The 144,179-nt window shown below is 35.0% G+C and overlaps 1 protein-coding gene and 1 non-coding gene across 2 annotated transcripts; both read right to left on the bottom strand.

Annotated features, from left to right (window-relative positions):
* Window positions 1-5,099: 5,099 nt before the first annotated feature.
* Window positions 5,100-110,991, bottom strand: HCRTR2 (hypocretin receptor 2). The gene is made up of 7 exons (XM_041721809.1): window positions 110,769-110,991; window positions 39,225-39,403; window positions 31,952-32,195; window positions 24,528-24,643; window positions 10,810-11,030; window positions 7,515-7,636; window positions 5,100-5,433 (listed from the first exon to the last, which is right to left on the bottom strand). The coding sequence occupies exons 1-7, from the start codon at window positions 110,989-110,991 to the stop codon at window positions 5,204-5,206; spliced, it is 1,335 nt and encodes a 444-aa protein (XP_041577743.1). The 3' UTR covers window positions 5,100-5,203.
* Window positions 110,992-139,393: 28,402 nt separating this feature from the next.
* LOC121474741 lies at window positions 139,394-139,500 on the bottom strand. The gene has a single exon (XR_005983501.1). It is a non-coding gene; the product is annotated as a U6 spliceosomal RNA (small nuclear RNA).
* Between the last annotated feature and the right edge of the window lie 4,679 nt (window positions 139,501-144,179).

The raw sequence follows: 144,179 nt of genomic DNA on the forward strand, positions 1-144,179 counted from the left end.
GGTGGGCTGTAGGGAGAGGTCTGCTCATGCTTAGCTTCCGGGGAGGCTGGGGTAAGGACTAAAGCTGAAGAGTAAGGAAATAGTAAAATCAGGGCAAAGATCAAAGAGGTGCTTCAAGAAACTTACTTCATTACCCATTTCCCATTCATGGCCACTGGCCTAAATGAAAGCGGAGATGAGTTACATCTCTTCAGGGCTGACTCTGAGAGAAGTAGCCAAGTACCTAGTCTATGATAATAGATTACTCAAAGCAAAACACCCTCACCCCTGAAATAGCTAGTCTTGGGATTTTACTCTGTTTCACTTTGTCTCTAGAAACCATCCCATACTCAAATCACATTTCCCTAGATGGAGTCAAGTATGTACCTTGCCCAGTTACTTTGGCTCCATTTTTGATACAAGCTAGAATAAAGAGTAGTGAATAAAAATGAACTTTTAAATAAAAATCCTTGGCAGTTGATGCTGTCATTTATCAGAATCATTTAAGAAATGAGAAGCAGAAAATATACATTTTAAAATTTATCATTAACTTAAAAGAACCCTAAAAGTTTTATATATAATGACCAAGAAAAAAGTTGCTTAATTTTGCCATACTTATTAGTCTAATAATAAATTGAAAATCACAAGGTCATCATTTTCTTTAAATACAAATAATATTCAGTCTCTTGACTCTGATAAAAGTTCCAAAATTTAATGATATATGTCAGTGGCTTAACATAATTTTTATGAAATATTTCTGTAAAATCTTAACCATCCTTAGTTTAGTACCTGCTCTTAAAAACAACATTAAAAATCTTTTATATCATGATTATCCCTGGTTATATAAACTTATTGGGAAAAATATTTTTATCATTAAGTACCACACCAGAGGGCTTAATTTAATCTTTAACTGTGAAGATTTGACACTAGTTATGAGTAAATATCCAACGTATCTAATCAACAAAAACAAGATATTTCATACAATAGAGAGGGCAGTGTAAATGTGATTATCGAATTCTCAATATGGTTTTTACTTAAAAAGTACATGACAAGCATCCTTCACAGTAGTTGGTGTGTAATCCCATTGGATTTGATAAGAAATTTCTTCATGAACACACAGTAAATCAGGCATAAAGAACTTTAAATGTATAACTATTAAACAAGTGACATGATGTTACATACATGGGATACAACAATTATAGAAATACATTTCAGGAACTTAAAAGACATTCTAACCCCAAAGCTTATAAAGAAATTGTAAGAGAATAGAAATACGTGGCAAATGGGAGGGAGTGTTTTGTTTTGCTCCCTCTTTGATTGCAGCAGTGTTCTAGAATACAATCCTCTTTGAATCTGGGGAGATAACACTGTTTTCCATGCCTTTGCACTTCATTTTCTGAGGTACATGAAGTAGTAGAATAGATTTAAGTTAACAATATTTTTGTTTACATATTATCACTAAAAAATCAATTATTTTACTTCATGCCATTTGAAAACTAATTGTATATAACCTAATGGAATTTACTTTTTCTGACCTGTAACTTGTAGAAAGTAGAAAAGTTGTCTATTGTAAAATTAACTGGAATTGAAAAACTTTCTAAGTTGCAATAACTAACCCGATTTTTTTTTTTTGAAATGCAGTTGATTACTATTATCAAGCATGAAAGATTCTATTATTATACTGGTAAGAAAACAATAATAGCCCTCCTCACAATTTGTGTCCATAAGCATGTTTAGGTGTTTAACATTGTGATAGTTCAGGTTTATGTATATTCAGAACTCATTTTACAAGCATATTTACTTCTTTGATAAAAAAAAATGCACACTGGGAGTGAAATTCAGTATCACTATGCCTAATACTTTTGCAGTTAACTCATCAATGATTTGTAATAATTATTTGATATCTAAGAATCACTCCAAGTCTTGGAGCACTTAAAAGTCATTTTCCTCAGAAACTGGGAGTCATCTTTTGCCAAGAATGAATGAATTCAAATATCAAAGTGTACATGGGTTTGTAGAAATTCAGAAATAATGAAGTTCAAATGTATTCTATATTCGATAAAATTATCTCATCCTTATTGATAACAAAATTTCAGTAACATTAATGACATCTTACATTAAATCTTTGAAATACAGCAAAAAAGACAGATGCATATTATATGTATAGCATAAAACCTTTGTAACATAGTCTTTACATAAGAAGTCTCTCTTTTGTGTTATTAGCGCATAACGAGGGGACTAGTTGACCCTTTGTTCCATAAGATTGGCAGGTTTTGGAAACAACACCTTCTCTACCCCTTGTCCTAGGAAGGTAACCATACTTCATCCAGACCTCTTAGTAGGGGGTTCCAGTATCAACATGTTGAAAGCAAGCAACACATACAGTCTGCTACTCCATTACCACAGTTTCTTATAAGTCCTGGTGTTTGTTTTCCTTCCAGGCAATGATCATTCTTAGAAACTGTCTACTTCCACAAGACAGTCTTTCATAAGTGTAAGTAAAACTGGAGATTTAAAAGTTTTAGTTAGAAACTCAAGTCATCCAGGTATCTGTAAAGTACACAAGGGCTTTAAAACCAGTCTTCATTCACATTGCGCTTGTCACTCAGGGGCAATTGGTTCATATCTATCTCTTTGAGATGACACTGCGTGACATTTAACATTGATATTCAGCCTCTTTTTCCAGACCTCCAACCAGGTTGACAGTAGTGATGACGATGGTCCCTGCACAGATACCTGTGCAATAAAATACTTAATTTTGCATGGGCTAATTAGCAGGTGCCAGGTGGTATTATTTGGAGCAGTGGTTCTCAAGTTTTCAGGTGCTTCAGGATAATCTGTAGGGTTTGTTAACAAACATAGTCCTGGACGCCACCCCCAAAGTTTCTGATTCAGAAGATCCAAGACAGGATGGAAATTTGCATGTCTAATATGTCCTTAGATAAGGCTGATGTAGATGGTTCAGAACCACATTTTGAGAATCACTTATTTAGAGCAAAGGCATCTTAACTTATGAGTCTGTCCTTCACAGGCAATCATACAATGCTGCCTCCTGGATCCTCTCTCTCTCTCTCTCTCCTTCTCTCTTGCTCTCCCTCTTTCAATCTCACTCCTTCTTAAACAATAAAAAAAAAACTAGATATATTACAGTCTTAATAATTTAGCTCTTATTCTGAGATACCACTTAGACATTAAGGCATATTATCAATATTACTTGAAGGATACTCAAACTATTGAAAATGCTAGCTCTCATCACAATCTGAGTATTAAAACACTCCTTTCACACAGCATAAACAAGAAAGTTCCCAAATGTGCAAAGGGAAGGAAGGAGAGAGTTATAATACTTTGCTTTTGTTGTTATCTTTCTGTTAATTAGCAATATAATTTCAATAAACCTTATATGTGAGGGTGGTTTTTGTTTTGAGTAGGAAAAAACACAAGGTAGTCCCATACTCTAAAATAGGAAAACAACTTGTGGACAATTTACTTGTGTTACTTCTTTTGGAAAATGATGAGTTGGAAAATAGCATGCAAATGAATGAGATAATTTTTATCTTCTATAAAAATCTTTCTTAAATATTATTCTCTATATCTTTTGTTTCAATAAAAATAAGGATATCTGCTGCTGTAATATAAGAAGAGCAGCAAGTTTCATGAACATCTCTTTTACTTCAATTTTTAAAAAATATTTTATTTATTCATTCATGAGAGACACAGAGAGAGAGAGAGAGAGGCAGAGACACAGGCAGAGGGAGAAGCAGGCTCCCTGCGGGGAGCTGGATGTGGGACTTGATCCCGCATCTCCAGGATCACACCCTGGGCCGAAGGCAGACGCTCAACCACTGAGCCACCCAGGTGTCCCTTAGTTCAATTTTAAAATGAATATTTGAATTAGAAAAATTTTGTAGAGGGACAACTTTGAAATATTCAGTGCTTTGGATTGCAGATCTCACATTTGTACAAAACACTCTATGTGGCTACTCATTTGTGTGTGAGTTTGGAGCCAGTACTTCCAGCCTAATCACCTGTAGGCCTACATGGAATTTGATGACATCAACCGTGTCACTGTAAGAATCAGAAACAAAACAGGAAAGCTTTACTGTTCATGTCTCATGTTAGTTGCTTCACTGCCCCACCCACATTTGAATCTGTCCTCAAGAGTGGTTTGCTGTCTGGTGAACTCTATCAACATGTCTCCCTCAGTAACCTAGAGCTCTTTTGAAGGCACATGTACATCTTCCCTAGATGTACCTCATTCTCCAGCACCTAGCACAGTGGGTGCTCATATTTAATAAATGTTTATGAAATTTAAATAAATGTAAGTATTTACCATCAAATCTCCATGGCAGTAGTAACTGTTCCATAGGGGACCCAGCTCTGACTCAGTAGTCCACTACTCTTTCTCTTTGTAAATTGCATTCTTAATTTAATCCAGCAAGGACAACTACATCATTTTTATTGGTTAGAAGAATCCTATCTTATTTTCAAATGTTAAAGTCTTTTCTTAGAGATGGAGATTGTTATGTATTTGTAGTTACTCCAAAATTATTATTTTAATACAGTCTTACTGGCCATTGTTGTGATGAGAAATGTTAGCAGTGGTAAGGTTACAAACCTGAGAAAATTGTGTAAATGGGTGATAAAATTCAGGGAAAATAAAAGTTTAATAGTATGTATTTTTAAATAGTTTTGAAAGATAGCTTTTGAGTTATCTCATATAATATACTATTTTGTATATAAATATTCTCTCAGATGTCACATCATAATGACAGTCTTTTGTGATTTTTGAAACTACGAAGTCGACTAACATGTCTGTTGTAAATTCAGAGTTAGTAATTGCTACTTCTTTTAGTAGACAAAAGAAAATCATTGGATAACTCTTGGTAATTTTTTGCAAACAATCTGCAGGTGAGAGATTAAAATAACAATTAGAATTTAAAATATTCAAACATTTAATGGACATAAATCATAATACGTGAAGCTAAAAGTGAAATAGCCTAACGTAAATTCAGTTGAAAGTCAAACTTCTAACATGTTTAAATCCAAAGCTGAGAAATTATTTTAAACTGACTTTTTTATTTCCAAAAAGCAATAGATTAAAAAACAAAAAAGGTCCACAACGTAATTTTAGCTTCAGATCATTAGGGTAATAAAGTTTGTGTACACAGAGATTTTTAGAAAAGAGTAGTTCTCCTCAGATATCCCTGTCATATGAATGAATGTTCTACCAGTTTTGAAGTGGCCCCGCTCCATTGGCTGCTGGGAGTGTGCTTATGCTGGTGAGCACAACTTGCTCTGAGAGTTTTGATACGTTGTCGAAATTGCTGATCTGGGTGGTCAGAGACTTCCGACTCTCCGTACTGGTCCGGCCCCGGGTGAGCCGGTCCTCCTGGCGATGGTGGACTCCAAGGCAACAGCAAGAAAATGCAGCTTTAAATTCCTCTCTAAACTTTCCTGGCAAACCAGGGAGAAAGAAAGGAAAAAGAATTATGTGTAAATATGATTCAACAAATTGTGCATAGGGTACCACCCAGTTGCTCCCTTGAGCCAAACTAGCAATGAGGTGCAGTATTTTGCAAAAAGGGGGAAATGGGAAGAGGAAATGGCATTACGGGAAGCTTGCTAGACTCTTGAAACAATAAGCTATTTCCATAAAGTAATCTGACTGCCTTTCATGTAGGATGTTTGGAGTTTGTTTCACTCTCTTAGAGTCCCATCTTCTATATTTGTGATTGGGGGCTATTATAGATAGCTATAATAAAAATGATCATCAGTAGGATGTTCAGAGATACTTAATAATTTCAAAAATGAGGAAACCTGCGTTGGATAGAGCCTGAATATTTTGAAATTACCCCTACATTAGACTCCGAAGAAACTGTTCTACTGGCATACTCAGTTCAACAAGGTTATCTAGAAAAAAACATCTTAAAATATATAGAAAATTTCTAAAGTTTCATAATCTCTATAAGGCAGTAGAAAAAACAAGTAAAAACTACCAATTTTAGAAGTTATTTCTTATCTTTACATTACTGACATGAAATTGGAGAAGTATGAAAATAAAAGTCATTTTTTTAAGGATAAATGAACGGTTTTGGTGGTCATCATTTCTCTTCTCTGAGCTTCCATTACCAAACTGGGTGATTGAGTAATTACACAAGAAGAGAATGTTCAAGGGACTTGGACAATCACAGACACATATCAAGTTCCCAGGGATTCTCAGCCACCTACCCTGCCTCACTCCACCCCACAATAGCACTTTGACTTGGTTCTGTTGCTTTGACTTCAAACACTTCTCTCTATAGACTTCTGTAGGTTTGATCTGCTTAGTGCAAGGCTCAGAGCTGTAGTCATCTCTAACCCCAGTGGCTTCTCCACTGCTTTCCAAGCCACAAATTCCATATGGCCCCTTGACCCCTCAAAGGAAGCACATGAGCACTGAGTGGAATTTGGTTATCTCAGATCTAATGATGTCTTTATTCTGGAGATGGGTTGGATGTGGCCGGGGAAGGCAAGAAAAGGGGCAATCCAATCCAAAACAAACCCCACATATACACCACCCGAGTCTCTGGAAGGTGAAATAAAGCAGGTATATTAAGGGTACATGTCATGATTGAGAAAAAAAAATTGTTAAAAAAAAATCTCACTGACTGGGTAGTTGGTCCTTTTTTTTTTTTTTTTAAATAACCCATACAATCTACAAGGCCAAAGATGAAGTTGGAAAATACACATACTTTATTAAGTATGCAATAAAACGAATTGCCTTTTCTTCCATATCAAATTATCATATATTTGGAGATAGCAATGAAACAGAAATAGCCGAGCAGTGAGAGAAGACAGTGTCAAGGTGTAGCTAATTAAAACACAACTCTAAAGGTCAGTCAGGCAAAATGTTTGTAAATAAAACAACTAGATAAATGATTTTTTATAATTCTGTAGGTTCCATAAACAGAGAAAGATTAAATCGGTTACAGATGTGTGTCTCTGTGTGTCATTTAGCTTGTGTGTTATTTAGAAGTAATATCATTTTTTGTGGTCAGTGAGAAATCTTGAGATAACCCCACGAGATGTTACTCACAAGAGAAATGTAAATACAGAAAAATACCCCAAAGTGGAATGGTTCCAATTCAGTCTCAAGGAGGCAATCTCAGTGTTGGCAAAGGAAATAATATAGCAAGCCTGTTCTTTTTTTTCAGACAAAATTATTTTACATTTTGGTAAATCATAAGTTTAATATATGACAAGCAAGATTCTGTGTTTTCCAGTTCCTACAATTTTCACTTTCTTCCTATTCAACATTTCTTTTAAATTTTACGGGCGAAAAACTTAGATGATTTTCTCTGATGAGTTAGGTAACATGTGCTCCCTTTCATAAGGGAAAAACCTCAAGATGAATTAGATCGAGGGGAAAAAAATATCTCATTGTAGAGCAATTAAGCTTTTCACATATTCCGAGAGCATTCAAAACCTTTTGGTCATCGATCCGTTGTGCTTAGCTGGGATTGTGGCTTATGTTGAAGGAACATTTGAAAACTCACCACTGAGAAAATTATAAATAATTGGGTTCGCAGCACTATTAGCATATACAAGCCAGTGTGAAAATGTAAACCAGGCATATACGGTCTCTCTGTCTTCCGTGTGGGTAAACATCCCAAATACTCTGTGGGAAAAACAAAACAAAACAAAAAACAATGATGGGAAATCCAGGGTGATTCTGAGAAGTATTTTTTAAATAAGAAAATTCATGAGTGAACACAGCCCTTGATGGAAGCTGCCTAACCTGTGTCTTCCTCGGCAGCAGGCATTGATGTATGGCACTGTACTGGGTTCAGAAAAATTTCAGTGCCTGAACAAAATCTCCATCGCACAATTAGTAAATCAAAGGCCAAATGAAGTCAGAGAATGATCTTTCGCTCCTATAAACAATAAATGCAATAATACTATTTCTGATGGGTAAGAGTACAGAAGTTGAATGCATATCTGTGTCCCTTCTTTCGTTTCTAAATATGACTGAACAATGTTTGTTACTATTCCATTTTGGGTGTCATTTATTTATTTTTTTAAAATATTTTATTTACTTATTCATGAGACACACACACACACACACACACAGAGAGAGAGAGAGAGAGAGAGAGAGAGAGAGGCAGAGACACAAGCAGAGGGAGAAGCAGGCTCCATGCAGGGAGCACGATGCAGGACTCGATCTCGGGTCTCCAGGATCACCCCCCGGGGCTGCAGGCGGCGCTAAACCGCTGAGCCACCCGGGCTGCCCTCGTGTGTCATTTAAAGAGCACTCCCAAACTGCAGTCTTTGAGAACTACTTCCTACCTGCCTTTGTGCATTGATCAAAGTATAATCTTCCCAGCCTTGTTGTAAGTTGCCTTCTGGGACTTCATTACAGCCAGAGAGAAACTAGTTTTCAGTAGGCAAAATTATGGTAACTTCCTAAAATTCCTGGGTTTTAGTATTTTCATTGATTATTTAAACTCTGAAAAATATTTCATTATTTTAAACTTAAATATCATTTTTAAGGGCAGCCCCGGTAGCTCAGCGGTTTAGCGCCACCTTCAGCCGAAGGCCTGATCCTGGAAACCCCAGATCAAGTCCCATATCAGGCTCCCTGCATGGAGCCTGCTTCTCCCTCTGCCTGTGTCTCTGCCTCTCTCTCTCTCTTTCTCTCTCTGTGTCTCTCATTAATAAATAAATAAAATCTTTAAGAAGTATATCATTTTATTTTATTTTTTTTAAGAAGTATATCATTTTAAAGATTTGTTCCATACTCAGAAATATTCCATCTATCAAATTCTATTCACTAGCCAACAGCAGGTCACTTGTAACTACCCAATAAATTTTATAGGCTGAAGATTATGATGCATTTCCTGCCAGAGGCTCCATCACTGATTGTGTAATTCGATTACATGTGATGGTGCCCATGATAGAAATGCATTTCTGGAATAAAGTGATGCTCTGTGGAGTACTGGAGTTTTACAAAAATACGATATGGAGGGAAATAACATGGACAAATGGAATTAATGGTATGTTATGACCCTCTGGCATAATATGTCTTTGAAATCCTAGACAAACTAGAACTGCTTTACAGAGGCTGGTTTTAAGGAGTCAGACAAAAAACTGTTTTAAGGAAAACAGTGTAGGAATGTATTGGTAAGAGGAAACACAAGCATAAGGTACAAGGGCAAGCAAAGGGATAAGCATTTGAAGAAAATGTGTGTGGGAAAGAAAAACAATTTCCAAGGCTATTTAAAGTTTTTCTCAAATTTTGTGGAAAAGAGCAGAATGCTCAAAAAAACGAAAATAATTTAACATAGACTTTCTTCTTAGCTGTTTATTTTCGTTGGAAAGGGAGGTCTTTAAATTAGAAAAATAAGGAAAATATTATGGACAAATAAATATTTGGAACTAACTAAAGAGCAAGTACAAGTGCTGAGATGCAGGGAATCCAAATGAGCAGTGCAGAGAGCAGTGAATCTAACTTTCATTGAATTTAGACAGATTACCATAAAAGTACAAATTTTTTTTTAAATGACTACTGAAAGTCATTCAGTAGTATAGCATGTTTACAAGATTCGTAAAAGTAGAAAACAGCATCTAGCCAAAGATCACAATAGATTTGTATGGGATTTCTGTGGTCCAGAAAAATCAGAAATTAGGAAGAGATGTGGAAGGCAGAGTAGCTTTCAGTTTCTCGTGAGCCAGTATTTATCTCAAGGCTTCACACTGCCGAAAATCTGACGCCTTTAAGGCTATGTCTGTCCTAAATGATACTTCCAAACAAAAGTTCATTTTCCATCAAAAAAGTTATTAAGCAATCAAAAACAAGGGCCAAGAAGAATGAGAGATCTTTGCAGCTGGTTATACCACCTTTACTGTGTGTGACTCCAGCCAAAGCTGCCGGCTCTCCAGAGCCTCCAGCTGTGAGGAATATGATATTGACTCTGAATCAGGGAAAAGGGAGAGGAGCAATCCTAGTTTAAGTTCGAAGCCTATTATAAACAAAATTACTATTACCTTGGGGCCAGTCTGTTTGCAACAGTTATGATAATTCCCAATAAAGTTGGCTGGCTGTGAAGTTCATGTGTGCCGTGGCCCCTGCATTGCTGTTCGCTGGTCGGTTGGTCAATTGTTTTAACTGAACAGTGTATCTGTAGCCTAACAAATAACACACTTTCTCACTGAAACGTTTTGTGCTAATTTTTATTAATAGTCACCCTGAGCCCTTGATTCAGTGCCTTTAGGAAATGGATTTTTTTCCCCCTATTTAAACATTCAAAACACAGTTTGAGCTGTGATTCCATTTTTTTGTATGTGCTTACAAATGCACTTTTAAGTATAATTGGAATGCTAACAAAACATCCCTATCTCTTTTTTATCTTTCTGTCATAATTCCCTATGTATGAGGACAAAGTTTTGGAAAACCTGTTTGTTCTGATCAAAAAAGGACCCCAAGCTGTAAATGAGGTTTGTTTTTTGGTTTTTGGTTTTTTTTTTTTTTTTTTTTGCATTAGAACTTTTTCTGCAACTAAGGCTCAGCAATTAGCTTGAAGAGGTCAGGGGAACATCTGTTTTTTGTCTGCCATTCAACACAGAATTTCCAGGACAAGAGCCTGTGGAGTCTGAGCATTCTAAAAGGCTCTCTGCCTTACCTGTTGGGAACAACAGCACTTTGAGTTATCTGGCCTAACAAACTATCTGGGCAAAGAGCTAGGGTTTTACTCTGGTTTAAGAAGAAGAAAAAGAAGAGGAACAAGAAAAAGGTTTTCATTAAGAACCAAGAAATGACAGTCACTTTATTTTCAAAGAATACATGAACTTTACCTCTTTAGCACGTTGAGGATGCTAATTGGTAAGTAGCAAATTGCAAACACCAAAAGTACAACCATTAGCATCCGGGCTGTTTTCCGTCTGGCTCGGATCTGCTTTATTTCAGCGGCCACAGCGCTAATCCTGGACTTGGTCTGCTGTCCTGGCCCTCGAGGCTGTGAAGCAGGCTGCAGGGGCTTCCATTTTCTCTGAACTACAGATGATGTTCCAGGGATCTAAAAGGAACAGAGACTCTTTATTGCCATCTGACTCAGGGAAGTTCCACTTTGGAAAACTAACTAGAAAATACAGGAAGGAGAGTGTTCCGGATACTTGTGGTCCAGGGAGCCGTGAGGGCCTGTTTCCCTAGAACGTTTGCTGAGCTGAATATGTTCTGGAGTAATACAGTTAAATATCAACTAGGAGTTTGGTTGGAAAAGAAGCTGAACATCCCATTTTTGTCAAGGTCTAAAGAGAGCTACAAATAGCTCTTTATAAACCGAAAACAAAGTTGTACATCCAGATGATGGAATATTATTCGGTGCCAAAAAGAAATGAAATGTGAAGCCAGGAAAAAACATGGGAAACTTAAATGCATATTACTAAGTAAAAGAAGCCAATCTGAAAAGGCTACAGATCTAAAGGCTACAACCATATGATATCTTAGGAAAAGTGAAATCAGAAAGACAATAAATAAGTCAGTGGTGGCCAGCCGGTGGTGGTGAGGGAGTGTTGGGGGGCAAATGGCAGAGCATAGAGGATTCTTGGGGCAGTGGCTAAATGTCATTATACATTATACAATGTATTTGAATACACTATCCAAACCCATGGAATGTACAACTTTAAGAGTGAACCCTTAGGTAAGCTATGGACTTTGGATGACTCTATGTCACTGTAGGTTCATCAGTTGTAATGAATGTATCACTTTGGTGAGGGATATGGATAATGGGGAGACACTGCATGAGTGGAGGTAGGAGGCATTTGGGAAACTTGCTTATCTTTCACTTGATTTTGCTGTGAACTTACAACTGTTCTTAAAAGCAAAACAAAGCAAGCAAACAACAACCAAACACAACTCTTAATTAAAAGGAGAGAGAAGTAAAAACTGGCAAAGACCTGTAAAAGGACAACAATATCATCTTGTTAGGAACAGGCTCAGCTCAAATACCTCAGTTTAAAGAGAGGGGAAAACCCAACAGGTAATTGCAAAATAACCTGAATGGCTTTTTTTTTTCATGCATCAATACTGCCATCTGCTGCCAGATGGACAGATAGGACTTAAATACCTAGTGCTTTTTATTAGATTTTATTTCTCAGGTTTGGCCAAGGCAAACCTTGAATGAGGGAATAAAAAATAAATAAATAAAATACTCTCTGTTGCTTACTATTTCTTGTTATGAAATTGCTTGAAACCAATTTTGTGTTCCAGCCTGGCCTTTAAAACGCATACAAATACAGTGAGAATCCCTTGTGGTCTTACATTAACATTTCAAATAGCTGGAATTTGTAATAACAGTTATACAACTTGTACTTTTCCATTTCTTTTCAAAGTTATTTGATAATAGCAGGGAGTCCTTCCAACTATAATATTTTCTTAATTGCAAGCTCACGAAGATTGATAGGGTTTAGTGAGCAAAACAATAAAATTCAGCACACATAATTTTTTAAGAGGAAAATGTGCCAACAAGAACACCATAGCCCTGTGTTCATTCTAAGACTCCATGGTCCTCTTTGTTTTGTTAAGATTATTCAATTGTTGCTTTTATCTCTGTGCAGCTAGCCTGCACAGATGCCATGCACTCCTGTATTCTCTAAGAATGCACATTGGATGGGCTCTGTTGCTTTATACATCACAAGAACCAGGTGTGTTAGATAATCTTTGCAAACAGAATTTTACTTTGATTTCTACACAAATTAATATGGAGCTTCTTTTGACCATAACTATTCTCTCTCAAAAAGAAACAAAGTTAATGAAAATCTGCCCTTATATAGAAAAACATTTGATAAATTATATCTCTTCTGGATCTATATGTTCTGTCATGTAGACTCATCTTTCCACATAATGGTGATCTTATACATTTTCTTATCTATCTTCCTGGTGGCATGTGTGGGGAGGTACCGAGGATCCTTCTTCCTCTGTGAGTCTCTTTTTAAATAGTCATTTTAAAAATAACTAAGAAGAAGCTGCAATGGATGTTGAAAAGTTCCAGTAAAACTCTAACATGAGTAACCCTATAGATATCTGCTAAATGATCTTGAACTGTTTTCTAAATGAAACTTTGGCAAATCTATCACTGAGTGCTCCCCTGAAGGAAAGAAACAAAATTAAGCATCTGGTAACTTCCTCAACCTTCAGAAACAGAATCCTCATGAAGGGAAACTGCCAGTGGGAGTATGGCTATGGTCCCTGCACTCAGAAGGAAAAACAAAGAAGCAAAATCAGTCACAATGTCCTCTTTTAGATGATGATCTAAATAAAGGATGGAAGATGTTTAATCCTGAACTCATCTTGAGGAGACCTACAAATGTCCCCATTGAGAAGTTGTATATGTCTACAGAAAGTCAGCATGATGATAATAGAAATCACTGATACTAATTGAGCTCCAGGAACACTGTATAGTCTTGAGTAATTACTAATGTGTTCCTAAATGTAAACTATTATAAATCCCACTTAGAGATGATCAAGCGGACAGTGAGAAAGTTTAAACAAAATGTCCATGTCTATGTCTAACAAGTCAGAATTGGCACTCAGGTCTGTCTGATTGCAAAGCTCATCTTTTCCCATTCTCACTAAGGCTTCCATTTATCAACTTCAACACAATGTATTATGGAAGTCAGTAAATTTTTAAATATTTGCTTAGTTACACGAAATAATAGTCATACAAAAGGGCACTGAGAAATCCAGCCTGGAAAGCTGTCCATGTAGGAAGGCCTTTCCCTGTCACCTCAGGAAGAGCTCAACAATCCCACCGTGGAAAGCATCTGCATGCATGTGTGCGCACACACAGTCACACGCATACATACACACACACATTCTCTCTCCCCACTTTTATTCCTTCCACTATTATAAATTTTAAAATAATCTTTGATCATCCTGGAAGAGGTATGAATTCCATTCCAATTATGAATTGGAAATATCAAGGCCCATAAATAATGGATTTGAAACCTGCTCTTTCATAAGAAGTATTTGGACCAGGATTAAGTTATAAGAAAAGGCAAACATGCTGCATTCATTAAAAGAATAGAGAATATTATGAATAATGAATAAATTTCCAAACTTAAGTGAGATGGATAAATATCTTGAAAAACAAAGATTACAGAAAATGACACTAAAGATGACCAAATTTGATGCTATCATACCAAACTTTGCTACATAAAACCTCCAGGCCCAGACAGATCCAGTGATGAATTCAATCAAACAGTACAAAATAAATAATATCCTTCTTATTCAGAGTCTTTCTGAAATTCAAAGAAATAATACTCTCCAACTAATTTTATAGTATTATAGTTACCCCAATAATCAAGGACATGATAACAAAAGAAAGCAATTGACTATCTCTCATGAATGGAGATAAAAAATTGATTAAAATAATCATCAAATCATATTTAGCAACATACAGAAAGATTAATAAAATTCACTCAACAAATCAGATTTATTCTAGCAATTCAGTGTTCATTTAACATTCGAAAATTAATGCAATTTATCATATTAACAGAATAAGAAAAATATGACTATCTAAATATAAAGGAAAATCATCTGAAAAATTCAACACGTTTTCATGATAAAAATTCCAGTAAACTTGTAAACTAATGATAGCAGGAAACTTTATCAACTTGGTAAAAGTCAGATATAAATAGCCTTTAGCTATCATCCTACCTAATGGGGAAAGATGAACACTTTAAGACTGAGAAAAAAGCAATGATATTTCTCACTGCTTCTACTCAACAATACACTGGAGATCCTAGCCAGGAAAAGAAGACAAGAAAAATAGATAAAAGGCATATAGATTGATTTTATTAAGGATATACTATTGTTTACAAAGTAAATCCTAAGGAATTTCCAAAAGTTCACTAGAACTAATATGTAAATTGAGCCATAAGCAGAACCCCAGATCAATAAACAATCAGTTGTATTTTTGTGATATAATGGTGTTTTATATATACATATGTGTGTGTATATATATATATATATATATAATCAATCATTCAGATGACCAAAATATATTTCCCAGATAGATCCGATCTCCATCTACAATTCTTAAAAATGCTTCAGAGCTGTAAAGGTGTAACGGGTCTCTTGTTATTAATAAAGGTAACCTAAGGTCCCAAGCTAGTTGCCAGAAGGACCAACTATTAAAGAATGGTAACTTTTAGTCCGACCCTCTGACCCCTGAGGAGGAGAGAGAAGCTGGAGTTGTATCAGCCAATGGCCAATGACTTAGTCAATCATGACTACATAATGAAATCTCTATAAAGATCCAAAAGGACAATGGATTATAGAAAGCCTCCAGGTTGGTGAACATATGGAGATGTATGGTGAATGGCAAACCTGGAGAGGACATGGAAGCTCCTTGCCCTGTGTATCTCTTTATCTGGCTGTTGATTCATATCCTTTAGCATATCCTTTAATAAGCTCATATCATCTGATTTTGAGATTTACATTAAAATCATATACATAATGTATATGTATGTATATGGGATTGTGTGTATCTCAGAAAAAAAAAAAGAGAACCAGTCTGAGAAATAAAATTTGGGAAATCACCCCATTAAAAAAATGCCTAGAAAATACATCACCTAAAAAATGCTGTACCGTTATGAAGGAACCTAGTAAAGAGTCACTTAACAGTCAGGGAAGGGTGTAGAAATATTCAAAACAAAGAGAAGCAGAAAGACAGATAGGAGAGCTATGGGAAGGTAGTATATAATCAGTGAAACCATGAACAGCATTGTTCAATGCTGGTGAATGATCAAGCAAGAAATCCTTAGGGAAATGGGTCAGTTGGTTAAGCATCTGCTTTTGGCTGAGGTCATGATCCTGGAATCCTGAAATCAAGCTCCACATAGGGCTCCCTGCTCAGCAGGGAGTCTTCTCTTCTGCCCCTCCCCCTCTCCACTTCTCTCTCTCTCTCTCTCTCTCTCAAATAAATAAATAAATTTATATGCCATAAATTCACCTTGTATGGGGTAATTAAGTAGGCTTTAGTGTATTCACAGAACTGTGCATTTATCACACCATCACCTGGAAATGAAAATCCAAATCTATTATCAGTTACTTCCCATCACCCCATTCTACTACCCCTTGCAACTATAAATCTTTCTGGCTCTATAAATGTGCTTATTCTCTCCATTTCATGTGAACAGAATCATAAAATATGTAGTCTTTCGTGTCTAGTTTTCATTTAACAATAATCTTAAGATGCATTCATGTTGTAGTATGTATCAATATTTCATTACTTTTGACCACTAAATATTATTTAATTGTATGTATATAGCACCTCCATTCTTTCATTAATGGACATTTGGTTTATTTCCACTTTTTGGCTACTATGTATAATGCTGCTGTGAACAGTAATGTATGAATTTTTATGTGGACACATTTTCAATTCTCTTGGGTATATACCTAAGTATTAAACTGTTAGGTCACACAGTAATCCTTTAAGATTTTGAGGAATGGCCAAACTATTTTCCAAAGTAGCTGCATCATCTTCTACTTTTATATTTTTCCATTTTCCAGCCATATAATGAGAGTACTAATTTCTCCACATTCTCACCAATACTTATCTTTTAAAAAAATATTTTAGGCGTCCTATTCAGTATAAAAAAGTATCTCACTGTAGTTTTGATTTTCATTTTCCTAACAATTAATATTGCTGAGCATCTCTTCCTGTGCTTACTGGCCATTTGTATATCTTCTTTGGAGAAATGTTTATTCAAATTTTTACTTACTTTCAATGGGTGATTTCTTTTTATTATTGAACAATAAGAGTCCTTTATACATTATACAAGTCTTTTATCATATGTGTGATTTGCAAATATTTACTCTCATTCTATGAGTTGCTTTTTCACTTTCCTCATGGTATACTTTGAAGTACAAATGTTTTTATTTCAATAGTATCCAATTTACCTGTTTAAAAATTTTTTTTTTTGCTTGTGGTGATGATGTCATTTAAACCATTAGCCTAAACCAACGTCATAATGATGTTTGACTACCGACATACAATGAATGTGTTTTCTTCTAAGAGTTTCGTAGCACAGATGGTCCCTGATTTATAATGGTTTGACCTTTGATTTTTCAACTTTATGATGGTACAAAAGTAATATATATTCAGTATAAATTGCACTTTGAATTTTTATCTCTTCCTAGATAGTAACTGTAGTGTGATATTCTCTCATGATTCTGGGCAGTGCCAGTGAGTTACAGCTCCCTATCAGCCATGCACTCATGAAGGTAAACAACTGATACATTTACAAACATTATTGTTTACTTTTAGTAAGTATTTAATAGATTAAATGAGATACTCAACACTTTATTATAAAGTAGGCTTTGTGTTAGATGATTTTGCCCAAATGTAGGCTAATATATATGTGTTCTGAGCATATGTAAAGTAGGTTAGTCTAAGCTATGATGTTCTATACAGGTTAGGTACTTTAAATGCATTTTGACTTAGGTTATTTTCAACTTATGATGGGTTTATTTGTATGTAACCCCACTGTAAGTTGAAGGAGATCTGTATTAATCCTTACATTTACGTCTATAATCTATTCTGAGTTAAAGTTTATGTATGGTGTAAGGTGACATCCAGTTCCACTCTTTTGAGTTTATAGAATTGTCCCAGCATCATTTGCTGACAAGACTATGACTTTCCCCATTGAATTGTGATGACAGTCATGTCAAAAATCAATTAACCATAAATATAAGGGTTTATTTATAGACTTTGATTCTATTTCATTGATCTATATGACTGTTTGCAAATACTACACTATCTTGATTATTCTAGCTTTATTTTTTTTTTAATTTATTTTTTTTATTTTACGATAGTCACAGAGAGAGAGAGAGAGAGAGAGAGAGGCAGAGACATAGGCAGAGGGAGAAGCAGGCTCCATGCACCGGGAGCCTGACGTGGGATTCGATCCTCGGTCTCCAGGATCGCGCCCTGGGCCAAAGGCAGGCGCCAAACCGCTGCGCCACCCAGGGATCCCTATTCTAGCTTTATAATAACATCTGACATTGAGAAGTGAGTTTTCCAACTTTGTTCATCTTTTTGAAGATTATTTTGTCCATTCCTGATTTCGTGCATTTCCATAATGATTTTAGTAGTTCGCCAATTTGTGCAAAAACAAACAAGACAGCTGGGTGATGGATAGTGATTGTGATGAATCCATTGATCAATTTGAGGAATTTTTCTATTTTAACAATATTAAGTCTTAACAAAATTATGTCATTTCATTTACATAGTCCTTTAATTTTTAAATGATACTGTGTAGTTGTATATGTTATATACTTCTCTTAGACTTATTAAGTGTTTTACTCTTTTTGGTGCTATTTTAAATGAAATTGTTAATTCCATTTTTGGATTGTTCTTTGCTAGTTTATAGAAATGAAATTAATTTTTGTTTACTGAACTATTTTTCTCAAAACTTACTAAACTTGTTTTCAATTTTTTGCACGTGGATTCTTTTGTTTTTTTAAAGATTTTATTTATTTATTCATGAGAGACACAGAAAGAGGCAGAGACACAGGCAGAGGGAGCAGCAGGCTCATTGCAGGGAGTGTGATGTGGGACTTGATCCCGGACCCTGGGATCATGCCCTGAGTGGAAGACAGATGCTCAACCACTGAGCCACCCAGGCGTCCCTTGCATATGGTTTCTTTAGGATCTACTATATACAAGTTCATGTAATCTACCAACAGAGATAGTTTACTTCTTTTCAAGCCTGATGCCTCTTGTTATTGTTCTTAATATTGTTTCTTGAATAATTGACTGGGATAGAATCTATTTTTATTCAATATTAAATAGAACTGATAAGATCAAACATCCCTATCTTGTTCCTGATCCTTGCAGGGGAATATTAACTCTGTCACTATTTTTTTTTTAAAGATTTATTTATTTATTTATTTATTTATTTATTTATTTGAGAGAGAGAGACGGAGATCATGACAGAGATAGTGAGAGAGAGCGTGAATGGAAAGGAGAGGGAGAAGCAGGCTCTCTGCTGAGGAGGGAGTCCAATGCAAGGCTGGATTCCAGGACCCTGGAATCATGACTTGAGCTGAGGGCAGATGCTTAACCGACTAAGCCACCCAGGTGTCCCAGTCTTTCACTATTAAATATGATGTTAGCCAAAGGGTCTTCCAGACCTGTTTATCAAATTGAAGAAGTCTCTGTTATTCCTTATTGGTTAAGTGCTTTAATTTTGAAAGGGTATTGTATTTTGGCAAATGCTTTTGCTGCACGACCATATCATGTGAGTTTTGTCTATTATCTGTTAATGTTCTATTATGCTGATTGATTTTCATATGTTAAACCCTCATTGCACTGCTGAGCTAAATCATACTTGATCATCATATATAACATTTTTTTTTTACATAATAGGTTTGGTTTGCTAGTATTTTGTTGAGTATTTTTATTTTTATTTTATATTTAACCTATTTGTGTCTTTGAATATGAGATATGTCTTTTGTAGATAGCATAAAGTTGGATTATTTTGTTTGTTTGTTTGATCTATTCTGCCAATCTGGAGTGTTTTATCCATTTACATTCAATTATTTAATTTAATTATTTAATTAATTAAATATTTGGAAAGGAATGATTTACATCTCTCATTTTGCTTTGTGGATATACATATACATATATATAATGTTTATTTTGTTCCTCTATTCCTCTATTGCTGCTTTATTTTGTGTTAAATAGATATTTTCTAGTATACCATCTTTTTTTTTTCCCTTCACTATAGGTTTTTGAGTTATTTTCTTGGTGGTTGCCTTGAGAGTCGTAATTAACAACTTAAACAATATTTGGATTAATGGCAATTTAATTCCAATAGTGTATAAAAATTTTGCTCCAATCTTGCCTCAGTTCCAACTCCTGCTTTTGAATTACATATTTACATTATAAGCTGAATCTCTATAGTTTTATAATTATTGTTTTCTGCTGTTGTCTCTTAAGGCAAATAGGAGAATAAAGAATTACAAACAAAAATACATTTATACTCTCCTTGTTTACCTAAGTAGTTACTTTTATTAGTGCTCTTTATCTCTCTCTGTGGACTTGAGTTATCACCTTTTGATTCTGCCTTTGCAATTACAGTTTGCTATTTCCTCCCACTAGACTGACTTGTCATCACCTAACATTAATTATTTTAAGTTTTCTTGGAAGAATGTTGAAGAATAAAGAGCAGTAGAAAAGACAGAAAAATTGAAACAGGAAAAGTTTTTCAAAGTTATAATCCTTGGTAAATTGAAATTAAGTTCAGACTCAAATATCAATTATGGTTCATCGCCAGTTCCTCCCACAGTACAAGACACATAGTACTTAATAAATACTTTTGGAATGAGTTAGTATGAGTTCGCATGATGATTGAAATTTAAATGTTGAATTATCTGAGGCCTAAACCTGAAAAGAACATTGATAGAGTCACATAAACTAATATTAAGTGGGTCTTAAAAAGATTTTTTAGAAAAGAGCCTGTAGAATTTCTAGATTGACTGAGTTCCCTGAATCACATTCTCAAAAAGGAAATTAAGACATTGATTATAGCAAAGCACTGGTTAATTCTTTTAACAAAGCTGAAAGCTTTTGAGAAAGTCAGACAAGGTCACACACTTTGCTCACTAATAATCTTACAAATTCCAAAGTATGTAACAGATTCCATGCATCTGTAATTTTAAGCAAATAGGATAGGCCCTCCATTTGATGGCTTACTTGATGTAGCCTATGGCACACAAAATGCCTTGGAACTCTGTTTATAGACATTAACAGTTGGAAATTGAGAGTTGCTCAAGTAGCATTCTACATAATCACCCATTTGGGGTTAATTTACTTTATTGTGGCTGCTAAAATGAGCTTAGCTGAACTTGTCATTTTCCATTCCAATCTGTTTTGTAAATGTTTTTAGTTTCACACCCTAAGCATTTTACTGCAAATCTTCTGGATCATATGGTTGGTGCTAGAACATTTCATCAAATGAATGTGGATTTCTAAACCTGTAATACAATTTTGAAGTTACTTTAGAGTTTGAGAAATTAAGAACTATAAGCTTAAATAAGGGAGAAATAAAGTAGCTGGAGTTTAGTAATTATCTATTCAATATTTTTTGGAATACTTTCTTAGTGCAAGATACCTTGTTAAGTGTTGGGAATTCAATGATGAACAAGACAGATTTAGGTACCCACAGAAGTTTAAAGTTATGTCAATCTGTAAATAAGTGAATAAACAAATAAAAATATCTATTATATGTAATGCACACTTACTAGTAAAAGTATGGAAGTAGGGGATGCCTTTAACACTGAACATTTCTGGCCCAAATCTCAATCTCAGTCTAAAATATCTTCATTCCTACATGCTCATTAAATGCTTTTACTCTTTCAAGAAATTTTTCAAATTCCAATTTTTCTATGAATTGTTCTCTGAGTAGTTAAGCAATGGATTCCTCAATGTTTTCTTCTATTGAAATGTTCCCAGAATTTCTCTTATTCTTCTACTCATTTTATTTTCTTATAAAGTACTTATTGAGCAACTGATATGCTCTAAGCATACACAAATTGGAGGGATACAAGATAAAGGTTAGAGTAGACAGGCAAATACAAAAGATCATTGTAATGTTATTTTAAAAATCCTAGGAAAATGGGGTGCTTGGGTGTCTCGGTTGGTTAAGCATTTGACTCTTGACTTCAGCTCAAGTCTTGATCTCAGGATCCTGAGATTGAGCCTGACATCAAACTCCATTCTCAGCATGGAGTCTGTTTGAGATTCTTTCTGTCTCCCTCTGCTCCTTCCCCCTTCTGCACTCTCTCTCTCTCTCTCTCTCTCTCAGTAAATAAATAAAATCTTTTTTTAAGAAAAAAAGTACTATGGAAGAGATCTACTTAAGAAAGTAGTCACAGGGTGATGGACACTGAGGGGGGCACTTGGCGGGATGAGCACTGGGTGTTATGCTATATGTTGGCAAATTGAACTCCGATAAATAATTTAAAAAAAAAAGAAAGTAGTCACATACATTGATTCAACATATACTTGTTATTTTTAATATATAAGCAGAATTAACTGAAAGGATGAATAATATGTTAGGGTATTTTAATTGATAAGCACTTTCTGTGCTCTAGACATTGAATTAATTCATCAAATAAGTGTAATAATTCTTTGAGGTAGATGTTACACAACCCCACTTTATTTTTTATTTTTTTTTTTACAACCCCACTTTAAAATAATGAAAGAGAGGCAGAGAAATTTTAAAAATTGACAAAATTTATGCATCTATTAAATTGCAGAGTCAGGATTTAAACTCATACAGTCTGGACCTTAAGTCTGTGTTTTTGACTTCTCTGTACTATATCATTTCTGATTATTCACTCCTCAGCTTGTAAGAAGATTCCTATTGCCCTTTGACTTGTAATGTCTTTCTGTGAGAAAAGGATCCTTTCCTTCTCCATGGTCAAGCTTAACCAAAATTTACGTGTTTTCCCTAAAGTATTAAGAGACTTAACATATGCCAGTTCAAAGCAAATATCAAAGAGACATCACAAATTTCTTCCCACTTCCTTGCCCTTTCCCTCAGTCACAGAATGGCATGTCCCAAGAATTGCTGTTCCTTTAGACTGAGTTCTGAAATAAGATGATAAACATCCACAGCCTGTCCTCACTACTGACATGGAACATGAGTGAGATACACTGTTGTTGTAAGCCACCCACACTGGGGTTGTTTTTTACAGCAGAATAACCTAGCAAAAACTGACTAGTATAGCAATACTTAGCAAGAGGTGGGTGCAATGGTAACAGACACCCTAAAATTTGTGATATCATGGCCAAGTAGAGAGTGTTGAGATAATTATACTAGGATTGAAAAACATAACTCATGTTCTACAATGGTACACATTTGTTACTTTAGTTGAAAAGACTGGGGTCAGAATGCTAGTAAGTATTGGTACTGGCTACAACTTTAAATAAAAGAAACTGTTTCTTTGCAAAAATAGGGGAAAAGAAAAAAATTGGAATTATAAGATATACAGTGTTGAAAAATGAAACTGTGGCCTATATTCAACCAGTAAAAGATATCTTGAAAGATGCTTTGACTAACAAAGGTTGAAGGAGACCCAAATTAAGACTCATTCTCAAGGACCAAATACAAAGTTTGTGAAATACTTTTAATGAATTAAGTTAGCCCAATAAATTCTTTCAACTAGGTAAAATATATCAGAGCAAACAGACTAAGGGCACGACTTTCCACGAGCCTGATAAGCTCTAAAATACTGAGAGAAGTACATCTCCAAAAAATGTGGAATTTTATTTTTTTTAAGATTTTATTTATTTATTCATGAGAGACATAGGGAGGGGGAGGGAGGGTGGAGACATAGGCAGAGGGAGAAGCAGGCTCCCTGTGGGAAACCAGATGCAGGACTCGATCCCAAGACCCCGGGATCACATACTGAGGCAAAGGCAGACACTCAATTGCTGAGCCACCCAGGCATCCCAAAATGCGGAATTTTAAAATAAAATGTATAAATACAAGAGGATGAGCTGTATACTTTGCCTAAACTTTTATAAACCATTACACGGTATTTGTTGGTGATTTACTTGGAATCATCAATGTTCAGCTTAAATGTTTCCTGCTTTGAATTAGGTACCCTTCCAGCAGGTCTTCCTCTGATCCCCTGGCTTATACTTATTAAGATGATTTTCACTCTGCATCTGACTCTTCCCTTCCTCTAGTCTATGAATTCATCAATGAATTTGACAGGAGCTTTTAGCTTTTTATCAGATATACATGGAAAAAATATGATAAATAGTTGATGATTGAATAATAGAAAATGAATACACTCACTGACATAGAAAAAATATCTAACAAACTACAATACTCCCACATCAGCATTATAAACAGTTTCTAAAAGTCTAAATTCTACTGTGCTACAAAAAAAATAATAAGATCTTTGATGTCAGAAACGTAACACATAAAATAAAAATGTATCACATAAATCTCATTGAAAAGACAACATTCTTTACATACAGTCCAGGAAACATTAAAGAAATTTTTGTTAGTTTTCATACAAAGTAAAATTTATATCAGTCCTAGCAAAAAAAGTCGATTAATCACAGAGCTTTAAAATTTAAAGTCATTAAGGCAGTTCAAAAAATACATTCCCTAAATACCACCCTAAAAAAATGTCTAGAACAAGAGATATTTCCATGGCTAGTGCCTTATTTTAGAAGAATACACACTCCTTTGGTTACCATATTATATTGGTTCAATCTACTCTTAAATTTTATTATTTTTAAAAATATTTCATTATTTTACAAAAGAGAAAGAGTACATATTCAGGGAGGAACAGAAGGAGAGAATTTTCAAGCAGATTTCCTGCTGAGCGCAGAGCAGATGAGATTCAGGACCCTGAGGTCACGACCTGAGCCAAAATCAAAAGCCTGCCACCCACCCAACTGAGCTACCTAAGCACTCCTCTTGAATTTTATTTCTGAGTACATCCTAAAGAAAACACAAGGAAATTATTTGAAATTACATACCTGGCGACACCAGAGTTTACGAAATATTTGCAGATAAGCCAATACCATAAGACACAGTGGTGCCATGTATGTCACCAGAAAGAAACAGATGTGATACATCTTGGGGTAAATTTCACCTGGAATGAAAGCCAAAATAATAATATCTTGTTTTATAAATCACAGAATTTTTTAAAGGTATATCTGTCAATGCTTTGCCTTAAAAGTACACATTAACTTCTATATGATTTGACTGGCATATTATACACACACACACACACACACACACAGGACACACACAAATATTGTAATATAGTATTAACTACTTACACTTAGTATACACACACTAAATGTGAAATCTTAATTTAACTTAATGTACTCAGAGGAATAACAATTAGCCATTTCTTAATCTGTGTTAACATAGGCTATCCACAGTCAAGCCTTCATTTATCAAAAAGAACTTTTTATGTCTGATTACCTCTGGCTAATTAATAAAAATTAATTTGGATTGTGCCGTACTTGAATTTGCAATAAGAAACAAGACAATCAAACCTAATTGCTAATCCTTTTGGGAAAAGAATGTAAACTGAGGTGATTCCTCCTCATTAGAATTAGAAGTTTCCTGAGAAATGAGAAGCTATTCCCAGTTGTACCTCCATATACAAACGTGGAATAACTTTGGAAAATTAAACACAGTGAATATTTAATGATTCTTTTTGTGGATTACTAGAACAATATAAAATTCCTCTTTCAGTAATGTTGTGTGTGTGTGTGTATATATATATATATATATATATATATATATATGCATGTACTTTTAATAAAAGTGATATTTTATGGTTTTTTAAAGTTAATTTTTAAACAAATATGGATTTTTTTATATTCATCTCATTTATTTAGTCATAAGCACTCTAGGATTTTAGAAATTTCTTATCATTTAGTCTATGCACACAGGTGATACCTACCACAGATTAGGCCTTTGTTAAAGAGTCAATTATTCAAATAATAAATAATATTGCAGTTTAACACAAATTTTTTGGCTTTTCTAAATGTATTTATTACTGACTTTTAATTATTTTTACTAGTCTTTTTAAATATTTTATTTTTAAGTAATCTTTATATCCACTGTGAGACTCGAATTCACCCTGAGAAGAAGACTGACATGCTCCACTGACTGAGCCAGCGAGTTCCCCTACTAACTTTTTAAATGCTTTCAAGGATATTTTTCCTATACTCAAATTTGAATATATCACAGTAATCCAGCCACTTTTACTTACATGCAAAAGAGGAAACAGAATATATCCTACATGGATTCCATGGATATTAAATGCAACAATTAGATATAATTCTAATTGAATGCTAACAAAACAAAGTTTTTTCCCCTCTTTTTTTCCACTTCTAAAAATTAAGCAACTTAAATCAACTTTGATAGTGGCAAAGAGGTTATTTCCATACTATTTTTGAGGGATAACACTATCACCTCCATGCATTTTATTTTTTCATTGCTTCAGAAAGGGCATATAAAAGCATGAAGACTCAGTTATGTGATCAAATGTGGTAAGGACGATTTATAGTCAGGATTAGCCAATAATAACTATGAATATGACCTCAATAATTGATAACATTTATCAAACATTCATTTAATAGTCGCAAATGTTTTTTACATATATGTATGAGTTGAATATCCTCCACAATCTTGAGTCCATAGCCTTGTCTTCTAGAGTTTGTTGAGTTTGATATTCTCCTAATTCTTCCTTCTAAAACCCTGTCTTCTTTCTCAGGCAGATATTTTTCTTCACTGTTATCCCCAGAGAGAACAGCAGGGTGCCTGTGCTTGGCTCAGTGGTCTAAGAGTCCAACTTGGAGCATCAGTTTAGCTCTTTTGTGGCCCACGTGGGCCACATCTAACTCATCAGTTTCTAACTTCTTTCAAGCTTATCCTATAAAGTAGGCCAGTTACAGAAAAAGTGATAGAATCCATGCAGCCTGGAGGAATGACAGCCTTTCTCTTTGAAATGCTACAGCTTGAGCAGCATTTGGTAAGCCAATTTCTGAGGAGCTAGAGGAGGACATTCAGCACTTCCCAGGCACCTGAGTGGCTCGAACTTTTGTTTTAAAGGTTTCACCTGATCTTCCCACATAAAAATCCACCTTTGAAACTGACACACCTGTGAAGTAAATTGAGTAAGATTTACTTCAGAGTAAATGGCTATCTGATATCCCTACCTCAGAGTAAATTGAGTGAGTTGAGGGTAGATTTGAGAGTTAGTATTCTTCTTTTTTAATTACAGCTATGGATACCATCACTGTGACAACAGTTTGGGTTTTTAACAGCTGGGAGAGAAAGATTATTCTCCAGTCATTATATTTATAAATAGTTGGTAAAATATGTAATTGGCTGGTTAATGCATATTATGATAATGAACACCCACACAGAGAAAAGTTGATCAAATGAAATTGCACATGCAGGCTGGGATTGAATGTTTTAATAAAGAGATTATTTTAGATAATTGGGGAAACATGATAGTTTTAACATTCTTCATTTCATGCTTACAATTTACAATCTAAGCTAAATGAAAACCCAGAAATGCCATTGGAATTTTATGTTTTATGTGTTGAAACTATCTTTGCAGTCTCTCTCTGCACTTGATGAACAATGTCTTCAATATATTTAAGACATTTATAGAAACCTAAAGTTTAGTGACAGGAAATTTGTTCCACTTAGCAATCGTACTATAAAACTGCATCTTAAAGATTGGCAATCAGGGGATCCCTAGGTGGCTCAGCGGTTTAGCGCCTGCCTTTGGCCCAGGGCACGATCCTGGAGTCCCAGGATTGAGACCCACGTCAGGCTCCCTGCATGGAGCTTGCTCTGCCTGTGTCTCTCCCTCTCTCTCTCTGTGTGTCTTTCATGAATAAATAAACAAAAATCTTTTTTAAAAAAAAAGATTGGCAATCATTCAAAATTGGTGTCTTTATTCAATTGATGAATAGACACAATGTGAATCAATTCCTGCATATATATCAAACCAATAGGTAAGAAGAAAATGTGGATATTTAGTCTTTGAAATCAGAGACCAAAGAATAATATATTAATAAGACAAGACTTAGTCTCAGATGAGTTGTTACATTATTGAGCCAACATATTAATCTCATTATCCAAAAAACTACAAACACTTTCTCTTTCATGTTACAACTATCAGGAACTCAATGGGCAAGTAAATTAAATATAATTTCTCATATATTTGATATAGACTATCTTTTACAAAGTTTATAGATCCATTAAAGTTTACCAGATCCCTAATATATCTTACTATCTTCTAATAAATGTTTTCCATAAGTATATGCATACATATACACATATGTATATATATTTTCAAAATCTTATAATAGGACAGATGCTATAATTAGTTTGATTGTAAAGAAGAGTTCCATTATTATTTCTTTCAGACCATCAAAGAACAATCCAGCAGTAAACTCTAAGAGAGATTATGATTCCTCAGTGTCTAGAAAAATGTTTGACTAACAGTATATGCTCATTAAACATTGGATGACAGGTGAGACAATTGTATCTTTGAGTGCAGAAAAGAAATTACTTTCCTTCCAATAAGAACTATTCTGTGCAACTATCCATTTATGAAGCAAACAAGGACCTTTGGGTAAATTCTAGAATAATTTAAAAATTTTAGAAGTGTGAATTAATTTAACATCTAAAGACATGCTTTAAAGATCATTAAAATAAATATTAACACATATTATTTGTTTTTGAGTATCAAGTGTGTCTGCCAGAAGTTATGGTTTATGGTCATTTTTTTGAACAAGCCATAAGCAATAAAAAATACAATGAGTTGCAGAAATAATTTATCCACAAAATATTAAATATTTCTGGTAATATTTTCAGTGAGACTAAGACAGCGTTCTTAGTTATTTTGAACCATGAGTGAGATAGCATTTGCAAGACTTTCCTAAAAGTGATTTGATATGAATCAAATGACCACATTGTTCACTGACTCCATCCATGCTAGAATATATTGGTTGTAAGACAATTATGATATCACCGTCTGCTTTTGCAACCACATTATTGATTTAACTTAGGATAAAAATTAGAAACATAATTCATGAATTAGGCTCAAATAGAAGATATTTCACAATAAATTTTTAAAAATTGGGCTAAATGGTTTTGGACTTGAAAGATGTTTGAACTTTAGAAAGCTAACATTGTAAAATATAATTTCCTATGGCCTTTTTAGGTTGTGACTATCACAACATATCTTAGTTTTAACATTTTAATCTAAACATAGACTTTCAAGTAGCCTACATCAACAAAGCTTATGCTATGTAAAAATCATTATAATAAGCAGTCTAATGATCAAAATGATAAGAACCTGCTATCGTTCTTTATATTTTTCTTGAAAGCATTAAGTGATTAACAATTTCATTTAATATTCAAAAAGTCAATTTCGTAAATTTTATTGTTTGATTGTGTGGATGATAAATGCAATTTTGATTGCTTAGTTTAAGCCTTTATAATCATGTTAAGTAATTGTAGGCTAATATAAAATCATCTCCAAATAGTTTTCTTAAATTACTTCTGAAGGCTGAGTTTAGATTTTTAAATATTCAACAGTAGAGCCTCCGGGGTGACTCAATCAGTTACGTGACCAATTTTTGTTTTAGGCTCAGGTCATGATCCCTGGGTTCTGACACTGAGCCTGGGTAACAGGTTCTGTGCTCAATGTGAGGTGGGCTTCATATTCTCTCCCTCTCCCTCTGCCCCTGCCCCTGCTTGTGCTTTCTTACCCCCTCTCTCTTTCTCTAAAATAAATAAAATAATAAATAAATAAATAAACAAACAAACAAACAAACAAACAAACAATAGTAGTTACTGGCTTTTTAAAGAAAATGTCCCTGCTACAGCTAGATTGCAAAATGCTAAAGGTTGAAATGAATTTTATTCATATTTGTTGCTCAAAGCAATTAGAAAATGATGTGGCTATTTATTTCATCAGAATAACTGATAGGATTCCTTAGCTCTGCAATCTTTCTGCTAATGAAGATGAATGCTACTTGATTATTCAGGGCAACATTAAAAAAAAGAAAAAGGAAGAAAGAAAGGAAGAAAAGCTTATAAAAGCAGTCCACAAACTTACAAACCAATTACCAAAATATTTTTGAGAACATACTAATGACACGTGTTAAATAATAGGTACGTATTTTAATCTAATTACTATTTTCATAAACTTAAAGGATCCAACTTTTGAGTTGGAGGCTTAGATCTAAATATACTTCTTTGCTTCATAACCTGCTCAATTCCATCATTAGTTAACTAAAGTATTCTGATCAAGAGATCTTTAGGGTTTTCCAGATAGAACTCATTGTATTAAGAATTGCATTAGGGACTCCTGGGTGGATTAGCTGTTAAACGTCTGCCTTCAGCTCAGCATGTGATCCTGGAGACCTGGGATCAAGTCCCACATCAGGCTTCCTGCATGGAGCCTGCCTCTGCCTGTGTCTCTGCCTCTCTCTCTTTCTCTCTGTGCCTCTCATGAATAAGTAAATAAAATCTTAAAGAAAAAAAAAAGAATTTCATTAGGGACAGGTCACAATTGGTCCCCAATCCACCTTCTTTCCAAACATACTTCTTTAGACTGCATATCTCTACATTGTGGAGACTACAGGTTTGGACTGTCTTCTTTACTTCAAGTGGTGCTGCTCATTGAGTGAATTTTCTTGCTTTCTGGACACCCTTTCCTCTCTTCCCTGTATGGAGAATTTCTCCTTATCTTTAATTCTTTGCTGAAATGTTAGCAGCTCCTTCACAAACTTTGGTCCAAATGGCCAGGAATGAGTTTGTTCTTTCATTTGTGTGCCTAGCACTTTGGATATCAGAATATTAAAATACTAAGCACACTATAAACATTTGTTTATTTACCTTGCAGTCTCACTACATGGAATGTGTTCCCCTAGGCAGAGTCTGTTTCTCTCTAGGTTGGCATCATTCCTGGTATATCCTAAGTACTCAAGATTTTGTTTGAACATTAAATAAATGAGACTTAAGACTCTTAAGGAGTATTCCTACCATTTGAGAATTTTCCATTACTTTTGTTTTTGTCTGCACTGTTACTGGGGAAAATTGGGGAAATATGAAGATAATCCAGAGAAAATATAGCAAGTGAATTACAATGTTAGAAAGGAAGGCGAAGTCTAAATTTCAAAGAGCTAGCTAATTTTTGGGATTAGAGATACAGCAAATTGTGAAGTTTTAGTTAATATAGGTCTTTGGATAATATATGAAAAATAATCCCAGGGTCTTTTCAATTTTATCCTGTTACAGTGAAAGCATATGCCTAATTTTTCAATTCCTGACTTTTTTCTTTTCAGCGTTCCAAATCAAAGTATCAAGGTAGGAGTTTCATATAAATGCAAAGATTCAAATACCTGAGAATACCAGATCCATAAGAAATCCATAGGATATACTGCTTTTGTTCATAATTTTCTAATAAGCATAAATGTACATCTGCCTAATAAACAAATTCTTTCCTAATGTTTAATTTCCCTAACTATGAGCTATTGTTACATACTTATCCAGAACAGGACAGATCAGTTTCCTCAAATTTAGTGTAATAATTTTGTAACTAGTACATGACATACTAAAATACAGGATTATTTAATTTCTTGTCATTCTTTGCTGTGTCCAGTTTTGTGTCCTGATCACACATTGATAGAAATGTTTCCCTTGTTATAGAAAAACTTCAAAGGCTGTCACTGAGAGTTTTGAACCAAAGGAGCATAAGGCCTCCAAACTTCTACTCGTTTAAATTTAACTGTCATACCTATCAGATTGGAAACCAGAAAGGATTCATAATTAATATAATTCTTAAATCAGAAAATAATTATGCTAGTGATAGCTTATCAACTTAATATGTTATGAATAAATATAGCATATGGAGATCATTTGACTCAGAGAAGAGCATAGGTCCACATACTCAACTTCAGTCAGGTTTGCAGGCAGGACATGGGTTTAAAAATAAAATTTCCAGTTGTATCTAAGGAATTTACACTTGAGGCAATATAACCTTGTACTATTTTGTAAAATGTTAATTATTCCAGAATACATATCTGGATTGTAGAAAGGAGCCTTCTTTGTTTTGGAGAACTTAAGAAAAGCTTCCATAATCAATTCTGAATTATAGAAAAAGCCTTTCCTTTTGTTCCTATCTGAAAAATATGAAAACCAGAAAACTGTGCATTATATTTCCAAAGGACTAAATAGGCAGAGCTAGTCAGTGAAATGGTTTTGGGTTTTGACCTCGTTTTCATGCTTTTGCAAAACTGTACTAATAGATGTCAATAAAACAATAAAGTCAGCTTTATAATGGCTTTGCAAATCAAATTTTTAGTTTGCATCTGTAACATAAATGTTAGCTTATGGGCCATAATGTACTTACCACCCCAGCGTTCATCACACACTGTAAAGAGAGTGGTTTTATTGGCTAAGCCAGGGAGCATGGTGCTGCACTCCATGACGATGGCCTGAGGAATCATTATAATGCAGGAGACAATCCAGATGATGACAATGCTGTTCCTGGCCCTCTTGGCTGTGCTCTTAAACATCAAAGGGTGACAGATTGCATACCATCGATCCAAGGCAATGCAGCTCAGTGTGAGGACAGACACAGACACTGACACAGTCTAGGAAGAAAAAGAACATAGGATAAGAGAAGCACTCGGTGTTAAATGGATTGTTCTTAATATACTTACTATATTAAAGAAAGGGTTGCACAGATAATTGGATTCAAAGTTGTGAGAAAATGTTCCATGTAAGGTTTTTCTTACTATCTTACATATTTTTATAAAAATATAATATATAAATATAAAATATTAAAAATATATTATTGAAAAACCTATTTCCTATTAAACATGATAAAGGTGCTATGAAAACTTTGCCAGACTATGAAATAATTTTATGCCAAATCTGTTAATTTGTAATATGCCATTCTTTAAGTAATTATTGCTATCATTTTAACTTGCAACTTTGCATTGACAGGGAAAAAAGTCTTCAAAAAAATAGAAGATATATATTTAGCTTGAACTGGAAAACTTTCACTTATAAAGATAATATGACATATCTTGCTTTTAAAATATCATATAGATATTTGACTGTGATGCATTTAATTAACATTTTTAAACACTTATGGATACCTCAGTCTATTTTCAAATAACAAATACTCTTTATACATTGGTTTGTTTCCAGCATGTTGCACCCAAAAGCAGAAGTTACGTTAGAAGCGAATTCTGTATGGATTTCCTCACCAGAGTTTGCTCATTGCTGGTGTAAGCAACTTGCCTCTAAAACTCAAATAGATTCACCTAGTCCAGATTTCCATAGTTAATGTCAGTTAATTACAATGTGGGGCTCGATTTCATGATTTAGGAGATCATGACCTGAGCCGAAATCACAAATTGGGTTTTAAACAGCCACCCAGGCACCCCACACATTTTACAGTTTTAAGCCAAATGAATATGTGTTGATATCGTTTTCTGTTAAATGAGTGAAACTGACTAGATACAATTATTGTTACTCTGATTCTTTTGATTCTCTCTTGAAAACAGTACAGTTGAAATCAACTCTGCAACAAGGTTACCTGGGCATGAACCCCATCTCACTTGATAAATGTATGATCCTGGGTAAGTTCCTTAACCTCTGTATACCTCAGTTTTCTCATCTGTAAAACTGGATGATAATAGGACCCAACCATGGAATAACAGGGAGCATCAACTGGGATGTGAAATACCTAGCCCTGGCCTGCTGCATAAATGTTGTGTAAGTGGTTGTTATTACTTACTATGATATGGCAATGATAATGATTGTACTTTAGTTTTCTCTTCCATTCTCAAGCTCGGCAGCCTATCTTTTAAGTGGAACAGATTGCTTTTTAGTGAGGAAAAAAAGCATAGAAATTACAAGTAAAGGCCTTAGCTATGCTAAATTCTTGGAGGTTAATTGCATTTTGAGTGTAATCTTAAAGGTTGAACTCTATCAGAGATGGTTTAGATTGGTCAGTGACTCTTGAGAATTACTTGGTCTTAGAGCTAATAATTCAAGTGTCCTTCTTAAACCAACCCCTTGCCTCCCAACTCTCATTCTTTTCCTGCAAATATGCCAAGCTCTCAAGGCCCCTCAAATGCTATTGGTAATTTAGGAATAGAACAGTGGTAGTCTAGATCTGCACAGCTGACCTTCATAGTTGCTGGGCTGGGGATATATTTATGCAATCTAGCTATCAGAAGTGTAAAATGCTCAACAAGGCTTAGTATTTATCATTCATGAATCGTAATCAACATGGGTGGGTGGGATAGAAGTAGCATGCCTCAAATTCAAAAGTCATTTCTAGCATTTTCCCTTACTATTAAGCAGTAATAATCAATTAAAAAGCAGTTCACTTGAAAGACCATCATCCAGTGTCAGCAGTGAGCCAAGGAGCAGTGGCTTCTCTGTTATGTGGCAATATGATAGAATATGCTGACATGGTTAACCTAACAGTAGAATCTATTTTAATGGATGCTTGGCAACCAGTGATTTTACATCCACTGTTTGACTACTGTATTTGCTAGTGCATAATACACACTAGTATTCAATTAACAATATTGTCTTGGGGGTATATAAAATTGCATCTTAGATTAGGTGATTACAAATGACAATTTCTTGCTGCTTTTACTTCTAGGAGTGCACTTCTGGGTGCCTTTTTCATTTAGAGTTTGATATTAGCTTAAATCAACCTGATAGCAAATCATCTGTGAATGAATCCAGTGGAGATTATGAATTTTATAAATGAAGTGGGATAAGTTGATGAGAACTTCTTTTGTTAGATGCTTGACCTTTCACCCATATTATGGGCACCCTATGGTCAGGGCAATGCTGGAGACTTGCTTTGGTAGCCAATGAGTCTGTTCTATGCTAGCATATAGCTATGACAAAAAGACCTCAGAGATCTAAGGCAGGTAAAAATGGAAATTTGGCAGGGGGCACTTAGCTGGTTCAGTCAGTATAGCATGAGACTCTTGATCTCAGGGTTGTGAGTTTGAGCCCCATATTGGGTATAGAGATTACTTTAAAATTTTAAAAAGAAAAAAAAAGAAAAAGAAATTTTGCCACACCACAGATTTGGATATGGGCAGTAATGGATTGGAAGGTGAGAAAGTGTGACTGAGGAGTGAGGGACCCTCCCCTCTCCCCCCCATCACCACCCACCACCTACCACTTCCATTTTATTCAGGTTTTGTTCTTTTCCTGACCTTTGTTGTGTGGAGGTTCTTCTGCAGTTGAAAAAAAAAAGTCACCCTGAAACAGTACCCAACTGCTCCTCTAAGTGTGAGAAGAAAAATGAAATATGTTATAATTTTCTAAGAAATTCATGATAATTATCCAGTAAATAGCCCAGTAAATGTTAATGGTCTTGGATTTATAGAATTATTAAAGATATAAAAGGGTCATTTGAATTATTCAGCAAAGCTTTATTACCTTTGTGAGATTTTATGATTTGGGGGCATTTTCTGAAGTGTTACTGCGTATCAGTCATAAACCTAAAGGTTGTATTTAGAAGAGAAAGGACCGATAAGTCATAGAAAATTAGTACATGTCCAAAGAATCTTAAATATAACCAAACAACCTTAAAATCGGTCTGGATAAATGTTTTTGTAATATGATTTTAAACATTTAATAGGACATATGTTTCATATCAGGGACAAAAGCCATCAGATTCAGAATATCACCAACTAAGGGAAAATATTCAAATTTGAATGAGTGGTTTATTGTCCATTGATACTGTTCATTCCATTTAAAGAAATTCTACAAAAAATGGGCAATCAATGCTGAGAAAATTTGGAGATACTAGTTTTACCAGTGCACCAAGTTATTTGTGCCTTTATAACTTTTCATCAAGAAGTAGTGCAGATTGAGGTAATGAATGGATCTAGTCTTTTTCATTGGACTCCGATCTTGTGGCTACTCAGGAGTTTTTTTTTTTTTTTTTTTTCTTTTGGCCTATGGAGGAGAGAATCAATTGAGGTCTTGATTAGACAGGACACTATTTATAGAGAAGCAGACAAAACCTCTCAGGAAATGGAGATGTTTCATCACTGTAGGACTTACTACTAAGTTGTGCTCAATGAAATAGTACTGTCAGTAACTTTAAGAGGGACCCATGCCCTGTATCACTCACTGGATACATACTATATCCAGTTTGTCTTTGAGTACTCACAGGACAGTCTGGAATACCTGGTCTAAAAAGTTAGAGCAGTTGTATTAGAGCAGGACTATACATATTATAGGATGATACACTCTTCCCTCATCATCCCACAGTTCACTGGAGAATCTTCTGGTTTGTAGAGAGAGCATAAAATATTTTTGCTCAGCAAATAGAATAGACAAGTGTAGCGAACTTGAAACTTAAGAGGACCTCTCAAATTTTCCCCTGGGTAGTTATTAGAACCAAGAGATGGTGAAATATTAGAATTCTGGGCTATTTGTCATTTTTCCAGTGCCTCCATGCAAAACCATAAGACCCATTTCTTACTGATTCTTTTTAAAGATTCTATCTATCTATCTATCTATCTATCTATCTATCTATCTATCATCTATCTATCACCTATCTATCTAATTTATTTATTTGACACAGAGAGAATATAGGAAGAGAGAATATAGGTAGGTGGAGTGGCAGAGGAAGAGGGAGAAGCAGACTCCACACTGAGCAGAGAGCTGGACTTGGGGGCTTGATCCCAAGACCCGGAGTCATGACCTGAGCTGATGGCAGATGCTTAACCGACTGAGCCACTCAGGCACCCCACTGATTCTTTTTAATAAGGATAATTTTCTCTGTTGCTTAATGTACTATTTATCTCAAAACAAAATTACTGAATTATGTAACACATTCATAATTTTCATCTGACTGATCAAACTAACCTTACAGCTAATATTTGCAATACAGCTTATAATGTCCATGGCATTTTATACTTGCCAATCTATCAGTGATTTCTAATCTAATCTAAAAAATCATCACTTCTCTTTATAAGAGGTTATTGAAGAACTATTTAGCTAAAGATCTCTTCACAACACTTCAGAACAAAAAATTTTATCAGTATAATTTCTAGCAATGGGCTATTTGTGTCTCCCCAAACTTTTTGTTTTATTAAAACTTTATTTTTGGGGTACATGTAAGATCACAGCAAAATTGAGAAGAAGATACAGAGATTCGCCATATGCTTCTTGTCTCTCCCATTATCAACATCCCTCCATCAAAGTGGTACATCTGTTATAATTGATGAACCTACCTTGACAAGTAATAGTCACCTAAAGTCCAGAACTTATATTGTGGTTCCCTCTTGGTGTTGTACATCCTATGTGTTTGGAAAAATGTATAATGACATGTATTTACTATTATATTATCATAATCTATCTTATCCCTTCCCACCTCTGGCAGCCATTTATCTTTTTATTGTCTCTCTAGTTTTACTTTTTCCAGAACATCATATTATTGAAATCATATAATATGTAGCCTTCTCAGCTTGGTAATAAGCATTTAAGTTTTCTCCATGTCTTTTCATGGCTTGATAGTTCATTTCATTTTAGTTCTGAACAATATTCTACTGTCTGGATGTACCACAGTTTATTTATCCATTTGCCTACTGAAGGACATCTTGGTTGCATTCAAGATTTGGTGATTGTGAATAAAGCTGCTATAAACATTTGTACGCAAGGTTTTGTGTAGGTGTAAGTTTTCAACTCCTTTGGGTAAATACCAGGGAATGCCACTGCTGGATCATATGAAGAGAGTATGTTTAGTTTTATAAGAAACTCCCAGAGTATGTTTCAAGGTAGCTGTACCATCAGAAATAAATCTGAGCTCCTGTTGCTCTGCATCCTCACCCTCATTTGGTGTCAGTGTTCAAGAATTTGGCCATACTAATAGGTATACAGTGGTATTTCATTATTGTTTTAATTTGCATTTGGCTGATGATATATGTTGAAGAGCATCTTTTCATATGCTTCTTTGTTATTTGTATATCTTATTTGGTGAAGTCCTATTAAAGTTTTTTGCCCCATTTTTAAATAGGGCTATTTGTCTCCTTATTGATGAGTTTTAAGAGTTCTTTGCATCTTCTGCATATCAGTCCTTTATTATATGCATCTTTTGAAAATATTTTTTCCTGGGTCTTTGTCTTCTCATTCTCTTGTCTTTCATAGAGAAGTTTTTAATTTTAGTGAAGATGACTTATCAATTATTTCTTTCAAGGATCATGCCTTTGGTGTTATATCTAAAAAGTCATCAACATAATCAAGATTATTTAGGTTTTCTTCTTTGTTATCTTCTATGAGTTTTATAGTTTTACATTGTATACTCAGGTCTATGATCCATTCTGAGTTAATTTCTGTGAAGGGTGAAGGATCTGTGTCTAGATTTTTTTTTTGCATGTCCAATTGTTCTACCTGCACCAACTTTTCATTACTGGGAGCCTATTTTCATCCCTTCCAAATATTGTAATCACCATCTGAGAAATGAGGGAGTAGGGAATGAGGGGAGGAGGATGGTTACAGGAAGACAAGCAGAGAGTGGGCACAATCTCATTCACTGTCCAATTGCTAAAGGGAATCCACCTCTTTGAGGGCTGTGGCTGTGGCCACTAGCTTGAAAATTTTCAAAGATTTTAGAACTATCAGAATATCCATCACAAAATTATTCTTTGAAAGTGTTTGTTCTCAATTTCTTATAGGACAATTCATTGTAGAAAAGCTACTTTCACATAGAATAAAATGTCTAATTATGATGATGACTGATGTTTATTGAAAGTATGCTATATTTTCACAAGATTGCCATATTCCAGAGGGTAATCACTATGACAAGTAATTTATAGAGAAATTAGCTAAGTAAAATGTCATAACAACTATAGGAGTTAGTTATAATTAAAATTATTACCGTTCTCTAATAAGTGAATCACAAAGAGCTTACGTATTTGGCTCAATAGCATATATTAAATAAATAGCAGAAGAGAGATTCCAAGCCTGGTAGTCTGATTCAGAACCAACACTAATATCTGATCACTGTATTGCTTTGATGATATAGCTTTAATGTCTTAGTGTGAAACAAAACCACTTATAAAAATAGACAGACTGCTTAAAAAAAAAAAAGACTGGAAAAGGCTCAATCAATTTGTTCAATTTCCTTATTTTACAACGGAAAAGTTAAAGATCAAAGAAATAATAGGTTTGGATAGCATCTAATGATGAATTGAGTATCCTATTGCTTTACTTTTTAGACAGAACTTATTTACGAAAAAGTATCAAGTGTTATTTTTCTTAAGTTTGCTAATTCCTTAAGCAAGTGTATTTTTCTCTTAACTCACTAATTTACCAGATGATTATAACTGAAAATACTTTCAATACTTACTTGAAAATACTTTTTCAGGGTAGCCCCGGTGGCGCAGCGGTTTAGCGCTGCCTGCAGCCAAGGGCGTGATCCTGGAGACTCAGGATCGAGTCCCACATCAGGCTCCCTGCATGGTGCCTGCTTCTCCCTCTGCTTGTGTCTCTGCCTCTCTCTCTAGCTGTGTCTCTGCCTTTCTCTCTAGCTGTGTCTCTATGAATAAATAAATTTAAAAAAAAAAAGAAAATATTTTTTCAGTAGCTTCTGTGTTTAGATAAGAAGAAGTGTGAAAAACAATTACCTGTAAATAAGGAATAACTTTACAGAGGGATTGTCCAAAGAACCAGGTCTCAGTGATGTCCACAACCAATGTGGCTGGAAGGCAGGTAATGGTCACAAGCACGTCAGCTAAAGAAAGGTTGACTATGAAGTAGTTGGTTACCGTCCTCATGTGGTGGTTCTTCCACACAGCCACACAAACTAATTTTGGGGGGGGGGGGGAGAAAAGAATAGTAACTGTTAAGGATTAAATACTTGCATCCTCACAAAATTCATATGTTGAATTCCTAACACCCTGTGTGATGGTATTAAGAGGTGGGTCTTCATGAAGTGAATAGATTATGGTGCTAGAGCCCTCAAGAATGGGATTGTGACCTTATAAAAGGGACCCTAGAGAAATCCTTTGACTCTCTCACCATGTGAGGACACAGTGAAAAAACTGCTGTCTATGAACCAGGAAATAAGGCCTTGCCAGACACTGAATCTGCCAGTCTTGATCTTGGACTTCTCAGATTCCTGAACTGTGGTAAATAAATTTATGTGGTTTATAAGCTACCTAATTTATGGTATTCTGTTATAGCAGCCCAAATAGATGAAGACAGTAACTATACAAAGAAAATAGGTAATGATGAGGAAACACAGCCAAGCTAATCAATACTCCTACAAAGTCCACAATAAACATTGAAGAAGAAAGATTTTTTTAAGGCTGTACTGTTCTCATTGAATCAGTTTGTGTAAATGCTGAATCCGTGCACAACATCAGTTCATTTACCTTACAAGACATTTCTCAATGGATCATAAGATTGCCTCCATTTCTACTTGATTTTGAATTGTGATTCCCAGCAGTTAAAAGAACAATCTTTGATTCTTCTTTCTATTCCCTCAGTACTCAGCATGTAGTAGAGACTCAAGAAATATTTACTGAAGTGAGATGAATTAGGAGCGAGCTACTTCCAATGAACTGTGGTGTTTGTCTCAACCATGACATTGACTATCTGCTCCCAAACTCTGCATTTGAAACTTCTAATTGATGAAGAGTTTTAAAGCCAAAAGCCAAAAATTATTCAGCCCCTATTATTGGCAAACATTGAGCTATATAGTTCATATACTTAGGTCATTTAATCTTGACAATCCCAAGGGAAGACATTGTTACCGTCATTTTATACATGCAGTATTTGAGACACAGGGAATTTGTGGAGCTTGGGTAGGGACAAATGGCTCATAAAGCACAGAATTACACCAACCACTGGGATTCAACACAAAGTGAGGAGCTGATCTTTTCACCACGCTTTATCCTTTTTTCTTTCTTTCTTTCTTTCTTTCTTTCTTTCTTTCTTTCTTTCTTTCTCTTTTTTTGTGGGGGAAAATGAGCAAGTTATAACAAAGCACATATAAACTCTAGAGACTCAATCCTCTTTCCTATTACTCTTGATGGCCTCTACATATCACCTCAAATCAAACACATTTTTCAATACTTTCAGAGTTGAGCCTTCCTCGTTGCCTTTCAGTTTATCTTCATATTAAAAAGCTGTTCTATCTTATTCAGTTGCTCTTTATGGAAAGAACATCCAGTTCCTCAATTCTCTGTCCTCTGTGTGGTGTATCCAAAGATTACATAGTCAGTGGCTCAAGAATTATATAGGTGTGAGAACTGCTACCCACATCTATTGATGGGTTGCTTCACTGAAAGTAACTGTATTTGCCTGGGGGATGATCAACCTGTCAGAGCTGTCACCTATGCACCCAAGTGATGCAGTAATTAGTAACCTTATAGAGTGAAGAAATAAAAGCACACTTTGTTAAATTTAAGTCACTAAATAAAGATTTCTTTTTGACAATCATGTATTATTTAAGAGTTTCATATGTTTAAAAATCCTTTCAGTAGCTTCTGGAACTGAAATTACCTTTCAGTCACCAACAGAGGCTAACTTAATACCTGAATTTCTGAGCATTTAATCTTTAAAAACTTTACATATTTTTCTAATTCCAGCACATTAGTACCCAAAAATTCAGATGAGCTTTATTAGGATAAACTGTAGTCTTTATTATTTGAAAGTAATACTGCTGAATGGTTTGCTTCCCAGAAACACTTGAAGACACACACACAGACACACGCACAGGCACACTTCCAGTGACTAACACATTATCATGGCTTGTTATCGGAAAATTGATATAAGTGTCACACCACTGATGGTCAACGAATGGTCCAAATGGTGCAATTTTGGATTTAGGAAAGAAAAAAAGACTTAAAAAATAGAAAAAAAAAATACAGTCAGTTCCAGAATGACTCCCAATTCTCCATAATTTGGAGGAAAAGCACTGATGGAAATACAGTGTTGATGTATTATGACTAACCAATATGAGAAAAGTATAATTTCAGGCAACATTTCTATACAACTTACTATGTGTCATGCCCTGTTCTAAGCAATGTAAATTGTTAACTAGTTTAATTCTCATGATAACACTGTAAGTGATTATTATTATTATCCCCACTTAACAGGTGTGAAACAGGCTAGAAAGGTTAAGGAAACTACCTAAGGACAAATAATTTGTAAGTGCTAGAGCTTACATTAAATCTTATCCTCAATGCTACACCATTTTAATATCTTTTTTGAGTATAGTTGACACACAATGTTACATTAGTTTCAGGTATACCACTTCATGATTCAGCAAATTTATACATTATTCTATGTTCACCACAAGTGTGGTGATACCATCTGTCTTGTTAGATTACTATTCCAATATCATTAATTGTATTCCTTAGGCTCTGCCTTTTATTCCCATGACTTACTCATTCCATAATTAGGCCTCTAGGGGTTAATATCCTTATAAGAGGTTAATATCCAAAATATATGAAGAACTTATACAACTCAACACCAAAACAATAAACAATCTGAGTAAAAAATGGGCAGAGGATCTGAATAGTCATTTTCCAAGGAAGACATATGATTGTCAACAGACACATGAAAATATACTCAACATCACTAATTTTCAGGGATATACAAATCAAAACCACAATAAGATATCATCTCATACCTGTTAGAATGCTAAAACAAAAGATATAAGAGAGGTTGGAAGATGGTGGCAGAGTAGGGGAATCCTAGGCTCAACCTGTCCCACAAATACAAGATAACTATCAAAACATCCTAAGTACCCCAGAATTTGACCTGAAGCCTGGCAGAACAAACTCCAAAATTAAAGGTAGAGAAGAAGCCACATCAAAGAGGGAAGGAAGAAAGAGCAGAGATGCAGTTTGGAGAGAAACAGATCATGGTCATTGTAGGGAGCCACAGTTGCGTAGAAGAGCTAGAGACAGACTAGCACACCGGAGAATGCACAGGAAAAACAAATCCCCATGGCAGTTGGGTTGGAAAATAAGAGGGGCCGAATTTTGTGAGTTCTTTCAAATAGCAGGGCTCAAAGCCTGGAGTTTTAAAGGTCAGGGGGTTTGGCTGGGATAGAGCCCGGAGGATGTGGGGCTGCTCTTGGAGAAAAGGAAGGGCCAATAGCTGGCAGACATATAGCATGGACACAGCAATTTGAAGAGCATCTGGGGGACATTAATAAACATACAAAAAATAGAGAGAAAGAAATTTAAATGTATCACTGAATAAATAGGCAAACCATGAAAAAGAGAAAGATAAAGAATATCTTCAGAAACAACATGAAACAAGTAATAAAATGACAATAAATAATTGTCTATCAATAATTACTTTGGCTGTAAATGGACTAAATGCTCCAATCAAAAGACACGGGGGTGACAAACTGGATAAAAAAACAAGACCCATATATATGCGTTCTACAAGAGACTCATTTTAGGCCTAAAGACACCTGCAGATTGAAAGTGAAAGAATGGAGAAATATCTATTGAGCAAATGGTTGTCAAAAGGAAGCCATAGTCGTAATACTTATATCAGACAAAATAGATTTTATAAAAAAGATTGTAATAAGAAACAAAGGACACCACATAATACTAAAGAGGACAACACAACAAGAAGCTACAACAATTGTAAATATGTACCCAACATAGGAGGACCCAAATACATTAAATAGTTCATAACAAACAAAAAGGAACTAATAAGTAATAATACAATAATAGTAGGGGACTTTAACATCCCACTTATATCAATGAGCAGGTCATCTAAATAGAACATCAACAGGGAAACAATGTCTTTGAATGATACTCTGGGATAGATGGATGCAACAGATATATTTAGAACATCCCATTCTAAAACAGCATAATATACATTCCTTTCAAGTGCACATGGAACATCCTCCAGAATAGACCATTGGTTAGTCCACAAAAAACAAGCATCAACAAATTAAAAAAGATTGAAGTCATACCTTTCATCTTTTCTGACCACAATGCTATGAAACTAGGAGTCAATCACAAGAAAAAAGCTGAAAAGATCACAAATAGATGGTTGTTAAATAACATACTACTAAACACTGAATGAATCAACCAGGAAATAATCAACCAGGAAATAAAAAAGTACATGGAAACAAATGAAAATGAAAACACAGGTCCAAAACCTTTGAGATGCAGAAGAAGTAGTTCTAAGAGGGAAGTTTATAGCTATAGCGGCCTATCTCAAGAAGCAAGAAATATCTCAACTAAGCAACCTAATCTTATACCTAAAGGAGCTAGAGAAAGAACAACAAACAAAACCTAAAATCATCAGAAGGAAAAAAAAAAAGATTAGAACAGAAATAAATGATATACAAACTACAAAAAAAAAAAAAAAAAGAAAGAACAGATTAATGTAATTAGGAGCTGGTTCTTTGAATAAAAAATCCTCAGAGTTAAAAATAGATCTGCCCTACAACCCAGCAATTGCACTACTGGGGATTTACCCCAAAGATACAGATGCAGTGAAACGCCGGGACACCTACACCCCGATGTTTATAGCAGCAATGTCCACAATAGCCAAACTGTGGAAGGAGCCTCGGTGTCCATCGAAAGATGAATGGATAAAGATGTGGTATATGTATACAATGGAATATTACTCAGGCATTAGAAACGACAAATACCCACCATTTGCTTCGACATGGATGGAACTGGAGGGTGTTATGCTGAGTGAAATAAGTCAATAGGAGAAGGACAAACATTATATGGTTTCATTCATTTGGGGAATATAAAAAATAGTGAAAGGGAATAAAGGGGAAAGGAGAAAAAATGAGTGGAAATATCAGAAAGGGAGACAGAACATGAAAGACTCCTAACTCTGGGAAATGAACGAGGGGGTGGTGGAAGGGGAGGTGGTTGGGGTTGGGGGTGACTGGGTGACGGGCACTGAAGTGGGCACTTGACGGGCTGAGCACTGGGTGTTATTCTATATGTTGGCAAATTGAACACCAATAAAAAATAAATTTATATATATACAAATTTTTAAAAATAAAATAAATAAAGAAAAGGTATCTAGATTGGCAAAGAAGTAAAACTTTCACGACTTGCAGATGATATAATACTATATATAGAAAACCCAAAAGACACCACCCAAAAACCTGCTAGAACTGATAAATGTACTCAGTAAAGTTGCCGGATACAAAATCAATGTGCAGAAATCTGTTACATTTCTGTACACTGCTAATGAAGCAGCCGAAAGAGAAATTAAGAAAACAATTTCATTTAAAACTGCACACAAGGGATCCCTGGGTGGCGCAGCGGTTTGGCGCCTGCCTTTGGCCCAGGGCGCGATCCTGGAGACCCGGGATCGAATCCCACGTCGGGCTCCCGGTGCATGGAGCCTGCTTCTCCCTCTGCCTGTGTCTCTGCCTCTCTCTCTTTCTCTCTGTATGACTATCATAAATAAATAAATAAAAAAAAATTTAAAAAAAAAAAATAAAACTGCACACAAAATAATAAGATACCTAGGAATAAACCTAATCAAAGAGGTGAAAGACCTGTACTCTGAAAATATAAAACACTATGAAAGAAATGGAAAACAACACAAAGAAATGGAAAGATATTCCATAGACTGGAAGAGCAAATATGATTAAAATGTTTACCCAAAGCAATCCACATATTTAATGCAACTCCCATCAAATGCCAAAAGTGTTCTTCACAAAAGTAGTTCTAAAATTTGTATGAAACCGCATAAGACCCTCAAAGCAACCTTGAAAAACAAAGCTGGAGGCATTGCAATTCCTGTCCTTAAATTATATTACAAAGTTGTATTAATCAAAGAGTATGATACTGGCACAAAACAGACACATATATCAATGGAACAGAATAGAAAACACAGAAATGAGCCCACAACTATATGATCAATTATCTTTAACAAAGCAGAAAAGAATATCCAATGGACTTTTGCCCATTTGAAGACAGTCTCTTCAACAAATGGTGTTGGGAAAACTGGATAGCTATATGCAAAAGAAAGAAACCGGACCATTTTCTTACACCATACAAAAATAAATTCAAAATAGATTAAAGACCTAAATGTGAGACCTGAAACCTAAAAATTCTAGAAGAGAATACAGGCAGTAATTTCTTTGACATCAGCTATAACAACTTTTTTCTAAATATGCTCCTGAGGAAAGGAAAAGAAAAGCAAAAATAAACTATTGGGACTTTATCAAAATCAAAAGCTTCTGCACAGTAAAGGAAACAATCAACAAAACTATAGGAAAAAAAAAAAACGCCAACCTACAGAATGAGAGAAGATATATGCAAATGAATGTCTAACAAAGGATTAGTATCCAAAATCTATAAAGAAGTTCTTATAAAATTCAATACCCCCAAAAACAATGCAAGTAATAAATGGGCAGAAGACATGAACAGACATTTCTCCAAAGAAGATATACAAGTAACCAATGGACACATGAAAACATGCCTATTATCACTCATCATCAGGGAAATAGAAATCAAAACTACAATGTGATGTCATCTCACACCTGTCAGAAAGGCTAAAATCAACAACACAAGAAACAACGGGTGTTGGTAAGGATGTGGAGAAAATGATCACTTGGCACTATTGGTAACCATGCAAACTGGTGCAGCCACTGTAGAAAAGAATATAGAGGTTCCTCAAAAAATTAAAAATAAAACAGCCCTATGATCCAGCAATAACGCTACTGGGTATTTCCCCAAAGAATACAAAAACACTAATTCAAAGGGATACACGTACCCTCTGTTTATAGCAGTATTATTTACAATAGCTGAATTATGGAAGCAGCCCAAGTGTCCACTGATTGATCCATGAGTAAAGAAGACGTAGTACATATATAGAATGGAATATTATTCAGCCAGAGAAAGAATGAAATCTTGCCATTTGTAGTGATGTAGATGGAGCTAGAGAGTATAATGCTAACTGAAATAAGTCAGTAAGAGAAAGACAAATGCCATATGATTTCTCTCATCTGTGGAATTCAACGAACTAAACAAATGAGCAAAGGGAAAAATAAAGAGACAAATCAAGAAACAGACTCTTAATTATAGAGAACAGAGGTGATGGGGGGATGGGTGAAATAGGTGATGGAGATTAAAGAGTACACATGTTGTGATGAACCCTGGATGTTGTATGGATTTGTTAAATCACTATATTGTACACTTGAATCTAATATAACACTGCATGTTAACTAACTGTAATTAAAGTAAAAACTTAAACAGCCAAAAAAAACCCAAGAAATAAATATTGGGGCGAGGATGCAGAGAAAAAGGAACTCTCATGCACTGTTGGTTAAAATGTAAATTGGTACAGCCACAATTTTAAAAAGTATGCAGGTTCCTCAAAAAACTGAAAATAGAAATACCATATGATCAAATATAATCCCATTACTGGGTATTTCCCCAAATAAAATGAAAACACCAACTGAAAAAGATATACACACCCCATGTTTATTGCAGCATTATTCATAATAGTCAAGATGTGGAAGCAACTATCTTAATATATCTTTGAAACAGAAGTTGGAAAGGAAGCTGTCACATCACTGTTTGACAGACCTTTAACACAGGTCCATAGAATTTTCAGTTGGAGATCATTTTGTCTAACTTGACATCTGATGTAGAAATCATCTCTGCAACATTCCTGATCCATTCCATTTGAACATTTTTACTCGTGGGCAATTCATGACTTGCTATAGCCCTTGAGTTCTCTTTATGGTGGTTTTAGCTGTAAGGAAGTTCTTGCTCAGATGGAGCTAATATCTGCTTTCGTTTAATTTTCATGGGTTCTTAATTCTTTCCTGGAACTGAAGGAATAAACGTTATCTATTTTTTTTTACATTGCCCCTGTATTCGTTTCCTAAGGCTGCAGTAACAAAGTACTACATATTGTGTCTTAACACAACAGAAATTGGCAGTTTAACAGTTCTGGATACTAAAAGTCCAAAATCAAGGAAGGTATTAGCAGGAGCATGCTCCCTCTGAAATATGAAGGGTAATCCTTCCTTGATGGTTGCCTCACTTCTGGTGTGTGCTGATAACCTTTGACACTCTGCTTGCAGTTGTATAACTCCAATCCCTGCCTTCATTATCATGTGGTGTTCTCCAGAGTCTGTCTTCACATAGCTGTCTTCTTATAAGGAGACCAGACATGTTTGATTAGGGTCCCCTTATACAAATAATACTTACAATTAATAAATATTAAATATTCATAGAATTGATTTTTTCATAAACTTATAGAATGTTGCTGCCATTGGTACAGTACATTTAACTATGAGCTCCCTTCAAAGGAGGGGGGGGAACAATAGCAGAACAGAGTATTTATTTTCTTCATTCCTTTCGATTAAAGCCTAGGAGCTTACAGAGAACTTACCTGCTTTTCAATTATTCTCTTGACTCTCAATTTTTGATTGAGTTTAGTAGGTCCCAAGACATGAACTTGGTACTATTTTTGAATTCAGTTCCCTGAATGATCATAACACACCAATACTAAAGTCCATTATAGCTAGTCTGCACTTATAAGTTAGTCTCCATTACCCAGGATCAATAAGAAAGAGTTGAGCCTAGAGGAGATGAAAGGAATAGCAGAAGGCAAGAATGCAGATTCAGTGAAATCACTCCTAGATAAGGATCTGATGATATACAACTCCCATTTATTCTCTGCAAGACTGACAGATGGAAAGTGGCTCAAGCTGTATGGGGACATCTGTAGCTTATGATGCAAGATGGAATTTTAAAATAATATATAGAAATAGTCTTTAGAAATAACCTTAGCTATTTGCCTGTTATTATATGGGTCAAAGTTTAAACTTATTTTCAAAGGGGAAAATAAGGGACGCCTGGGTAGCTCAGTGGTTGAGCGGCTGCCTTCAGCTCAGGGCATGATCCCAAAGTCCCAGGATCGAGTCCCATATTGGGTTCCTCGTGGGGAGCCTGCTTCTCCCTCTGTCTGTGTCTCTGCCTCTCTCTCTCTCTCTCTCTGTGTCTCTCATGAATAAATAAAATCTTTAAGAAAAAAAGGGGGGAAATAAAATATTAGTTTAAGTAAGGACTTTGCCATTTTAAACTGACTTTCAATATCTAGCAGGCCCATACATGGGAAAGTTACTTTCTCTCTCAATCAATATTTACGCTTGAAAAAAATTAAGCTGAGGTGATTTACTATTCATCTGTTGGTGGTATGACCTGATTAAGAATACATAAACCATGTAAGTGAGATTGTATCCCTTACTGAACATACAGTTGGGCCTTGAAATGCCAACTAAAAGTTAGTCTTATGATATTGACTGTGCATGATATATAATTAGTGTATTTCTGAGCACCTTGAAAAGATCTGTACGGCATATAGCAACTTCATTTTAAGCATTTTCAAATTTATTTAATTTTTGTAACATTAAAATAAGTTATAGAATAGGCACTATGCTAACTGAAATAAGCCAGACACAAAAGGCCAGTAATTGTATGATTCCACTTAATATGAAGTACTTAGAGTAGTCAAATTCATTGAAACAGAGAGTAGAATAGTGATTGCCAGATATTGGGAAGAGGGGAGAATAAGGTGTTATTTTAAGAGGAACAGAGTTTCAGTTTTGCAAGATGGAAAAGTTCTGGAGATGATGGTAATGTTTGCAGAACAAGGTGAATACATTTAATACCACTGAACTGTATACTTAAAAATGGTTAAAATGGTAAATTTTAAGTTGTGTATATTTTATGATAATTTAAAATTTTTTCATGATATAAAGGGCCATAAAATGGAAAATAAATTTTTGAACCATAATGATGTACCTCAAAAATCTTTATTTCTTTTTATACACAGGGCTTGAACTCACGACCCTGAGATACTGTGATCAAGACCAGAGCTGAGATCAAGAGTCAAACACTTAATCAACTGAGTTATCCACATGCCTCAAAAATCTTAAACACAGATCGAAAAGGCCAGGGAACAATCTTAATTACCCATTTTATAAGTTTTTAAAAATGAATATCTAATGAAACACAATTATTCACAAATATTGTAGTTCTAATGTATTAATGGTAGTTTTAAGACAACAATCACGATTTTATATACAATTTTTATTATTTGTAAAACAAAAGTATAATTCATTATTATTTTGTGATATTATAATTTTGATAGTATCATAATGAAATGTTAATTTCCTGGTTATTTATTTACATATTATGTATATGGATTTGTAAGATGATAATTCCTCATGGGGAGGATTGTGGGGAGGATAATTCCTTGATTATACTACATACATATAAGAGGGCAAACAGGTCAGAAAACTTTTAAAAAATTGTGTAGTTCCACTCTTTGCCACAAAGTGTCAGTGAAAGCCTTTGAAACTGTTTACTCCGTTAATTTCAGGGTTCTTTTAAACATTAAATTATCTGCAAAAATTCTTAATGCAGTCAAATGCTCTGCCCCTGATCTGCAAAATTATTTATAATGTGGATATAAGTACACTTGTTTCATTGGGACTTTCTAGACCAAAAAGATTTTCTGAGAAAGGATAAAATGGCCAATATCTTTTAAACTACATACAAATAAATGAGTTAGGTGAAATAAAACTTTTTTTTTTCTAAATGTAAACAACAACAATAAAAGGAATTGAATACATAATGAAGATAGTATATATTTAGCTTCTGTAAGAAATCTATCATGAAAGCAGGTCATAGAACAGGGTCATCCAGAATCATTAAAGAGTATAGACTTAAAAAACAGGGAAGTTGATTATCGGTATAATCCTAAAAGGGTAAAACTGCATGAAATCCTGAGGTATTTTCCTTTTTCTCACCTTCACTGCACTTCACAACTCAGGTATTGGCCCATCTTCCTACTGTTAGTTTTGCCTTCTTCTCTTCCTGGGCCAATATACCAATATACCTGGCTCAATCTCCCACTCTCCACCTCCACACCTTGGCACCGTTATCTATAAATCTGTCTGTGCTCAGAAGAACAGTAAGCAAATGTGCTACTTTTTTTTTTTCTACAAGTCTGACAGAGGGGACACTGCCAAGAGGCAGTGTATGTGAAATGTGCCACCCAAAAGGTTATCTGATATTAACAGAACAAACTTAAAAAATTACTATATATGCATACATAACAATATGTTTAAAATGTATTTCAGTTTTCGTTTCCTCAAGAAAATATAAAAGCCTATAATTTGACAAATGTGTTCTCATTGGCACCTGCTCATTATGTTAATACAGGCAGGGGAATTCTCATGGAGACTAACGATGTCACTGTGGTGTTGATACCAGTGATGTAATGTGGAGAATAATTAAGGAACCACAGTCAGTAATTTGTCTGGGAAGAGATTTAGAAAGACAGTATCTTCACAAACACAAATGTGCAGGGAATAACTGTGTATAGAAGAATGTTATAAAACAGAAATACAAAGGAGATAATGATTTACAGGAATCAATTCCAAAAGGGATTCTTCAGAGAGAAAAAATACAGTGAGAAAAGTGGAAAACTAGATTTGATTTTTTGGCTGTCTGTGAATTGCATGATTTCTTTCAGGGAGAGTCTCAACCACAAATTGAAACCAAGACTTTGTATGGGGGCTGCCAGATATCAAAACCCTGCTGCTATTATTAGATATTGCTAAGCCTTTATGGCTGACCTATAGGAAAGTTAGGAGGGTGAAAGACAATATGGTCTTAACATCTACAGTTTTATTAATGACTATATTTGGTAGCTATAACTTCAGTGAATTTCTGTGGAGAGATGTATCAACTTAATGGTTATCTATGTCTTTTTACTCTTTAGGTAAATCACTAAAAGTTGCTGTTCCCAGTACAGGCTTTCAGAATCACATCTGGATCTCTACTCCGTCCTCAGACCTTTTCCAAGACAGAGTCAGCTGTAGTCTTTTGTCTCTTTGCACTACTTAACACACAAGCATTTGCTGATGTTTGACTTATGTTTATCTCAATGCCTACAGTGAACTTACCTTTTGGGTCTTCTTTGTAGAAATGTTTTCCTTCTTTTACATCATATATACCTTCAACCCTCTTGTCCTTTTGTTCTTTCCACTTTGTTATTATTTATTCTCACAAGCTTAATTCTCATTTCTAGGAGATCAATTCACAATGTTTTAACACTAGTTCTTGGCTCTTTTTTTTTTTAATTTTCATACTAGAATTTGTAACGAGGTTTTTTTTTTTATCTTCTTGATTTCCATCTTTACTTCACACTCAACTCATGGATCAGGAAATGTATGTATTTCATATTAAAGCATTTAGGCATCGTCCTGCAGATTATGAAGAATCACTGAAGGATATTAAGCAACAGATTGACCAGATCTGATCTATCTCAAAAATGATTTAGAGGGAATGTAAAAATTATACATGCCTTTAAACTGGAAGCAGAGGGACCAATTTTGAGACTGTTTTAGAATTCTAAGGAAATAAATTGGCAATGAAAGAATCAGGGAAAAATAAATGAATTCAAGAAATTATAATGAGGTTGAAATATAAGGTCTTGGTAAGGGATTAGATATGAGGATGAGGGAGTGAGAAAAACTGAGGATGATAGGCAGGTATTCTGCTTGGTAGGTAGGGATAAGATCACAGTGTTCGCTAAGCTATGGAATAAGGGAAAATAAGGTGGACTTATCTGGAAGTAAAGGTAAAAGATGAGGAATTCCTTTTCTCATAAGTGAGTTGGAAACACTTGTGAACTATCCCACTATCAATATCTCTTTTGCATTTGGATGTATGGGTCTATATTTCAGGAGATATATTTCAGTTAGAGGTAAATATTTGGGATTGATCAGGATAGAGAGAGCAATGAAAGCTAACTGAGTAAATGATATCAACCAAAGGACCTAAGTCATATTTAGAGAGCTATGCAATTTTAGCCACATATTCTAGGATGGCAAATATCCAAGAAGTGTCAATTTTCCTCTGAAGTACTAAATATAATACTGAAGGAAACACCAGTTTTATTATTACAAAACAGTTTCCATTTCTGGTAATGGCAAGTAACCTTGCTGTAGACCAAGCTTCCCATCTAAAACAACCAGTATCTTTTTAAGACCTTGGAACACTACTTGTGCAATGAGTGGAAGGGACAATATCCTGGAAAAAAGAAAAGAAGACACATGTTCACCTGATATTTAGCCCTTCTTTTTTTCTCAAAGCTTTTGGCAATTTGCAAGCTCCAGTTAAGTACAGAAGAAAAAGCAGCAGCCTACAATATGAGAAGCCGAGCAGGAACTTGACTAGTCTTACTAAACAGAGGGCAATATCGGAGTTCAAATTCCGCCATCGAGGTAAACAACTCTGGCTTTCAGCTACAACCCCAAAGAGCAAACTCTAGTAAGGATAAACTTGAAGAAAACAAGATCTCCTAAGGAATGAAGCCTCACTTCAAATGTCTTCATTTACTGACTGAATAGAAGTTTTCTGTTCCAGCACTAACAGCCTGCCAAAACAAAAGCAAATTCTCTATAGAATATATCATCTATAACCTCAAATAATTTTTACAGTTTTCATATAAAATGTTACTCATTCAATAAAAATAATCATCAGACATACAAGAAATCAATACCAAGTGATCAAAGTCTATAGAAAAATAATGAAGTTTTCAGAAATTTAAAAATTATTTAAATAATAAGTTGAAAAAATTACATGATATTGTATAGAATGTTAATAAAGAATTGGAAAAATATTCAAAGGGAAACTGCAGAACTTAAAAATGTGTTAACTGGAAACTTGATAATGGATTTAACAGAAGATTAGACAGACAGAACTATCTAATAGGACTATCCAAACTAGATCTAATAGAAAAATATCCAAACTAAAAAATAGAGAAAAATGAAAATACAGGAAAGAATGTGAGCAATTCATGGTACAAATTCTAAAATACATGTAAATGCATTCTCAATATGTGAGAAAAGACAGATAATGACACATTTTAAAAGACAGTAGCCAGGAAAAGATATTATCCAATAGTTTTGTTAAAACTAATGAAAAGCTGGGACACCCGAGTGGCTCAGTTGGTTAAGCATCGATTCTTGATTTCATCTTAGGTTATGTTCTCAAGGTTGTGAGATTGAGCTCCATATCAGGACACCTACTTGGCAGGGAGCTTGTTTGGATTTCTCTCTCTTCCTCTCCCTGTGCCTCTCCTTCTCTCTCTCTTTCTCTCTCTTAATTAAATAAAGAAATCTTAAAGCAAAACAAAACAAAACAAAAAAACAGTGAAAACGAATTAAAAGCCAAAGGTAGAGTCCTGGTACACATCACTAGAAATCTCATTCCAGATTAAATTAGTAATTAATCAATACTACATTAACTTATTGTTCAAGTATTTTAGTAGTTACTTAAAGATGTAATAAAAGAGCATATTTGTTAAACTTGAAGACAGAACAAAACTGGGAGAAATGATTAATGTTTTGGATTCCACATGACTCAAAAGCTTGTCAGGGTGGAGCAATGGGAGAAGCTTAATATGAGCTATTATGAAATAAATGTAGTACTGCACTTATGTTCAAAAAGACATTTTAGATGTATTATATTTTACCTGAAAAAAAAAAAAAAGACTAACAACATCTATCCACAGATATCAAAAGTGCTACAAACTCAACCAGGGGAAATATAAAACTACAGAAAATTATATTATAGCAAAACTGTTGAAAAACAGTTACAAAGGGGAAAAATCTTAATTCAAGGGAAAAAAATGTGTCATTATAAAAGCATTATAATGAGCTTGACAGCTAAATAAAATTTCAGAAGAAAAAAGATAAGAAGCTAAAGGATAATTTCAGACCAACAAAAGCTGAAATAATTTGTCAACTGCATTCTCAAATGAAAGGAAAACTAAAGGGAGTTAGAAAGAAAATCATCTCAAGTGTAGGTACAAAATATAGAAAGTGATGAAAAATAATGGAAATGATAAATGAACATCAATAACGATGGACTATATAAAAATGATAACATTTAGTAAATTTAATATTTATTAAATTTAAAACACATTAATTTATATTAAAATGTATTGCCATTGACACAGTTGTCATCATCAGGGAAATCTCTATAAGAATAACAAGGTATGCCTGAGTAGCTCAGACAGTTAAGCGTCTGACTCTTGAATTTGGCTCAAATCATGATCTCAGTGTTGTGAGAGTCTCTCTCTCCCTCTCCCTTTGCCCCTCCCCGACCTGTCTTTCAATAAATAAATAAATAAATAAATAAATAAATAAATAAATAAAAATTACAGGCGAATATATAAAAAGCTAAGGGGGAGAAAATACCTTTTAAAAGGCAGAAGTCAAGAAAAGAAATTGCACTTATGGGACAAAGAGAAAAAAAGAGTAGAATGATAAATTTAATCCCAAATAGGCTAGTAATTGTACTAAATATAAAGGGATCTGAAACTTTAATTAAAATACAAGGATTATCAAACAGGACAAAAAGAAAAGTCAACCAGATGCTGCTTATAAGGAGCATACTTTTAATAACGGGAAGCAATGAAACTAAAAATTCAATGGTGGGGAGCATTTACCTTGAAATACTATTTTAAAGAAGGCTGATGTAACTAAATTAATTTTGAACAAACTATATTTTAAGACAAGAATTACTCAATATAAGGAGGGAAGTTTTATAATAATGAAGGAATCAATCCACCAGAAAGATATAACAATTTCCAATATCATAGCCACAATGATATATATACAAAGCTAAAGATAATACAGACAAAGTAGGACTCACAGAGAGACATTATAAAATATATAAGTAAATGATAGAATAAACACGACAAAATACATTTCAGTTTTATTTAAATAACAAAATTGGCTTATATTTGTAAATTTCAATCTCAATCTCAATTCTCTGGAACACTATATCCCAAAATTGAAGAATATACATTATTTTACTGTATGCATTGTATCTGAAACAAAATTCACCATATTTGGGACTATAAAGTGAGTGTCAACAGATTTCAAAGGATGAAAATCATAAATGATATCTTATTTGAACTTAATAAAATTAACATTCAACAACAAAATATTTGAAAAAAACCATTGATATTTGAATTTTAGATAATGCACTTCTATAAAACTCATGAGACATAAGCTAAGACAAAATAAAAACTAAATAGTTTGAACTGAATAATAAAGTACAAACTATCAAAATCCATGAAATGGATAAGCTAAAGTTATGCTCAAAAGTATATGAATAGACTTAAATCAATCTATTAAAAACCAAAAGCTGAAAGTCAATGATGTAAGTATCCATTTCAAAATGGTAAAAAATAACAGAAAATTAAACCAAAGACAGTAGAAAAAAAGGATTGAAATAATTATATAGTAAATATATAAGAACTAGAATCAAAAAAACAAAAGTTGAAAACAGTAAAATTATTAACTTCATAACAAGATGAATATAAAATGAGTCACAAATATTAAAATCAGAATTTTAAAAATATAATTTTACTATAAATCTTTTGTCTATGAAGTATAGAGAATATAAGAAAAATATGTCATTAAATTTCAAATTTTAGATGAGATAATTTTCCTAAAACTATAGTTCATCACAACTGACACAAGAAGAAATAGAAAATCTGAGATATCATATCAATTTGAAAAATTGAAAAAAAAAAAAAAAAAGAAGAACTGGATCTATAATTGGAAAAAAGGAATCTTTCCATGTGGAAAATTCCAAGTCCGGTCCAAGTCCCTGCTCCGCTGTGCTGGGTACACTTGGACCCAAGCTCGAGTTTGTAAATAAACCCTTGTGTGTTTGCATCGGTGTCAGCTCCTTGGTGGTTTCTCGGATTCGTAATCTTGGGCACAACATTTGGGGGCTTGTCCGGGATCCGAGAAACCCCCAGGACCCCATCCAAAGGGTTCCGCGCATGGTGAGTGCACTCCACTTTTTCCACCTTTTGTGTGCATATTTTCTGAGAGCTCTAAACTGTACTTTTATCTGTAGGAATTCCAATCTGTATTGGGTCGACATTGGCTTAGGCGGACACGCTGGTGGACCGATGACCAGGGGTCTTGAGGAGACGTCCCTTGCCCCCGCCTGCAGGACGGGGTCCTCATCTGTAAGGAGGACGGAGGTCCTCCTCTGTAAGGAGGGCCGGCTGCCAGCCCTTCGGGTTACTTTCTGTTTTGTCTCTGCGGCCGCATTGGAACATTTGTCTGTGTTACTATGTCCTTGTTAACTGTGCATTTGTCTGTGTTACTGTGTCTTTGTTAACTGTCATAACTGTTTACACAAGGAGAGGGAGATTTCAAATTTATTGCATACCAGAATGGCCAACCTTTGATGTGGGATGGCCCCAAGAAGGAACTTTCCACCTACCTATTATCTTACAGGTTAAGGCCCTGATCTTCAGGGACAAACCTGACGGCCACCCTGACCAGGTACCCTACATCTGGCAGGACATGATTGAGAATTCCCCTCCTTGGCTAAAACCATTTTTTACTCCCCAAAGCGCACAACTTGGCTGAAGGTAAGGAGAGAATCTGAGTCCACAGCCAGATTCTAGGGGCAGGTCTCCAGGCTGCCGCGCGCAAGCCTACCAATCTGGCCGAGGTATGGTTATGTAAGACAGGGTAAGGACAAGAGTCCAGCAGCCTTCCTAGAGAGAATACTAGGAGAGAAGAGCTTGCAGGACTTAAAGTAGCAGAAAGCATTTAGCAACAAACCAAACTAAGTGACCGGCAGACTTGAAACCTGGCCAAGATCCTGCTGGCCACAACCATGGATGACCCACAGGAAAGACGGAGGTACCTCAAGAAGCTGGCTTCAGGGACAGGTAAGGAGGATGGTCCTGGTCCCCATCGGGAGTGCCCTGAGCTGAACAAAAACCAATGTGCTTATTGCAAAGAAGAGGGCCACTGGGTGAAAGACTGTCTTAACAAAAAACCTAAGGCTCCTGCCAAGATCTTGGAGATGGAGAACCTGGATGACTAGGGGAGTCAGGGTTCGACACCCCTCCCCGAGCCCAGGGTAACTCTGAGTGGAGGGCAACCTGTTGAATTCCTAGTGGACACTGGGGCACAACATTCGGTTTTTATTACAACCCCAAGGGAAATTGGCAAATAAGACTTCATGGGTGCAAGGGGCCATGGGCACCAAATAGTACTCATGGACTACCCGAAGAACTGGGTATCTCGGCATGGGCCGAGTATCCCACTCCTTCATGGTCATCCCTGAGTGTCCCTACCTGTTGTCAGTTCGGGATTTGCTCACCAAGATGAGGGCACAAATTTGTTTCCACCCCGAGGGGGCAAAAGTCCTAAACAAGGAGGGGCACCTTATTCAGGTGCTTCTCCTGAGTTTAGAAGACGGATATTGTCTCCACCAAACACCCTCAGCCCCAATGACTGACATTGACCGTTGGCTGTGGAATGTCCCCAAGCATGGGCAGAAACTCGGGGAATTGGGCTGGCCCAGCACAGACCAGCCATATACATAGAACTAAAGCCAGGGGGAGACCCTGTCAGGGTCCGCCAATACCCCATGCTTCTCGTAGCGCATAGGGGAAATCACACCCCACATACGGCAACTACTGGACTCAGGCATATTGAGGCCCTGCCAATCGGCATAGAACACTCCCTTGCTGCCGGTTCGGAAACCACACTCTAAGGATTACAGGCCAGTCCAGGACTTAAGAGAAGTCAACCGGCGAGTAGAGGATATGCACCCTACGGTCCCAAACCCATACCCCCTCCTCTATTTAAAAGATGCCTTTTTCAGCCTGCTTTTAGCACCCAAGAGCCAAGACCTCTTCGCCTTTGAACGGACAGACCCTGAGAAAGGCATCAATGGTCAGCTCACTTGGACTTGACTACCACAAGGATTCAAAAATTCACCGACCATCTTCAATGAGACCTTACATGAAGACTTGGGTGAGTTCCGTTCTGAGCACCCTCATTTGATATCCTGTTGGTGGCAGAGGACCAGGACACATGCCTGCAAAGCACCAGGGACTTGCTCCAAACCATAGCAGCTCTAGGATACTGGACCTCAGCTAAAAAAGCCCAGATCTGCAGAGCAGATGTGAGCTACCTTGGGTACAAATTAAAGGATGGGCAATGATGGTGGATGGATGCACGGAAGGAAACCGTCTTAAGGATCCCACAGCTGCAAACTATCTGCCAGGATGGACAGAGGCATTTCCCACCAAACATGAAACAGCACAGACCGTGACCAAGAAACTGTTGGAAGACAGCTTACCAAGGCATGGTTTTCCTGTTAAGACTGGATCAGACAACAGCCCAGGATTCGTCTCTAAGGTAACACGGGGAGTGGCACTAGTACTTGGGGTAGATTGGAAATTACATTGTGCATATAGGGCCCAAAGCTCAGGACAGGTAGAGAGGATGAACAGAACATTAAAGGAGACCTTAACTAAATTAGCCCTGGAGACTGGCGGGGACTGGGTGACTCTCCTCCCCTTCGCCCTATATAGGGTGAGGAACTCCCCATATAAGATGGGACTGACTCCCTACGAGATCATGTACGGTTTTCCTCCACCTATTATCACCAATTTAAAACCTGAGGTGCTTGCTGAATTTGATCACCAACTCTTTTTCTCCCTCCAAATGTTAAAACGAACCCGTGAGTATGTATGGCCTAAGCTGAGGGCCCTCTACGAGACCGGGCCACCCCCAAGCCCCCATCGATACCGGCCAGGTGACTGGGTGTACCTGAAGAGATACCAACACCAGACACTTCAACCTCGCTGGAAGGGACCTTACATCGTGATCCTGACCAGTCCCACCACTCTCAAGGTCGACAGGATTACTCCCTGGGTCCCCTACACCCACGTCCGGCCAGCTGACCCACACGCTGTTCTCAAGGACTTTGTTCCAGAATGGAAAGGCCAACCAGACAAGGACAATCCCCTAAAGCTAAGACTGTGCCGTTCTCACTTACCCCACTGATGTTGCTTCCCCGTTAGTGTGCACGCAATTCAACCTTGCTTTTAAAGTCTTTTAAGGGTTAAAAAGATGGGAGCATCTTAACTGTAGAGAGGCTTTTGCAAGCAAGGGGGGGTGCTTATGTGTTGCCCCAAATGAGGAGTGTTGCTTCTTTACTGACCACTCAGGAATAGTCCAGAAATCTATGGCAAAAGTCAGAAAAGGTTTGGCTAGATGTAAACGGGAGCGAGAACAGCAACAAGGTTGGTTTGAATCATGATTTAATCATTCCCCCTGGCTCACTCTGAGACCAACCTGGACCCATGATTGAGTCCTTCCTTAGGTTCCTCTGAGAGGGAGAAATGTGGAGGTCGAGAAAAATCAAGGCCATTCCACCTCAAGTTTAGCGTTAGCACAAGTACAGCCATCCCAGGGCCCCTGAGAATAAGAGCTGAAATTTACCTTACTTCAGTTACAGGAAGAAAACAGCTTACAGCTTAATGTCCTAGAAAGCCCCATATTAGAATAAGAGTGGAGCCCAAGCCTAGGGCAGGAAGCCCCTATTAGAATAAGAACAGAGCTCAATGCCCTTGAAAACCCCATATCAAAATGTAAACAGAACTTGAGAAATTCCTCCACCCCTTCTGAAAATCCCCTAGACCAGCCTATAAAAAACCTGCTGTAACCCACTTCGGGGTCCAAGTCCCTGCTCCGCTGTGTCGCTGTGTCGGGTATACTTGGACCCAAGCTGGAGCTTGTAAATAAACCCTCGTGTGTTTGCAAAAAAAAAAAAAAAAAAAAAAAAAAAAAAAAAAAAAAAAAAAAATCCAAGTCCTTATGGCTTTATTTATTAATTAGTCTAAACACTAAAGGCATAAATTAAATTTTTCAAAATTGAAGGAAAGAGCACATTTATTTTCTTAAAGATTTTATTTATTCATGAGAGACAGAGAGAGGCAGAAACACAGGCAGAGAGAAAAGCAGACTCCATGCAGGGAGCCTGATGTGGGACTCAATCCCGGATTCCGGGATCACGCCCTGAGCCAAAGGCAGATGCTTAACTGCTGAGCCACCCAGGCTCCCCAAGAGCACATTTCCCAATCTTATATGAGGCCAATAAAAATCGTGGTACTAAAGACCTGGAAAAGGTATTTCAAGAAAGGAAGTCATGATCTCATGAACTCTTTTGAAATAAATTTTAAAATTTTTAACAGGGGATCCCTGGGTGGCGCAGCGGTTTGGCGCCTGCCTTTGGCCCAGGGCGCGATCCTGGAGACCCGGGATCGAATCCCACGTCGGGCTCCCGGTGCATGGAGCCTGCTTCTCCCTCTGCCTGTGTCTCTGCCTCTCTCTCTCCCTCTCTCTCTCTCTCTGTGTGACTATGATAAATAAATAAAAAAAAATTAAAATTTTTAACAAAGTCAGCAAAACAAATCTAGTGATTCTTGTAAAGAGAATAATCCATTACTACCAATAAGGGGCTTACTTCAGGAATATAAATTTGAATTAATGCAAGAAAGGCACTCAATGTAATTCACAATATTAATAGAAAAAATGTACAAGATTTATATGATCTTTCAATAAAGGCAGGACAGCCATTTGTTATAGCTCATCATCCACTGATAAACAAATTCTTAGCACTGTAGGAATAGAAGGGCTCTTCCTCAATCTTAAAAATAATGTCAACAACAAAATTTGCTAATTCTCATAGTCTTTCTCCCAAAGATCAGGAATAAGTAAATGATTCCTCCCAATGGCCATATCAACTAAGCATTGTGCTGGAGCTAGCACAATAAAGTAATAAAAAGAAATAAAAAGTTTAGAAAGGATGCAATAAAACCTACTATTATCCATAGAATGCATAATTTTGCAAGTAAAATTATAGAAGAATCAGCAGGTAAACTATTAATTTTACTAAATGAATTTATCACATTAGGATATGAAGTAATACATAAAATATACCAAATCAATACAAAAATGTGTAATACAGAAACAAATTTTGTTTCTATAAACCATTCACAACTAGAAAATGCAATTTAAAAAGATGACATTACTAATAACATTAAAATACTAAATATCTAGGAAAGATTTAGTGAGAGATTCATACAACTTCTACACAGAAAATTATAAAATATCATGAGAATAACTGAAAAATAATAATAAAAATAATAAATGGGGGTAAAGCCATATTCATAGAGGAATAACTCCTATAAGGATATCATTTTCTCTAAACTTGTATAGAGTCAATACACTTCCAATCAAATTTCAGCATTATTTCAGTGAAGACTGAAAAATCTGCCATCATTATGATCTTGGGATAGATAAGCATTTCTTCAAAAGATTCCCTTATAAATATTGAACATAAAGGAAAAGTTTGATCAGCTAAACAATCCTGAAGTTAAGGTGCATCAAAAGAGCATAAAAATACATGCCCCAAAGTGAGAGCAGATATTTCAAATGCATTTATTTGGAAAAGGTCAATCTGCATAATTATCTCTTGCTGTTAATGGGATTTGTTATTGCTTCTGTTTTTGTTGTTGCTTTTAATATATGTTTTACTGAAGAAAAGTGTGAAAATGAACATAACCAAAAATATATCACTAGACAAAGCCTTGTAATTACTACCCAGACCAAGAAAGAGAATATGACCAAAATTCTAGCTCTATTCACATTTCCTCTCCACCAGTATGCCCCTGCAACCAAAAGAATCTGTACCTTATTTATAACACCACAGACTATTTTTACCTATTTTTAACTACATTTAAATGGAGTCAAGATGCATGTGTTATATTTTGTCTGACTTTCACTCATCATTATGTTTGCAAGTTCATTCATATAATATGGGTAGCTGCAGTTATATAATTTTCATTACTGCATAGTATTCCAATGCATAATTAAATTATCATTTGTCTACTATTTTTTTAATTTTGTTTTAATTTTTTTTTTTATTTATTATAGTCACAGAGAGAGAAAGAGAGAGAGGCAGAGACACAGGCAGAGGGAGAAGCAGGCTCCATGCACCGGGAGCCCGATGTGGGATTCGATCCTGGGTCTCCAGGATCGCACCCTGGGCCAAAGGCAGGCACCAAACCGCTGCGCCACCCAGGGATCCCCTCATTTGTCTACTATTGATGGACATTTTGGTTGGTTTTAATTCAGGACTATTGTAAACAAGGCCTCTATTAATACTCTTGTATATTCCTTTGACAGACATATGTATAGGTTTCTGTCAGTTACATATCTAAGAGTGAAACTGCAATCATAGAGTATGCATATAACCACCATTTCTACATAATTGTCAAAGAGTTTTCCAAAACGCTTGTTGCAGTACCTGTTTTTACTCCCACCAGCAGGTGTGAATGTTCACTTGCTTTATATTTTCACCAGCACTTGGTATTTTCAGTCTTTTCTCATGTTAGGTATTCCATTGGATCAAGTTTAAACATTTTTATATGTTTATTGGCCATTTGAAAATGGAAGAGAAAATTAAAAAAAAATAACTCACAATCATACTACCTACTTATACTTTGGCACTATTTATCTCATTATGGTCACATAAATCCTTGGAAGAGTTAGTGTCTGAAAGTATCTTCGATAAAATCTGAAAACAATTGAATGACCTTTTGGATAATAGGAGGGACCACATGAAATTCATTTTCACCTGAGCTAGAGACTGAAAGAAAACCTTTCTACTGGGACATAGGTATATTATAATTATAAAAAGTGCACTCTGCTACAAAGCATACTGTTTGTAATTTATAGTAATTTTTATTTAATGAACATAAGTAGATCCGCTGCTTATTACTACATGCTTAACTTTACTAAATAATTAAAAACAATGTTTCATTTGCCACCATTGAATATATTTTCAATAACTGAGTAAAGAAGTGGAAAAGGGGACTATTTGCATCTTTTCCAAGTATTACTAATTTTAGGCTTGTCCTGGATTCTGACATTCACATGAAGTTTGATAACATTGTGTAATAATGCTTTTAAAAACTGATTAATTAGTATCCAAAGATGTATCTTTGTCTCCCACTTGGCTATATAAAATGTGTCTTACTTTTCTTGGATCATAAGACATTCAATTCTCCAAATCGCTGCTAAGAGTTTGGCATGATATAATAATATTGTTTTCTGAAAGAGAGTAGCCTAGTTTTTAAATCATCAATCTACTTATATTGAAATTTTTCTCTTCCAAAAAAAAAAATAGATGCTGTGGAGGTAAAGGTCACACATTTTGGAATTTAAAAAAACCAATTCAAATCCCAGCTTCAATATCTTTTAACCTTTGGCAAGTTACTTAACTTCTGTCTGCTTCAGTTTTGACATGTATAGGATCAATATGCTTATATCTACTTCATAGAATTGTTTTAATGAACATAAAAGTTCTTAGCACAGAGTTGACAACATAAATGCAAAATAGATGTCCACAAAAATTTTATGGTTTCAACAGAGTGAAGCTTAAAATTCTCCCTAAGTTATCTCTCTTATCCAAAAACAAAGACTTTTAGCATTGGATATTTTTAAAAATTTCACTGGAGGGGTGCCTGGGTGGCTCAGTCAGTTAAGCATCTGCCTTGGGCTCAGGTCATGGTCTTAGCATCTTGGGATCTTGGGATGGAGCCCAGTGTGGGCTCCATGCTCAGTGGGGAGTCTGCTCCCTTTCCTTCTGCCCCTCCTCCCTGGAGTGCTCTTTCTCTCTCTCTCCCTCAAATAAACAAATAAAATCTTTACAAAAATAAAATCAAATAAAATTTTACTGGAGATTCTAATCTTTACTGGATAGATAAAATCTGACCTGTAATCAGTGATCAATAAACATGTCCTAGTTTTAGAACTCGCACTGGGTAAGGTAAGATGACATGCTTTTAGACAGCATGTCAGAGAAAGTGATTTTTTATTTTAACTTAATGCAAGAGGAAAAAAAAAAAAGAATATCCACCTGGCTCCTCTAGACAAGAGCAATGGCTTAAATGGCTGCAGCTGTTCAAAGCTCACATCCCATAGATTCAGTGAGAATTCCCAAGAAAATAGGAATTGTGTAGTGCATTTTAATAAGTGAATATGTAAAGATTGTATTAATTAATTGTCCATTTGACTAAGTAATATTCATACCCCAGTGAATGGATATGAAAGTGAATCACATGCAAATTAATGTAAATAGTTGCACATTGACAAAGAGAGGATGCTCTTTGAAACAACTATTAGTATTGTTAAGTTTTTAATTATATGCTGAAACTGAACGTTTCTGTCAGAATAGATCTTTGAAATTTAAAAAGGGAAATGATTTGATACACAAAAATATGTTTAGGAAAATGAGTTAGGACACATCTGTTCTGTGGAAGATGGTGGACAATTAACAAAGATGGAGAAAGTAATCACAGTAGGAAAAGAAGGGTGGAGGTGAGAAGCTTATGAGTTTCATTTTGAAAATGTTAAATTTGGTGTGCTTAAGGAATATCCATCAAGGGATCCCTGGGTGGTGCAGTGGTTTAGCGCCTGCCTCTGGCCCAGGGCGCAATCCTGGAGACCCGGGTTCGAATCCCACATCGGGCTCCCGGTGCATGGAACCTGCTTCTCCCTCTGCCTGTGTCTCTGCCCCCCCTCTCTCTCTCTCTCTCTCTCTGTGACTATCATAAATAAATAAATATTTTTTTTAAAAAAGGAATATCCATCAAGAAATGTGCTGTGGTGTAGTTAAATTTAGAGCAACAACAAACAAAAGAATCTTCAATCTATGCTTGAAGAGTCATCTAAGGTGATATAGCACTTATTAAAGGGAAGCCTTGTCAAAATAAGCCCACAATATCTTGTCTCATAATTTTGCAAACCTTGGCAATCTTTTTCCTTTGATGGATAAGTTTATTGCATTTTCTTCTTTTCTTTCTTCTCTCTTTTTTTTTCTTTCTTTTTGGTCATATAATATTTAAAATAGCTGAACCTGTTATATTAGGGTCATACATTTCTAATTTGAAAGGACCTGAAGCAGACATTTGTTGGTACAAATTCTTGCTTCCTTTACTTAAAAAGTGTATGTGCCTTGGTTTCAATGATAAATCAAGAATCTTAACACTATTAGAAGTTAAAGTGGATGTTTCTTTTAATTCTATTCTCCATTAAAACAGAGAGAATGATTCACTGTGTAATTTCATATGGATACTTTGTTATTGCTTCTCTTCCTAATTTTATTACTATACATTTTAATTTTATAGAAAATGAAAATTTTTGATGGTTAAAGATTAAAAAGTACTCTTTTCAAATATTTATTTATTTGAGAGACAGTGAGAGAGAGAGAGAGAGAGAGAGAGAGAACAAGCAGGGGCAGAAGGAGAGGGAGAAGCAGACTCCCTGCTAAGCAGGGACCCCAAAGACACAGGGCTCTATCCCACAACCCTAGGATCATGACCTAACTGAAAGCAGATGTTTAACCCACTGAGCCACCTAGAGGCCCTTAAAAAGTACTCTTAATAGAACATGTAAGCATATGCCTATTTATTAAAAGTGAGTGCTATTTATAATTTTCATAGATTTTTGCTTAGTTTCAAAATGTGTGTATGGATGCTAATGTATACTGATGGGATATGTTTTTCAACAAAGTTGCATCTTTTTCTCAGTGCTTACCGATACCACATCTCTGAATGAGACTACAATGTGGAAGCAGTGGGAGAGAGCCTAGGGGGATAGTAGTTATGGGAGGTAGCAATTACCTGGGCTAACCATGGAAATATGAAATTATCTGATCTTTTTCATTGACTCACCACCCCCTAGCAGAGGATTTGTACAGAACTGTAGCAAATTCTCTGCCATTCCAGACACAAGTTGGGATTAGAGGGGAGTGACAGGTTCTGAATCAGGATATAGAGGCCAATATATGGTATGGGCCTTGGTCTTGTTGGCTAGAAATGAACTAGAAAGGAAGTCTTTTTACTGTTTCCCTGGATAGTAACATTCAGAAGACTGAGCTACACATTAGTTTTTGCCTGAATTCTTATTCATTAATTTGTTATTTCAACACATTTAATAAAGATATTTTGGGTTGAAAAATAACTTAGGCATGTTTTGCCACATGATTTTCATTTTATGCAAAATACAAAACCATTACTGTGCTTTGAGTTATTTTAATCCATTTTCAATATGTGTGTATCCACTTATATTAAGTGGAAATTCATATAATAACTAATATATGTCAGTCATTATGCTGGGTGATGGTGAAAAATGTTCTGACGTCATTCCTTCAATACTTCCCCCTGCACATACTGAAATAGATCAATTCAGGAGAAATAATATAATTTCCCTAACTCATCTCTAAACCATACTGTACATGTGAAATTCATTTTAGTTCATTTAAATGGATCCTCCTTAAACTAATGGATAAACTCTTCTTTAATCCATTTAATACATTTTGAAAAAATTCTTGAAATTTCTGAATTAGGTCATGACTGCTACTGGTCCATGAACTAGACTTTGAGGAATTAAGCTCTAAAGATCCTGTCATTTCAAACTTTTCTTGTTATTACTGTTATTATTATTATTATTAGAGATACTTGTGCAAATACCATCCATATAAAGCATTTATGAAGTTTATGTTCATTGGTCAAATATGACTCATTTGTTATATTTAGATCTATACTACATAATTTAAAATGGGGTAAAGAGATTTTGAAAAAGATTCAGCTATTTTTTGTTAAAGATGTCATCTTAGAATAGAGATAAATTCAATTCTTTAAAAAGTTTAAGAATACAAGTGAACTTTGTGTGTAAGAAATTTGTTTTCATTTGATACAGCAAGTTGAATTGGACTTCAACAGATAAGGGAATGTAGATGAGATATCAGGGGCTTTTTGTTTGCTGCAAAACATTGGGACATGTTATTGGAAAAAATTTTGTTTTATTCGTAATGTCTATCAACATTATAACTAGTAGTTTACTGAAGAAATCAGTAAATCATTGTGGGTTCAATGAAAACTAATGGGTGTAATCAATATTATAATCTGACTTCTCAATAGTCACAGACTATACAGTGTGGGAAGTCCTACATTTCAATCTATATTTCAAGCTAGTGATGCTTTAAACAATATACCAAAATGAATTCACAAGCTAAAGGTGGTCAAACACTAAAATATAACATAATAGGGTTTTCACATTTTGATTGTTGCTAATTAAACCTTCTGTTTTCTTTCCAAATTGGATGTAAAAAAAAAAAAAGTCTGTTTGCCAGGTTTTAACCTCTTTGAACTCATACATACAAATTTCAACCTTTGTCTTTACCCTCATTCTGCTTGTCTTATCTTCCCCTGCTCTATCATTATTCATATAATGCTATATGTCCACATGCTCTTTCTGCTATGATTCTGTTATTCATCACTGCCCTGGGCTCTCACTACTTCAACCATGACTTCTGCATTTGTTCTGAATCTTAACTGACTCCTCCCTCACTGTCTGTTTGTACCACAGTGCCTTAGGCCCAAACAAAACTAACCTACCAAAACATCTTTCGGACTCTAACCAGTGCCTAAATAATCTCTTATCTTCCAACTGTCAAATTATTACTAACTTAGATAGTATTAATTTTTATGTCCACCTTTGTATATCTTCTACCTTCTACCTTCTCTAAACTTTCTGTCCCAGGACGTTGATATCTTCATTATATAGTTTAATCCACATTCCTAAATCTCAATTTCATTTTAAGTTTAATTCTGTTTATCTTTCCTTTTTCTCCTTTCCTTCCTCCAATATAAATCGACTCTTCAGTTTTAATTCCTCCCATTTTGTCATCAAGTATACTAAGAGCATCTAATTTGAATCAGGTACTATGCATCATGGAGAAACTGGAGATGTATATGATGTAGTACCTGTCCTTAGGATAGTTTCCACAGGAATAGAAAACAATTATAGGAACATCCAAAGACAATCAATATTCAAATATTTAATTCTGTGTGACTGGCTAGCTATATTGTGCAAGGATAGCTTTCATGCTGTACCAAAGTCCCTGTCCAAACACACATTTTATAACATTAATGCTTTCTATATTACAGAAAATTAGGATGGGTTGGGGGGGGCACCCATGCCGCGCGCGCGCACACACACACACACACACACACACACATTCAAGAAATGAGGGAAAGAAACTGGAATCAGACAGAACTGAATTCCAATTCACGTGCAAATACATAATAGCTCTGTGACTCTGGTCAGCATATTTCAATGATCTAAAACTAATGGGGACACTAATCCAAACCACATGGAATTAATGTAAAAATTAACAGAAATAACACATATTGACTTCTCTATGCCTGACTCCCAGTAAACAGCTGATAAATATTTGCCAACTGAGTAGGTGTCTACCGCTTATTACGAGAGTATAACCTTAGAAGACACTTAAATCTCTTAAGCCCTAAAGGTAACCCTGAGATAAATATAGTACTGACCTCATAGATGCTGTCCATAAGGGCTAAGTGAAGAAATCCAAGTAACAGAACAATGTCTGACATATAGAAGAAATACTCAGTAAACATGATTCATAATTATTTTTAGATTATGATAATTTTTCTTTGTTTTACTTCACCCATATTTAAAATTTAAATTCTATCACTTTTATAAAGTAGATGCATTAAATTTGAAATAAGAATAGCTATTTTAATGAAAAAATGCTTCAGTAATATCTATGTCCTGTTTTCATCAGGTCTTTGATACTGCAAACAATCTTCTGGTTTGATATCACTCTACAAATTCAAAAAGCTCAGAGATTGGACATTTGTAAAATGAATTTAGGTGTCCTTAAACTTTCCTTATGCATATTGATCTCTCTTTTTTTTTTCTTTATGACTGCATCCCGAACAAATAGAAAGCACTTTAGAGCACTTTAATTCATCTTATATTTAAAAAGTAATTCATCTTACAATATGAACTTAAACAAGCTTATAAAGTCACAGAAGAAAAAAAGGAGGAGAATAAGAAAGGAGAAAATTGAGAAGAATGGAGGAGGTGTAAGAATCAGCACAGTCTTTAAAAACATATGCATGGTGACATTTGCTAACTGCTGCTCTTATAGGTGTTCCAAGGATTCCATAACCCAATGTCCCTGAACTTAAAATCATCTTGTTTACCCCTCTCATTATACACTCATGCCCAGTGAAGTAAGGACAAAACAGTCTGGCCTGTCTCTCAATGTCCTAAGGACCGAATGAAAATGTTTTGTCAATGATAAGCATATGAAGTAGGGCTTACCAAGCATTTTAAGTACAAAGACTCTTATATAAGGCAAAGAATGCCAAAAGCATTTAATAGTAGTTATACTTAAAAGAAGTTATTATGCTTAATAGAAATTATATTTTAGTTTCTGTTAAGAAGTTTCAATTTAATTATAATAAAATGTTTAAATGCACTTACAATTTATTAATTACAGCATCATTCTTCATTCATTGGAAAAATGTAAGTATATGTGGAATTATAACATACTGTTGGCATTACCAGGTACTTGAGCATTGTTGAATGAATAGATGTATGTATATGTCACATTTTCCTTATTCATTCATCCATCGATGGACACTTACATGGTTTTCTACCTCTTGGCTACTGAGAATAACGCGGAGAATATTGATAGTAATCCTGCAATAAGCATGGGAGTGCAAATATCTCTTCTAGATCTTGTGCTTTATTCATCATGGTCAGAAAGATACATGGCATGATTTCAGTCTCAAATTTATTAAGATCTGTTTTGCGGTCTTACATGTACTCTCTCCTGGAGAATGTTTCAAATTGCATTTAACAAGTTTTCTGCTATGTTGAGTGAAATGTTTTGTATATGTCTGTTAGGTGCATTTGGTCTATAATGTTCAAGTTTTCTGTTTTATTATTTGATGTTCTGTATGGATGTTCTATTTGTTATTGAAAGTGAGGCATGGGGTTGCCTGAGTGTCAGTCAATTAAGCATCCAACTCTTGGTTTCAGCTCAGGTCATGATCTCAGAGTCATGGAATTGGGCCCCACATGGGGCTCTGCACTTGATGAGGTATCTGCTTGAGAATTCTCTCTCTCCCTCTCCATCTGCCCCCCGCCCCTGTTCACGCACTCTCTTTCAATTAAATAAAATCTTTGAAAAAAAGTGAGATACTTAAATACCCTATTGTCATGTTGCTATCTATTTCTCCTTTTATTTCTGTCAATGTTTGCTTCATATAGTTTTGTTTTTAATGTTGAGTGTATATATAATTGTTATATATTCCTGGTGAGTTCACCCTTTTACCATTATGTAATGTCCTTGGTCTTTTGTGATAATTTTTGACTTAAAGTCTTCTGTCTGATGTAAATACAGACACACAGGCTCTCTTGGTTAATATTTGTGTGTAATATCTTTCCCATCCTTTAACTTTCAGTCCATGAGTGTCCGTGAATCTTTTGGACACATCATATAAATGGATCTTGTTTGTTTTTCTTTTTCTTAATCCTTTCAGCTGTTTTTTTTAAATTAGTTTAGTTCATTTATATTTAAAGTAATTGCTATAGGAAAGGACTTACTATTGCTATTTTGCAATATGATTATTCCTCTGTCTTATAGGGTTTGTTTGCTTTTGTCCTTTTTCTCTCTTGCTGATTTCCTTTTTGATTTGTTCATTTCTCTTTTTGTAGTGATATGCTTTGATTCCTTTGTTTTTTTTTGGTGTATTTTCTTTAGGTATTTTCTTTGTAATGACTATGAGGCTTACATAACAGTTTAGGGTGATAAAAATCCATTTGAAGCCAATAACTATTTAACTTCAATTGCATGCAAAAAACTCTACACTTTTAATTCTCCCCCCAACCCATATTTTATATTGTTGGTATGACAGTTTCCATCTTTTTACATTATGTATCCATTAATATATCTTATAGTTATACTTTTGTCTTTCAACTTATAATAGAATTAAAATTGTTTACAAACTACCATTGCAGTATTGTATTATTCATTTTTTGTCTATTAACCTTTACTAGTGAGTTTGATATTTTCATATGCTTTTGTGTTATTTAGTCTTCTTCTTCTTCTTTTTTTTTTTAAAGATTTTAATGATCTCCCTCAGTCTGTTATTCTAGGTAAGTCTTTATCTCTCTTTCATTTTTGAAGGACAGTTTTGCCAAGTATAGTATTCTTTCTTGATAGTTTCCTTCTGTCTATACTTTACAAACTCTTCTGTTCTGCAAGATTTCTCCTGAAAAATCCACTGATGGTCTTACAGGGCTTTCTTATACATGATGAGTTACTTTTTTCTTGATCCTTTTGAAATTCTTTGTCTTTGTCTTTTGACAATTTAGTGTTTGGGTTCTTCTATTGAGAATCTTTTAGGCATCATGAATATGGATGTTCATTTTCCTCTGAGATTTGGGAAATGTTAGTCAATTCTTTAAGTTAGCTTTCTGATCATTTCTCTCTCTACTCCCTCTGGGACTTCCATTTTCATTTATTGGTCGTTTGATGGTACCGTATAAATCTCTCAGGCTTTCCTTATTCTTTTTCATTATTCATTCTTTTTGCTTTTCTGATTGTATAACTTCAAATTACCTGTCTTCAAGTTTACTGACCTTTTTTTTCTTGATCAAGTTCATTATTGAACACCTCTAACAATTTTTAAAATTGAGTTATTGTATTTTAGGGGATCCCTGGGTGGTTCAGTGCTTTAGGGCCTGCCTTCAGCCTAGGGAGTGATCCTGGAGTCCCGGAATCGAGTCCCACATCAGGCTCCCTGAATAGAGCCTGCTTCTCCCTCTGCCTGTGTCTTGGCCTCTCTCTCTCTCTCTCTCTCTGTGTCTCTCATGAATAAATAAATAAAATCTTTTTAAAAAATAAATTAATTATTGTATTCTTCATTTCAGAATTTCTGTTTGGTTCTTTTAAAACTTTTATCTTTTTTTATATTCTCATTTTTTTCTTACTTGGTTTTCCTGAGCTATTGAACATTTTTGTGATGGTTATTTCGAGTCTTTGATAAAATCATATACCTGTTTCTCTAGGGTCAGCTTCTGGATTAATTTAATATACTTGATTGGGCCAATGTTCCCTGTTTCTTCATGTGTCTTATAACTTTATGCTGGCATCTGCATGTTAAAACAAACCAACATACAAAACAAGACACACACAAAAACAAAAACAAGCAATCTCACTCAATCTTTACATACTGGCTCTGTTCAAAGAATGGCCTTCACCAATCAGTCCAGAGATTCTGGGGACTTCTCATACCTTGTCTATGGAAGATCTTCTAGACTTGTGTGTGTAAATACCTAATTGCTTCCTCCCCTTTTCCCCAGAATATTGTAATCTCTTATTCCTTCTAGCCCCTATGTATCATACCGTGGGTCTTTTGGTGTAAGCAGTAGCAAGCTGCCAAGCTCTCTTTTGTTCTCAGTTTTCCTTAGGCATCTAGAACACATGGGGATTCTATCAGTGCTCTGGGACAGGTGAGGCAAAAACTAGTACCTCTAGCAGTCACCAAAGAAGCTGGAACTTTACATATATATTCCAATTTTTTCCTTCCTCAGAGAGAAACTGAGTATTTGAATTTTCTCATGCCCCTTCCCTACTAAACCAGGGGGAGGGGCTCTAGTGAGTAAATGCATCCTAGTCCGAACATTGCCTCTTTTTTCAGTGGCCCCCAACCTGGTGCCATTCCCTATCAGTGCTTAGATTTAGGCAAGACAGAAACAAGTCCCATTGGCCGGCCCCTGAAGTCTGAATATTAGACATACAGTTCAGTCTTCTTTTCTTTCTGGGAAGAAATTTGTTTCCAATTGGTCTGTGGCATGCTGTGAAGATGGGCTATGGTGAAGGAGTGCTACAAATTTTCCTACCAGTTTTGATGTGGCTCATTTCATGTTTGCCTGGGATGTGTGAACCTCTTAACAGGTTTCTGAATTTGTCACAAAGGGAATTGGTCCATGTGTTGTCCAGTTGGTATGTCTGTTGGGTGAAGAAGGAAGATCTGGGGCTTTCTATTATACAATAGAAAGCTGATGTCACTGTGCAGTTACTTATTCATTTTAAATTCTCCCCAAATTTTTAATGTGGCAAAACCCATGGCAATTAATTTAAATAATTATTGTATGTTTTATGTGTTAAAAATCTTAAGATACCATAACATTGTCACCTTATTGAAACATGACTTTTAATAAACAGCAGAAAATTCTGTACCCACCAAGACTCTAAGGTTGCTATTTCATGTTCTTTCTTCTTTATTCTACTCTACCTTCCCAAGTTCTCTAATACCTCAGGGCTTTACACTCTGTAATGACACTTTCTTGTTCCTACCAGGGCTTTGAACTTGTTCTGCTGTTCTTTTCTTGTCTGCCCTGTATTCTCCTACCTCTCTTTCATTTCATGTCCTTTAATTTTCTTTTCTTCCCTGAGAGTCACCCAGACATAATCTGATCCACACTGGAATGAAAACCAAGATTCACAGTTACAATGTCAATGAAACATCGTAGCAAGCTATCCACATTGAACAAATGAGCACTTTTGTAGTATCTCTTTGAGGCACTGACATTATTTAGGACACCTAAATAGCTGGACATTTAAACTAGGCAATCCCATATCAGGTACATTTTTATTAGACCAAGGAAATATTGCATCAATTACGGTATGTTTGTTAGTAGAGAACAGCTTAAACCACAAGGACACTTATTATTTAACAAGAACCCAGACAAATTCTGTCTCGAGGTTGGGTCAACATTTTGTGAAATAAAAAGAACCCAATCTCTATTCTTCAAATCTGCCATTTCAGCATATGACTTTTATCCTAAACTCAGTCATCAGATAATTATAAAATGTCTACCTCAAATCTTCATATCATACTTTCTTATAACTGCATCCAAGTCAGGAAGAAAAGACCTTTTCTTTTTTTTTTTTTAATTTTTATTGATTTATGACAGTCACACAGAGAGAGAGAGAGAGAGGCATAGACACAGGCAGAGGGAGAAGCAGGCTCCATGCACTGGGAGCCTGATGTGGGATTTGATCCCGGGTCCCCAGGATCGCGCCCTGGGCCAAAGGCAGGCGCTAAACCGCTGCGCCACCCAGGGATCCCAAAACCTTTTCTTTTTTATCGTTTCTTTAAGATATTTATTTATTTATTTATTTATTTATTTATTTATTTTATTTGAGAGAGAGCAATAGAGTGCACAAGTAAGGGGGAGGGGCAGAGGGAATGAGAGAAGGCGAAGCAGACTTCCCACTGAACAGAGATCATGATCTGAGCCAAAGGCAGACACTTAACTGATGGAGCCACTCAGGTGCCTGAGAAGAGTCTGAGGTTCTTCTCCTGGTGCTTTTGTTTTCTGTTACACAGCAAAACCTTTATTAGAATCTCCAAAATTTAAATCCAATTCGCCAAATTATTGGCATGTCCATCTCCATAGTGATCATTGGGAAAGGGAAACAGGATTAATACGGTTGCTTTAGAGAAATCATAATTCATCACTGAAGCTGAGTGTATTGCTACTTGAAGAAACTTAGTATGATATACTAGGAAAAGTGAGGAACAACATTAGTAGTTATCTACCCATGTCCACCCTAGTATCATTTCCAAAGATGTATAGCCTTGAGGGGCAAAATTCCTCCACTCACACTAAAACAAACCTCATACTCAGAACTGTAGCCATCGAGGACTTCTTAGGACATATCATATTCATCTTGCATCCTCAATACTGGCATGGGAATTGCTGGAGATTCAGCATACAGCTATCTGTAAAGACAGGTATTTCCTCTGTGTGTAGGGGAGGAATTTAACATTTGTTGTTGTTGTTCAGCACTTATAGAGAGAGCAGGTGCTAAACAAGGATAATATAGCCATGGTTTCTACTCTCACAACACTCATGGGTCAGGTGATACCATTGAACAAATAACAATAAAATAAGGTAGGTGTTGTAAATATCCAGCACACTGTGAGAGTACCTTGGAGATTATTAAAAGCTTCCCAGAGGAAGTGATACCCAATGAGACCTAAAGGAGAAGTAAGCATTGGCAAGCAGCTCCATATGAAGATCACTGTATGTTCAAAGGTCAGGGAAGAATGGTTTATTCAAGGAAATGAGGGAAATTCGATAAGGTTGGATGGCAGACTTTGGAAAGAAGGTCATGAAAGATGGGACTAGATCATGAAGGCTTTAAAAAAAAAAAAAAAACAAGGCATTTGTAATTCTTCCCCACCTACAACAGAAAGGGACAGGCAACACATAGAGCCTGAATTAACTGTAATACTGAGCAAAATGGAGATTGCAGGAATAGGAAAAAAAAAGAGCCCATCTTTTCCTGTCAATATTTAGGCCATGTCTTTTCCAGAACCAAACAGAGTATTACTTGCAGGCATTTTAGTAGCAAGATGAATTATAATCATTTGCAAGATACTTGTAAGATTGAATGAAGGTCCAGGACATTCATAGTTTGAAATTTACTGTACCTTTAAAATCTTTATTTTTTATGACCTCATGATCAAATTCTATAAAATACATTTGATCTCAGCCAAAAAGCAGAGAAGCAATAAAATTCTATAAAATAAAATAGACTTGATAATACTCTTAAGAAGTGAAAACAATGTCAATTGATGTCTGAAAGGGTTCTAAAGTTCAGAAGAATGTGACAAAGTCAAGTTGTACTAGTCAAGATCTTTCTGTTGTAAGTTAAAGAAAACAACTCTTCTATGAAAAGAAGTAGAAATGTGCTTGTAAGGATACAAGCATGTCTTACACAGCCCAGAGACGTGTTCATATCTGGCCACCAAAAGGGACTATAATCAGGAAATAGAAAGCTATCAAGGCCATTTGTGTGTGTTTTTTTCTCTCTCCTTTCCTTGCTTAACTATTTTATTTTTCTCTTTGTTTTCTCTGTGACCTGGGTTTCTCAGATACCCTTGCAACAGTGGAATATGAGTACTTGTCTCATTCTAATGTAAGTGATGTCAGAGATGAGCTACAACTTCTCAGTTCATATGTAAATTTTAAGAAGAAAACATCTGAGTGTCCCCAGGGCAGATGTCCACCCCTGGTCTATTCAGTGAAGATCAAAACTACAGGGCCACAGAGTTGGTATCTGCTGGCCACCCAGTCTTACAGTTTTGGAGAAAGGTCTCCCCAAAAAGATGTTCTTTTGAGCTAAGGAAAAACCCCAAAATTATTTTACAGTACTAACAAACTAAAGACTTCTCCTATTCTAATAATTGTTATTAATTATATTAATTATTTAAATTATGTAGCCATACTTATATCTATGATTATGTTAGCTTAAGAAATAACACATTTCTAATAATCCTCTGTGTCTATGTATTTTAGTAGTTAAAATAAGAGAAGCTATACTGAGTTAGATAGTTTTGAATGGTGCCATGCTGAAAAATAAACCAAAGGACATTTGCAGAACTGTTCCATTCGATGAAGTATTCTATAATCTCTCTCTAAGCCAATTTTCTCATTCAATAAACCTTTTTCACTGACACTTAAATAGCATGATTAAACCTTCTTTATTATCTGACTCATTAGTACATGAATTCAGGTGGCTTAGAGATTAAATCACTACCTCATGAAGCATGCCAATAACATATGGAAGGATATAATTGTCTAGAATTCCCTTAGAGGGCTCTACTTTAATGGATTTAGCAAACAGTCTGATTTACGTTATTATTCTGTTAATGTAGCACAAAACTTAATACCAAAGAGTTAACTTTGAAAATATATCTATAATAAAATAATCACAGTAAGGAAAATAAAAATAATTTTTCAATTTGCAAACATTTTTCAGTACTTCACATCTTCCTGACAGATGCTTCAGCAGCAGTAAACATATTTGTGCCTTGAGTTAAGGCCCAAAAGGCATGATTAAAATGACAATGTAATTCAAAATAGTCCTTATATTCTAAGTACTCTGCTTAGCTCATTGAGAACTCTAGTAACTAATGCTTTTGCACAAATGACAATTTAATGCATGATTCTCTCATTTACATAGTTCATCTAAGCCTAATGTTGATTAAAACATAGCTCATCATTGAGTCCATCTAAATATACCTATACATATTTATCATTACAGATTTAATCTGGAGGTTCTGAACTGCACATCCCAGCAGAAAATGGCAAGAATGATACCAGCTTAAAATGTGAGATGCAACTTGATCCATATGAATAAGAGTAGAAATCATTAGATGACATGGATAACACCCTGGAATAACCTCTTGCTCCCATCAGAATATATATCTCTTCGGGATTAGATCTAATCAGCAAGGAGGCAAATTTATGAATAATGCATTCTTAAGTGGTGGTTTCCAGATAGAATCAGAATTCTGCTTATTTTTGTTAAACAAACAAAAAAAAAACACAGCTCTTGTTTAAAAGATTAAATGTTGCTTAAGGTAGCAATCTATAGTTGTTCACAGGTCTTACATATATAAATCTCAAGCCATATCCCATGATGATGACATTAAAGTTCAGCTAGATCCAAGGAAGATCTATTAAAACAAGAAAGGTTGCATGATTTTAAAAGCTAAATTTGTTCTAGGATCACACAGATTACAAACCATTTCTTTTAATATCTGGACTTGTATCATATGTTTTAAATGACTACAGACAGATATCTAGCAACAGTTTATTGCATGACTTCTCTTGATATTAGATTATTTTCGAAGAAAGAGAAAAAGCGAGTTGTGCTATTTTACTCTTAAAAGAAATTTTACAGGTCATCTGGTCTGAATTCCCATTCAAGGTAAAAATCCTTAGTACAATAACCCTATTACAGTGGATTGTTAAAACATTTAAAGTGTTTATGAGTTGATGTCATCATTCCTGTCCATTCTATCATTTAATTCTTATATGTTCTCTGTTGTAAGCTACAATTTTCTCCCTGCTGTTTCCACCCTTTTGCCCTAATGCAACTTCACAGAAAATGAATTTGGTTTTTGTTTACATCTCATAATCAAATAGGACTTCTAGGTTTATTCCAAATGGCAAATTTAAAAGAAATCACATACATATTTTTCAGACTTGATATGGGAGCCATTGTAAAGAGAAGTAATCATTAAATCTATAGAAAATTAAAATCTTTAACTTATTAATTTCTATATTTAAATGAGCCCAAGGCAAAGAAAACATTCTGTTTTACATATTACATATTTCATTTGGAATGCCAACAAACATTTTGATAATTGAGTGTTTTAGTTTTATAAGCTAGGAACAAAAAAAAAAAAAAGAAAGAAAGAAAAATTATAAGCTAGGAACACACACATCTATAAAATAAGCTGTCTTTATCTTATTAGTAAAATGTATTTATTGATGAATATAAATTGGAGAGAATTTAGAATTAATTTTTAACCCTGCGATAAAGTATGGTAAGAGGACTTAACCTCAACAATCTACAAATTTCTGTATTTAAATACCAGGGTTATTTGACTTATGAGATATTTTGGAAGTTATCTTCAGTTCTCCCATTTTGTAGCAAAGCAGATCAGGGCAACCCTGATGGCCCAACGGTTTGGTGCTGCCTTCAGCCCGGGGTATGATCCTGGAGACCCAGGCTACACATCAGGCTCCCTGTATGGAGCCTGCTTCTTCCTCTGCCTGTGTCTCTGCCTCTCTCTCTGTTTCTGTCATGAATAAATAAATAAAATCTTAAAAAAAAAAAAAAAAGCAGATCAAGGCCAAGAGGGTTAAGCGTATTTAATATGATGACATATCCATTAGTTGTAAAGAGAGGAATATAATAACATCTCTTGTCTTTTCGACAAAATTTTTTTTTTACTACATGATAAATCCTGAACTTGAAAAATTACCTTAAGTTAATGATAATTGTTACACATACAAAATTCATTCTATAATAATCAATTATCTTTACCTTTTCTGATGTGATCTTTTTAAGAAGAATAGGTCATGTTAAAAGTTTCTGAAATTAATTAAATGATAAAACCTTTCTAACATAATAATGCATAGAAAACCTTTAATGTTTCCCATAAACATTACATATCTTATTTTTGCAGCCATTATTTTTTAAATAATTAGGGTGAGCCAAGGACATGAAATTTAATTCTCAGTTTGCTGCTATTTTTAAAAGCATCTGTGGCTTTTGCAAGTCCTGATAGGTAAATGTTATTTTTTACCATACTCTTTGCATTTGTTTTTATTTTAAAATAAAACAAATACTTACTAAATTCTTAATAGTCTCACACAGTTTCTACTACCTCCAGTTTCTGTGTGAAAATCTATCTTTTCAAAAAAGAAAATCGATATCTTTTCTCACACTTTACCTTAGGTCATCTTTTGAACACATAGCTAGTTTCATAAAATAAATATAAATATGAGATTAAATATTTTTCTTTCAAAGACGATGAAGAAAGTTTCCAAGTGTACCCTCAGTCATGAGATCATTTTTTTTTGTGTATAGGTGTCTTTCAACTTCACATTTTTATAATTATTCATAGCAATTCTTTAATTTTCAAATTATTTCAAATATGAATTCAAATAAAATTTTTAATTTTTATAAGAATTAATTGTTAATTTGTAAACTACACCCATACGTATATTAAAATTGTTTTAGTCTTTCCTTTCTACTTTCAAAATACCTGAAATTTTCTTCAACCAATACTTGGCCTTTTTTTAGTCTTATTAAATGCTTCTCAAAGTTTTAATAAACATTTATTTAGAAAAAAAAATTTATTTAGGTGCCAGTCTTCAAAAAACTGAGAGAATGCTTTCAATAAATGAAAAGGTTAGTAAACATTAATTAATAAATGTAAAAAGTTCATAATTTTAAAAAGATGGAAGTGCAAATATAACAATAAGTATATGAGAAAATTCAAGCTAAGTAAACCATAATAGATAAACAATAGAGATGTGTTATACCAGGCAACCAGATTAAGGATAAAAACATGGATAAGAATACAATTGATGAGAGTGCCTGGGTGGCACAGTCAGTTAAGTGTCTGCCTTGGGTTCAGGTCATGATCCCAGGGTCCTGGGATTGAGCCCCACATTGGGCTCCCTGCTCAGTGGGGAGCCTGCTTCTCCCTCTGCCTGTTGTTTCCTCTGCTTGTGTTTTCTCTCTCTCTCTCTGTCTCTCTCTCTCTCTCCGTTAAATAAATAAGTAAATAGTTTTAAAAAAAGAATACAAGTGATTCTATTTCTCTACCTAAAAATAAAATATATGGGCCAACCAACAAACAAAAACCTCAAGAAATCATTCTTGAGGGTGTTCTGCCTTCCAAGTACTTCCTATTTCTTATTTTATTTTCTTTAATTGTAAAACTCATTGAAGGAATTTTCTATATCAATGTGTCTAATATCTCTTCTATTCTATCTTGAATTCATTCTACCTGTCCTCTTCCTACCACATAATGTACCAAAACATTCTCCCAAAGATCATCAGTGATGCTCACAGTCCTAAATCTCATGGTGCTTTCTCCCCTCCCATCTCTATTGATTTTTCAGTAGCACTTGACAGAGCTGATTACTCTCTCCTTAAAACAGTTAAATATCTTGGCTCCCTTAGATTTCTTCTTCACTAACCATTCTTCTCAGTCTCCTCTCATGTTTTATTGTTTTCCTAAGATTTTTTAGAGCACATCCCATCTTAGTCCTTAGGTGTTTTCTTTTCTGCATATTCACCTACTTAGTGATTTCATCCAGGCTCACCACTTTAAATACCAAATACAGGGGCAGCACAGGTGGCTCAGCAGTTTAGCCCCTGCCTTCAGCCCAGAGCATGATCCTGGAGTCCCAGGATTGAGGCCCACATCAGGCTCCCTGCATGGAGCCTGCTTCTCCCTCCGCCTGTGTCTCTGCCCCATCTCTCTTTATGTCTCTCATGAATAAATAAATACAATCTTTTTAAAAAATTAAAAATAAATAAATAAATACCAAGTACATTCTAATATTTCCCTAAAGATATCTTCAAATTGTGCTTCTCTATCAAACTCTATTCCCATATATTTAGGTGCCTCTTTGGCTTCTCCACTTGGATAGCTAATAGATATATCCAACTCAAATATCTGAAAATAAAATTTTTGTATTTTTAATTTCAACTTGACCAAATCCAAGCTTCTGCTTCCTTAGGACAGCAACTTTAGTAACATCCTTAAGTTCTTTCTCTTTTTTTCTTTTTAAATCACTTTCCACAATTCACTTGTCAACAAATATTGGTGGCTCTACTTTCAAAATATAATCAGAGTATGATAGTTCTCACTATCTCCATCTCCATTGCTTCCACTTTCACCTAAGCTAATATGTTCTTTCTGAAATCATTGTAATAGCCTATGAAGTAATTCTCTGCTTCTAGTATTGGCTCTAGTCATAGCCCAGGTTCCCCTAGAAGAAGATTTTTTTTATATATATAGAAGAAGATTCTAAGAAAAGAATTCAAGTAAATGTAGTTTATTAGGGAAATGTTCCTCAGAAACACTGTTGAGAAATAGATAAGTGGGGTCAGAAGGAGGAAAACTAATAAAAATTGTGTCATGGAGCAAGATACCCGTAACCTCAGCTTACCTAAGAGTATTACTCTCATGGTAATACTGTAGAACACACAACTCAGAGTAACCCCACCCAAGGAGTGAGAGAGAGCAGTGTTATTTACCTACCTACTGCCTTGACTTACAGGTTGAGAGTGCTTCTGGTCTGTGCTCCGTGGCACTTTCAGCACTTATAAGAGAATATAGAAAAAACCTTAACTTGCCAAATTAAGCATTGAGTGGATACAAGTAGAATCAATATAGCATCTGATATGTTCTTACAGTATATTTTCAACCCAGCCACAGAGATCCTATGAAATGTGTTTTACTGCTCAAACCCTTCTAATGGAATCCCATTTCACCTGAAGAAACAAAAAAAATCTTAGGTCTTTATAAATTCTTATCAGATATTCCATCTTTTCCCCAACTACATCTCTTTTCCCCACCACTAATTCCTTACTCTTCCTCATATAACCTAGATATGATTCTACATCAGAGCTTTTACACTAGCTGTTTCCTTTTTTGGGAATGTTCTTCCCTAGGACACCTTCATGAGTTCTCACTCCCCCCCCCCCCCGCCCCAAAAAAAATCTTTGTTCAAATGTTACTTTTCAGGGAGAACTTCTCTGGCCATCCAATTTTAAGGTAAACCCATGCCTCCCTAGGCATTCCTTAACTCCTCTCCCATTTTATTTTTTTTCCATAGCACCTAACCTCATCTAAAATTTTAATGTATGTATTTTAGTTATCACTTTTGTTGACTGTCTCAACTCTCAGTAGAAATGAGCTCCATAAGGTCAGTCACTTTTTCTTTCTAGTTTATTTCTTTACTCCTGTACTTCTAACACAACTAAGCACATAATAGCTCCACCAGAGAATAAATAAAAACAAAAACAAAAAGCCTAAACCATGACTACAGTATTGAATGCCATTGAATATCATTATTTAATAAGAGAGATAACCAATAATCAAGAAAAATTAAATATTTTTCAAGCTTGAGCTTTGCAGGCTATCAAATAAGGTTTTATATATAGGGTCAAATGAAAATATTTGAGAAAGATTTTATTTTATATACTCATATAGAGATAATCTCTTTATAAAGCTTAGGGCACACAGTTTATCTCTTCATTAGAGGCAATGTTAGAGGATAATTTAATTATGCTGTTCTCAGTTCTGATTTTGACATATCAATAAAATCTGGAGAACTCTAAATAATAAAAATTAACTATTCCTTCTCAAGCAGTTGTTTTCACATTTTAAAGCAATTTAAATATATATTTAAACAACTCTTGATGTTCAACCAAATACTACATAGATAAAATGAGAACTGCCAAGGCTCAAGGGGCATGAGTGAGTGTGTGAGTGTGTGTGTGTGTGTGTGTGTATAAGGGTGTTGCACTCCATACTGTTTGTCCTTTCCATGCTTTCAACAGGGCCATATCCAGAAAAAAGCCATCCTTATGAAGACAGATCTGCTCCTGAAGTTAGGCATTTATAAGGCAAAGATCACCAAGTCTAGGATTCAGATTGACTGTTCCTTTAATGAGGTCTATCACCTCCACAAAAAGGAGATATCTTGCTTATGAATATTCAGTACATATTTCCAGTGATATTAAATTTTAAAATTGGGCAAAAAGGAATGAACAAGAATAAGTAGTAGAAAGAAAAGGAACAGATCTGTACATCAAGTAGTCATCATATCTTGCTTGAAAAACAAAGATAGAAATTAAAAAAAAATAAATTATCCTGATTATCAAAGCTTTTCCTTAAAATTTAATTAACATATTATTTGACTTGAAAAATTTTCTCTACTCTTTTTCCCAGATTTTAGAGCCTATGGGCTTTCATATAACCTTGAACTTCTCCCTACTGTGAGTACAGGGATAGTCTTTTTAATTTTTCTCAAGTTCTTTTCTAATATTAGATTCTTAAAATTGCTTCTTCAAGAAATGTATTATTTAAATCTATGGCCAAGAAAAATTTTGAAACCAATAAAACCAGTAACCATATCATAAATTTGAACAAATATAAATAGGTGTTAGTAGACATTTTTATCTTAATTTTCTAATACTTGTTATAAAATTTTTGTATGGTATGTGGATCTAAATAGTCTGGAAAAAAACTAGGTCCACTCCAAATTTTCCTGAAGTATAGAATATTCAATTAATCTCTAGTTAGGTAGAAGGTGGAATACAACTCTTAGATCTATGTAAATTCTTCCTAAGCATTGTATGTGTCTTATATGAGTTCATTTATTCTCTTGAAAAATTACTTTTCCATGGCTTTTTTGCTACTGATAAGTCAGTGCAGCTAAAAAATAAAAAGGATAATTTATGCATTATGTCTAGTATTTAATAATATACTCATAAATGCACAAAAAATCACCAAAAATCTCATTTTTCCATTGCAAATTAGAATTGTATCATTGGAATTTACTTTTAGAATTTCACACAAATATATTTTGGAAATGAACATATGTGTATTTTGATGCAGTTTCTCTAAGCCTTTCTGTTCAGGATTTCCAGAATAATTAGCATGACCTAAACAGAAACAAAGAAAAGTGAACAGCAAAGGTCTAAGTCTAAACACAATTTTACTAATTGCATTGTTGATGCTGTTCGATGGAAATTCTTGGGCTAGTACTTCTCTCCCTAAAGCAGAATAGGACAAATGGCACCAAGGAAGAAAGTCTGATACATCTGCTCTGCCTATACCTAATTCCAAGATATGAGGTGCTTCAGTGATCAAGAAAGAAGAAAAAAAAAAGATGGTCATCTCTAAAATTTGGGAAAATTTACCGACATCTATCTTAATTTCTACTCTCATCAGCTCAATTCTTTCTATATCCATGCAAGCATTCCACATGGAAGTAAGCAGAAGGAAGATAGGAGTCTTATTTATGCAAGCAAAAAGTTGCAAATAGGTAGAGAGCAAAGAGTAAGGTAGAATCAATGTTTGCTTGGTGATTTAATAATCTCTTTTATCTTTTAGGTTCAACTTTATCTCAAGAATTAAAAACTGCAGAATTAGTTGAGTTAGATTTTAACATACTTTTTACTATGCAAATACTTTAATACTAGCTCCCCAAAGTCTGCCTTATGTATTTCACACCTTTAGATAGGTACTGGACCCATAAACTTGACCCTGTAGACTGAATCTGAGAAAGAAAAACTGCCAGCAACCAAGTGGACAGGAAGGGGGTGGCACTTGGGGGACATATTACTCCTCAAATTTAAAAATGAATGTTAATGGTAGGGGAAGGAAAAATATATGAGTAAAGAAAAAAAGAATTTGGACTGAAGACTCAAAAACAGGGCATAATTTAAAATTATTCTAAAAGCAGTTGAAAATCTTGAGAAACATTTTGCTTGAGTTTTTCCAAAAATGGAAGAGTATGGTGGCCTCTTTGGAAGAAGAGTAAGGATTCATTAACAAAGCAGAGCTGAACAAAAAGTAGATAATTCAAAATAAAACTGTACAATGAGACTTGAAATTCAATGCAAGAATTTAAAAGCTACAGGTACTGGCAACTAGAACTGACACTGCAGAGAAACATCTCAGAATTCAGAAGAGAAAGAGAAAAAATACATAAGAGAACACAATAAATAGAACAAATATACAGTTTAAGAATTATATGTACTATTGAAGAAAATTCAAGAATAAGCAAATAGAATTTATGAAATAATAGAAATGTTTTCTAGATATAAAGTTCAAATCAAGTGATATATGTTCATATAACATCAGATATAAATGATTCCCAAGGAGGGAGGAAAATATATCTCAAAAAGAAAAATGGCTAAAATTATTTCTTCACAGTTCTGACTTGCAAAAACCTTTGAAAAAATGTATATACAATTAGATTTTTAAACTTTATTACTGAAGAATTTTATGTCCAGTCAATCTTATGTTCATTTGCAAACTAGTGAAATTGTACTCTCTGTAGGGAAAGGAGAATTTGGATTCACAAAAACAATACATTTATCAAAATCAAGATATCAACACTGGAAAAAAAAGTGTGAATAACTATAGGTGAATATTGAAAACCAATTATATCATAGAATAACAACAAATAATTTGAAAAATGTATATAGAATTCAAAGGAAATAGCTATTGTATAAAATAAGCTTTATGGAATATATAATAATATTGTGTAAAATATAGTGAGCAGATAGGAGGAGTCAAATACTGCAGATAAGAAGAGTCAAAATTATATGTAATATCTTGTTATAAATGGCAAAAATCAGAAATTACTCTGTAGATTTTAATTTTGAGAGTAGGATCAAGGAAATTGTAAAGAAGCATATGGAATCATAAAAAAGCAAAAGCAGGGAAGAGGGAGAGAAGGCAGTTAATGCCTTTATTTATTAAGCAATTGGTAGACTTAAAAACAACCATTGTAAATCAAGCTTGTGAAACCCACTTTCAAAATCACTTAAAAATTTTTTTTTAAAGTAGATAAGAGAATAAATAAACTCAAAAACATATATAGTAAAATTGAGGGGGGAAAAGACATTTTAATTATAGAGAAAATATAAAAGAACTCCTAAAAGTGCCTGGGTGGCTGAGAGGGTTAAGTATCTGACTCTTGGTTTTGGCTCAGGTCATAATCTCAGGGCTATGAGAGGGACCTAGTGCTCTGTGCTCAGTGGGGAGTCTGCTTGAGATTCTCTTCCTCTCCCTCTCTCTCTCTCTCTCTCTGCCCCCACATCCCCCACTGCATTTCTTACTCTCTCACAAATAAATAAATCTTTAAAAAAAAACCTAGATTAAGCTAAAATTCTTTATAAAAGTATCTTGAATTATATGCATTTTCATCCTGATTGCTGTAATCAAGGGATCTTCCAGGTGGAAAAATCAGATGGAAATATTCACCTGGGGCAGTAAGTGGCAAAGCTCAGGTTTTTCAAGCACCAAAGACCAACCTTAACCACTATACTCTGCTCATTCACATTCATGACACAGGATGTAGATTTTTAAAATGTATTCATTCAAGTCCTGAGCACATTCAGAGTATGCAGTGAATAATGTTTTGATGGTTTTAGATTTTTGATTGACTGATTAAATCCTTCCCTTATGAATTTTTCATTTCATTCACACAAATGGGAGAAACCTGGAATTCTAATATAATATTTTCTCTCATCATCAATTATAGTGAATGTTTTTTCCCCTAGCTTTAAATTATACCCAAATTACATGTTCTTGCTATTTTTTTCAAAATAAAACAAATGTAATTATTTTAAAGTACACATAAGAGGCATTTAACACTATTATCCTTAAATGTATAATTGCATTTTGTAGTATTCTGTCCATTGCCTTTTTTCTTGATAGATATATTACTAGAAAAATCAATAAAATACATTAATTTGCATATGTGTATCTGGGGTAGATACATTAGGAGGAGAAAGGAGATACTTTGACAGACAAAAACAACAACAACAACAACAAAGCTAGTATTAAAGAATCAAAAGGAAACAGTCATGACTCAGTTTTTCCTAGAAGGAACCTACACTGCCCAAGTAAGAGGTCACTGTTCACATTCCTGAAAGTATTCAGTGCTTCTCTTTCTAAACATCTTTAGTTAGTAGTCCTTACTTTTTCAGAAGGCTGACCTATCCCTAATTTTGTGACATGTTACATTTAAAAATGATAAAACACACAATATCCTCATTTCTAAGATTAGATATTTAGAGGCACCTGGGTGGCTCAGTGGTTGAGAGTCTGCCTTCAGCTCAGGTCGGGATCCCCACAGGGAGCCTCCTTCTCCCTTCTGCCTATGTCTCTGCCTCTCTGTGTGTCTCATGAATAAATAAACAAAATATTTTTTTAAAAAAATTAGATTTGGGCTGGATGATATTGAAGGGAAATTCTTTTTCAAAATTTGTAGTGGATATTTATGCTTTTTGCCATCCAGCATCCATTTCTCTCTCTCCGGTGTACATGACCTGATTTTTCCTTTGAGGGGACCCCTCAAGCATCTCACTCTTCAGATTAACGCATCCAGTGGCCTTGCTTTGCTCTGTTCCACTCTCTGGACACATGATGTAGAGCTGGCCAATTAGAGCCTCATTTCAAATTAGTATTCATAAGTTAAGGATGTTATGTTGGCCCAAGCAAAGTCAACTGGGTTCAATCTAAATCAATCCTAGAATTTAGGTATGAGCAACCAAAAGAAGGGGAAGATTTTTTTCCCACTGAGATCGAATCTCGTGTGTTATAGGCCTGGAGTTCTTGGCAGCATCTTGTCACAGGGAACTAGAAAACGAAGCCAAAAGAGAAGAGAGGAGTCGGGAGTTGGAGACAGATTAGATCCTAATGGTAGCATTGGGACCTCTGAATCTAGCTATCTGTGAAATGCAGTGCTGGATTTTATGGTTCTTTGAGCCAATAAGTAACATTGGAATTTGAGTGATCAATGTTAAATTTGATGTTAGGATTGTGATTAGGATTAGGGTTTGTGTTAGGTATGTTTGGGGTTAATATTAGGGTTACAGTTAGTGGTAGAATTAGAGATAGATATAGGGTTAGCTTTAGGATTTTGGTGAGAGGTATGGTTGGACCAGTTTTGTGAGTAGGTACAGAGACAGAATTGTGGTTCTTTTCAGGCTTGGTTTAGAGGTAAGGTTGGGTTTAGTTTTATAGGTGGTTTTTGGGTCACAGTTAGGATGGGGTTATGGCTATAGGCAAAATCAGAGTTAGTTTGTGGGTTAACATTAGGTTATGCTTAGAGGTAGGATTGTTAATGTTATGATACAGGTAGGTATATAGGAAGGATCAGGTTACTTGTTAGTGTTACAGTATGGTTAGGCTTAAAGGTAGATTTGAGGCTCCTGAGGAAACACACTCCTTGACACATTCAGTCAGGGCTCCTTAGAAGACCACCCAGCTGTGAGTACATGTATCATCTTCGTCCTTCTACAGAAACAGAGAAGGACAATCTCTGAGGTATAAACAATGTTAGAGAATAAAGATGATCCTAGGGCTCACTTTCCTTCTTCATTTTTTCCTTTTTTTCTTCTCACTTTTTTTCTTCTCACTTTCCTGTATAATGCAGGTTGGTTGCTGTTTTAATTCATACTTTTCAGTACCGACTATCCAAATCTAATGAGTATAAACAAAATAAAGCTCAACTAACTGGAAAGGAGTAGTCTCACTGGATCTAGAAATTCCAACATCATTAGGGTTCCCTCCATCTCTTGGTCTGTATCTCTGGAAGTGTGCCTAACTCTCCCACTATAGATGATTTTCTTCTACATGGCAAAAGGAAAGATCTTAGCATCTATAGATCTAATCATGCTAAGCAGCAAAATCTTAGGTTAAAAAAAAAGTTCATTTATCTCCCTTAAGTCACATGAAAAATCCAACAGACAAACTTTGATTGTTTCCATTTGGGTCAAATTATCATCCCTTTGCCAAGCACTATGGTTGAGGGATGGAAAATGATGAGCTCTTTCTGACTCTGATTTTGAGAGTGAGGTAGTACTTTGATGATTTCTTCTCCCTCCCACTACATTTACATGAAATGAGTTTCCAAAAGGAAGGGGTAATACTGATATGCAAAAAAAGGTCAAATGTGGTTACTGGAAAGACAAAAAGTAGGTATCTATTACAGATCTCTATGTAATAGTTATGTTTAAAATTGTTGCCATTTTAGGCATTTTTGAGATATATAGAAATTACTTTCTTTTTCATTCATTCATTCACTTACATTTTTAAAGATTTTATTTACTTATTTGTGAGAGACAGAGAAAGGCAGAGACATAGGCAGAAGGAGAGGCAGGCTGCTCCCTGGGAGCCTGTTGTGGAACTCAATCCCAGGATAATGACCTGAGCTGAAGGCAGATGCTCAATCACTGAGGGACCTAGGCATCTCTCTTTTTTAACTTCTATATTCTTTCTATGCTTGTTTCCACTACTCTTACTCTTTCTGATTTTAATTTAAGCCATTTCCTCTGGTTTCATATTCAGTGGGCACCTGGAAGAACTTGATACAACATTTTTCTCAAAATACCTCTATCTAAATACATTTTAAAAGTTGTAAGCTAGTCTTCAAGTAATTTTGGTACATTTTCCCTTTCATTTTATTATTGTGTATATGTGTGTGTGTGTGTATGCCCGTGTGTGTAATGTTTTCCTCCTTGAGGTGTTTTATATTGTGATATTTCTGTATTTTTTTTAAATTCAATATCGTATAGATTTTTGTTTCTTTCATTTACCCTTTCTCTTCTCTATTATTAGTATCTTCTTCATTCATTCTTTTCTCTTCCTGTCTTTTATTCTGAAAGTTAATGTCTTCAAAATTATCATTTTCACCATGTTTTTGGTGATTGTTTTACTGGAAAACAAGACTAGTAGAAACAAAGTGTCTCTACATTATTAAATTTTTAAATATTTTATTTTGAATCACTCTATGTTTGCTTTTAATCTAATTTTGTCGTCCCAAATGATTGTATTTTCATTAAAAGCAACAAAATTTTTAGTTTTATAGAAACTCAAGAGGCCAAAATCTCTTTCATTTAAAAAGTGCCAGAATCGATGATAAAGAACTATCATTAATATCTCATTGTTTTGGTGTCTCAATAGTCATATTTCCAGCCCACTCAGTGACAAAGACACAAAATTAAATACCAAACTTGCAGAAACTGAATATTAGGGAGCTGAACAGAATCTCCCAAGGTAAATCTCAAATTTATTTCTGTGACTTTGTTCATCATGCTTATTATAAAATTAGGTTCTAATATTAATATTTTAAGGTTTATAGTATTGATAGTAAAATTGGAATAACATAACTAGAGTTAGCATCTCAGGTATATTTTCTACATTGAAACATGAAAATGAATATCTATATTTAATTATATATTGAATTGTTTTCAAAATTCCACTACATGAGGAGGTTCTCCATATGACATACTTATTTTTTAAACAGAATGGGCTAGCATATAAAAGTATATCTTTAAGATAAATTCTACCTCCTTTATTAGTGTTGTTTAAAAATAAAGCATTATTTTCTTATAGAGAGAAGTGATATAATGACTTAAAAATGCAAAATAAAATTTTCTCCTATTAGAACTTTATTTTTTTTTCCTATTAGAACTTTAATTAAATGAACTTGCAAATGACCAATGTCTCCAATAATATATGATTCCTAAAGTTACTGCAAATAAGGAAAACCCAATTGTCTAAACTAGCTATATAGACTTTATTTTAAGATATGCAAGATTTTATTTCACTTTCCTAATGTTAAGCTACTAATATAATGTAGAAGATATTGTCCTTTTAATTCAATTCTCTATGGCCATGAAAATAAAGGGAATTTAAACAAGTGAATCAAAAACCTTATTTAGGACACTGTTTTAAAATGTGAGGTCAGCCCAGGTGGCACAGCAGTTTAGCGCCACCTTCTGCTCAGGTTGTGATCCTGGAGACCGAGGATCAAGTCCCACATCAGGCTCCCTGCATGGAGCTTGCTTCTCCCTCTGCCTGTGTCTCTGCCTCTCTCTCTCTCTTGTGCTCTGTGTCTCTCGTGATAAATAAATAAAATCTTTAAAAAAAAAAAAAAACGGTTGTGAAAAAAGTAAAACTTTATCTAGCATTAGAGGGGCAGACAATGAATTCGAGATTTATTCATTTCTGTTCCATTGCTGAGGTGCTAACAAGCTGAGAACCAGTATTAAGACAGCAATAGAGAAAGAAAGGACATGGCAAAAGTCAGAAAGCAAATGGTATTAACATAGCCATTAAAGAAATTAACATTGTAGTATTGTAGTCCTACACTGATAAAATGAGCAATGCTAGCTCTAATAACTTTTTAAAAATCGATTTTAAAAAAGTAATAATAAAACAGCCAAACTATTAAATTTGATGATATTTCAGTCAAGTCTCATAGGTAAACAGGAAGATAGGATAAAATGGTTTGCCAGGGAGGTGATTAAACCCCAAGGGAGAAAAATATTTGGAGTGGAAGGGAGAAAAATATTCTCAAGGACATTTTATGAAAAGCTAAATGTGTGAAAGTTTAGCTTGTTTGGACTGTGTCTCTACAGCACTGTTTGCTCCATCTTCTGTCCCTCCTGTCATTCACTTCCTGATGTCCCATCTTTTGTGTTACTGTTTCCTTCCCATCCTTTAAGCTAATTTTGTACAGATATTCAGATGTTCATATATTTCAGTATGCTGTTCATATCTGTTTAATAGGAGATAACACATTGTGGTTTTATGTAATATATTGCATTTTTGTCCTTTCCAGGAGATCATTAACTCTTTGAGGAAAATAATGATATCTCTTTGATCTTTGTTTGTTCTAGTATCAAGGAGAATGACTGGCAATAAAAAGATGTTCAATAATTATTTCATGAATGAATGAATGAACGTTCTCTCATTATTCAGATTTAATTACACTCATTCAACAGTAGCATACCACCCAGATTAGATCTCTGGAGAACATCAGTATCCAGGCTGCAGGATGCTGACATTTTCTCTTGAGAAAACGGTATTCCATGATCTTCTAAAGGAATCAATTCCTATGAATTTGCAATTATTACCCAAAAATCTTCAGTAAATCTCTTTACTTCTTAAATATGAGCACAGATCATGTTTTCTTATACTCACACTATTCTAAAAATAGAAATTTAAGCACTTAATTATAATGCTTAATAGAAAAATGAGCATAAAAACTATAACATATATCCTGTTCCTGTGTTATATACAGAGTATGTAGATTAATATATAATACTTAGAGATTGCCTGCAAAAGAGGAGGACAGCTAGATTTTGTATAGAATTAATTAAAACTGTGTTATTAATCTACACTTATCTTACTTATCAATACTCTAAGTAAACACAAAATCATACTTGGAATCCAATTACAGGGAAGTTGAAGATAATGTTTTATTTCTTTTTTGTTCTTTTTCTTTCTTTTTTTGGATAATGCCTTTATTAATAAAAGTCAAGATAAGAAACAAAAGGATGCTAAATATTTATCTAGAAATGAAAATAGAAGCTTTACATTTGAGTTGCTTGAGCTGAATATAAAAGAGAATCAAATTATCTGTAACTAATGACACTAATAACTTCTTAAAATACATGTTAGTATACATAAGTTCTTATGTACAAGAGTATCAAACATCTACTAGTCTTATTGTGTGTGTATATATATATGTATATAATTTACATGAAAACATTTAGACTTACATGTTCCAAATCTGAGCGATTGTAGTCCAAAATAAAAATGTTTCTTCTCTAAGCTACTATAGCCAAATATGTCTCAAGCCTTATAAACTTTTTACAACACTCTTGTAACACCTACTCTTTGGAGGTGAAAAATTTGTAAACTCCAATATATTGAAGAGAAAGGTAAGTAACCATTTGTCTGCAGTGGATTACATAGAGCATGCTAAAGAGTCTTATGTTTCCTCCTTGTCTCCATATAGGGGATTAAGGATATCTCAGTGAAAAATTGCATTTCTAAAGTCACAGATATAGACTTGTAGACAAGTCCTTGGAGGAGAGTTTTTATTCCTTGTCTTAATCCATATCTACCCACTATTTCCATATCTTCAATATCATTGCCAAAAAGTGTTTGATGTTTTTAGAATTTCATGTAATCCTACTATCTCTTCTGTGACCAGCAATTCCTAATATTTATTATTTAATAAATCAGCACCACTAGCTCTAAATCAGAGCTAGTTCTTCACATGCTTTTGTGTGGTCAAATACTTTTTTTTCTTTTTTAAAGATTTTATTTATTTATCTGACAGAGAAAGAGAATGAGCAGGAGGAGCAGCAGGCAGAGGGAGAAGGAGAAGCAGGCTCCCTGTTGAGGAGAGAGCCTGACGTGGGGCTCCATCCCACAACCCTGGGATCATGACCTGAGTCCACTTAGTGGATTGAGCCACTGAGGCTCACCAAACACCTTTTATTCTCATAACAACCCTCCAGTCCTTTCCTTGACATAATTAATTAACTACATTTATTATATTTAGCAATATTTCTGTAGATTCTATTTAATGATTCAGGGGACACACAGTAAAAGAATATAAATTTCATTTTAATCCTGAGGCAAAGATTTCATACAGAAAATTATAAATTAGAAAATACAGGAAAACTAGTTGCATTACTAATTCTATTTTCCTCTAGATTTCTAAAAGTTTTCTAAAACTTGCATTATGAATTCTACAAGCAGTGAATTCTGCTTATTATGTCAAACTTCTGAAATGTCCTTTTTTGGAAAAGCTGTATAACAAAAATTGTGTACTGACTACTATAATAATAAGTTGAGCCAATATGCACACTAATATTTCTGCTTAAAATGTTACATAACTAAATATTACTTTGATGGGAAGCAGAATATGTGACCCCAAAATATACCACTTAGCATTTGGATTATTTTGAGCTGATGATAATCAAGATGTAGAGGACTCAAGAAAAACTTGTATCTCTTCAGTAACTATTTAAAAGAATTTGGATAGGGGGCCTGGCCCAGAAAGAAATCTATCACTAGAGATAAATTTTGATTTGAAAGGCCTATCTCTGTGGAAGCACAAGCATCCAATTATCAGACATCTGCTCTTCTTATTGCCTTGTGAGTCACCCTTTTCCCCTTTGAAGTCCCAGGCTATTATCCCATTCCTTAGTTCAGGATAGCATGCAAGCCTCAATTGCCCAACTTGGCCTTGGGTTACATATCTTTGGAGCTCTCATACCTATGAAATTAAATTTGTTTTTCTCTTATAATCTGCTTTATGAGAATTTAATTATTAGACCAGCCAAAGAACTTGGAAAGGAAGAAGGGAAATTTTTTCCATCCCTACAACTTCAAAGTTATCACTGCAAGAATTGGGCATTCAGCCTTTCCTTTTTCTTCTCTAACTCCTCCTATTGGCCATCATGCTACATTTTCTTGTTTTCTCTGCCTAATCCCATTGCAAAGCATGTCTTTTAATCTTCTTTCCTCTGATATCTCCTTATTAACACAACTGAATTTGGGTCAGATGCACAAGCACCTGACTTTCAAGTTGGCTTCCAAAAATAGGAGGCCTCAAGTAATAGGGGGTTTACCTTTACATTTTCCTATGGCAAGGATTTTCATATTCAGTGTATTAGAACCTTATTTATTTACTATTTGATTTAGATTTTTTATTTAAATGCAATATTTAAATTTAATAAATTTTAAAATTTATTTAAATTTAATAAATTTAAATTTAATACATTGTATTTATTTAAATTTAGTTAAACTATTCGAGGTTAGAGTTTAGTGATTCATCAGTTGCATATAACACCTATGGTCATTACATCAAGTTCCCTCCTTCATGCCCTGGCTTGACTTTTTACTTAACCTCCTGATTTCACATTCAAATGCTCATCATACACTTAGCTTTACTATCTCAGATTTAGAATGTATAGCACCAAACTTTTGATTCTCCTTCCCTGATTCACATCTGCCCCATTCTCCAGGGTCCTATAGCTCAATAAACAGTACCACTATCCATCCTAAAATGAAAATTGACTCCTTTCTTTCTCTTACACCCATATGCAATCCCTCAACAAATCCTGTTGGTTCTATTGTCAATATATGTTCTAAATATCACCATTAGAATATAAGTTTCCTAAGAGAAGAAGCTTTATCTATTTTGTTTGCTGCTGTAAGCACATAATAAATGTTTTTGAACAAATGAATTCAATTAGTGTTGCAACAAATGCCTTGCCCATCAAGAAATTTACATTCTGTGTAGCTTTAAATTATTCCAAAAGACATTGCCTTAGAAATTCTCACATAAACTGTATACATTGCTTGCAAAGAAAAACATCACTCAGAGTAATTGTGAATGGCATGTGAGGGAGCAAGGCTACTGGACAGCTCTACATGTATATTCATCTAGCAATTAAAACTTAAACCTGCCTTGACCAAATTCATAATGATTTCTCTACTAATGACACTTGATTTTCTTTCTATATGTTCTTTTGTTACGAAAAAGACAAATAAGATAATCGATGTACTTGCTTTTTCTAAAAATTTCTGTTAATCAGAAGATTTTCACTCTTCCTATCAATCTCTACATCTGATGAGTTGCTAATTTCTATATCCATAACGTCTTTCATATTTGTTTCCTTTTTTTCCCATATTCAATTCTACTGCTTTGGTTTTATCCTCAAAATCACTTTCTTGAATAGTCTCAACAGACTTACAACTATCTTCCCAGTATCTGTTCTCTCATAACTTCAATCCGTTGTTACAATTGTCTCAGGTCAATTTTACTTTGGGAAGCTGTGATATATTAGAACTCATTTTCAAATTACTCCAAGATGTCAAACTTTAAAATCCAATCCACCATGATGTAACACTACTGGTAAGACTGGGGCAGATACCAACAAATAAAGAAGACCATGGAGTAAAGCAAAGCATCAAGGGAGATGATTTAAAGTCATTTTTTGAAACCTCTCAGAAAAGTTCATGAAATGCTGTGTTTTAATGGAATTCACTGGATGGTATTTCAACATAGCTGACATATATATATGTATATATATATATATATATATATATATACATATATATATGTATGCAAGCAATCGTAAATTTTCTCTTACTACTTCATCAATTTAAGTCATTTCTTTTCAGTCTTTAGAACTTTTCAAAATTATACTCTCATATCAAAAATACCTCAAATGGTAACTCCTCAGTGAAGAAGTACCTCCTACCCTAAGTAAGATCCAACTTTTATGCTTTTGATTTCTAACATATGCCTCTTCAATAACCCTCATACTATAGTCTATTGTTTCCATGTTAGTTTCTCCTACAAGATTAGAAATTCCTTGTAGGTAAGGACCATGCCTCATTCACTTCTGTATTTCCTCCACACAATGTAATAGAACAGATTACACATTGTGGGTGTTCAATAAATATTTGCTGAATGAAATAAGAAAAGGAAATAGCTTCAAATTAGATAAGCCCTAGAAAACCAGTGTGTTGGTGCAGGCTGCTTTATTTTTTGGTGCATTTGCCTTTTGCTGCTACAGTTGGACTGAGACCACTGATTCTCTATGTTGCTTTTACCTCCATTCGGATCATAAAAATATATTTGAATAACTTCAGACTAATAATCTGTAGATACTGCCATTGTAGCTGATGGTGACTCAGCACTTAGAGAGGCTTAATGAATTCCTATTTACCAGGAGAGAAAATCTATGTCAGGCTTGACTTGCTATTGCCTCTTCTCCTCTAATCTCTGTGGCCAGGTACCAACAATGACTTATAGATCACTAAGGCTCTGGTGATTAGAACCAGAAACTTCAGCTGAGTTTACCAAAAAATGTGCATGAGAATTTGTATTTTCCTTACATTGTGGACATCATATTTCTCAACTTGCTATGCATACTAGCATAGCTGCCCTATCAAAGGAGGAATGGAAATGGAGAACAGAGATTTATATTTATCTACTGTTCAGAAATGGGGAAGCTAAGTGATAATATGTAAAACTATTCAAACAACTAACATGATAGGAACTCTCTAATATTAAATTTCACCACGTGGGAAAAAGGAGAAAATAACAGCCATATCACACAGGTGGTTGTAGGATTAACTAAGACAACAGATGGTAAATGTTTTTGTTGAAGAGTTATATAATTAGGACAATGTAACAATTTTTTTAAAAAACCTAACATGTAAATTCTACTGTAATTCACTTAATTCATAATATGAGAAATATTAATACAGTTGGTTCAATAGGTCAATGGTTTGGTAGAATTACAATACTTTCCATGCCTGGGTAAGAGTGTACATTTGTACAGTTTTTTTTTTCTGAAGATTTATATATTGATTTGAGAGAGTGTACTCACATGCCTGTATGAGTGGTGGGAGGGGCAGAGAAGAAAGAGAGAGAATCTCAATCAGACTCCACTGAGCATGGAACCCAATATGGGGCTCCATCTCATGATCCTGAGATCATGAGCTGAGCCAAAATCCAGAGTCAGATGCCTAACCAACTGAGCCATCCAGATACCCCAAGACTGCATTTCAATTTTTTTAAAGATTCTATTTATTTATTCATGAGAGACACACACACACACACACACACAGAGAAGAGAGAGAGAGAGAGAGAGAGAGAGAGGCAGAGAGACAGGCAGAGGGAGAAGCAGGCTCCATGCAGGAGCACAACATGGGACTTGATCCCGGGTCTCCAGGATCACATCCCGGGCTGAAGGCAGTGCTAAACCGCTGAGCCACTCGGGCTGCCCCTGCATTTCAATTTTTAAAAATTTATAATATGATGGATATTTCAGGAACCTGAAGATTGAAATTAGTCAAAAGGGCTTATTGTCCCCTTACCCCCCATTAAATGAAGTGTCTAGAATGATCCAGCTCTGACCAATATTACCTTTACATTTCACCTGAAAGTAGAAATTTTTTTTCAGTTGTCTGGACAGTCTAGTGTATCAGAGTTGGCATGTCACTGGCAATGGGAAAGAATGACAAAGAATTCCTAAACCTGAGACTGTGGGCACTTCTGAAACATCCTGGGTTAAAAGGGAGATATGCTTAGTCCTTTTAATTGCAGGAAGTAGGGAATCACCATAATACTCAGTCTCAGCTCTCTTACTTAATCTGAAACATCAAGGGTCAAAAGTTTCCTTAGACTTTTATTAAACATAAAAGACAACTAAAAGTTAATTTGAAACAAACACAGCTTAAGTAAGGATTTTGTATATTACACGTTCTTCTCAGTTATTGCAGAAATATGGCATGTTATTTGGAAGGATCTGGGTGTAACTTGCTTGAGAAAAAAATGAAGAAACTTGCCACGGTTTACAAATCCCATTTACTTTTCACAGGAAGAGCAAAATAGCTTCATAGTAATATCAAGGGGATCTCAGTGCTGGAGAGGATTTTTACAGTTGGTCTTTCATAGTTATTAGTCTCATAATCATATATTATTTTAATGCATGTGTTCCTTAAGATATTTGAAAACTCAAATTATTAAGATTTTATTTTTAATTTTTATATAAAAGAAATGTAAAGCCTGCAATGTTTGATTTTAATATACATAAAAATAAATAAATATATATTAAATATATATATTTATATTATTATATTATTATATTATTGTTATATTATTATATAATATATATTAAATATATATTTAAAATATATATTTAAATTTAAATATATAAATTTAAAAATTATATATTATATATTATATATTAATATATTTAATATATATTTAATATATATAAATTTAAATATTTAAATTTATTTATTTATTTATTCACACTTATTCCTAAGGAATTCCTCCTGGTAGAAAACCAGTATTTCATTTGGTAGTTACAAATTTTTGTATGCCTGACATTGTTCTAGACACTGAGGATGCACCTGCAAAAAGAAAATAAAGAAACTGGTTTAACAGAAACTACACATTACCTGAGGGAGACAATAGAAAAATTGACAAACCAACAATATAATTTCAAATAGTAATAAGTTCTATGACAAAAACAAGGATGGTATCATAAGACATGAAGAGGGATTCAGAGTGATCCAGAGCAGGCCTTCTTAGAGACTTTCTTTGAGGGTGTGACAAGTGAGCTAAGCAGGAGCTAGCTATAGGGGGTCAGAGGAGGTTAGACATTGTGAAGACTCTAAAGCTAGAAAACATTCACTCAGTTCAAGGAAAATACATGTTGCTACAATGATGGATTGTCCAAAGGATACTCCTTATACAGATGCTTATCCAAGGACTTATCTCTGATGTATATATATTTTTTGCTTCCCTAAAGGCTAGTTCATTTACTCAGGGAATAGTAGAAAGTATCTCTTAAGTTTATCAAAGTCAAGGTATATACAGAGTTTTTAGAATTTTTCAAATTTGGAAGGTAGCTTCTTAATCCTGCAAGAAAAAAACTACTGTGCATTAAAATCATATTGTCATATAATGCAAATACCTGTGTGTGGATACACATGTTTTTATTTTTATGTTTTTATTAATGTTTTTATTTTTATGTGTTTTTAAGTTTTTAAATTCTTATTTTCCCCTTTTCCACTGAGACAGTTTTGCCTCCCAACAGTGACCAGTTGCAAAATTCACCGTGCCTGGGGGAAAAACACATAGATTTATAAACTAGGTAATCTTATTGACTTTCAGGAATCTATGAGTCACCATCACCATCTCTGATGACTTCAAAGAACAAGGTCTTTCTAGGCTTTCCTGAGTCTAAAATATAAATCAAGTCCAAGCCCATAAATGTCCTAATAATTATGAAGACTTTTTCCTGAACCAGCTGGTGAAATTTGTTAATGAATTTCTTTTTGAGCTTTCTAGGATTGGGGAACTTTTATAGTAAGTATTTTCATTGGAGAGATTAAGTTTTTAGCCATTCTTTTATAACCAAATTTGACTCAGTTTCACCTAATCACAGAATTGTTTCATAAGCACTTAACCATACCTCTCTACTTCTGTCTCTGAAAGACCAGAATAATCTGCACATTTTAAGAAAGACAAATTGGCTTCGAAATGGCATTTATAAGGAATATAGTCCTCTACCAAACTGGATGACTCATCAAATTCATTCTAAATTGATAAAATAAATTATTATAGACAATGGCTTTCTGACCCCATTTCTAGCAATGTAGTGATAACATCAAAGGCATGGTTGTAAACCATGTATCTTATAAATTCATTTTATAGTCACTGAATAGGAATAAAAAGTCACTGAAAATCTAGAAAAGGATGCTGCAATTTTTAATCACTGTTGTATTCCCATTATGAGCTAGAATAGCAAATAAAGGGTTTTAAATTAACAGCTTAGAAATTTTTAAGTGTTACCATGTCAATTTGTGGAGAAATGTTCCCTGTAATTCCCTAATGGTTGCCCTGGGGTCAATATAGTATCATCTTCGATTATTTGAATGATGAAATACCTACTTAAGATAAAATATCAAAGGAACATATTTAGAAAGTTACAAATAATTTGGAGTAAAAATTTTGGGGCTTTAGTTGGAAAATATGAAAAACTTTCATTAGATCTCAAATTTTTATCTTTGTATCTCAGTATGTCAGAAATAATTTAAAAGCCAAAAAAAATGGATAGTTAGGAATATAGTGACCCATCAAAACTCAAAAATAAGTTATTACGAAAATCATTTCAGTGAAAAACTATACAGAATTTGGAAAATGTTAATAGAGCTATGGCATGTAAGAGTCTTCAGGAAAGACGTATGAAAATTATTTTAAAGATAAATTGCTTCTTAAAGAACCTGTCTGGGTGGCAGAGTTGGTTGAGTGTCTGACCCTTGGTTGGGGCTTGGTCATGATCTCAGGATTGTGAGATTGAGCTCCACATTGGGCTCCAGGCTCAGTGTGGCGTCTGCTTTGATTCTCGCTCTCCCTCTGCCCCTCCCCCCTGCTCTCTTTCTTTATAAAATAAATAAATAAATATTTTTTTAAAAAAGCTTTAAAAAATGAGAAATTACTTCTCAAATTGAAATAGTCTACAAAGTAAACATAGCAACAGTTTTTGCTTTTAGTCATCTCCCTCTTCCCTTCCTTTGTTTCCTCTTCATTTCTCACTTTCTGCTTTTCTCTTTTCCTTCCTTATGCAACATAATCACTAGAAATCCAAGAGTAAGAAAGAAAGTAGGTGCTTCAGGGCAAAGCTGTAACGTTTGTAATGAGATCTGAAAAGTGATATTTCTAGTATCCTACAAGTGATTATCTAGAAAATATTGATTATGTCCTGTATTATCAATTTTTGTTTTCATTGAAGCAGGCTTGATTAAATGAGCCCCAAACAAAACACAAATCCCAGTGAAAACTTTCATAAATATCTTTTACAAATGTTATTCACAAATAGGTTTATTCTTTACATTATACCTACAATGCTCTATGAAAAATGCAAACTAACGACAGCGCTATCCTTTAAGTCTTCAGAGCCTCCTCTAAACTGCAATGTCAAAGCTAGATGAGATCTCCAGTATGATACACAAGGCCATTAATAACCCAGTCCTCAGATACTGCTCCAGCTTCATTCCTAGACTCTCCTCATCTGCACTTACTTACACTGGAGTTACCCAATTGCTTAGCATTCTCTTCATAGCCCATTCTATTTCACGCCTCTTTGATTTTGCTCATGTTGTTTCCTCTGCTTAGAACATCCTTACCCAATTTTTTTCACCTGTGTAACTTGAATTCATGCATTAATACGCAGCATGGGTGTCATTTCCTTCTGAATCTTTCTCTAATCCCCCAAATGGAACTAAGTGTCCTTCTTATATGCTTCCACTGCATCCTGTTACCCATCTATCAGAGCACTTGTCACAATTTACTGAGATTATCTGTTAACATGTATATCTCTTCAACCAAAGTACAGGCTCCTTGGTTTCTATTATCTTTTTATACCCTTTATTCTTAGCACAATAACTGGCACAAAGTCTCCCAATATTTATGTTATTTCCATTGGCAGAGATCCAAAATGTGAAATGGATATATCTTATCAGCTTCTTTTAGGCTTATGCCATTAGGTACTTGATTCCTCTAACTCTCCTTGTTCAGATTCCATGCATGTTAAAAAGACTTTTAAAAATACTTTTAACTATTGCATAGTTAGACAGAGGCAGTGTTCCCTCATGCTTTCTGTAACAGAGACAGTGTTCCTTTATACTTTCCAGTCCTGCTTGCAGTTAGGTTGGTAGAATATGATTGGTTTTGACCAAATGATTATGGGCATGACTGACATTGTCAACGCTTGGCAAAGGTAGTTTAGAGCCAGTATATTTTTCCAGTTTACTCTTCTACTATGAGGCTGCTTGACACTTTATAGGCCTAATAACTCATCCCTGAATTTAAAAATTTAAAATGAGAAACTTTATTATCTAACAGTTTCTAAAGTGTCTATGAGAAATGTAGTGAGATAATTCGGTCTCAGAGTATGTTATTAAGTTTCAGTCAAGCTAGGGGTTGGCGACATGATGATGTTATGTTCTCTCAGACTGGCTGAAGGATTTGTCTCCAAGATATGGAGTTGTTTGCAGGCCACATTTCCTATATGGTTGTTGGCTGGATATTCCAATTCTTTACTCTGTGAGTTGCTCACAAAGCAGAGCAATTACTTTCTCCAGATCAGGAAATCCAAGAGTGAGAGAGAAAATGGGATCTCAAGGCAAAAGCTGTAACCTTTTATAATGTAATATTGAAAGTGACACACTATCACTTTTGATGTACATTTCTGGTCACCCAGACCAATTCTGGCACAGTGTGAAAGGGGACTACACAGGGTGTAACTATGAGTTGACGGGGGAACGGTGGTAGCCAGTTTGTAGGCTAGTTATGATGGAGGCCACACATTGAGGTGGTACATAAATCATGAAGGACTCTTCAGCCATGAGTCATTGTATGAAACAGACTCTCCAACCCACATTAAATGTTAAGCAGACAAGAAATAAACTTCTGTGACATAAAGCCAATGAAAATTCAGGCTTACTTGCTACTATGGCATAGTCTAGCAATTCCAACCATTAAAGCTCTTCATGTAGATATGACTATTATGGAAGAGACTATGATGATTGAAAGAACTTCAAATATTCTAAGATTTGTAAAAATAACTCCGTATTTTAAATCAAAACACTGGAATTATTACCTTTTCTTTTTTGCCAGGTTTGTGAATTTGGTTAATGTGCACCTATACTCAGAACATTAACAAAATCAGGTATTAAAGACATAGCTGAAGGCCAAACAAAAGTGGTTAGCATCCCTTACAGTAGTTGCCTGGAATACAAGAAACTGACAAGCTTTTCTCAAGCTGACACACAACGCTTTGATATTTCCAGTTACTCAAACTTTTAAAATAATTTTTAAATCATTTCAAGTATTTGATTCATGAAATAAGACCTATTTCATAATATTGTTGTGAAGAGTAAGTGATACAATATAAATGTACTAATGTCTTCTGAAGGGTAAGATGCTATGTAATTATTAAACATTGTTCATATATATTTGATATTGAAAGAAAAATACTGGAGAGAAAAATACTCAGTGATGATAATCCCAAAATATTTTTAAAGAATTAAGTACATATTTATTCTGAGCAGTTTGCTTTCTTTAGGAGAAAATAGTTCTGTTGGAAACAAATTTAATGCTATTCAAAATATATATCTATATTCATTTACTTGGTTAAAAGATAATCCTTCATTGAGAACATAAGTATAATGAATAAATTCAGCCCAAAGAGTCAGCAATTCAAAAGACTGATCATATATGTCATGTACTTCATCCAATAGCATCTCAAAGTGTTCCACTGTCTGCATTTAAAGGTCATTTCATGTCTGGTGTGATGGGCAATGCTCTTTGGACATACAGAACACCATTATGCTCCAGGAACACCATAATGTGATATAAAGATTGACTATTTAATCACATCAATAGAAACTTATGATTTTTTGAAAAGTTAACAGTCATTATACAAGAAAAAAATAAAATACGTGAGTAGGTGGTTTGAAGACCAAAAACGAAGAAAAAAAGAGATCTTTAGATTATTTGACATGTTAAATGTTTAGTTTCTCAGTCTTAAGCTGTATCTAAAGACAGCACATTCAATAATAAAATAATCCTTGGCCACAATTATCTAACATTTACCAGTGAGTCACTCCACCCCCATCCCAAACAGGCAAAAGTGTATTATTTTGGCAGCACCTATTTTACCTTGAAATTTTCTCTTGTAAAGTAACCCTAGCCTGACCTTGATTAGCTTATCAAATGAGCTCATCCACATAGCTGAAGAACTGTAGTCTATCAGATATATAGCATGGCAACATGCCAGAACAACTCTGTAAATTGTCTAAAGGGCACATCTAAGCATCACTTCCACTCTTTTTTCTTCTGTATTTCTGAGTCAAGATTAGAAACAAGACAGGCAGGATGAAGTAATGGAACACAGCTGGATCATGGGAACTGATCAATCCATATTTGAAACTTAGTTCTGCTCCTAACTGATTAAACTTTGGAACAAGTTAAAATAGCTTTTGAATTTCATTTTCCTCATTTGTAAAACAAAGCTATTACTCTCTTTCTTATAAGTTTGCTATAAGGCATCAATTATAGATACATTCTGAATAAATGAATATATATATTCATTGTGGAGCTTAGCATTCAGGACTTAGCATATAGTACTCAATAAATATTTGCCTTTCAGTGAGAAAGGGAACTAGAGATGAATCCTTGCTTCCCCTATTACAGGTCACTGACTGACTCCTATTAGTGAGCCAGTAGTTAACAGAACCTATATACCTACAATTTTGGTCTATGTCATAATGCTCTAAGAAGAAAGATAGAAAAATCCTCTTTCACTTGTAAAAGAACACCAGCAGTGTATACTCCTGAAATATGGGGAGCTGAATGAGAATTTAGGAGCTTTGGAATGCTAACACAGCTGTAGTACATGGGGATTTGCAAATATATTCTAGAATATAGAAGGATGAAAATGAATGTAAATGCATATGTATATCCTAATGAAATCAATAAAAATTTTAAAGACTGGAATATTGTATTTGTATTTGAGTGTTGAATTTGGCCTCTTTTGAAAATTGGTATTATTTTCATTATTTCATTTTCCTCATTTTTTCCAAATATAGGAAAAATTCATTACATTTAAATTATCAGTAGCACATATTATCTCATTATTGTCTGTACATGATAAATGTTGCCGTTATCTATGCAGTAGCCACTTAAAAAGTTATCACTGATATTCTGTTCAAATAAAAAACATGGTTTATTTTACTCAGGAAAACTAGGTGGGTATACTTTTTTGGTAAGATTTTATTTATTCATTTGAGAGAGAACTCGAGCTAGAGAGAGAGCTCAAACACGCTCAGAGGGAGAAGGAGTTAGAGAAGCAGACGCACCGCTGAGCAGGGAGCCCTAAGGGGCTGAAGCAACTAGATCCCAGAACCCTGAGATCATGACCCAAGCTGAAGGCAAACTCTTAACCTACTGAGCCACCCAGGCACCCACAGTAGTTACGGTTTTAGTAAAAGTGTGACAGCATCAGTTTAATTCTTATTCAGATAAGCATATGTTACATTCTGTTGCCAAAAACACACAAATTTAAAGCTCAGTGGCTAATGTTACCTTTTACAGTCATTATTCATGTTTCTATCAGGTCGTGACAGAAATGAGTAATGTATTATCTCTAACCTCTTTCTGTCTCCGGTGTAGGAAAGGGTGGGTTTAGAAACACCCACGGATGTGAATTGGGCATTAGGAGAAACAGGAAATAAATGTTTGTTAGGCTTAGAAGTAGCGGGAACTTGTAACTCTGCCAGTTCCATATCTGGGACATATGATTAGCTCCATAAGAAGCAACCCATTACAGATATTCCTCATCCACTCCATTTAGTTTAAATGTTATCAGGTAAATTTCTTAATAGGCAGTGTGCTTCAGCTGAGTTAAATCAACACATTACCTGTGTACGTGTGTGTACACATGCTATTTAAAACATTAATAGTGATAGACCTAACAACAACCCAACAACCACCCAAAACTCTGAATAAATGGGACATTGTACAGGCAAATTTAAGCTGACAGAGAATTTTATAGTGATGGTTAGCAAAGGCTTTTTACCGACAGTCAGGAAAGCAGTAGTATGAAGGCACTAAACACCTGTTATGGGATGAGTGGGTGGAGCTGGTATGGAAAAAGCGAGCAACATCTGCCAACTCCATTTTACTAATAGTTTTTAGGAAGCCTCTCAACTGAGAGAAAGCCTAGAACAGAGGTCACAAAGAGTTGCAGAGCTACAGAGCCGCAGACTGGCCATGGAAGCAGAAGATGGTTGCAAACTACATCATGGAGAGATTTCAATAGTGGGAATGAAGGGATAGAAATTGGCATTCAGTGTCTACTAGGTGTCAATAAAACTACACACACACAGATGTGTGTGTGTGTGTGTGTGTGTGTGTTACCTCTGTGTATTTGATATTCTTTTTTTTTTAATTTTTATTTATTTATGATAGGCACACAGGGAGAGAGAGAGAGAGGCAGAGACACAGGCAGAGGGAGAAGCAGGCTCCACGCATCGGGAGCCCGACGTGGGATTCGATCCCGGGTCTCCAGGATCGCGCCCTGGGCCAAAGGCAGGCGCCAAACCGCTGCGCCACCCAGGGATCCCGTATTTGATATTCTTACAAGATTTCTACAAGGCCTGCATTATCAACCTTAATTTTCAAATAGAAAAAAGAGACTTAAAGAGTTCAAGAGCTTGCTAATGGTTACACAAGAAGCAAGAAGCACAGCTGGATTGATGTCATTTGTTGAATGTTCTCCTCATTTTTAATATGGAGACAACAACAGGGAATATAGAAGTATTCCAGGTAAAAAAATCATGATATCTTTGAATGCAGAAGTAAGAGAGGCATAGACTTACTCATTTCCTCCAGCTGTTTAATGTTTGAATTGAATAGAACCCATCATTCTATCCAGTTTTAACTCAAGGAAAAATAAGTAGAAATAACATCAAATATATTCCTATGAGTGTCCTGAAGAGCTCCCCCCCAATACACAATTTTAAAAACATAATATTGCTCAAAATGTACTGGTCAAATAATTGAATGCATCTATTTGGCTATAGTACAAGACATACTTAGGAATAGGTTATATGTATCATAATTTTGAAGATACTGGAAAAACACTCTGTCCAAAAAGAACTCTGTCCTATCATCTTTTCTATGACCCAAAATTCTATAAGTAGACATGCATATGTCTTTTATTAGAATACATACACTCAAGACATTTAATGTAGAGTAATTTTTGTCTTATTTTTAATGACTTGTGTTGCATTTTTTTTTCAAAGAAAACTGCTTTCCATCACTGGGAAGAAATATCTGATACAAATAGGAGAAGGGACACAATGAGAGAGATGAACTGTGGAGAGAAGAAAAAGAGATGGAGATGATCAAGACTTTGTCATTCTGCTCAGGGCATATCCTGTTACATCACTTTACAAAAGGACATTGTGGGGGAAATGACTTCTAATTGACCATATTGTATTTGAAAGTTCAACAAGGTTGAGATTTTCCAAGTAGTCAGTTACATGAAAGTACAAATGGTGAATGGACCCAAAGGGTCAGGGATTACATCTGCTGCCTACACTGTGGTCTTTCACCTTCATATCTAATGTTGCCTCTTTATCTTGCATGAATAATGTGATTCCTTGTCCTGCCACTTTATGCATAAGATTACTTTTACCAAAGGGGCAAAAAAGCAATTCTCAATCTAATCCGTTTTGCAAATTTGACAGTGATATCAAAGAGCAGGAAGTTGTCTGTGAGTAATGACACACTGATCATTTGTTTAAATGTCAAACTTAAACTTCATCAACTTTCAGGGAATATGTCAGGAAAGAAAGGGTTTCAGTTCACCCAGGGAGGATTTCACTGAGATTTAGTCCTGAAGAAAATAGCTGTCAGTATTTTGAGAGCACAGTGCTTTGTGTAAATTTTTCTTTTTAAGCTGAATGAATTGGCCATTTCAGCACTTGGGGCTGTGGACAGTGCTCTCTTCCTTGACCTTGTGAAACAGGTAGAAGTGTTTCCTTCTGGAGGCGAAAACACTCCTCAGGCTAACAAAAATGTACCCCTAAACTATGTAATTAGAAGCTGAAGACTATGCATCAACATTCTGTGTAAAACCAGAATAAAGTAAAAGCAAAGGGAAACAAATTTTATCACATTATTTAAGCCTGAGAAATAAATCAGGGAAGGGAAATAGTTATCATTTGCAGTTAAGTTACTCCTGCAAAACAGGTCAAATTTTTACTGCAATGCAATAACATTCCTCTCTGGATAGCATTTTGTTGGAGACAATGACAGAGCTATTAACCCTTCATGGTAACTTATTAACAGTAGACATAGATGCGAGAGAGAACAGGAAGTACATTTTCTATGCTTGCAGACAACAGGAGCAAATTCATTCTCTCTATACTTTCTAGCTCTAGAGTGGAGTATCCATGGAGAATTCTGGATCTAAAGTCAGAAGAAATGGAGTTGAATGTGAATCATGTTCTTTAATGAGCCATTTCATTTCTCTAAGTCTTGTTTCTTCTGTCAAATGTGGGTTACTTTGAGGATTCTGTGAGGGTTTATGTGAAGGGGTCTGGCACATGGTAGGTATTCATTGGATGTTAAATTTAGATCACTTACTTATCACTAAGTGTTGGCATAGTACAGTGATATGTTTCTATGCTGATGGTCATATGTTTTAATAGCTCTAACTCTAAAAGCGGATGCCAGGAAGGGAAGCAAGAAAGGCACGATTATGAACAAACTTATCCTTATAGCAAAGGACCTTAAGCATGTGTACATTCACCTTCATTCACCTTGTTTGCATCACCCAGAGAGAGATTCCCTTATGTTTACCTTTAAAACATCAGCAAAACAGAAGTAGCTTGAAAATAATACAGTATTATTTAAAAAAAAAAAAGTTTTCAGAGGATTCATATCTCTCTTGAAAAATAAGATTCTACTAACTCTCCACAGAATGCTTCTCAGTCACATACTACCAACTACTCTGCCTGCTGAATTGGTGAGAGACTGCTTTGAATGCTTCCTACCCAGACTGACACACTTGGGCAGAGAAGGTAAAAATCAGATCAGTGCTGAAACCCAGTAAGTTCCTTATCATCCTCCAGTGCAGCTACAAATTCTTTGCTTTGGACTTCAAAGCCACCCAGCCTATCTCCCCTCACTCATCTTCCCTTTTTATAACTGAAAATCAAGAGCCTCTTCTCCTAGCTTCCCCCATCTCCTCCTGTCATTTTCAGCAGAGATTGCCTCCACACTGCCCTCTGCATCTGAAACACCTCCCACTTTCCATTCATCAAGGTACACTCTCCTTCCATTCACAATTCATGTTAAGTCGTCCCTCCCTTCCAAAGCTTTTTTTTTTTAAGTGGATTCCCCAGCAGCCCTAATAAACTCCATCATTACAGCCCTGTACCCTTCTGTAACCCCTCCCCAGCACTCAGAAATTGTGCTGAGGTGGGAAACGGACTGGAATATCTATCTTTGCATAGGAACTCAGACAGGGGCAGACAGGGAGTCCAGCGTTAAGCTTTTCTCGTCTTTGGGGGGAAAAGACCCATTATAAAATTTCCCCAAGCCTGGCAACAAGCAGGCTCTGCATATATATATATATATATATATGCTCATATATATATGTTGAGCGGATGAATGAATGAATGGATAGGCAGATGAATGATTGAGATCTCTTTGGTACTTTTCTCAGATGCCCCTCCTTCTTGCTGGCTCCTAGCATGGATCCTGTTTAATTCAGCTTCTGTGCGTGAGTGCCCCTCCGTGCTTTGCTTCTGTCTCCACTCCCTGCCGTTCCATTCCCACCTCTAGACAGAGCCTAAACCTCCAAAGGGCACTCTACCGAGCTCACAAATCCTTTGTGACTTCAATGGCCACAGAGAGCTTGCTCCTTAGGAGCCCAGCTTTGCATTCTGTCGGCTTTACCTCTCCAGAAAGCCCCCCCTGAAACACCCGGCTACGTTACACAAAAGGATGACTAATTTCCCCACATCCAACCAAATCCACCTGGAGACCCTGCCGCGTTGCCCCGGTCTGGGCGCTTTGCAACCGAGGTGATGGCAAAAGAGAACGCGCTTCCCCGCTTCCCCCTGCACAGAAAGGGGTGACCGTTCCAGGGCTCGCTCCTGGTTCCTAAAATCAGAAAACTTTTTTTTTTTTTCTTTAATGGAAAACCCCACCCCGAGAGCAGCGACCTCTTTGTTTGCCTCCCAGGGGGAGGGAGGGGTCTTCCGAGCCTCGGCAGCCGGGTGCAGAGGGGCCGTGACAGCCCTCCGGGGGCTGCCGGGGCCAGACTCACCCAGGACGTTCCCGACGAGAGCCACCACGAACACGATGATGTAGCCAGCGATCAGGACCCACTCATATTCTTTCGGGTGTAGGTATTCCCTCCACAGGTACCGCAGGAATTCCTCGTCGTCATAGTCGGTGGGGTTTAAAAAGGGCTCTTGAGTTTCATTCAGCTCCGGAGCAGATGACCAGTTGCGACAAGGGGGGGAGTCCTCCAGTTTGGTACCGGACATCACGGGCTCGGGTCCGGCTCCGCTCAGTGCCGCAAGCCGCTCTCCGCCTGCCCCATGAGCACTGGGATTTGCGGTGCGAAAGGCGGCGCGGAGACGCGACAGGAGGCTCCGGAGCAGAAAATGACGTGAAAAGTTACTGAGCCAATGCCTCCGGAGTCCTGTGCCCGGCAACTTCTGCGGCGGCGGCTTCTCGGTCTTTGCAGACGATTTTGCACCGGGAAGACAGGCGGCTGAGGGACTAGGGACCCGGCACTGGAGGCTGCAGCGGGGACACCGGGAGGAGCAAGCTACCTCGGGCTCAGCTCAGGCTCAATTACTCCTCATTCCAGCGCTGAATCTGCAGCCCACAGCCTCCGCCCGCGCCGAGGGAGAGCAGAAGCCGGCGGGGGGTGGATGGGGAGGTGGAGGGGGGTGCATGGGGGGGTCATGAAAATTATTTGAACCTATTTCTCCGTGGGTTAAATCTCCCTCTCTTCTACTTTTCTCCTCCATCGCTCACGTGCGGTTTCCATACCCCATACATGGACAGGTGTAGGTCTATGGACCGGGCAAGCACGTCCACACATGGTTAATACAGGCTCTGTTTTTTTTTTTTTAATTTTTATTTATTTATGATAGTCACACACAGAGAGAGAGAGAGGCAGAGACACAGGCAGAGGGAGAAGCAGGCTCCATGCACCGGGAGCCCGACGTGGGATTCGATCCCGGGTCTCCAGGATCGTGCCCTGGGCCAAAGGCAGGCGCCAAACCGCTGCGCCACCCAGGGATCCCAATACAGGCTCTGTTGATGCGTTTGTCTCTTTAATGTAAACATAAAAGTAATGAAGTAATAAACATAAAAGCGCGCTGCTCCTCAAGCAGGACTATGCAAAAGTGTCATTTCAGGCGAACGTTTTCATATTTGTTTGGCTTTGCCGACTTAGCACTTGCTGAATCTCAGAGATGTCGCCTCCGCTCCCCCCCTTCTCCAAACTGGGGAATGAGACCATTTTTGAATCGAAGGATATATTTAGCTGGAATTTGCACTTGCAACATTAAGTGTAATAAGAAACACAGCAGCAAAAGCTTGAAGGGCACTAGGGTCATAAATGTTCTCATAGTTAATGTTATCAAGCAAAGGAGACACCTACATGTTAAACAGATTCTTAGGAGGATACAGTGGTGGAAGCACAAGTGCTCTCCAGTGAATATCACACCCCACTGATCTTTCTTCTTCTTGACTCAGGACTGATGTCATCTGCCACTGGAATGAAATTGATTTCATGTCTAAGAAGAATATTTTGGGATTCCTGATAGTGTGCGTCCAGGATTCTTTCATTCTCAATATTCATGATAGGGCATGGAAGGGACTTGGACATCACCTAACTTGAACTTAGGTTAATATTAGAAAACTTCTAATAACATTGCTGATGTTCCCCCACTTAGTTTGGATGGAGCACCTCAGTTTACATTAAAATAAGGTCTTAAACTGACATATAACTTTCTTAGTCTTCTACCTAAAATCCCAGTTTGCCTCTTGGTGCAACATGGAATAAATGTTCCACGTGACAATTCATCACATATTTAAAATAAGTATCATACCCCCCTTCCCTTTCCTCTGCTTTCTGCCTGATTATTTCCACTGTTTTTCAAATGACACTATCCCCAAGACCTCCACTCATTTGGTCTTCCTTTAGACAATGGTCAATGTCTTACATAATATAAAACTAGGAAGCGATGCAGGAAGTTGGCTTGGGTCTTATTGATACCAAATGTACATGATCTTGTGGATGCACCCAATATCTGTATCTAATTATTTTTTTCAAATGTCACAAGACACTGTTGGCTCATACTGACTGTTAAGTCATCCCCCCTAGCCCTACCCTAGTCATAATTCTTTACAGTTGTTTTGTACTTTATAGGTAGCAAAATTCTTTCATACATGTTATTTTAAAACTTCTGAGGGACTGACACGATTAGCCTGTTTTAAGGGTGAGGAAACTGTTCTGGAGAAATTAAATGATTTACCAAAGGTCAAGTGACTAATCTGTGGCAAGACCATTCAGTTCTTCTGATCCCAGCTTGGGGTTTCTATGATTCTAGAGATGTCATATTTCATAAGAAATGCTATTGTTATATATATTTTTAATCCACACTCTTCATTTTTTTAAGAGAAGAAAATAAATAGGCATTTGATTTCTTTGACAAATATTTACTCAGTATTTCTATTTCACTCTCAGTGATACAAATTAAACAATGTTACCACTTTCATATAGTTTACTTTCCAAGGAAGTTAGAAAGTGAACAAATCAACTAATAAATACCTAAGAAATAATAGGAAGGGATAACTGTTATGAAAACAAGATAGGGTGAAGTGATGGTGAGTGGAGAATCCCAAAGGCCATGTTAGAAACAGATGGTCAAAAAGGCCTGTGTGAAGAGGTGACAGCTAAGTAGGATACCCGCATGATGTATGCATATATTAATTTAATTTTGTTAATTTGAAGTTTAACCAGATCTTAAATGCTGCTGCTATTACCCAAAGCATTAGCCATTTCACCAGACCTCTTGTCATCAGTAAATTTGACAAGCAGGCCTTCTGTGGCTTTGTTCAAGTTCACTGATAAAAATCTGCTAACTTGTGGTATAATGTGTCCCTCTGATTTATTAATATCTGTGTTTTCCTCTTCCATGTACAATTCTTTTAAAAATGGGAAAGACTGTTGCTACTTTAGTTGCAGTCTATAGTCATTACTGTCTTCAAATTTCTTGTCATTGACAATCCACAATATGGACCCAGTATGCTCTTTTTTTAAGTACTCATAGCCATTGGGGGTTTGTGTGTGTGGCACTTCAACTTGTTTATACTTCAGTCTATTCTTGTTACATCTTCTACCTGCAATTAATCATCACTCTTTATTAAAAGTAGAAATAAGGAGAAATGAGAATAGTTTCAAGATTTTATTCTAATAACTGCTTTATATTGTGACAAGCCTCATCTTGAAAAGTATTCTATTTCTCTCTGTCCATAATTTATCAGGTGTTTTATTTTAAATACATGGTACTCTACTGCCGTACAAAAATTCACTCAAATCCTTGAATTATTATTTTATTGTTTGTAAGCACGTCAGAAATTATAAATATTACAGTATTCATTTCAATGTGATATCCATCTTTAGATCTTTTGATACCTCTTAGGGCACTTGAAAATAATTTTTATCTCTCTAGGTATTGTCTTCTTCAATTCAAAATCTTTCTATCTTTCTGTTGGGTGTATGGAAAAGGAGTCAGCCCAGTATCACAAGATAGTAAGGGCCCAAATTTGTCTAGGGATGACCTCTTAAGATTGTTATCAGAATTAAATCAATTGATATTTTTAAAACAGTGTCTGTTTTATAGAAGGGATCTGAAAATGTTTGTTGAATAAAATTTAAAACTATGTGATCTGATGGTGTGAATATTATTTGCTTTACATATCAATTTATCTAAGTGTTTATATTTTAAAAAAGAGAAACATAGCTCACAATAGTCTGAGTAATTCTGCTTAACTATTCATCTTAAATTTTTTATGTCACTTTTAACTCTAGGACTAACCTGAATATATTAAAAATAAGAAAGAAGGGGAAAATAAAACTCAAAACCAGATTCTTTTTTCCCTTCAGTGGTTGTAGTTATGTTGGTTAGAGATCTCAGATTACATGGGCTGTCCCAGATTTTATATTCTTACTCCTGATGTCAGACTATACTTTTTGCAGCATATAATAACTTTATGAATCCATTTCATGAAATATTTCTGAATCTTCCCTATGTGCCCTGGAGTTTAGTTAAGAGCTGGAGGCATAAAGATCAATAAGACATAGTCTAGCCTCAATGATCTCACAGCGCACCAGAGAATTAGAAGTGTTATGATTACAGAATCACTCTGAGTTTCTAGGGTAGAAGGATGCAGAGAGTGTCATGAAAAAACACCTAATTCAGCCTAGAGAAAACCAAAATGGATGGCTCCCCTACAGGGAAAGTCACTCTTGAGCTTACTCCTTGAAATGAAAGAGAAGATTACTAGTTGGTTAGGGATGGGAGGTGTGCAGGTCAGGAAGGCAGCATTTCCAGAAGACTTGGAAGCAGGAGAAAACATGGAGTGTATAGACAAAAGCAAGGTGAAGTGAACAAAGTCAGGCTTTCTCAGCGTCTCTGGCAATGATGTGGAAAATGGATTATAGAACGGTTAGACTGATGACAGGGTACTAGGTAGGAGACTAGTATAATGATCCTGCTGTCACAAGGAAGATAGTGGTTCTGGGGATTGAGAAGAGATGGGTGTCATTAAAATAATAACAATAATAATGGTTTGAACAGACATCACCCAGAATGCAGCCATCTTGTTTTATTACTTTATTGAAGAGGGCTGACTACATGGTAATAGTATGTTTGAAGTTTATTTCTCTGTTTCACTGTGTATTTTGAAGAATAAATTGAAGAAAGAGACAGAGAGGGTCCCCATGTTGACTTTCAAGTATTTGAAAAGAAAAGAAAATCAACCTGAGCACTATCCATAATGACTCTACTGAGCTTACATATACCCCAAATAAATGCATTAATTTTGCAGGAAGTTGTCTGACATCTCTAGGCTCCAAACACCACATTATCTTATAATAAGGCCTTCCTAAATCTTTCTGGAAAAGTCTCTGGCTCATGGAGTGGGGGCTAGAAATCTGTTTTTCTGGAGAAATTGGGGAAAGAGATCTCTGATCACTTGTTCCTCTTAGGAGAAACACTTGAGTGGGTTGCTGAGAATGAAATACCCATGTTCTAGGAGACTCAGACATAAATAATCAAAATCGCATTTTACAGATTACTACAAACTATTGCTGTCTCTTTCTCTTCCCATCTTTCTTTTACTCCCTCCCGTATTTACTTGTATCTTATTTCAGAATAGATTCTCTCTGTTCCTTCTTGCCTCCTATCCTGCATGATCATATCTGACATGTTCCCTTTATGGTTCTTTTATTCAACAATCTATGGAAGTCATGCTCTATCCATATCTCTTGTTGAAAACAAACAAACACTGTTTTACTCTTAATCAGTTTTTGTCTCATGAGAAGCATAGAGGAGTAAGCAAGTAATTTAATTCAGTAGAACAAAAGTCCTTATGTGTACACCTAAACAGGTCTGAAAATACAGGAAGAGACATTTACTCTGTCAGAGTGGGGTCAAGATGACTATTAGAGGAGATATTATCTAAGCTCAGAACTGAAGAATGGAGAGTGGCAGCCTCTGGTGGGAAGGTTGGGAAAGATAGATGGTAACAGAATGGAAGCAAGTGACTCTTTTGTGAAACATGAACAGCCAGCTTTTGGTGAGTGCTTACGTGGACTAAGCCCTGTGCCAAGCACATTAATTGTGTTAACTCAATTGATCTTCACAACTCCATGCCGTAGATCTTATTAGTTATTGCATCAATTTTATAGACGAAGAAGGGAGGCATGAAGAAGTTCAGTGGCTTTCTCAAGGTCACACAGCTAGTAAATGGACCTTGAGCAGAGTGGTCATGATCCAATTCCAGAAATATGTTTTAGGTTTTTGAGCTTTGTCATTGCTCTATTCTGTTCCCACAGCAAAGAACCGAAAACTTTTCAGTGTGATCAGCTGTTTCCTTTAATAGTATTAATAATACTATAAAATTTTGATTCTTTAAGGACACATTTGTAAAAATCACATACACTTCATATAATTTTAAATGTCCAGTTGTATTTTAAGTAATGTTGAGGAGCAGAATTGCAGGGGGAATTGTTATGCCCTTTAAGGTGATGTCTCTGTGGAGCAAATAAGTATCTTTCTTTGTGCTCTTAGATATAAATGCTTTTGTGCACACTACACAGTTAAGGGCCTAAGTGTTGTCTAATTCATCTTTTTTTTGTACCAAGAACCTAGCACAGCACCTTGAATATAGCTACTGGAAATCACTACTTGGTGGTCAGGACTGAACTGAGGAAGGGATTCCTTTACAAAAAGTGATTTTTATGAAAAATTATACATATGTGTCATGTTGGTTTATGAGAGACCATGGGAATTCCTGAATATGTAAGTGTATCATTGACTCTTACTAAATCTTTAGCTTAGAAAGGACTTAATCTTTTTGTCTGTTGTCCTACTCTATTAATTCACTCCTTTCCATAAACTAAAGGTCCTTTTTATTTTTAACAATGGCAAATGGTTAAAATAAGAGAATAATAATAGACAGTAGAGAAAGATAATGAGTTTCAATGCAATCTTACAGTAATTGAAAGGAAGGTACACAATTTTCCCATATGCTCCCTGCCCTGACACATGCACATCCTCACCATTATCAACATCCTGCCCCAGAATGGTACATTAGTTACAATGGAGAAACCTACACTGATACATCATAATTACTCAAAATCCATAGTTTACATTAGAGTTTATTTTAAACTCTATGAGTTTGGACAAATGTATAATGACATGTACCTATCATGTAGAGTATTTTCACTGCCCTAAAAATCCTCTGGGCCTTACTTGTTCATCCTTTCCTCTCCCTTAATTCCTGGAAACCACTGATATTTAATTCATAATTTCTTTCTTCATAGCTTTTTGGTTTTCAGAATGACATATAGTTGGAATAGTAAACTATGTAGCCTTTCAAATTGGCTTTTTTCATTTAGGGATATGCATTTAAGGTTCTTCCATGTCTTTTCATGCCTCGATAATTTCTTTCTTTCTTTTTTTTTTTTTAACACTGAATGTTCCATTGTTTGAATGTATCACAGTTTATTTACTTATCTGCCTATTAAAGGACACCTTGGTTGCCTTTCAAGTTTGGGCAATTTTGAACAAAGTTGCTACAAATATCTGTGTGCAGGTGTTCTGTAAGCATAAGTTTTCAAGTTCTTTGGGTAAAAACCAAGCAGCAAAATTGATGGATCATATAGTAGGACTATAAGAAATTACTAAAGTGTCTTCCAGAGTGGCTGTACCATTTTGTATTCCCACTAGCAAGAAAGAGAGTTCCTGTTGTTCCATACCCTCACCAGCATTAGGTGTTACCAGTGTTCTAGGATTTGGCCATTCTAATGGGTATATAGTGGTTTCATTATTTTAATATGCATTTTATTGGTAATATATGAGGAGCAGCTTTTCCTTTTTTTTTTTTTTTTTTTTTTTTGCTATCTGTATATTTTCTTTGGCATGGTGTCTGCCAACGTGTTTGGCCCATTAATCAGGTTATATGTTCCTTTGTTGACTTTTGTTTTTTCTTTCCTGCAAATACCCCAACCCCCACTAGGTTTATGTGTTTATTTTTTTAAATTGTATTTTTGAAGTATAGTTGGCATACAATGTTATATTAGTTTCAGGTGTACAACATAATAATTTGGCAATTCTATACATTAGCCAATGCTCACCACAATAAATGTAGTCAACATCTGTCATATAATGTTATTACATCTTGTTGAGTTTTAGGAATTCTTTGTATATTTTGGATAACAGTCCTTTATCAGATGTGTCTTTTGCAGTTTTTCCTGTCTGTGGCTTGTCTTTTCATTCTTTTGACATTGTCTTTCACAGAGTAGAAGTAATAGATTTTATTAAATTTTTAAGATTTATTTATTATACAGAAAGGGAGAGAGAGAGAGAGAGCACAAACAGGGGAAGTAGCAGAGGGAGAAGGAGAGGGGAGGGAGAGGGAGAGGGAAAAAAAGCCCCTCTGCTGCGCAGGGAGCCCAGTGTGGGTCTGAATCCCAGGACTCTGGGATCATGACCTGTGCTAAAGGCAGATGCTTAACCAGCTGAGCCACCCAGGTGCCCAGATATAACTGATTTTAACAAAATCCAGTCTATCAATTATTTCTTCCATGGATCATGCCTTTGGTACTGTGTCTAAAAAATCACAGACATGCTGAAAGTCATCTAGGTTTTCTGCTATGTTATTTTTTAGAAGTTTTATGGTTCTAAATTTTGTATTTAAGTATGTGATAGACTTATGAGTTAATTTTAATGAATGGTATATGGCCTGTGTCTAGATCCATTTTTTGTTTTGTTTTACATATGAATGTTCAGTTGTTCTAGCATCATTCATTGAAGGGACTCTTTGCTTCATTGTTTCATCTTTGCTCCTTTGTCAAAGATCAGTTGATTATATTTACAAGGGTATTTCTGGGCTCTCTATTTTGTTCCATGCCTCTATTATTTCAATATCATGCAGTCTTGATTACTGTAACTTTAGAGTAATTCTTGAGCTCAGGTAGTGTCCAACTTTGTTCTTTATTCAATATTGTGAGGGCTATATCTCCCCTTATGTGTCTCCACAGAAACCTTAGAATCAATATTTTGAAATCCATAAAATAATTTGCTAGGATTTTAATTGGGATTTCTTTGAATCTATAGATCAAATTAGGCAGAACTCACATCTTGACAGGACTGGGTTTTCCTATCCATGAACATGGAACGTCTATTTAGTTCTTTGATTCCATTTATCAGAGTCTTGTAGTTTATTTATATAAATCCTATATACATTTTGTTATATTTATATCTAAGTATTTCATTTTTTTGAGTGCTAATGTAAATGTTACTATGTTTTTAATTTCAAATTCCATTTATTCGTTGCTGGCATGAAAAAGGAAAACAATTCCTTTTGTATATTAAACTCATATACTGCAGCTGTGCTGTAATTGCTTATTAGTTCCAGAAGTTTTTTGTTGATTCTTTTGCCTTTTCTACATAGACAAAGTCATCTATGAATATTAGTGACCAATAACAATTTCTTCCTTCCCAATCTGTGTACATTCTATTTTCTTGCCTTGTCTAATTACATTAGCAAAGACTTATATTGCAACACTGAAAAGGAGTGGTGAGAGGGGACACCTTTGCCTTGTGTCTGATTGTAGAGAAAAATCTTCAAGTGTCTTACACTTTAGTATGATGTTAACTGTTAAGTTTTTGTAGACATTCTTTAAGTTGAAGAATTTTCTCTGTGTTCATAGTTTACTGAGAGTTTTTATTATGAATGGGTATTGGACTTTATCAAATGCTTTTTCTGCATCAATTGATATGATGTGATTTTTTGTTTTGTTTTTAGCTTGTTAATGTGATGGATTACATTAATTTAATTTTGAATGTTGAACCAGCCTTGCATACTTGGGACAAATCCCACTTATTTGTGGCATATAATTCTTTTTTATACTTTTTAAATTTAATTTGCTAATTTTTTTTTAGTATGTTTGCACTAAATTCATGAGAAATATTAGTCTGTTATTTTCTTTTCTAATGATGTCTTTGGTTTTATAACTTGGTTAATGCTGGCCTCATAGGATGAGTTAGGAAGTATTTTCTATGCTTTTTATTCTATTTTGTAAAAAGGGCTATCTCAACAAATATACATGGTATGCACTCTATATTATGGTGAAAAATATTCATATACTGAATTCTAATGTTAAAAATAACTCTACAGGGGATCCCTGGGTGACTCAGCGGTTTAGTGCCTGCCTTCAGTCCAGGGCGTGATTCTGGAGTCCCAGGATTGAGTCCTGCATCTAGCTCCCTGCATGGAGTCTGCTTCTCCCTCTGCCTGTGTCTCTGTCTCTGTCTCTCTCTCTGTCTCTCATGAATAAATAAATAAAATCTTTTAAAAATAAAAATAAATAAAAATAACTCTACAAGCTTTTAATCAGGTAAAAATGCAATTATTGAAAGGCATAGTGCCATTGTGAAAACTGGCATCTCGTTTTGTTATTATTTTCTAATTGAGATAAAATTAACATAACACAAAGGTCACCATTTTAATAATTTTACAGTACACATCTCAGTGGTTTTAAATATATTTATAATGCGCAGCCATCCCCACTACCTAATTTCAGAATGTTTGCATCACTGCATAGAAAACCCCAAACCTTTCCATTCATCTATCCTCCCATATACTGGAAACTGGATTTAACTATTCTGGAAATTTCCTATAAATGGAATTATAGGCTATGTGAGCTTTGTTTCTGGTTTATTTTGTTTAGCATAATATTGTCAAGGTTCATCAACATCATAGCACATACCAGTATTTTTATGGCTGAATAATATTCTATTGTATGGCTATATCACTTTTATTTACCTATTCAAAAGCTGATAGACTTTGGAGTTTTTTTCAACTTTTTGACTGGTATAAATAATAGTCTTATAAACAACCATGTACAAGTTTTTGTGTGAACTTATGTTTTCCATTCTATTAACTATATAACTATGAGTAGAATTACTGTTTCATATGGTAATTCTATTTTTTTAAGGAATTGCCAAACTGCTTTCCACAGTGTCCATACTCTTGTACATTATCACTGACAATGTATACATTTTCCGATATCTCCCCATTTTTGCCAATATTTGTTATTTTCATATTTTATTATCATTGTAGGTATCCTCATGGATATTAAATGGTGTTTCACTGTGAGTTTAATTTTCACTCCCCTATTGACTAATGATACTAAACATCCTTTCATGTTCTTCTTGACCACTGTGTATCTTCTTTAGAGAAATAGCTATTCAAATTGTTTACCTATATTTTTTTAGTATTTTTTGTCGACTTATAGGCATTTAAAAAATATATTCTGGTTACTAGACTTTTTTTAGACATGATTTGCAACTCTTTATGAGTTGTATTTTTACATTTTTAATAGTGTTCTTTGATGAAAAAAGATTTTAATTTTACTTTTCAATTTATCTATGTTTTGTTATTTTTGCTTTGGAATTATATTTAAGAAGCCATTGTCTAATCCAAGGTCACAAAGATTTACATATATGTTTCCTTTTATGATTTTTATTGTTTTAGCATTTGCATTTAGGTCTTAGATCTGAGTTAACTTTCATATGCAGTGTGAGAAAGAGGTCCAAAGTCATTTGTCTCTATGCAGATATCCAATTGTCCCAGCACCATTTGTTGAAAAAAGTCTTTTTTTCCCCATTGAATGGCCCAAGTACCCTTGAAAATCATAGATGTAGAGATTCATTTTTGGACTCTGATGTATGGGTTCATTTTGGACTCTGAATTCCTTCCACTGATCTATATATCTATCTTTATACCAGTATAGCAATGTTTTGACTACTGTAGCTTTGAAGTATGTTTTGAGATTGAGAAGGAGGAGTCCATAAATTCTGTTCTTCTTTTTTAAAGATTATTTTGACTACTTGGAATCCCTTGAAGTTCCATGTGAATATTAGGATCAACCTGTCCATTTCTAAAAAAGAAAAGAAAGACAGTTTTGGAATTTGGACAGAAATTGCACTGAATTTGTATATCAATTTGCAGAGTATTGCTATCTTAAGTCTTCCAATCTATAAACATTGGATGTCTTTCGATTTATTTAGATTTAATTGCTTTTCAACAATATTTTATTTTTTCTAGTCTATAAAATTTGCAATCCCTTGGTAAAATTCATTCCTAAGCATTATATTCTTTGACATTATTTTATAAATGGAATTGTCAATTACATTTTTGGATTTTTCATTGTTAGTGCTTGAAAATACAACTGATTTTTGCATATTGACTTATATCCTAAAACTTTACAGAGCTCATTATTAACTCTGGTAGTTTGCATGTGCAGAATCTTTGCATTTTTCCATATATAAGATCATTTCATCTGACAGAGATAGTTTTGCTTCTTCCTTTAAAATCTAGATGCCTTTTCTTTTTCTTGCCTAACTAGCTAGAACTTCCTGTACAATATTGAATAGAATAAGTGAGAGTGTACCTCCTTGTCTCTTTTCTGACCTTATGGGGAAAGCCTTTAGTCTTTCATCATTATGATGTTAGCTTTGGGTTTTCAAAGATGCTCTTTGCCAAATTGAGGAAGTTCCCTTCTATTCCTAGATCATTAAGTATTCTTATCACGAAAATAATACTTTGGACTTTGTCAGCTTTTTTTCTAAATGTATTGAGATGATCCTGTGTGGCATTTTTGTTGTGTTTTTCTTTTATGTTTTATTACTGTGGTACACTGCACTGGTTGATGAAGTTTAACTAGTCTTGTGTTCCTGGCATAAATCTCACTTGTCCATGATATATAATACTCTTACTAAATTGCTAAATTCAATTTACTAACATTTTCTGGAGGATTTTTGCATCTATATATCAGATATTGGTCTGTAGTTTTCTATCTTGTGATATTTGTGTCTGGCTATGATATCAGAATAATTCCAACCTCCTAGAGAGATTCTTTGACTTCCTTTTACTATTTACTAGTTGTTTGAAACTGAGGAATTTGCTCAACAATTTAAAACTTTAGAATTCTTATCTCATTAACTATAACTCCACATGAATTATTGTGAGGGTCAAATGAGTTTACTATTTGTGCTTTGTAAACTGTCAATCACAGTATTTATATCAAAATGTAAGAAGGGTTGATGTAGGAGTTAAGAATAACACCAGCAAGTGAAAGAGTAGAATTAGAAACATACGTACCTTAACCAGGATTATATACTGGTTATTTCCATTGGTTTTCATTATAGTATCTATAAAATAAGTTATATTTATTCTGTTTGTGTTACATTAATCACATTAACAATGATATATTACTAATACTGTACATATTGAGTGCATACTGCCCCATATGTATTAACTTATTTAATTTTCATAACACCACAATGAAGATGCTATTATTTTCCTTCATTTTCTAAATGAGTATGGTACAAGAATACCTCTGAGATATTGTAGGTTTGGCTCCAGACCACTGCAATATAGCACACACTGTAATAACACAAGTCAAAGGAATTTTTCATTTTTCCAGGACATATAAAAGTTCTGTTTACACTACATACTAGTCTTTTAGGTGTGGATTGAGTCTTTTACTTTTTTTTTTTTTTTAACTAGCAACTTCAACTTTTAATAATGGAAACAATTTCCCATTCCAGAAACAGTTGTAGGGAAGAAAAATCTTCCTTATAGAAATAAACTCATCAAAATTATAAATATAACTTTCTTTTTACTTCTGCAATTTAAAATGTCCCCCCCTGCAATACTATCCCCTTCACTTAGCAACATTCCTGTACTATCACATATTGAAGAGAAAACAGTATTATAGCAAAGCTTAGTTTAACGTAAGAATTAGTACAGTGACTTTTATTTTTTTTTATTTTTTTTTTTATTTTTTATTTTTTTAGTACAGTGACTTTTAAAAGTCCTTGGCCTTAGTGGCCTTTCTTCTTTTATACATGAAAAATGTTACTACAGTAACCAGTGTTTGGGAGAGAACATCAGTATTCAAAGAACTATATACTGACGGAATTTCAATACAGCAAGTTTTCCAAAATGCAACTTGTGCACATAACAATGAGTGAGGTTCAGGGCACTACAGATGAGGATGTCTATTTTAGACAATTTACTTCAAGAAAAAAACATTTTTTTCAGATATGGCCATCAGCTACTTCTTTGCAGTCATCAACTACTTTTCTAAGTAAATTATGTAATATTCTAAACATTTTGTTGTCATTTCAACAACCTTCTCAGCATCTTCACCAGGAGTAGATTGCATCTTAAGAAACCACTTTGTGTGCTCATCCATAAGAAGCAATTCCTCATTCATTTAATTTTGATCATTAGATTGCAGGATTTCAATCATATCTTCATGTTCTACTTATATTTCTTGTTCTCTCACTATTTATACCACATCTTTCCACCATGAAGTCTTGAATCATTCAACATTATCCGTTATCTGTGGGGGTTGGATTCAACTTCTTCCAAACTCCTGTTAATGTTGATATTTTATTTTTTAAAAAATATTTTATTTATTTATTCATGACAGACACAAAGAGAGAGAGAGGCAGAGACACAGGCAGAGGGAGAAGCAGGCTCCACTCAGGGATCCTGAGGTGGGACTTGATCCCGGGTCTCCAGGATCACACCCCAGGCTGAAGGCGGCGCCAAACTGCTGGGCCATCGGGGCTGCCCATAATGTTGATATTTTAATCTCTTCCCATGAATCACAGATATTCTGATTGGTATCTAGAATAGTGAATCCTTTCCAGAAGGTTCTCAACTTATTTTACCTAGATTCATAAGAGGAATTATGATTTATGGCAGCCATAGCCTCAGGAAATGTATTTCTTACATAATAAGACTCAAAAATCAAATTACTTCTTGATTCATGGGCTGAAGAATGGATGTTGTGTTAGCAGACATAAGAACAACATTTACCTTGTCTATCTTCATCAGAGCTCTTGGGGGTGCAGGTGCTGTCAATGAGGAGTAATATTTTGAAGGAATTTTTTTTGAGTAATAGTTCTCAGCAGTGGGCTTAAAATAGGTAGTAAACCACGCAGTAAGCAGATGTGCTGTCATCCAGGCTTTGTTGTTTTGGTTACAGATCAAGTAAAGTCAATTTAGCATAATTCTTAAGGCCCTAAGAATTTTGAAGTGGTAAATGAATATTGACTCCAACTTAAATTCACCAGCTGCATTAGCTCCTAATAAGAGTCAGCCTATCCTTAGAAACTTTGAGGCGGGCATTGGCTTCTCCTCTCTAGCTATGAAAGTACTAGATGGCATCTCCTTCTGATATAGGGCTGTTTTGTCTACATTGAAAATCTGCTATTTCGCCTAGATCTTTAATAATTCTCTTATCTAGATCTTCTGAGTAACCTATTGCAGCTTTATATCATCATTTTCTGCTTTACCTTGTGCTTTTATTTCATGGAGATAGCTTCTTTCTTTTTTTTTTGTTTTATTTTTTAAATATATATATATATATATATATCTTACTGCTGATATATATATATAGAGAGAGAGAGAGATGATATAGATAGATATAGATATAGATGATGATATAGATGATGATATAGATGATATAGATATAGATATAGATATAGATAGATATTTTATTGGAGTTTGATTTGCCAACATATAACACCCAGTGCTCATCCCATGAAGTGCCCCCCTCAGTGCCTGTCACCCAGTCATCCCATACCCCCATCCACCTCCCCTTCCACTACCCCTTGTTTGTTTTCCAGCATTAGGGGTCTCTCATGTTTTGTCACCTCTCTGATATTTCCCATTCATTTTCTCTCTTTTCCTCTATAATCTCTTTCACTATTTTTCATATTCCCTGTATGAGTGAAACCATATAATGATTGTCCTTCTCCGATTGACTTACTTCACTCAGCTTAATATCCTCCAGTTCTATCCACATTGAAGCAAATGGTTGGTATTCATCATTTCTAATGCCTGAGTAATATTCCATCGTGTGTGTGTGTGTGTGTGTGTGTGTGTATCACATCTTCTTTATCCATTCATCTTTCGATGGACACCGAGGCTTCTTACTTTAAACCTCACAAACCAACCTCTGTCAGCTTCAAACTTCTGTGGCTTCCTCACTCAGCCTTCATAGAATTGCAGAGTTAGAATCTTATTCTGGATTAGGCTTTAATTTCAAAGAATGTTGTGGCTGATTTGATCTGGCCAGATCACAAAAACTTTATATCAGCAGTAAGATTGTTTTCTTATCATTTATGTGTTCACTGGAGTAACACTTTTAATTTCTTTCAAGAACTTTTCTTTTGCATTCATTCACAACTTGGCTATTTGGCACAAGAGGCCTAGTTTTAGCCTATCTTGGCTTCAACAAGTTGTCCTCCCAAATCTTAATCGTTTCTAGCTTTTGATTTAAAGTAAAGACATACAACTCTTCCTTTCACATGAACACTTAGAGGCCAATGTAGAATCATTAATAGACCTGATTATCTCTCTCAGGTAATAGGGAGACCTGAGAAAATGAGAGAGATGAGGGAATGGCCTTTAGTGGAGCAAAGTAAACATAACATTTTTGGATTAAATTTACCATCTTATCTGGGTGTGGTTTGCAGTACCCCAAAATGATTACAATAGTAACATCAAAAATCACTGATCACCATAATACATGATAATGCTGAGAAAGTTTTAAATACTGCAAAAACTACCAAAATGTGACACAAGGTTGCAGAGTAAGCACATGCTTTTGGAAAAATGGTGATAATAGATGTACTCAATTCATGGTTATCACAAAACTTCAATTTGTAAACAACACACTATCTGTTTGTATGGTGGATCTATTTTTAACTTTCTAAGGTACCTCCATATTATTTTCCATATTGCCTGGACCAATTTACTTCCCTTACAACAACATATAAATGTTTCCTTTTCACCATATTGTCACCAGTTCCCATTGTCTCTTGCCTCTTAGTAATAATCATTCTAATAGGTATGAGGTGATATCTCATTAAAGCTATTGTTTGCATTTCCCTATTATGATATTGGGCATCTTTTCATGTGCCTGTTGGTCATTTTGATGTTTTCTTTGGAAAAACTGGCTATTTAGTCCTTTTGACCATTTTGTAATCAGATTGTTCTATTGCTGTTGTTATGAGTTCCTCATTTATTTTTAATATGAACCCCTCACCTTTACATTAATGTTTTTTCTTCCATTCTATAGGTTGTCTTATCATTTTATTGCTTCTCATGCTGTGCAGAAGTTTTTGAGTTTGATAAAAATCCTGTTAATTTTTACTTTTGTTGTTCAGACATCAACAGTTTTTATTTAATTCCAGTAGATTAACAGTGTAATATTAGTTTCACGTGTACAATATAGTGATTCAACACTTCCAAACACCACTTAGTACTCATCACAAGTGGACTTCTTAATCTCCATCACTTATTTAACCTATCCTCCCACTCACCTCCCCTCTGGTAACCAATGCTTTGTTCTCTATAGTAAGTGTCTCTTTCCTGGTTTGCCTCCCTCTCTTTTTTTTTCCCCCACTTTGCTCATTTGTTTCTCAAATTTCACATGAATGAAATCATATGGTATTTGTCTTTCTTTAGTGTATTTCACTCAGCATAATACTCTCTAGCTCCGGGCAGCCCAGGTGGCTTAGCGGTTTAGCGCCACCTTCAGTCCAGGCTGTGATCCCAGGGACCCGGATCGAGTCCCACGTCGGGCTCCCTGTGTTGGGCCTGCTTCTCCCTCTGCCTTTTTCTCTCTGTGTGTGTCTCTATGAATAAATAAGTAAAATATTAAAAAAAAAAAACAAAACTAAGGGACACAGTCCTTTAAAAAAATACACTCTAGCTCCAACCATGTTGTTGTAAATGGCAATATTTCATTCATTTTTATGGCTGAGTAATATTCCATTATATAAATATACCACACTTCTTTATCCATTCATCAGTCGATGGAGACTTGGCCTGTTTCCATAATTTAGCTATTGTAGATAATGCTGCTATAAACATCAGAATACATGTGTCCCTTTGAAATTGTGTTTTGTATTCTTTTGGGAAATGCTTAGTAGTACAACTTCAGGATAATAAGGTAGTTATATTTTTAACTTTTTGAGGAACCTTCATACTGTTTTCCAGAGTGGCAGGACCAGTTTGTATTCTTACCAACAGTGCAAGAGGGTTCCCTTTTCTCCACACCCTCACCAATACTTGCTGCTGTTTCTTGTGTTGTTGATTTGAGCCATTCTGACAAGTGTGAAGTGATACCTCATTGTAGTTTTGATTTGTATTTCCCTGATGATCAGTGGTCCTCTGATCAAATGTGCAACAAAATTTTGAGACACTGTCCTAAATACTGTCTACTTAAAATGTAGTCCTCAGACCAGTAGCACTGAAATCACTTAGGAGCTTGCTAGAAATGCAGAAACATGGAACTTACCCCAGACCTACTTAATATGACTATATTATTAGCAATATCCGTAGGTGACTCAGGTGATGCTGAAGTTGGAAAAAATGATTAAAATTTAGGAGATAAATTGAAAAAAATTTCTGAGCAGAATAATACATTTAGAAAACAGTTTGGGCAAAAATATTGGTATCAAAATTATCTGTAAAGTAATGTTAAGGAGAAAAGAAAAGCATTCATTTTTTTAAACTAACCTTTACCCTAACCTGATATTCTGATTTTATTAATCAAATGTAAGGTGCTTTATCTGCAAGATTAATTATTCCAACTTTTTTCCAATAAGGCATCTTACATTTGCCCAAGACTCAATTAGCATTTTTGACCTTGAAATGTCAGTTTTGTTATAGATCTGTATTGTGAAAATTAATGTCTGCAAGTCTTTTTCAGTGTAGTAATTAGAATTTTATAACAATATGGTACTTTTTGCTGTTATGTGAATAAATTATTGCTTTACATTAATGCAAGTATCCCTTTTCAGGTTTTATGACATTCACAGTAGATATTTTATGTCGTATATTGTTGCTTTCTCAGATAAATGTTGAATATATGTCAATTTCAAATACATTTCATAATTATTCTTTATCTTCAATGATTTATTAGCTCAGCAATACTGTTTGTCTACTATGTACCAAAATATTTTACAGGGGAAGTTTTTACAAATTCTGTACAATTGATGCCATATGCTATTCATATTGAAACTAGGCTTATATAAAGCAAATATTAACAGACCTAAAAAGGAGAAATAGATGGCAATACAATAATAGTAGGGAATTGTATTACCTCCTACTTTCATCAATGGACAGATTGTTCAGACAGAAAATCAAAAAGGAAACATTGGACTTAAGTGGCATGCTATGCCAAATGGACATGACAGATATTTATAGACATGTCATCCAAAAGGAGCAGAATGCACATCCTTCTCAAACACATGTGGAACTGTCTCCAGGATAGATTATAGGTTAGTTCACAAAACTAGTCCTAATAAATTTAAGAAGATTGAAATCACACCAAGCATCTTTTCTAACCACAATGGCATGAAACTAAAAATCAATTATAAGAAGAAAACTGGACATTTTATAAATTATGGAGATTAAATACTCTTGAACAACTATTGGATGACTAATTGGTCAAAGAAGAAATTGAAAAATAAATTTAACAATATTTCTTGACACAAATGAAAATGGAAATACAATATACTGGAACTTATGGGATGCAGAAAAAGCAGTTTTAAGAGTGAAGTTCATAGTGATAAATGCCTACATTAAGAAACAAGAATGATCTCAAATATACAACTAACTTTATACCTCAAGAAACTATAAAAAGTACAAAGTAACCCCAAAGTTAGTAGAAGGAAGGAAATGAAGATTAGAATAAAAATAAATGAAATAGAGACTAATAGGGTATAGAAAGACCAATGAAACTAAGATATGTTTTGTTTTGTTTTTAGAAACAAAACAGAGGAACCTTTAGAAACACTCACCAAAAAAAGGGAGAAAAGTCAAATGAATAAAATCAGAAATGAAAGAGATGTGCCAACTGATAGCACCCAAATACAAAGGATCAAAAGAAATACGATCTTATAAAAAAAAAAAAATAAATAAAAAAATAAAAAAAAATAAAAAAAAAAAAAGAAATACGATCTTATGAACAAACATAGGCCAACAAATTGGACAACCTATGAAGAAATGAATTCCTAGAAGCATGCAACCTACCAAGATTTATAACAGACCAATTATTAGTAAGAAGATTGAATTAGTAATCAAGCACCTCCCAATAAATAAAAGATAAGTACTAGATGGCTTCACAGGTGAGTTCTACCAAACACTTATAGAAGGAATAATACCAATTCTTCCCAAAGTTTTCCAAAAAATTGAAGAGGAGGGAACATATCTAAATTCATTTTATTAAGCTAGCGTTACTTTGATACCAAAACCAGACAAGAACAGCATAAGAAAAGAAAATTACAGGCCAACATCCCTGATAAATACAGAAGAGAAAGAGAGAAAGAAGAAAGAAGAAAGAAAAGAAAGAAGAAAGAAAGAAGAAGAAAGAAAGAAAGAAAGAAAGAAAGAAAGAAAGAAAAGAAAAGAAAAGAAAAGAAAAGAAAAGAAAAGAAAAGAAAAGAAAAGAAAAGAAAAGAAAAGAAAAGAAAAGAAAAGAAAGAAGGAAAGGGCAAGAAAGCTTAGGTTGGAAAACCAGTAAGGTAAGAAAAAGAAAATTCAGCATGCCAACTGCAATAGTAGATATAAGAACAGAGCATTATCAAACAAAGAAGATGGAATACATCCCCTATCAATGGCTGTTCTTTTATGAAAGGGTTGCAATTTATATTATGAATGAAAGATGTAGGGTTATTCTGGTCTAAGTAAATGAGGGAGAAAGCTCAGATAGAATAAATACCAAGTTGTTTTTTGTTTATTTTTTTAATGAGAAAAAAAATATGTTCTGGGGAAAGGAGGAAGTCTGGTGTGGCTTCAACATAGTATGAAAGGAGGTGGGAAAGGACAGTGGGCAAGATTATGAGACTTTATATACCACAGTAAAGAGTCAAGCCATTTTCCACTGGTGTGTGGAATTGTCAGAGGTTGTAACATGTAAGCAACATCAAGAAAGCACATTTTTGGAAAGAATACTGGGTATTTTTAAAAAGATTTTACTTATTTATTCATGAAAGACAGAGAGAGAGAGAGAGAGAGACATAGGCAAAGGGAGAATGGAGCTCCCTGCCAGTAGCCGGATGTGAGGCTCATTCCCAGGACCCCGGGATCATGACCTGAGCCAAAGGCAGACATTCAACCACTGAGCCACCCAGGCATCCCAAGAATACTGGGTTTTAAAGTGGAAAATAAACAAGATGGGAAAAAAAATCAATGAAGACCAAGCAGGGGTTTATTACAATAGACTATAAATCAGATATAAAAATTTAAAGTACTTCAACAATAAAAGGAATGAGAAGGAGGAAGTACATTTAAACAGCATTTGAGAAATAAAAATCTACAAGACTCAGTGAAGAATATGAAAGGGAGAGGGAGTGAGAAAGGCATCAAAGTATACATTTGACTTCTCCTTGGGGTAGTATGCTAATGATTAACAAAAATAGGAGGAAAGGCATTTGGATGAGTTTAATTCTGGTATTTTACCCTTTTGGAAGATCTTGGCATAGCTCCTAAAGAGACAATGTATCTACTAATCCTGACCCTACAGAAAGACATGGTCTAGATTTCTGAATCCCAACCCTTCAGGTGGTCACTGATGCTGACTAGCTCATACCACTCAGAAATTGATAAAAAGGAGACCTGAGTCAAAAATCCTGTAGACCATCAATATTTGGACAGTGTGTGGAAGAAAATGATTCTTCAGGCTACACTGAGAAAGAGCTGTGATAAAGTGAGAGAGAAGGACAGAGTAATGTCACAAGTTAATTATTACAGAGAACTGAGAGGAAATGTGTTCCAGTAGAGATCTGCTACTGTTCAGTTTTCCCAAACATGATTACATGACTAATTGTGAGTTTTATTCCTTTCTGAAGAGACTGATAATTCCCTAAGACCAATACCAGGGCCTAGATATAATCAAGCAAACAAAAAAACTGAAAATCACTGACTCTGATGTTTAAGCTTGTCTTAACCATATCACAGGATAGCTAGAGTGAAGCTGCTAGGCAGGAGAACCAGCACCAGGCTACCTGGGTTCAAAGCTTGGCTCTACCCAGGGTGCTCAAGTGATCCTGAGTACAGTATTTCCCTCTCTGCACATCTTTTTTTCTCATGTTAAATGGATGTCATTGTTTCCCATCTCCATACAATTATTGTGTGGATTAAATGAGATGCTAAACGCCAAACAATAATAAAAAAAAAAAAGCTGGCACACATTATATGCATCAAATAAATGTTAGCTATTATTATAAACAAAATGTTCTTTAGCTTGGCTAGGATCTCTCAAGGTGATATCAGTCAAATATATATGATTCCAAATAAGACCAAAAAAAAAACCCCCCAAATAAATAGAAAGTATTTGTTAAGCAAGTCACTAAGTTTCTGGCAAACTCTCCTTTTTAACTAATCATTTTTTTAACCTTGTATTGGGAAAGGCAGAAATATTTGAGATGACAGTGTCAACAGTAGGGCCCAAATGCAGGGTTTGTGTCTTCCAGAATAATTACAGAAACTGGATAATTTTATTCTGCCTTCTAAGGAAAAAATGCCAAAGAAGACTTGGTACATAAAAATGGCTAGAGTATCTAAACTAAAAAACCAAATGTCTACAACATACTATAAGAAGTCAAGAAACCCAAAATCATCAAGTTGTGCACATTAAATATATATATAGTTTTTGTATATCAATACCTCAATAAAGCTGATCTTTTTTTTTAAAGCTGATCTTTTTAAGAGAGAATTTGTGAGATGACCTTTCAAGCTATTTAGCACATCCTTTAATTAGACGGTAATTAATAAATACTTGAAACTACTATTTTACAGACTTAAAATAATTTTAAAGTGGCACATTTTGTCTAATAAAGCTGATTATTTAGAAATTTAGAAATAATAGCTTTCATATGTAACATTTTACATACAATGCAAGGACCTCTTATCAATCCACCTACCTACCTACCCACCTATCACCTGCCTCTACTTATTTACAAATTATCCCCAGGTTCTGAGATGTTATAGGAATAGATGAACATTTCAAAATGTCATCTCCTTATCTAAAAATATTATTTTGACCACTTTTAATGGGCTTGAATCATAGGTGTTTCCTTGATTAGGAATAATGTAGATAGCTCAGAATTATGGGTCTGGTAGTACACACAGCTGGAAAAATATAATTATTAAATCTTGGTCTTGCTGTGTCCATTTTAGCTTAGCACTGCTTCTTAAATTAAAAAAAAAAAGCATAATCAAACACCTGGAGTACTACGCTGCAAAAAACAAGAAGAAATGACATATTCACCATCCATCAACTAGTTATATAGTGAAATCTTTAAAAGTCCTTGACACACAAGTTTTGTTCAAGAAAATAAACATGCATTAATGCCACTGAAAAAAAAATAGTGAACTGATGTGTGATCTAATACATGCCATCATTTCTCTTAAATATTCTTTAACTAATTCTTTGTTAAGTTATTTAAGATTTACTGGAAATAAACCTCACAGTTTTCCTTTATGTATTGTTTTTATATTTATTTACTATTTAATTAACCACAGTGGATTTTTCTGTCGTTTGATGATTATAATGTGAAACATTTCACTGACATAATTTAGAATATGTTTACAATATATTTTCCTTTTCCCATTATTTTATTCCTTTTTAGTTATGAAGAAAATTCTGTGTATTTTATATGGATTTTGATAGTTTTTTCTCTTGTTTTTGGCAAGTTTCTTTGTATACATTTCCTATTTGCAATGTATTAATGAGGCATGTGTAAGTTAAAAATTATCACTAATTTGTTGTCTGTTAGAACAATATTTTTATTTCCTGACTTAATTCTCTAATTTCTATCTACTAGTCATCATTTAGGAATAGTTGTTATAGATTTTTAAACATCCAACAGCTGATCTACACATTTCATAAACTATTTCATCCATTTGAAGTATATCTTCTTTTAGATAAATAATTTCTATAGAAATAGTTTATGCAAAAGTCATATTCTTTAAACAAAATCACTGTATTTATTAGCATTTGGAGCACAGTATGACATAACGTGTAGAGAATTAAACTGGAATTCAGGAATATTTCTTTTTCCTGCCTTCACTTTGTAAATGTAGGTCATTTGCTTCTCTTTCCTAATTTTCTCATATTTTCATCACATTAACCATTAACTTGATAAGTGACCAACAAACACCTGTTGAATAAGTGGGCACTTACTAAGCAATTATGAGGGAAGGGGCAGATTGTAGCATATGTAGATCCATCGTCTAAGACTCTCCTCTATGCTTCTAATCCCTGTCAGGACAGATACACTGGTATCTGAATTAAAATAGCACATTCCTTGTGAGTGAGTATATATTTACAAGACTATACTAACATACTTTTTCCAGGCAACTCTGAGTCCAGAGAAGGAAAGTGTGATTAAAATGGAAGGACAGGTCTATTTCCCTTGTTCCACAACATGCTTTTGCATACATGCTTCAGTTTCTGCTCCATAAAATGCTAGTTCTCTCATGGTATATGTGTCTACATGTGTCCAAGTTTGTTGCTGTTTTTTTTTTTTAACACATATTACATAAAAAGCATTTTGCCAATTCTAGATCTCTATAAATATGAGTTGTGATCACAAATAACATGTTGTGATGTTATCCTAAAAAGACTTGATGGGAAGGAAGGCAATGTTCTTAAAAATGGTTTTCATTGTTTTCCCTTCCTCACCTTTATCCTCTGCCTCTTCTTAAAAAGAAAGGCTTTTGATTCTGAATTCATGTCACAGGAAACGTGGCAAGAAGCTCTGGGTGAGGAGCTTGGAGAGAAAGGACTGAATCAGATTACGAGGGAGGGAGCAATTAGTCTAACACAGAGCAAGGGGCACTCAAATAGATGAAAACAGTTCAAAAGCAAGCCTGAACTCCTTAACCAGTCATGTCAATTTGTTTAAAGGTCTCAATATTTTCAATATGATGAGAAAAAAAGGAGAATAGACAAGCAAGATGGATGAAAGAATGAGGACATTGGGGGAAACATCATGTTGTTTCTCCTGTCACTCAAAATGAGTTAGATTAAATTCTACAAAAAGCAGGAGCACCACTTCATTATGCTTTGTGGTTTTTTGGAACAAGAGGCCAGGTTCTCTGGGCATAGACAGATGTCAAAGTGTCCTGAGAAACAGCTATAATCTTCAATACAGGCAGTTAAACAACCATGGCTCCATTTCATAATGATAACAATGACATTTCACAGATATATTTTTTTAAAGTGACCCTGCCAGCTTTAAATATTTCAAGTTGGTCAATTTTATGCCACCTGAATTTCAAAGAAAAACACTCTTTCTAAAAAAAAAACGTAATGATCATCTTTAGATTCCACTTAATTTACCTAAGATACAGCCAGATTTAGTTGCAGTTCAGAATGATGCTTGGTTTCTCTTTGACCAATTTAGAGAAAAAAGTCCTTGCTGAAGTCAAATCAGGATAGAAAATTATGCATAACAATACCCAGCATTTGTAGAGTATCATGCTTTGAAGTTTATGATTTTCTCAGTGCTTTTAATTCACATTATCCTGCTGCTTTTGATCCTGTCCCCTTTACATGTGGAGGGAAAGTCAGGTATCATTCTACCTTACTGATAAGCGGAATTGAGACTTTAAAGATTTCAGAATTGTCAACTTTGTCAAGGAGTATTAAACCAGTAGGCAAACAGTCACAAAATTCAGCAGTATCAGAATTGGGCTCAGTCTTTTATTCTGTATATTATTTTGCTCCCTAAACGACAGTCGTGACGTGTTTGGTACATGAAAGTGGGCTTCTGGCTTGCTGCAGTGTCTCAAGTTGTTTCCATGTTTGCACACTAATCTTTTACAGGCTGTTCTCCATACTGTGGCCAAGGAAGTCCTTAAAACACAAATTTATCATGTCCTTCTCTCCTACTCCAGAACTTCCAATAGCTGCCATGATACCTAAAAGTGAATCTGCAATTCTCATTCTGATCTTTGAAGCCCTCTAGGATCTAGCTTCAAGGACCTTTCTTTTAATTCTTCATGCCAAAGCAGCCACAATGGCTTCTCTCCCAAAACACCAATGGCACTCTAAACTTGGGCTCTTGCACCCAATATCCACCTTTCAGATGCAAATAAAATGTATGCTTCCAAATTTGACCCTCCAACTCTGTATGACTGACTTAGGTCTCTGCTTATTCTCAACTCCTCTGAGGCCCTCCACCTCTAAGGAGCACCACACATCCACACTCACTGTCTCTGTCCCTACTATCTATACTTTTCTAGCACCTTTCTAATCCTCTGGTTATTTAGGCTGTTGAAAATGACACATGTTAAAAATCCTGGCTCCAGAAAAAAAGTTTGAAGTTGGGGATAAATAGTTCAGAACAAATTAGTTCATATGCAGTAGTGTCTGTAACCAAAAAGCAGACTTTTCCAACATCTATTCTTCAACCCACTAGCTTGAACTAAAATACTAGCACCATAGTAGCATAGACATACTGCTTTGCAACACTGGCCACATATTTTACCCAGTAGAAGTTGAATTTTAATCATTAGTTTCTTCATTTATTTAAAGTACTCATTTGTTTGATCAAGTTCACCTCTGCAATTTAAATTGCAGCACTTCACTCACATACATTTTGTTTAGAGGAGCACATGTTATTTGCTGGATATAAATACGTACTCTTCCTTAAAGTGGATTAAGCCTCACTACTGATCATATGTAATATCTTTATAGGCAAATGCTTTAGGAAGAAAATTATTTCATATTTTCAGTATGCTTAATCACTTAAAGCTCCTTTTTCTTTTTTCCCCCTACACACATACTATTTCACTAATCATGGAAAATGGCTTTGGAAAGAAAAGTTCTAAAAATGATCATTGTTTCTAACCATGAAATGAGCTCTAAGTTTCCTGTACCTGCATAGAGGAGAAAGAACAGAGTATACTATGCTTGTATCATCAGCAATAAGAACTAGGAACGGAAGAATCTTCAGGGCAAAAAGTTCTGACCACATTTTTAATGGTCTGACCCTGGTTCTTATGTGTCACAGAATTTGGTCTTTCATTTCCTCTATATCAACCCAACACATTTTCAATAACCACTAAATTTGATTTTAGTGTTTTGCAGTATAGAGATTGCTGTCACAAAAAACAAAAAACAAAAAACAAAAAACAAAACAAAAAACCCTGTCCCATTGGTTACCCAATAAGGCAGGTGTTAATATTTATATCTTTTTTACATTCAATAGGCCCGAGACTCAACAAATGGTATGATCAAAAACCAAAGCAAGGACATTTGACTCTGCAGCTCACCTTTTTTCCATTAAATCATGCTGTTTCTTTGATTTCTAAGATATAAGATTGCTCTGGTCATTTACCTAGCTATTCTCTAAAGCTTTCTGAGTTCAGAGCAATATTGAATGATAATCCTTCCCCATAATTATCAGACACTTCTAGCTACAAAAAATAAAATAAAATCACAGATCTACCTCTCTGAAGTAATACAGTAGATCTTGGGAGTTTTCAATGCCTTGCTACTAGGAAAAAAAATAAATAAGCAAATCTGCTGCTATACTTATTCCTTCTTTCTGTTTGGCATTAGTTGGATCCACCTAAAATCTCAGTTCCTAAATAAGGATTGACAACAATCTCAGGACAATATAGGTTGTTGTTTTCACAGAGTGTAAGGAATGCTTTAGCTGGCTGCCTTTTAGGCTGTTGGCACTTTAAATGTGGCTAGCATATATGATGTGTTTTGGATTTAACTTAAAGGGATATTATTTTTTAAGTCTGTAATTTATAGAAACAGAAATTGCAGAAAACCTTGGTATGGAAAATTATTCTTATTTTTTTACAGATTGTATTTATTTATGAGAGACACAGAGAGAGAGGCAGAGACATAGGCAGAGAGAGAATGGGGCTCTCTGAGGGGAGCCTGATGTGGGACTCAATCCCAGGACCCTGGGATCACAACCTGAGCCACAGGCAGATGCTCAACCACTGAGCCACCCAGGTGCCTCTTATATTTATTTTTAATGTTCCTTTTCCTACTTGTGAATATTATTTATACAAAATCACCATACCAGAAGACTTTTAGCACTTAGTCACATCCAATTCTCATCCCCTCTGGGCTCACACAAGGCTGAGACCTCCCACCATGTGACTATTTTTTGATAATGGTTTGTGAGAAGAAATGATGAAGTATTTAACTGCTGGTCTGAGACCATTCAGTGCTCTCTTCCTGAGACCTTTCAGTTGCTCTATCTCAGAAACTCAGGAGACATCAAGTTCCAGATGGTGTAGCTGCAAGACAGGGGAGCTTTATAGCCAGAGTCCCCATGTGAGAAGAACACTTTGCGAAACCATGTAAGCCATGTAAGCAAGAGTGAGAAACTTTTGGAAGTAAGCTACTGAGATGTAAGGTTGTTTTGTTACTGCCTATCTTAATTAAAAATCCTAAGAGTCAAAAGAGCAAAGGAATTGGATTCAGAAGATATGGATGACATCCAACTTAATAGCTTTTTCAACTTGGATAAGTCCCTTAAATTTGTTTCATATGCTTCCTTTCTAAGATAGAGATGATAAAAATATTCTGTATCTTCTTGAAAGAGAGGCTTTGAAGCAAGTTACATAGTGTAGATTGAGTTACTCTATAACTTATATTCATAAGTGTGGTGGTATATTTTTTATTTCTTTGATATTGTGATTTTCTGATTAAGGGGATTTCTTTTCCTCATCTCCTACATTCCATCTCTAGAAAAAAGAAGACCAAACTTAGAGTGTAGGAATGAACAGGATGCCACTCTTTGTTTTTAACCTATTATTATAGGCATACTATTCTTAGAACCAAGGTATTCCATATTCAAGTTCAATTCCATGACATCCAGCTGAATCAAATTTGTCTGTATGCTTTTCTTCTTTAGTTCTGACCATCAGAAAACTAAGACACGCTCTTCCATTTCTTCTAGTACAAGGTGGAGCACAAAGTAAACTATATGTTCAGAGAGCATCAAATCAGTATCTATTATTTCTTGGATTCTTCTTTATGCTTTAAATTATTTATTGAGCAGAAAAAATACAGAATGTTTCATGAATTTGCATGTCATCCTTGTGCAGGGGCCATGTCAATCTTCTCTGTATCTTTCCAATTTTAGTATATGTGCTGCCAAAGTGAGCACTATTTCTTGGATTCTTAAATCTGATTGCCCATTCCAACAAAACAAAAAGACCGGCAAAGCCAGTAGGCATTCATAGACATCTCTTTTACTGACTGAATGGGCACATTCAGTCTTCTTAACCAAAGAGAGAAAACAACATACAATTAACTTTCTACATTTTGAGCTACAAAATTTGACCATGTTTTGTGTCCTCCCCACATAAGAGATGCTGGGGATATGGTGTGACTCTTCAACTTATCACCTAATCTCTCCATGAATAAGCAAAACAGTGCAGTCATTGGAGAGATGCTCTAGATAGTGGCTAAGAGTGGGCTCTGTGAAGCCAGACTGAATTCCAGCGTTACTGCTCACTAAGTTTTACCTTGAGCATGTAACTTCTTTAAGCCTCAAGTTTGTAAAGCATAGGATATATAAACGCACATAACTTATACAGTAGTTTTAAAAGTTAATGAGCTAATATATGCAGTGTTTAGAAAAAGGCCCATGACCTAGTGAACACCGTGTGGCTTCCTTAATATCATCTCCTTTTAATCAAACTCTAAGCTATTATAACATAAGTTGAAGCAATTGGATGCTTAAAAGATGGGAGAAGTTTGTGGGAAAAGAGAGGACAGGGCTTTTTAGCAACTTTCATGAACGCACCAAAGCAACAGAAGCTGAGTAAACTGCTGTTATGAACATTTTACGATCTCATGATTGACTAGAGGTCTACAGAACTCTTCACTGTTATGGGCCCCAATTTGTGTTTCCTTCTACAGAACACCACATGTAAGTGAACCAGTTATGGTTTATGGCTAAACTGAAGTGTAATCTGCCACAAAATTATCCCTTATTTTTGACAAAAGACTTTTCTAGTTAATCAAACATGAAAATTCAATGTGACTTTGAGTTTTGTTTTGTTTTGGTTTATTTGTTTGTTTGATCCTGCACATATATCTCCCTCTTCTAAGCCAAAACTGGTCAAATATTGTCTTCATGGAGTCTTTCACACTTCCTTTCTATTGCCATTTCACGAATCCAGACCTTCATGTTCTACTGCCTCAGTGCTCTGGGCTTTCCACCGTACTTTCTGCTACCACTAGGCTTCACCTCACCCTAACTAGAATGTGTAGAAGAGCTGGTTTTTATATTTCTTTCCAAAGATATAGATTGATAAAATAGCCATTTGGGTTCACTTCTACCACTAAAATTATTAAAGTTTTAGGGAAGAAATCATTAGCCAGGTGGTAGTTTTGTCCTAATATGGTAAGCCACATATGAATTTAAAATAGCAATGCCCCATTTTATGTATGATACACATAAATTGATTGAATAGGTACACAGGCATACTATGTACATATATACATACATATACATGTATATATATATATATAAAATGTGGCATTGCTTTACATATACATGTAAATTTGCATATATATTTTTAATGTCTTCCTTCTTAGAAGGTACAATGATTCTTCACAATAGATATCCATGCTAGCATGAAAATGGATGTTAGTCATGAGTTCAGATCCAGAAAGAAATTCCTGACTTTCAGATTACTATGCAATAATTGAAGAAAGCTTTGAAATGGATATATTTTTACTTTGGACATTTGTTATTTGACTTGATGCAAATTTATAAAGGCCTGAATTTTATAAGGGCCTCCATAGTACACATATACATACACTTATGGAAAGCAAACAAGTGGGAGAAATATGCTTGCCAGCTTCAATTTTGTATACATAAAAATGCAGAGAAGTGACTGAAATCGTAGGAGCAAAGAGACAGGAAATGTCAAGCTTGATAGATTATGCCAAGGCAAAAGATTTACTCTAAAAATAAGTCCTACCATTTAACCTACTGGTGTTAATTTGATTTTATATTCAACACAAATATGTTGTAACTATCAGCAATTAATTCTAGATTGTTATTCTACTGAGCTAGGACTTTTGTTTTTCAGTGGAGCTCAGAATTTCAAGGCTCTTAATCTGTGATTGTCATTCAGGACAGTTTTTTAAAAATCGTATGAATGTAACTACACAACAGACTATTTTGTCCCCTATTGTTGACCAAAGGCTCCTGTGCCTTAAAAGCTATAGTCATTAGATGTGCTGTTTCCAGGTGAAAAACTTTCTCCCCCTTCGAGGATGACTCTTAAAAATCAACCTCAAGCAAGCATAAACACTTTTGTTTCCCCTCATGATTTGCAGGTTGAACACAAATGAGAGCAAAATAGAGTTGGTCTGCAACAGAGCTCCACTGCCCCTCAATCATTTCTTCCCTCAGACGTGAGAGCTGACTCTAGCCTGTAATAGGTATCCTATTGGAGTACCTCATCTTTGAATGACTGTTCAAATCTAATTTTTCCAGCAAAGTTTAATTTTAATGTGCTGCACTCCCTCTTCTTCCTTGTTCTTAATGCCAATCATTTAACATCTATGTTGTTAACCCACTATAAGAATGGTGTACACAGTGTGTCAATATTCTCCTTTTCTGTGCCCACAGCACCTATCATCAATAACCACATTCTTTCCCACTGAGTCTAGACATCTCTAGAATTCCCATCCCCATTGCTCTTTATATAGTCTTCAGCAATCAATCAATGGCTAATACCTACTTGCTACTCCTAGATTACTCATTCTCATTTAAAATACATATATTGTAAAAGAGTTCAGAAGAAATTATTTTTATTCAAATTTATTTTTATGAGTATTCTTTATTAAATTAACTGTGTGTGTGTGTAATTATTATACAAACTCATCCTTACAGACAGGCATTGACTTGTGTGCATGTTTACTCAAAAATATTATTAAATGAAAATGCTATGATTATTAATTTTATTAAAGAGATATCTATATATTTTTAAATACACTTGATCTTAGCCAAAAGGCCAAGAAGCAATTTATATATTTTTAAATAGCCACAAATATAGGTGCAAGTTATGTTACTTTTTTACTCTACAGAACTACTATCAGAATCTGGATTTATGACAACATTCTTTATTTTATCTTTTCCAAATCCATTGTACTCAGCTTGATTATAACATTTGCCACATTGTTTTGTAGTTGCTTCCTTTCCTGTGACTCCTCCTTGGAAGCAGGAGAGCCTCACTTCTATCTATTGTCAGCATACTATACAGTTTTTCACATAGTATCTGTGTGACAACTGTTTATAGAATAAATAACTAATTGAATGAGTAAGATTTTTTTAACCAATAGTCTTATATTGCGGTGCTGTCATGAGATTAATTCTATTCTTAGCACTTCCAAAGCATTTTAACTTTGTAATCCCAGGGAAATGTTGTACAATGACTATTTTCATATTTATATTTTGCCTTAAGAAAATTCCCTTTTTGTGCTTATTAAAATACTACATTAACTGATCAGTGTTTGTTCTTTTAATCAGTTGATTCAATGTTACTAATTAATTTAAATTGTGGAATTAGTATTTAATAGCTATAATCCTTAAAACCGTATAAGTAATTATATTGACGTAGGGAGGCTATAAAGGTTATAATACTTGCATAAGAATTTGAACTTGAAAGTATCTTTGAAGGAGTTAAAAACCATTTTTAAGCAAATTAAATCATCTTTAGACCTTCTAAGAAGTATTTAGAACCTGAATTTTTTAAATAAATATTTTTAAAAAATGAATTACATTTATTCTTCTCTTTACCCCCCAAATATATTCCCATAACAGAAAAGATCTGAAAAGTCAGAATCTTATAAAGGTGAATTACTATATATTTATTACCAATAATAATAATAATAATAATAATACATGTAAAATCTCTTGCAGACCCTCCCCCCCTTACGGTATAGCTTTTTTTTTTATTAAGATTTAATTTTTTTAATTTTTTTATTCAGATTTTATTTTTTTATTTTTTATTAAGATTTTATTTATTTATTCATGAAAGACACACACACACACACACACACACAGAGGCAGAGACTCAGGCAGAGAGGGAAGCAGGCTCCATGCAGGGAGCCCGATGTGAGACTTGATCCTGGGATTCCAGGATCATGCCCTGAGCTGAAGGCAGACGCTCAACCTCTGAGTCACCCAGGCATTCCAAGGTATGGTTTCTAGACTGTATCAAAGTAGAGATTTTTAAATGCAGAAAATGCTGACATATCATTAGATATATTTGAAGCTATACCTTAAGCCTGTTAGTTAATGCATGGTGCTAGTTTCTTCAAATAACTTCACTCCTTCTGAATCCTCAGCATAAATTTATCACTTGGAATTTTAGTTTGCATTTTGAAATTGAGCTAGCATTAGTCCTTTCCAGTCCCTCCTTTAGTACCTAGACTTTGTTAAATCCTGATGGTTACAATTAAGCCCTACTTGAGTCTAACTCTGTTTGACACTTAAAATGGTTTTGAAAAATTAGTAAGGGTTAACGAAATGAGGACACTGTGGCATGAAACCCCATGACGGGTCCAGGAAAATATATGTGGGTTGATGTTATGAAGATACAAAGTGAGGGAAAAGGAGTAAAACTAGACGTTGGTAAGCAGATTAACGAGTTAAAGAGAACTTGCTTACAGAGACAACTTGCGTGGGAGTCTGAATGCCATCTTGCAGGAAATGGCTGGGAGAGATGCATGACATTAACTGGATCCTAGAGGACAAATTTAAGAGCAAAAGGAATGGGATGAGGGAAACCTAAGAAGTGTCTATTGAATTCATCTAGACAA

This window comes from Vulpes lagopus, chromosome 1 (assembly GCF_018345385.1).
Source record: "Vulpes lagopus strain Blue_001 chromosome 1, ASM1834538v1, whole genome shotgun sequence".
Classification (NCBI taxonomy): domain Eukaryota; kingdom Metazoa; phylum Chordata; class Mammalia; order Carnivora; family Canidae; genus Vulpes; species Vulpes lagopus.

What these genes read in the sequence shown, in the direction of transcription:
- HCRTR2 (XM_041721809.1), bottom strand. Translation starts at nt 110,991, where the DNA reads ATGTCCGGTACCAAACTGGAGGACTCCCCCCCTTGTCGCAACTGGTCA. An exon ending in AAGTTATTCCTTATTTACAG is followed by an intron (nt 32,196 to 39,224) that starts GTAATTGTTTTT and finishes TTTTCTTCCTAG; the next exon opens with ACTGTGTCAGTGTCTGTGTC. An exon ending in GTAAACTCTGGTGTCGCCAG is followed by an intron (nt 11,031 to 24,527) that starts GTATGTAATTTC and finishes TGTTCCTTTTAG; the next exon opens with ATCCCTGGAACATCATCTGT.